Genomic DNA, 144,179 nt, shown 5'->3' with positions numbered 1-144,179 from the left:
TTTGTGACATGGTGTTATTGAAAAATTCTCAACTGAAGGGAGTTATGCAATTTGGAAAGAAGGGGAAGCTCAGTTCGAGGTTTATCGGACCATTCGAAATCCTAGAAAGAATAGGGGAGGTGGCTTACAGGTTAGCTCTTTTGCCTGAATTGTCTTAGGTTCACAATGTGTTTCACATATCTATGTTGAGAAAGTACGTGAATGACCCCACGCACGTGCTCATCTATGAGCAGAAAAATGTTTATCCTGAACTTCACTATGTAGAAAAGTCGGTGGAAATTCAAGATCGAAAAGATAAAGTATTGAGGAATAATTCAATGTCGTTAGTGAAGGTTTGATGGTGTAACCACGACATTGAAGAATCTGCATGGAAGATAGAGTCCAAGTTGAAAGAATTGTATCCCCATTAATTTTAAGTTTCGGGACGAAACTCTTATAAATTGTAGGTATTGTAACGCCCTGCGTTTCGAGTACCTACGAGTAGCTATGAACGGTGTGGTGAGATGTATATGGATATTATCATGAATAATAATATATTTTTGAGAATAAAATTCCATCTTGCAAATGTTAGCCAAAATGTGAATTGTACGGTTTGGTGACAAACTAAGCATTTCGGTCCTAGACCGAAATGAAAACCTTATCTGGGTAAATTCTTTAATAATCGTTATTTGAGAAGTATAATTATGGAAAACTAATATTAGGCTTTAAATTAATTTATATTAATGTCAAAAAAAATATTTTTGTGAGAAAAATATCTCTAAATTCATTTTTGTGAAAAATGCACATTTTAGTCAACAACGGGATTTTGGCTAATTAAATAATTTTGGGCTACAAATATTGGAGTGTGACCACTTAAATTAAATAGAAATGTCTATTTAATTTTATTACTCTAGGCTAAAATCTCAATTAAGGAAACTAAGATAATTTTTTCCAAAAAATTACCATTAGACTAAGATTAATTAGCTTAAGTTAGATTACTTTGGAAACTGATTATAAATAGTAAAAAGTCTACAAAGTCTTCATTTTTCACGTAGTTTTCTCTCTCAAGAAATTCATTTTTTTCTCAAATCCTCTCCCTTCTCTCTAGTTGGGCGAGTATCCCATATCACTTCTCTTTGAATTTTTTTGACCAATCCACAACTAAACACTTAATTTCTCATCTTATTTCTTCTACAAACCTAGTTTTAGGTCACTTGAGTTTGGTTTGGAGTTAAGGAAAAGGCTAGACTATCAAAGTTAAAAAGCCAAACTTTGTCTTGTCAAAGTTTCAGCTTTGGTTAGTTTTATGCTCTTAGTTGAGTTTGCATGTTTGTGTAAACTGACTTGTGGTTTTGTGGGTAGTGCATAAATGTAGAATAAAATCTAAGCATCGATTTTGAAGAGCTAGAGGTCACCAAAGGCCCAACCAACGTCATTAAGAGTTTTATGGTCACATCCTATGTGTTTTGTTTAAAATTCATGTTAAATTTTCCTTGTTTAAATTGTTTGGTGTATTCAAATTAATTTTTAAGACTGTAATAATGTATATTTATTGACTAATCATGCATACATGGGTATTTGGATATTTTTTAGGGATGGAATCAAACATTCCATAAGCAAAACCATGATTTTTGTACGAAAATTTTTAAGACTTGACTTCCAAAGGGTCAAGTGAAATGTCTATGAATTTGATTCTGGATTTTCTAATTTTAATATTGAATTTAAACATGTTTATATGTTCATAGTGTTTAGAAACGTGTAGAAAGGAATTGAAATGACCAAGATATGAATGTGTGCAATCTGGAAAATGGATTTTCAAAAATTGGGTAAACAACCGACTTTGGAGTACGTTTTCTATAGGCAAAATATTGAATTTTCGGCTGCTTTTTGAAATAAACATTTTTTTGATATTGGTAAATAAATTGGTAAAATTTCAAAGAAAAAAATAATAAAAGGCTGAGAGTTATGGATTTCAAAGTTAGACAAAAATTTATGGAAGCTCAAAATAGCTTATGGACAGGCAAGTTTGGGAACCCGTTTTCCTAAGTATAAATGGTCAAATGATATAATGTTTGGTATGGATAATGTTTACATAATAAACCAAAAGGATTTTATGATTGGTCTTTTTCTAGACAGTTTTGAAATAAGGTTTTCATAAATAGTTTTCACCAAGTAACAAGGATTAGTGTTGAATGAAATTTTGCAAGGAACTTCTTAGAATAGATACAAAGTTTGGAATTTTTTGGAGCTATAGTTATTAAAATATAAATTTCTAAACTTAAATGTACAAGTTTTCACTTGAGAAAAGAATGTACAAATTCATTGGGAACTTAAGTATTTGACTAAGGAATGTGTTTTAATCATAGTATTTATTAAAGTAATTTTAACCCACTAAATAAATTAAGATTAGTCTAAATATTATAAATTTAATATTTTATTAATTTGGTTTAAAAAAAATGAAAAGGATAAAAAATCCAACAAATTTTCCAAGGAATGAACTAAAATAATCTTTTAAATAAAATCAACTTTTAGCTTAAATTCTCTTAACTAATCTAACCCTAATAAAAATTTATTGTAGTTTTTTCTTAACCAATTAATTCAATTTAAATTATCAAACAAAGTAATTTTACTAGGAAATATGTGATTTTTTGTAAAAGTCAAAGAAAGGGTAAAATTGGTTAAACTTGAAAGCACCTGAAACTAAGTTTTCCTGGCTAGGCTCGATACTAAGAACGAAGCGGGAAATGTTGTAAAAAGCCAATTTTCAAATAACTAGACTTGTTAAGAGAAGTTTTCCTAAAACTTTTAAATGCTATTATGGCTTAAAATGTGTTAGGATGAAAATACCCTTGGTAGGTATTTTGTTATTACCTTAATGCCTAAAGTAGAGTGCTAATCTTCCATAAATTCCATAATTAATCCAAGTACATGATATGTTAGCTACAGTGTGAGCTAAAAAAGCAAAATTCTCCAAGGAAAGATTTGTCGCACGCAGCTAAGGAAATTTTGTAAGTCAGTTTATGATTTATATGTCTGCAATATGAGTTAACTGGTGTAGTGATTGATAGAAGAAAGGGTTATACGTTAGTCAGAGAGAGTGAGCTCATTTAGAGGCAATGGTTAGGCGACGCTTACTATAACGTCCTGGATAGCCAAGACGGTTACATTGTGTGTTTACAAATGTGCGAAACTTGCTAATCAAGTCATTTAGTTAAAAACGTGTTACTGAAACTATAACCGAGCTAGGGTTAAAAGAGTTTGGCCACAAAAGTTTCTTTTCATATTTTTGAACATTTTAGTACATGGGATCCCAAAAGTAATAACATTTGAAAGACGACTTACAAAAAGATTGAAGACATAAGTACAACTACTAGCCACTCTAAGGGCAAAATAGACATTTAGGCTCTTCCCGTCCTGTCTCACCCCTCGGCTGTGGCGGCCGATCGGTTGACTATGTACATTGAGCCCCAAAGCTCTCCAACCTAGGACTGATCCACTTTGCTCTCGCCTTTACCTGTACCATGTAGCACCTGTGACCCAAGGCCTAGCAAGAAAACACAATCATAGAGCAAAATCATCAAACAAACAACCAGATAACCCATACAGTATACTCATATACTCAAAATTCCAGATACTCATATTAATCAATTATTCAACATACTAAGCACATCATCTCATATCAATAATCAAATTACATATGATAACAGGGTTAACGCCCTTAGGCCGCACCCTCTGTTTATCCCACTGACTCCGGCCCGCTTAAACCGAGCTTAGTGAATGTTGAGCTGTCCTCAGCTACCAATGGCCAAGCCGCGCCCTGCACGCAAATATTGATTATGGCACCCTTAGGTAGTTTATCACATGTCCCATGGAATAATACCATCTTTGACATTATAAAGATATAGGGAGCACTTAGTCCCATCACAATCACATAACTGGGTGTAGTTTTCTTACCTTTAGATTTCGCTAGCTTTGTTCAATTTGATCCTCAAGCATGATCCCGTCTGAACCCTCGCGCGCACCTAGTTACAGCCATAGATCAAAATCATCACCAAACCTTAAATCCAAAACCTAGCTTCGGGACCAATCCCGAGCCCTCGGGAAGCCCTAATTCCACCAAACGGGGTAGTGGAATCAAACCCCGAGCCCCCGGGAAAAACCCTAAGAAATAACCCAAAAACCCCTTTCTGGGAACAGGGTAGCGCTACAACGCTTCAGAGAGGGCGCTATAGCACTACAAGAAGAACCAAAACCGCCAGGAAACCCAAGCGTAGCACTGTAGCGCCCAAAGGCTAGCGCTACTGCACTAGTCACAGACCAGCAACACTTTGATTTTTCGTTCTTCGATTTTCCTCGAACCAAAACCCCTTAGAACCCTTCCAAACCTCAACTACACACAAAATTGAGTCTACCATCACCTATATCTCACCCCACACAGCCCAATAACACAAGACTTAACTACATGCATCATCAAACTAAGAAAACAAACATTGAACTCAAGAACTCAAAGATTCAACCAGAAACCAGAACAGCCCAAAAATTAAGTGCTCAAGCTCAGAATTTCTTACTTCAAATTGGGAATTCAACCTTGGGTTACCCTTAGCATCCCTCCAGCCTTTAGCTCCTCAATTCTTCAAGCTTAACTCCCGAGGATTCCCATTCAAAACTTAATTCAAACACAACTCATCAAAACCAGCAAAAACTCAGACTAAACTCTTTAACCCTTACCTTAATTTGATGGTTAATCCCAGCTAACCCTCTACGACTTCTTCAAGGACCGAGGTTCCAACGCTTAGTTGTGACTCCCTCAGAATTTACAGCTTCAAATTCCTCTAAAAATTGTTAAGAGATGACCCAACCGAGAGAGAGAAAGTGATAGCTCCAAGTGTTCTATTTTTCTTTCCTTCCTTTCTTCTTCTTTTCTTTTCCTTTAGCTTCTGAGTCTATCTACAACTTCCACTAAAGCCATAAAGCAGAATACAACCTATCCTTTGTTAAGCCAAATGACCACCTTGCCCTCCCAATAATAACTAAACCTTTAAATCACTCTAGGGGCATTTTGGTCATTACTCCCAATTCCTGCTAATTCCTCGAATGTCTTTAATATTTACCGCTTACTTCCCGATACCTAACTAATCACCAATTATATTTCTCAATATCAAAATTCTCCAATACATTCTCCAAATTCTCAGATATATCCCCAGGCTCACCCCGAGCCGGGTATAAATCCCCGCTGTGACTTTCCCACTAAACGGCTTGCTAGGATCGCCTCGAGTCACAAGCTACAAATATATCCACATAACAATGTGGTCTCAACATTTTATCACAGATATTTACATTTATGCCCTCAACGGGCCAAAATTACGAATATGCCCTTATAACCTAATCATGGCCTACATGCATACTAATACACATAGGCATGCATCTCATTAATCCAAGTAATCATATGAGCATGCATTTGCACCATAGATTCACATAACCTCCAAGTGTGCCCTCCCGGCACACTAATCAAGGCCCTTAAGCCTTATTAGTAATTTTTGGGTCATTACAACTATCCCCCCCTTATAATAATTTCGTCCTCGAAATTTATTCAAACACATCAGATAGTAGACCTCGTACCTCTAACCATAATTTCCAAGGTTCAACGCCTTTACTTTACTCCTCAATAACACGCTTACGAGAGTAACAATCTTGTTTTACAAAATCTTGTCTGATAGCCATACCTTCGTTAATCCCCCGCTTGCATCACAATCCTGTTGACACTTCAGGGTCTGCTTAGTTCACAATGATCACTTCATTGTCTTATTCTTGATACCAGAAATACCTATAAGTCAACACCCCTACCAGGGTGGAGCCAGTTTATAGGCCCCTCCGGCGTAACCCTTGGTATAACTTCAAAATTTCTGCCGAGTCGGGAGTCAAAACTTCCCCCTTTCTTTCTCTGAATATCATACTTTTCTTTTTTCTTACACTTACATGGAGATGTACAAATCTCTCATCCCGAGTCTTTGTATTCTAAAATTGACAATTTACAAGTTTTTATATCACTCTTGGATAGGCAGACACTTATGCCTTAAGTATTCCCACAACCTCTTTGGTTTTTCCATTTGAATCAACACTAAACCATAGTATCCACTGTCTTTCATTTCTTTACTTCGCATAGTACCTCTTACTTCCCATCTTACCATGTCCTATATTATGTCACCGTAATTGTAATCCAGTTTTCATCTTCGTGACTAACTCATCAAGGACTACATTTTCCTAAATATCTCAAGCATTCGCATATTCAACGCCTAATTTCTTAAAATAACTGTTAAGCTTTCAGATTTCCATTCCATCAGCAATCAACCAATAATTCTAGGTTCCCATCTTGTTCTCTTCGTTCTCCAATTCCTTTCCAAGACTTGAAAAACTATAGGGTCTCATTCCAGTATCATCAATGTTCTATCCCATTACCAGTTCACCTGAACTAATTACATTAACTCATTCAACTGAATTAAAACTTTTCTCTGTCCAAACACCTTACTTATAGTCTAATGTGGTTCATTCCTATGATACACCACCATATCACTTTACCTTCCAATAGCCAAGTGTACTAGATTCTATTACCCACTCAATCCCCCCGGTACAACACACCCTTGGAGGAGGAGTGATATCCATTCAGAACTCTCATCTCTATGTCAAACTCCCATCGGATCATCCATCTGATCCTGATATCTCAACTTGTAATACCTTATCAGGGTTCTTCTCTGTTTCCACCAAAGCCAGCACTTTGGATTCTATAGTCCAAAGAATACACACCCATTCATCACCACATACTAACGCTATACCAATTTCAGTTGTTACCTTCTCCAATCCATTACAATTTGTGGCGTTCTCTTTTTGACTAGCACACACCTCCCGATTAAGAGATCCACCACCAAAAAAATTTCCCCTCGTACATCCAAGGGTTTCTAGCACCTACCACCCATTCATTACATTTCACGAAATCTGGGTCTCCACGTTATCTTTCTTACGAATGACCAAACACTCATTACCTTTCGCTATGCATACACTGTCCACCTATTACACCAAGTAAATTGACCATGTTCCCGCTTTATCTTTCGCGGAACTCGATTCATCCTCTCATCGGTCTGAGCCTGGGCGTGCCCCCAACCTCTGATGCACCCCTCATAGTTTCATATCTTCTTTAAGAGTTAGGTCCTTTATACTGTAATTATATATCCCACTATAACACGCATATTCCTGCATCACCAAGCGCTAATCAATTCCTACTCTATCTTCTGAACTTCGAATCTAACACTATCCATTCAGTGTAACTTCAAGTTTTGTTGTTCCTCTAATTTCTGGTGTAGCTGTCTGCGAAGGCACTTAGGTAGTAGATGATGCGTTTATCGGTCTTGTTGTGCTCCCTATCCTTCTAACGTTCTTAAGTAGCTTCTCTGTGGCTTCAGGTCAAATCTCTTCATACATGTTCCCTCTTCTTCTTGTAGCATTATTCTGAATACCCCTGGCGAGACCAAACTGACACTTCATGGAGCTTCACCTATGACCCTGCTTCCTTAATACTAACATCTTCAGCGTAGTAGTCGTTCGCTTTCTACTTCTGACTGAGAGTAGTCTATCATACCATCCATAAACCTTGAAGGAGACTTGTCCATACTGTTCCTATATCTCCCACTTGTAGAGCTTACCTAAGTCGCTAACGCTGAATCAATTAAGAACCTTTTTTACCAATTCATCACACCCTACCCGGTATAAGTTGTGATTCCTAAAATGTCTCTTTCCTTCATCCTCAGCTAGTAATAATCAGATCGTATATCAATTCCTGAAGACATTGTCCTGTCTTATAAGTTAGCATTTAAACTCTTTATCTTGAACAGTGGATGCTAACAATTCCCGCAATACGATGCTCTATCTGATCCACCCTGAAGTAATTCCTAAAGTAATTCTTCCTGTCAAACAATTATCATCTTCCATAATGTCCCTGATGCCAAACCTATCTGTAGCCGAGTTCTGAAACGTACCTGTTGATGCGGTTCTTCGCCAACAGGTAATTAAGAGAAAGAGAGGAAGGGATTAGTGCCGAATGTAGAACCATAACAGATATAAGATCTTAGTGAATGAAATAGGTGACTCAAGACACGTTTTTGAGTGGTTCAAAGGTTAAAATCCTTCTACTCCACTAGTCAATATTATTGATATATTCTGGGTATTTGGTTACAAAGTATATCTCTCTAGAGACTATTTTTTCCAACCCTTATCAACTCCCAGGGTCTACATATTTATAGGAGAAGGCACCTGGAAGTTGGTAAGGAGGTCATCTCGTGACCTTCTTATTTGTCATATCAACTCTGTGACATTCATGATTAATTCCTAAACCTGACACATAAGTATGGTCAAATCGATAGATAAGGAGATAATGGGCCGCACGGCCCAACCCAGCCGTGGGTGTCTAAACACGCACGTTCCTGCAGCGTGTCCGAGAAGTCAGGGAGATATCGGACATGTGATGTCAGATATATGCACGTTTATCTTGCATGTGTTGACTTTACAAGGGGTCATGGCCTCCATATCTAGCTCGTACCACAATCTGTGCATCTGACCCGACCTTCGGCCTTCCGATTCCTTGCTCCAGTCTTGGGAGTCTTGGCGAGTCCTTGGGGATTCCTCGAGCTAAGGGGGGTACGACCTCAAGATAGGAGCTCCGACCTGGGGGATGTTTATGGACTAACCATGATTAGCCCGAAGCTCGGCTTGCTAATCAGCCCGTGGGAAAATCAGGGCGTACATCTGCCCCCCAAGCTCCTGCTCGTGGTATATGACGTCATATATAAGACCATAGTAGGGGCTTTTAGACTTCCCCACAACTCTTCGCATTCCACTCTTTATGCAGGCGCTTGATACGTGGCACATCGTGGGTGGTGACAGTACGTCTTACGAGAACCGCATTTAATGGCCTAGCCTATGCCCAGCCATCGTTTCATATTTCGAGTGGAAGGCCTCGGATCCCTCATCAGGGCCATCCAAGAGCCTTCTACACGTGATCCTTCACGCATATAAAAAGGGGGTGGCCACCCTACGCACGGGCCACCCTTTCATTCGAGATTTTTCAAACCTCTTTTCCTCTTTCCTCTCCATATTCCAGATGAACGAAACCCTTGACTCTGTTGCTGACATTTTCATCGTTCAAGAAGCTTAGGCGCACGGATTTCACCGAAGCTTTGGAAGGTACTACACCGACGAAGCTCCTATCGACGCAACACTCTCGTCTACCTCCCAGTCATACACAATAAGTTTCCTGACCCTGCGTACTTTGAAAACATGCTACTGTAGCTTAGGTAAAAAATTTCACTGTAGCCGCATGCAAGGGTTTTCTAGGTTTTGTGGATATGGAGGGTGACAGCCCTTTTTAGGTTAGGGTATATTTGTTGTAGGAAATCGCTTTGGAGTATGGGTTTCAGGATACTTTTTCTGGGGAAAATTTCTAGGTAGGAGTTTTGGGAATTTTGGGTGCAAAATCGGGTAGCTTAGGGAACACGCCTCATAAGCGGTTTTGTAATTTTCTGCCTATTGAAACTTTCCCCCCAAGGAAAATTCTATTATGAACCCCCTGACACACGAATTCTGAGCTGGGCTTACCTCAGCTTGTGCAAATAATAATTGCTTCTTCCTCCTGCTTGGGTCGCCTTTTCTAAAGTGTTTTCTTTTGTTCGCTAGGCGACCAGATGGCTCCAAAAAAGAATCTCCCCCAGAAGAACGTTGGAAGCTCGGCCTCCCAGCAGGAAAAAGGAAAGGCGGTGATGCCTAGCTCCCCGATCCCCCGTTTCGGGTCGGCAGTGGAGAAGGAGGTCGAGGTGGCCCCTGACGCATTCTTTGAGGCGGAGAGAATCGTCTCAAAGATAACCGATCAGACAAAGATTAACAAACTCTTCCTCACTCACAACATCCGTCATTGCCCAACCTGCTGCGGAGGGAGAGCAGAGCTGCTCGCCGCTCGATGAGTCGTTCACGGCCTGGAGCGGTGAACACTTTAAGGCAGGGGCCTTCCTTCCCCTGGATCAGTACTTTGCTGATTTCTTGAACTTCGTGGGGTTGGCCCCATTTCAGCTCCCCCCCCAACTCCTACCATCTGCTGGCAAGGTTGAGGTACTTTCCAGAAGCATGAGTGGGAGGTCCCCACTCCTGCGGATATTTTATATTTCTTTTGCCTCAAAGCCAGCCCGGACCAGCGGGGGTGAGGCGACGGGTTTTACTATTTAATCTGTTTTCCCAACATGGCGGCGGTCATCGAGCTGCCTAGCCACCCTAATGATTTCAAGGACCAGTTCTTCATGTCGACTGGTTTCCGGAACTGCGAGCACCACTATTTCAATCATCCTCGTAAGTTGCACCCGTCCTTAGCTCGCCTTTTAAGCGTTATTTTAGCTCCTCCCATACTCCATTCTGACTCAAATTAATCTTGCAGCCATCTTCGCGAGGACCAAAAAGTCTGTGACCCTCGGGGGCCAATATGAAACGCTGGCGGGCTTGCCCGCCAGCGAGAAGGATTATCGCGCGCTCGTGAGGGACGAGACGATGGTGTTCTGCAAGCTGATTTTTCCAAATCAGACCTTGAACCTAAAGAGGCCCCGGGGGCCACCCCCAGCTCGGGACACCAGACCTGTCATCGTGGAGGAGGTCGCGGATGAGGAAGACAAGGAGGACGAGGTGGCCGAAGTTCCACTCGTGAGGAGCAGGAAGAGGACCTTGGACGTCGCCCAGAGCATGGGCGAGGAGAGGATCCAATCCGGAGCAGCCGCGGGTCCTTCTGGCCAAGGTAACTCTTGCTTGTCTAGGAGTCTAGATAGGGCCGCTGCAGACCCCCGGCTGGCTAGGTTCAATCCTAGGCAGCTCGTCCATCGTCACAGGAGCGATCCGGACTTGAACACACTTCTGCTCCATTGTGTCGACCGGCTCGTGCTGGATCACCAAGAGAGCCGGCCTAGGGGTACCGTAGTAGTAGATAATACCCTATCCTTTAGGTCGATCCTATTCGAGGAGTATGGGACCAACCTACGCACATGGCCATCACTCCAGAGGGGTATTTATGCTCCGGGGTTTAGGCAGTATGTAGAAGAATCTAGCCCCGAGTCAGAACCGGACCCAGAACTTGCGCCAGTTCGGGAAATAATCGTCTTAGGCTCTTCCAGCTCGGGGGGTAGGGCTCCCTTAGTATTCGTATACTTTTTAGCGTTAACCCTTTGTCTTTATCTCTGTATGATTGCTAACTTGTAATAACCATGTTTTTTGTTTGACAGAAGAGATGTCTCAGCCCGAGGATAGCTTGCGGGGCGTGGTCTTCGGGGGGAACCCCTCAGCCGGGCCAAGACAGAAAAGGCTCCGGGGTTCCAAGAGCACGGCTGGGGTCTCCACCAAATCTCCGGCAAAGGAGAAGGAGAAAACCCCGTCAGCCCAGGTCGTGGGGGCGATCCTTCCTGCTGCTGGAGCAGGACAAATGTCTCCACCGCCTCAGCGAGTTCCGCCTACCACCCAGGACGTAGGAATGGAGATCGGGACTCCATCTGTGGTGGCCTCCGATGTACGCATCCCGGTCAATCCCCAGGACCTGGAGAAGATCCCAGAGGCCTTCCGGGGAACGGTATACGAATCGGCGAACTACGCCGTTAGCCATATCTATAAGTTCACCGAGAAGGAACTCCGGACTATTGAGACAATGAGCCCGGTTGACGTTATGGACTCTTCAATGAGCATGACCCTAACGGTAAATTGCCCTATTCTTTTAAAGCTTTTACCATTACACTCTGCCTTATTTTTCCTCTGAGCCAATTTATCTTTCATTCCTCTCAGGGTGTCGTCGCCCTTCACCGGAGCATCATCAGGGCCAGAACTCAGCTCGATGACATGAGGACCAAGCACCAGGCCACCCTTCAGGAGGTTAAGGCGACTAAGGATGCCTTGGCGACCTCGAAGGTCGAGTTGGAGAAGACCCATGTCGACTTGGAGAAGATCCGCTTGAAGGTCCAGAAGCTCGAGACCTCCCTTGGCACCTCGCAGGCAGACCTCCAGGCAGCGAAGACTGAGATCCAGGCCGCCCAGGAGGCTGAACGGACCATCTCGAAGCAGTCCATGCAGGATCTGTTCTATCACTGTTGGGTCTAAAATCCGGAGGCTAACTTCTCTTTCATGCCACCGGGTCTCTGGGCGCGCTTGCTGGTGAAGTTCCAAGCTCGCCTCGACAAAGAGGCGCCGCCTTCGGAGACTGGGGAAGCCTCTGGTGCAGCAGAGCAGGGTGAAACGGCGACCTCCAAAGGGCCGACTGACGGAGCTTAGGGCGCTTTTTCTCTTCTTTTTTTTTTTCTTGCCTTTGAATATTTTAAAGTATTTTATGTAACCTTTGCATGAGGTGTTTCACCTCGAGACAATTTTCCTTACACCTTTAACTTATATTTTTTCATGCTTTTGGCTACAATATGTATATCTTTTTGATAAACTTAGTTCGTGTTAACCGCTATTTATATCTCGAGCTCTTTGAAAAGAACAGCGAGCGATAAATAGATTTACATCAACGTCTAAGTTTTATGACCCAGTTAAAACCAGGAACTTATTTAGAAAACTTAGTTCGTGTTAACTTTTATCCATATCTCAAGTTCTTTAAGAAGAACAACGAAAAATGGATTTATATTAACTTCTAAGTTTTGTGACCCGGTTAAGACCAGGAGCTTATTTAGAAAACTTAGTTCGTGTTAACTTTTATCCATATCTCAAGCTCTTTAAGAAGAACAAGGAGAAATAGATTTAAATCAACTTCTAAGTTTTATGACCCGGTTAAAACCAGGAGCTTATTTAGAAAACTTATTTCGTGTTAACTTTTATCCATATCTCAAGCTCTTTAAGAAGAACAAGGAGAAATAGATTTAAATCAACTTCTAAGTTTTATGACCCGGTTAAAACCAGGAGCTTATTTAGAAAACTTAGTTAGTGTTAACTTTTATCCGTATCTCGAGCTCTTTAAGAAGAACAACGAAACATGGATTTACATTAACTTCCAAGTTTTGTGACCCGGTTAAAACCAGGAACTTATTTAGAAAACTTAGTTCGTGTTAACTTTTATCCATATCTCAAGCTCTTTAAGAAGAACAAGAAGAAATAGATTTAAATCAACTTCTAAGTTTTATGACCCGGTTAAAACCAGGATAGGACTTAGTTAGCGTTAACCCTTATCCATATCTCGAGCTCTTTAAGAGGAGCAACGATCCATAGATAAGGATCAACATCTAAGTCGTTAAGGAGACCTGGTTATATCCAGGTACCATATGCCCCCCAAGTAACTGGGAAAGGGTCTTTCGTGGTTACTTTAAGATTACAATTGCAAATATGCGTAAAAAGCTGATTTTTATTAATACATAGAAAGTGGCTTTCCAGGCCTTACAAGTGGATCATTGATAATATTTCTTTAAGTGGATGGCGTTCCAAGTCCGTGGGACGGTCCCTCCATCAAGTCGAGATAACTTATAAGTTCCCTCCTTGATGACTTCGATGACCTGGTAGGGTCCTTCCCAGTTCGGTCCCAAGACTCCATCTTTGGGATCTTTTCCAGCCAGGAAAACTCTCCTTAGGACCAAGTCGCCAACGCTAAAGGCGCGTTTTCTGACCTTGGTGTTAAAGTAGCGAGTGATCTTCTGCTGATAATGGGCGAGCTGGAGTTGCGAATCCTCTCACCTTTCATCAACTAGGTCTAGGGAATGGCATAGGAGCTCATGGTTCCGACCTTGGTCGTAGGACTGGACTCTATGCGACAGAACCTTAACTTCCACGGGGAGGATTGCTTCACTCCCGAAGGTTAGGGAGAAAGGAGTATGACCCGTAGGAGTCCGATGCGAGGTCCGGTATGCCCATAGGACCTGAGGGAGCTGTTCCGGCCAGAATCCCTTTGCTTCATCTAATCTTTTCTTAAGGCTTGCCTTTAGAGTCTTGTTGACAGCCTCGACCTGGCCGTTCGCCTGAGGATAGGCCACGGAAGAGAAGCTTTTCACAATTCCATGCCTGTCACAGAACTCGGTGAACAGGTCGCTGTCGAACTGAGTGCCGTTATCGGAGACGATCTTCTTGGGCAGGCCGAAGCGACAGATGATGCTTTTAATCATGAAGTCAAGCACCTTTTTAGACGTGATTGTTGCCAACGGCTCTGCCTCGGCCCACTTAGTGAAGTAGTCGATGGCGACCACGGCGTAACGGACCCCGCCCTTTCCAGTGGGCAGGGCGCCCACTAAGTCTATTCCCCAAACGACAAACGGCCAAGGGGCTGAGATCATTTTTAGCTCGACTGAAGGAGCTCGGGTAACCGCAGTGAATCGCTGGCATTTGTCGCACTTTTTCACATATGAGATCGAGTCTTTGGACAGAGTCGGCCAGTAATAACCTCGCCTGAGAACCTTTAAGGCCAAGCTTTTCCCCCCAGTGTGGTCTCCACAGAATCCTTCATGAATTTCCTGCAAGATGGCCTTCGCTTCACTTGGAAGAATGCACCGGAGGAGAGGTAAGGAGTGCCCACGTCGGTACAACACTCCATCGACTATCGTATATCTCGGAGCTTGATACAGGACTCGCCGCGCGTCGTTACATCCCTCAGGCAGCTTGCCCTCGACGAGATATTCAAGAATGGGGGTCATCCAGGTTGGCCTGGTGTCGATCATCTCGACCTCTGCCCGATCTCCTTTTATACTTGGTTTTTCCATGAATTCTATTGGCACCAACCCCAGGGTCTCTGTCTCTCCCGAGGTGGCGAGCTTGGCAAGAGCATCTGCATTGGTGTTTTGTTCTCGAGGTATCTGTTCGATCGATCCTCGCCCAAACGCGGACAGCTCGGCTTTTACCTTCGCCAGATAGGCGGCCATCTTGGGTCCTCGTGCCTAATATTCGCCCAAGACCTGGTTAACCACGAGCTGGGAGTCACTGAAGCACTGGACGGAGCTCGCTTTTAACTCCCTGGCTATCCTTAGGCCGGCCAGAAAAGCTTTGTATTCCGCCTCGTTGTTGGAGGCCTTGAACCCGAACCTTAGCGCCGAGTGGAACCTATGTCCCTCGCGGGATATCAGAATGATTCCGGCCCCGGAGCCGTTTTCGTTGGATGAACCATCTACAAAGATCTTCCACAACGATTGGGGCGAGGTGACCTGAGATGAGTCCTCCGCTGGATTCTCCCGGAATCCCGTGCATTCTGCCACAAAGTCGGCCAAGGCCTGACTTTTTATGGCAGTTCGTGGAGTATAGAAAATCTCAAACTGACTGAGTTCGACCGCCCACTTTAACAAATGTCCCGATGCTTCAGGCTTTTCCAAAACCTGCCTTAGAGGTTGATCGGTCATGACGTGTACTGAGTGAGATTGGAAGTACGGTATGAGCTTTCGCGAGGCCGTGATTAGGCAGAACGCCAATTTTTCCATCAGCGGGTATCGTGATTCTACCCCGAGGAGTCTCTTGCTGATGTAGTAGACTGGCTTCTGAGCTTGGTCCTCTTCTCGTACCAGTACGGCGCTAGCTGCATCCTGAGTGACAGCTAGGTAGAGAAAAAGAGGCTCGCCTGCCTTGGGCTTGGATAGCACAGGCAGTTCAGCCAGATGCACCTTCAGGTCGAGGAATGCGCTTTCGCACTCTACTGTCCAGTCAAACTTCTTGTTTCCCCGAAGCAGGTTGTAGAAGGGCAAACACTTATCGGTTGACTTGGAAAAAAACCGGTGCAGTGCGGCCACTCTCCCTGTCAAGCCCTGGACATCTTTCCGCGACCTAGGCGAAGGAAGCTCGAGCAGTGACCTGATCTTGTCGGGGTTTGCTTCGATTCCTCGGGTATTAACTATGAACCCCAGGAATTTCCCGGATGCGACACCAAAAGTGCATTTCTGGGGATTGAGCCTCATGCCATATTCTCGTAGTATTTTAAAACATTCTTCCAGGTCGGAAACATGGTTGTCGGCAGTCTTTGACTTGACGAGCATGTCATCAACATACACTTGCATGTTTTTTCTGATCTGGTCCGCGAACATTTTGTTTACTAGCCTTTGGTAGGTAGCTCCGGCGTTCTTCAGACTGAACGACATGACCTTGTAGCAATAGACATTAGTCGGGATCATGAAGCTAGTGTGTTCCTGGTCCGCCGGATTCATCGCGATCTGATTGTAGCCTGAGTACGCGTCCATAAAGGACATGAGCTCGTGCCCCGCCGTGGCATCCACCAGCTGATCGATCCTTGGCAATGGAAAACAATCCTTGGGGCAGGCCTTATTCAGGTCGGAGAAGTCAATGCAGGTCCGCCATTTCCCGTTGGGCTTTGGAACTAGCACGGGATTGGCGACCCAAATTGGAAATTTGGCTTCACGGATAAAGCCACATTTTTTTAGCCGGGCCACTTCTTCTTCAAGGGCTTCAGCTCGGGTTGTTCCTAAACGTCTTTGCTTCTGAGACTTGGCAGGAACGCTTTTATCCAGGTGGAGCGTGTGCATGATGACACTCGGGCTAATCCCTACCATTTCCTCGTGCGACCATGCGAATACATCTAAATTAGCCCGGAGAAACGTAATCAGCTCCGTCTTCCTCTTGCTACAGAGGTTTTTCCCGAGCTTGACCATCCGTGATGGATTTTGTGGATCAAGGTTCACCTCCTCGAGCTCCTCAATAGCCTGGAGCTCGGACCTGTCTTTGCCTATTCGGGTGTCAATGTCCTCACTAAGGGCGACACTTTCCTCTTTGGCGTCTTGAGGTTTTTCAATCTCAGGAGCTGCCAAGGGTTCCTGGGATTCCTCTTCACTCAGAATGGCCATAGCCAGCTGCCCGGGTTTAGATTTTCCCTTCATGGAAATGATGTAGCATTCCCTGGCAACGAGTTGATTGCCCTAGATGGTGCAGATTTCTGTTGAAGTAGGGAATTTCATGGCGAGGTGTCGAATGGAAGTGATAGCCTCGAAAGCTATGAGCGTAGGTCGGCCCAAAATGGCGTTGTAGGCCGCGGAGCAGTCAATGACCATGAACTCGAGTAGTTTAGAGACTGTCCGAGACTCTTATCCTAGGGTGATCACCAGCTCGATCGTCCCTATCGCTGCTGATCCTTCTCCTGAAAAACCATACAGCATCATGGAGGTTGCCTTTAGATCGGCGACAGTCAGACCCATCTTCTCTAAGGTGGATCGGAAAAAAAAGGTTCACCGAACTCCCGTTGTCTATCAGCACCCTTCTTACTTTTCGGTTGGCGAGCTGGACTGCTACAACCAAGGGATCATTGTGAGGGAACTGGACATGGCCTGCATCTTCCTCCGTAAAAGTGATCGGTTGCTTCTCTAATCGTTGTTGTTTTGACTGACGCTGCTCCGGGACGAACTCCACTCCGTTCTGAGCTTTTAGTTCATTCACGTTTCTCTTCTGGGCGCCTCTGCTCGTGCCAGCCATGTGCGGGCCTCCAGAGATGGTGGATATCTCTCCTCCGACCACGGGAGGAGGGACGTCCTGATTTATCCGAGTCCCAGGCTGACTGGCTGGGGCGTCTGGAGCAGGTCGACTCGCCGGGACCCTGTTCCGTGAGTATTGAGCCAAGGGGCCTGCTCGGATGAGAGTCTCTATCTCATCTTTGAGATGCCTGCAATCGTTGGTATTGTGTCCGACGTTGTTATGAAAACAGCAGAATTTGGAAGTGTCTCTCTTTCCCTTGTGGTGTTTCAATGGTTCCGGCCTCTTCCAGGGGACCCGAGTAGAGTTGGCCAGGAAGATACTTTCCCTGGACTGGGTGAGTTCAGTATATGTCATGAACACAGGCTTGAACTTGTCTACAGAATTATTCTTCTTTTGGCCGTGTTGATTGTTTTCACCATTCCCCTTTCTTTTGCTTCCGCCGGGCTGGTTATTCTGTGTGACGTCTGGGGTCGCTACCACGACCTCCGTCCCCACTCCAGCGGGCTGCTTGGGAACCTGGCTGGTTCCCGCAGCTGAGGCTTCGACTTCTTCCAAATTTATCCATTCTTGGGCTCTATTAAGGAATTCGTTGACCGAACTGACTCCCTTCTTTTGTATATCCTTCCAGAGATCTCCTCCAACAAGGATTCCGGTTCTCATGGCCATGAGCTTGGAGCTTTCATCCGCGTCCCTAGCTCGGGCAGCAAAGTTCGCGAATCTGCTCAGGTAGGCCTTCAGCGTCTCGCCGGGCTGCTGTCTCACATTGGCCAGGGAATCGGCCTGAACGCGGGCGGCCTGGGAGGCGCGGAATGCCCTTTTGAAGTCAGCTGAGAAGGTCTTCCAGGAGCTGATTAACTGTCTGGCAGGTCCGGCCAGTGTGGAGGGGAAGATCAAGCATCTCAGCTCTGGGCCAATATTATGGGCCATCATTAGGGTGTTGAACATCCCTAAATGGTCCGACGGATCTCTGTCCCCGTTGAACTTCGACAAGTGAGGCATACGGAAGCCAGATGGGTATGCCGTCGCTGCTATGTTGGGGGCGAAGAGTTCCATCTCGTCTCCCGAATCATATTCGTCTTTTTCTTTTTCTGATAGGAGCTTCCTCATCACTTCCTCCATCTGATTTAGGCGCTCGAGGGTTTGGTCCTGAGATCCTTGGTTATTTTGGGGCTGCTCAACAGCTCCGGATCCATTGTACATATTAGGTGGGTTATTGCCCCTCCTATCTTGAGATAGGTTGTTTGGGACATTCCCTCCGTTACGTACTTCGGATCGGGGCCCCCCCGAGCGAGCCCGACTACCATCTCTAGCCCGATCCTCTCTGTGAGACTTGAGGCGATCTCGAAGGTCGCTTCCCTGGGTGGTCTGGTGACGTTGTGCTGAACTTAATCATTGACGTAGGTCTCCTCCAGAGAGATCACTCCAGTGACTTCCGGTCCAATGACTCCTGCTGGATAGGCTTGGAGTCCGTCTTTGGTGGCGAGGACCTGAGCTTTCTTCTGGCGCCCTGCTACGCCGGGAAGGTCCCGCTGATGGTGGGTTTCTCCTACTACTCCCGTAAGCTGGGATGTCTCGGACGGGCCGAGGAGGAGACGGATATCTGATCGGAGATGGAGGATGCCTGACTGGAGAAGCGATCCTGGTTCCGTCTGGATGGATCAAATTTGGTGGGGGCCTTTTGTCCCTGCCAACTTGCTGGTCCCGCGCCAGGCGATCTGGACGAGGCACAGGACGGTCTTCGGGGATGGGCTGACGTCGTGGGCCCTCCCCGGATCTCCTCCGGGAATTTCCTCGAGCTCTCCTGGGCGTCCTCGAGGATGGTTGAGAGCTAGGAGTTGACGTCCTAACCGAACGGCTGTACTGTCGTTGTCCTGTCCCAGGCATTTCCCCGAAGTTTGCGTCTCGATGGTGCGATGAAGGGGTGGAGTTGGCTGCTGGAAGTCTATCCGAACGGCGATGCCTGGACCGATTACCCCGGTGAGACTTAGGAGCCTCACCTTGCCTCTCTCCAACGTTAACGTTGGTTGTGAGAGGGGGTAGTCGGGCCAGGATATCCTGGATTTGCTGACTTGCAGTTGCTAACTAGCTCCTCAGCTGAGCGTTCTCCGTCTCCACCGCAGTATAATAACACGGGTTCGGATTAGGTGGCCGGGGTGCCGAACTACCAGTATCGTCTTGGCCCGCCGGATGCTTTCCTGACCGCTGCTGGACTTCAGGAATTTGATCATCAGGGATGGCGGTATGATGAGCCTCCTATCCATAATGTTGTTCTGTCTCGTTGCCATGCCTGGATCGAGTAGTCACCATAGTTGGATGTTTGTAGCAGCACTAATCGAACTTGCTCTCAATGAAAGCACCAAACTGTTGACGCGATTCTTCGCTAACAGGTAATTAAGAGAAAGAGAGGAAGGGATTAGTGCCGAATGTAGAACCGTAACAGATATAAGATCTTAGTGAATGAAATAGGTGACTCAAGACACGTTTTTGAGTGGTTCAAAGGTTAAAATCCTTCTACTCCACTAGTCAATATTATTGATATATTCTGGGTATTTGGTTACGAAGTATATCTCTCTAGAGACTATTTTTTCCAACCCTTATCAACTCCCAGGGTCTACATATTTATAGGAGAAGGCACCTGGAAGTTGGTAAGGAGGTCATCTCGTGACCTTCTTATTTGTCATATCAACTCTGTGACATTCATGATTAATTCCTAAACCTGACACATAAGTATGGTCAAATCGATAGATAAGGAGATAATGGGCCGCACGGCCCAACCCAGCCGTGGGTGTCTAAACACGCACGTTCCTGCAGCGTGTCCGAGAAGTCAGGGAGATATCGGACACGTGATGTCAGATATATGCACGTTTATCTTGCGTGTGTTGACTTTACAAGGGGTCATGGCCTCCATATCTAGCTCGTACCACGATCTGTGCATCTGACCCGACCTTCGGCCTTCCGATTCCTTGCTCCAGTCTTGGGAGTCTTGGCGAGTCCTTGGGGATTCCTCGAGCTAAGGGGGGTACGACCTCAAGACAGGAGCTCCGACCTGGGGGATGTTTATGGACTAACCATGATTAGCCCGAAGCTCGGCCTGCTAATCAGCCCGTGGGAAAATCAGGGCGTAAAGTACCCAATCCTTCCTTGCATTTCCTTCTGGATTCTTACTGATCAACTTAGTTTCCATTCAGTCCAACTAAAGTACTCCAAATGATATCCCCTACAATCCATGGTTGTCTCTTAACAAATTATCTCTCACTCTGACTCATGCCAAGGCTTTCATATGACGAGCACTATTACTCTCACCATGAGCCTCTCTATTACTTGTGTCCCAATTCCTCTTCCAAAAGTTCCCAATTCCTCTTTAGTTTTTTTCCAACCCCTTCCAAAGTACCTTGAGGAAAATTCTTTATCTCCAACTCTTTCTTGACACCCTCTCCACATTGAACCCTTCCAGCTCGTTATAAAACCAGAAACGTGAACTTTCCAATTAACCGATCAACTCTGAGGAACTAGCCTCGGCTTCAAATGTAACATGACATTCCAGTCTTCCATCCCCTAACCATGGGAAATCCATCCTAACATATCGAATCATTCCATGTAGAAATCGTGCCCTCACCTGACATCCTCCCAGGTGGCATCTCCTGCCTTTGGTGCATAATAAATAACCTCACTGGTCCCCATTACTATCCTGACAGCTATCTTGTCAATCAGATTCCCCCTTCCTGACAAAACCAGGAGCCATAGAACTGTCTGGGGTTCTTCTACTTGATTACCGGGAATCTGTCCTAACTAAACTCCACCAATGGAAGCACTGCCATCTGCAACTCTGGCACTCATGCTTTATACCTCATTTCACAGATCTTCAATAACATGACCCCCTCTGCTACCCAAATACAGATGATGAGTTCTTACATCGGAGTGGCCCACACGCTCTGGACTATTCCAGAGTTTAATCATTAAATGGGTCATCATCATTTCCAACTACATCCGCCTGTATCAGTTTCCCAAAACGAATTACCCAACTCATAGAACTCATTGACATCTACTGTTGTCTCCTTATCATTCCAAATCAGGTAAGCCTACTAGTCTCCGCAACTCAAACCTTATCTTTATAACCTCTTTTATCAATTCACCACCTGAGTCCTTTCCAACCCACCATGCTAATGTCTCGATCCGAGTACCATTTCCAGGCATTCTTCTGCCACGAATACTTAACATAACCCCTTAGTCATGACCTCTCATCTCCATATAACCAAGGATGGAATTAACTTCGCCCATCCACTGACCAATTCTTAGGAAATCCAAACTTCCCTCAAAATCAAGGGATAACACCTTTTAGGCCTTCCATAAAATACCCTTATCTGTCTATAATCTCACAACAAACAAGCACTGATAGCCTTACTATCAAAGCATACAAAACAACTCTTTTCCCAGAGAAGTTCGTTTTTCTTCTACCTAGTCCTAACTATTAAACCCCACAGCTTACTCACATACCAACGATCATTTGCTGCGGCTTCCAGAGGTAGATGGAGGTCTCCAACTCCCACTATTATCTGCAATCCCCCCCCCCCCCCGCCCCACATAAAACAATGCCAAGTCCACTTAACCATTCTAGGCCCAAACCACTTGAGTTCATCCGCCATTATTGACTAAACTTCTCAGCCCTAAGATTCACACTCTGAGCCGTTCCACAACCAGGTCCAAATAACCACAGTTATCATGCACACATAAAGCATATTAAACACAAATCCACAATACTATACATTTACCTACCAAATTTTATCACAACCAAGTATATTCACGTTTCATCTTGCTTCCTACAAGCCAATAAACAAATATTACATATGAATTCAATTTGGACAGTTACCCACATACACTCGGTATGCAAACCATTATCTAGATAATCATTCACAGGCAAAAGCAATGATAATCGGTATGCTTCAATCTCATCATGCAATAGTCAAGGGCCAGGCCCTATCAGTGTCTCATGCTCCCTATTAATCAGGCAGATATCAACAGTCATATTCCATTCTATTCATCTAAGCATAGAATGTACACAATTACGAAACCCTGAGTCGAGCTTGTTTTTCGTGGCGAATGTACATGTCCAACCAGTCTTTAGGAACCCTTAAACCTAGGACGCTCTGATACGAAGTTATAACGTCCAGGATAGCCAAGACCGTTACACTGTGTTTACAAATGTGCGAGACTTAATAATCAAGTCCTTTAGTTATAAACGTGTTACTGAAACTATAACTAAGATAGGATTAAAAGAGTTTGACCACAAAAGTTTCTTTTCATATATTTGAACATTTTAGTACATGGGATCCCAAAAGTAATAACATTTGAAAGACAGTTTACAAAAATATTGAAGACATAAGTACAATTACTAGCCACTCTAAGGGAAAAATAGACATTTAGGTTCTCCCCGTCCTGTCTCACCCCTCGGTCGTGGCGACCGATCGGCTGACTATGTACATTCAGCCCCAAAGTTCTCCAACCCAGGATTAGTCCACTTTTCTCTCGCCTTTACCTGCACCACGTAGCACCCGAGAGCCAAGGCCCAGCAAGAAAACACTATCATAGAGCTTAATCATCAAACAAACAACCAAATAACCCATACAATATACTCATATACTCAACATTCCAGATACTCATATTAATCAAGTATTCAACATACTAAGCACATAATCTCATATCAATAATCAAATCACATATGATAACTAGGGTTAACGCCCTTAGGCCGCACCCTCTATTAATCCCACTGAATTCGGCCCGCTTTAACCGAGCTCAGTGAATGTTAAGCTGTCCTCAGCTACCAGTGGCCGAGCCGCGCCCTATGCTCAAATATTGATTACGACACCCTTAGGCCGTTTATCACATGGCCCATGGCATAATACCATCTATGACATTATACAGATATAGGGAGCACTTAGTCCCATCACAATCACATAACCGGGTGCAGTTTTCTTACCTTTAGACTTTGCTAGCTTTGTTCAATTTGATCCTCAAGCACGATCCCGTCTGAACCCTAGCGCGCACCTAGTCACTGCCATAGATCAGAATCGTTACCAAATCTCAAATCCAAAACCTAGCCTCGGGACCAATCTCGAGCCCTCAGGAAGCCCTTATTCCACCAAACAGGGTGGTGGAATCAAACCCTGAGCCCCAGGGCAAAAACCCTAAGAAATAACCCAAAAACCCCTTTTTCGGAACAGGGTAGCGCTACAGCGCTTCAAAGAGGGCGCTATAGCACTACAAGCAGAACCAAAAGTTCCAGGAAACTCAAGCCTAGCGCTGTAGCACCCAAAGGCTAGCTCTACAGTGCTAATTACAGACCAGCAACACTCTGTTTTTTCCTTCTTCGATTTTCCTCGAACCAAAACCCCTTGGAACCCTTCCAAACCTCAACTACACACCAAATTGAGTCTACCATCACCTATATCGCACCCTACATAGCCCAATAACACAAGACTTAACCACATGCATCATCAAACTAAGAAAATAAACATTGAACCCAAGAACTCAAAGATTCAACCAGAAACCAGAACAGCCCAAAAATTCAAGTGCTCAAGCTCAGAATTTCTTACCTCAAATTGGGAATTCGACCTTGGGTTAGCCTTAGCATCCCTCCAGCCTTTAGCTTCTCAATTCTTCAAGCTTAACTCCCGAGAATTCCCATTCAAAACTCAATTCAAACACAACTCATCAAAACCAGCAAAAACTCAGACTAAACTCTTTAAACCTTACCTTAATTTGATGGTTAATCCCAGCTAACCCTCTACAACTTCTTCAAGTACCAAGGTTCCAAAGCTTAGCTGTGACTCCCTCAAACTTTACAGCTTTAAATTCCTCTAAAAATGGTGAATAGAAGACCCAACTGAGAGAGAGAAAGGGATAGCTCCAAGTGTTCTGTTTTTCTTTCCTTCCTTTCTTCTTCTTTTCTTGTCCTTTAGCTTCTTAGTCTATCTACAACTTCCACTAAAGCCATAAAGCAGAATATAACCTATCCTTTAGTTAGCCAAATGACCACCTTGCCCTCCCAATAATAACTAAACCTTTAAATCACTCTAGGGGCATTTTGGTCATTACTCCCAATTCCTGTTAATTCCTCGAGTGTCTTTAATATTTACCGCTTACTTCCCGATACCTAACTAATCACCAATTTAATTTCTCAATATCAAATAGTCTCCAATACATTCTCCAAATTCTCAGATATATCCCTAGGCTCACTCCGAGCTGGGTATAAATACTCGCTCTGACTTTCCCACTAAATCGCTTGCTAGGATCGCGTCGAGTCACAAGCTACAAATATATCCACATAATAATGTGGTCTCAACATTTTATCACAGATTCTTACATTTATGCCCTCAACAAGCCAAAATTACGAATATGCCCTTATAACCTAATCAGGGCCTACATGCATACTAATACACATAGGCATGCATCACATTAATCCAAGTAATCATATAAGCATGCATTTGCACCATAGATTCACATAACCTCCAATTGTGCCCTCCCAGCACACTAATCAAGGCCCTTAAGCCTTATTAGTAATTTTTGGGTCGTTACACTTACGCTCCATTTATAATTCATAAACGTGGATGGTTTCCTTGTTGTCATGTACTGTGGACGTTTCCAGGCTACTTAATGACTGTGCATACGATTTCTACCTATGGCCTACCTCATGAATCCTTGGACGATTTCCATTAGTTATATATTAATGGGCAGAAATTTTATTATTGGTTCATGAGTTGTGGAAGGTCTTTGGTCTAGTTAGCACCCGTGACAATAGGCCAAGAGGTAAGTGAGCCATAACCCTAGGAGTTTCGATGATCCGTTGTGGATCCACCAAACCTCGTTCTTTGTTTGGAATTAGTATAAATGCCCTTGTTAACTGATGGTTACCCTCGAGATGAATTTATTAATTAGGTGTCAATGTAGTGACTTGACTCTCCACTGCAATTGAGTTGGGATACCAGGGAATATTAAGGAAACTCTCGAATTGACTTCTAAGGTCAATTTTCTTATTGAACATTATTACTTTTCTTCTTTTGCCCTGGTTTGGATATTTTCTGCAAGATTCTTATGCTTTGCTATTTATGCTTAAGTTATCTTATACTACTAGGCTATTTAGATGTTCTTGAAATTGCTTGGTTAGGGCCCGGAGCTCTAAGTGTGGTAAGTTGTGTATTGAGAGGATAATGACAGGGTCATTGATTCCTAGTATTTTTATTTTACTATATATTGTTAAATTGACTTACTAAGAATTTTCTCTTACCTAGTTGCTCATGTTATAGGTAAGGAAAGGAAAAGCTAAACCAGTGAGATGTCCGAGTTTACTTACGAAAGTGTACATGTGGCCTGACCTTCGGGGTGTTTACACTTTCAAATGAATCTCTTTATTTTGTTCAAACTATATTGGGTTTATCACCACACTTTTCAATACATTTTGAAGTTCAATGTAAATATTTTTAGTGTGTGCACACATTACGTTAAGAGTTTTTTTTATCCGGATTTTGAGACCCTTTTAAATGTTATAAATGAATTTTTTCTACAAATTTAGTGTTAGTATTTTTGGGTTAATACATGTACAGGATCCACTGTGATATTTATACTGATCACAAGAGCATTAAATATTTCTTTACTGAGAAGGAATTAAATATAAGGCAGTGCTGATGGATGTAATTATTTAATGATTATGAGTGTGACTTCCTGTACCACCTAGGAAAAGCAAACAAGGTGGCGTGAGCTTTGAGTCAACAGCCAATGCTTAATTTGTTGTCAGTACGAGAAGTACCATGGGAGCTAAAGTGTGACATCTCTTCTTTAGATTTAGAGATAGTGATTGGTCAGTTAGCAACTCTCTCAGTACACCCAACCATTATGGAGGTTATTCAGGGAGGACAACTCATTACCCATTTCTAGAAGGACCGATTCATGAGGTGAAGAATGATATGAGGTCGGAATTCCATGTCTCTGATGATGGGGTGCTGAGATTTAAGGGTAGAGTCTGCTTTCCTGATGATGAAGAAATCAAGAAGCAGTTTTTCTACAAGTCTCATAATGCCCCTTATGATATGCACTAAGGTTCTACCAAAATGTACCAAGATTTGAAGAAATAATTCTGGAGCCCGAGAATAAAAAGGGAAGTGGTGGAGTATGTGGCATGCTACTTAACTTGCCATCAAACGATGGCAGAACATCAACGACCGACTAGGTTATTGTAACCTTTGGAGATCCCATAATGGAGGTGGGAAATGATTACTATCGACTTTCTGTCAAGTCTACCAACTACTCCTAAGCCCGACCACCCTAAGTGCTTCTCTGTGAAATTTTTTCATGAATCCTTACTCAAATACTCAATATCTCATCTCCTTCAATCCATACTCATAACCCTAAGCTACTTGATCTTTGTTTGGAGCTAAGGAAATACTATACAAGCTAGAACAACTAAAGGTAAAAAGCTAGACTTTTCTTTGACTAAGTTTTGAGTTTTATTGATTTCTTTCCTTAGATGAACTTATTAGCTTGTGTAATCTGAATGTTGGGCTGGTGGGGAGTGTAAATATGTAGATTAAAGGTTAATCTAAAGAGTAAAAGTGCTAAAGGTCACCCAAGTTCAATCAAAAGATCTATAAGAGGTATATGGTCACCTCCATCATATTTATGTTTGGATTTTAAATAATCTTCCATGTTTGAGTAGTTTGATGTGTCTAAATCCATTATTGATGAAATTTCATTTTTAGAAATTACCAAATTAATTAAACCATGTGAATTAATTAAAGTGCAGAATGGTAATTAACTGTTTACACAGATTACAGTTCTGTCGGGACAGATTCCAAACTTGTCACGACAAAAACTGAACACGATAAGAAGACAGTGCAAAACAATAAAGAACACAACGAATTTTTACAAGGTTCAGAAACCCCTTCGGATAACCTACTCCTTGAGGCCATGCCCAGAGAATAAAACTAATTAATAAAGAATCACAAGTACAAAAATATTGACTTAAACAAAACAAGACTCCCTCTTGAGATTTGCCGCAACTTGTTGTACTTCTCTTCACTAATCTGATCTTGATTGAAATGCTCAACCACTTGAACTCCCTTCAATGGCCAGCGAGTGCTTGCATCCTCCCTTCAATACTTATGATCTTGAATACAATGAGGAACTCTCATAAATATTACAATAAAGCTCACAAATAATGCACCAAAGAGTTCACTTTTCTCATTGCCTTTAGAGCCCTATTTATAGAGTCCTTTTTTGTGCTCACAAAGGCTGAGAAAGAATTCTTCTAATAAAGGCAAGAATCATAGAAGTTATTCTTGATTGTCGAAGAGTTGCCTTATTTAGAAGATGCTGATCCGACAGATGCGATATCGGTGGGCACAGCTCAGACCTGTGTCAGATCAAAAAGGAAACAACAATTAATGACATTAAGAACCAGTTTCCTGATTGCAATCCTTGAACTGCACGAAAATATATAAGCAAATAATCCAAAAACAACTTTGGGTAAGTACCGAATATTTGCAATATACTTTTTCCCTTTATAAACAAAATGAGACAATATAGGCTAAATAAGGAAGCATATTATTGTCAGAAATTCACAAAAAGGGAAAGTGGATTTCCGAAAATTGTAATAAGGGAAACCAAACAATTCCGAAAATTATAATAAAGGGAAACAAACATTTCCGAAAATTATAATAAAGGGAAACAACTACATCAACCAATTTATCTTTTAAGAAAAAGATATTTCTATAAAAATGCCAATTATAGGATTTACAATCTCCCCCTTTGGCAATTTTATAGACAAGGAATATATATTTTTAAAAGATCCCTGCAAATCCCAAGTAAGTGCTAAAAAACATAAGAGTCACAAAATGATCAAAAAATGACACCCCCTGCGATAGATAACCAAAGCACAGAAATAGAGCTTTCTCCCCCTCATTGTCTGAAAAAATGCCAAAGAAAGACAAAAGTACACGTAAATGAAAGAACAAGGAAATGAAACCAAAAGACAGACACAATAAGTGTTCTGTTACAACTAACAAAAGAAAAATAGAGCAACGATACTGGGATCATCATGGGGCAGGAGAGTTTGATGAATTGAGAATGGCCAATGAAGTGAGAATGTTGCACTGAGTGTCCTCCATTTGTGAGAACCTGTCAGAGAGACTTTGAATCCCTGTCTGGACAGCAGCAAGATCTGTTGGAATAGCAGGTGAGTCGGTCACAACATTGCCAGAAGCAGGACCAGCAAGAATAATTCCTTTGACTTTCCGAGCAGTGGATGAAGGATGATCATCTTTGACTGTATAGGTGGGACCAACCAAGGGAGAAGTCAAGGTCTCATGAGACTTCTTCAGAGGATGTTGAGAGTCCAAAAGTTTGTAAATGACCTGTGGAAAGATCAAGTGTTGCCCCTTATGTTTGGCACCACTTAGAGACATGATTTGGTAAAAAATAACAGCTCCAAGATCTATGGTGACTCCAGTACCAATTTTGAACAACAGGAAGGCCATATCTTGAGTGATGGTGGAGAAATGTGTGGTAGGCAACCAATTAAACATAGCAAATTTGAAAAGAGCACCATATTTATGAGTGAGATCCGTGACTCGAAGAGAGGTGCTCGGTGCCCACACCATAGCCTGACCAACCAATTCAGACAAAACTTGGTCCTTTGCAAATTCAATAGAATCATCAATCTCCATAGGGACGAGATTGAGAGCCTTAGCAATTTCAGACGGGCTAAAATTATACCAATGACCCCTAACATAAACTTTATGGAACATAAAAGAAGATTGGTCTAATAACTCATCATTCAAATTTGCATAAAATTCTTTAACAACCTGAGGCACAAACCCAGACAAGGATCGCAACCAACCTCTTTCCTCTAAAGTAAACAATACCCCAAGAACACGATGAGGAGCAAAAAGAAAATTGCGCTCACTAATAAAATGACAATGGTCATAAAATTGCATGTTCTTCTCATTATCATTAAAACAGAATGTAAGATAATGGGCTTTGAAAGAACCTGAGGTACGAACAGGAGCACCTTTTTTCTTAGCAAGTTTGGAAGACAATTCAGGAAATGCCAATGGAGTGGTGCCTTTTGGGTCAGATGCAACAGGAGAGGCTTCAAATGGGTCTTCTTCAAATTCATTCTCCTTAGCCAAATCATCAAGAGGAACTTTAGGATTTGGTTCGCTCAAAGAAGGGTCTAACTCAGGCTGAGATTCTTCCGTCTCAGGAGAGACATCCTCCAATGAGGTGCATGGAGGAGGGTTGATTTTGGCCTTTAATTTAAAACGAGATAAAGGAGATGAATCAGAGATGGAGCTGGTACCTTTAGATTGAGCCACTTATGCCTTCTTCCCTTTCTTCGTTCCAACAGCTTTGGTCTTACGTTTGCCCTTTGCCTTGGGTGTCAACACATCAGGAGATAGCGAGGATTCCGAATCATGATCAGATGGATCATACATAGATGTAGTGGAAATAGATTTGGACTGACTAGTTTCCAAGGTCGGTTTGGCTTTTATTTGACCTTCGGGAGAGGCGAGTGAAACCGCCGAGGCTGGGATAGGCTCAGCATCTAAATTCGAGAACGTAACTCCTTTGCTAGAAGCACCAAGAACAGATGAACTTATGGGACCCGAAAGAGCAAGAACCTTCTTTCTTGCTGTGGTTTTAGAACAACGGCCTGGAGTAGGAGAGACAGCAGGGATTGATGCTGGGACCAAAGGAGTGACAGAGGGAACTGATTCAGGAATTGTCTCCTGCTGAGACTTCACGGATTTGGTGGAAGAACCACGACCTCGAGTCTTCATGGCTGCTAAGAGAGAAACAAGTGAAACACACAAAGAAAGAAACCTTAAACACTTCGGTTATATGTGAGAGATTTAACAAGAAAACACTTATTAGAAAAACAACCAAAAGGACTTCGAATATATAAAGTATTCGGTACACAAATGAGGCAAGTTCAAAAATGGGTAACCAAAAATGGGTAACCGGATTTTGAGTGATAAATGCCAAAATATCTCCTTTTAAAAAAAAAAACTCTTTCACACCTCATAATTGGAAACTTTTTGAAATTTTTTATAATATATTGAGATAAAACAAATAAATTGCATCAATTAATTTTTCAAACCCTTTTTTTTTTAAGTACACAGTAGATAACATATTTTATTTTTCAATTTTTTTATTATTTTTTTTATTACAAAATTGCCGAAAATAGAGTGTAGATTTCCATACCATATGTGTTCATGTAAATTCCAAGTCCTGTTCAAAAGAAACAAGATAACCATATTTTTCACAAATTAGAGAAATGAGTTATAAATCAAATACTAAGAGACCATAATTCGAAAAATATACCAATCACAAAACATATTTGAATTAATTCATTATATGTATGAGTCTTACAGCCAACTTACACAGTCTAGTCAATAGGCATGTGTGTGTGCATGTGTAATCAATTTGGCGTTTCTTTTTGGCCTTTTAAAGCTAGGGTCATTGCCCATATTTGGTGATTTTAGCCTTTTTTCATATTGTAACCATAATGGAGGCTATAACTCTTATACTGATGGTAGCCCTTTACACTGGTAGAGTATCCTCCAATATAATTGCTAATTACGTGGTACCAACTTACTTAGTGTCGGCTTTCACACATCAGTATAGGTAGCTCTTTTCCAAAATGGAGCCTGAAAAAGAAACTGGATTAGGAATGCTCATACAATGATAATGATTTGATAAAATATGAATTGGATGGTTTATAATTTTTCAAATATGGCTTTTTATTCCAACAAAGTATAGGACTTATAACGATCATTTTCTAAAATACAAAAAATATGCTCACCAAATTTCTTCCAATCAGGACAAGAGATTTACAAAAACACATATGCAAGGCAAGATAATCAATTTATTGGCAATTTCAAATAAAACATACCCCCAAGGATTTCCTGAGGGAATCAAATCTGGCCGTGTCTAAGGCTTTAGTAAAGATATCTGCAATTTGTTTGTTAGCCTTAACATATTCTAAAATCAATGTTTTGTTTTCAACAAGTTCCCTAATAAAATGATGACGAATGTCAATATGTTTGGTGCGAGAGTACTAAACAGGATTTTTGGAGATATTAATAGCACTTGTATTATCACAAAAAATGGTTAAAGTTTTAACATCAAACCCATAGTCTGCTAACATTTGTTTCATCCACAAAAGTTGAGTACAACAGCTTCCAGCAGCAATGTACTCAACTTCGGTTCTTGACAAGGAGATGGAGTTTTATTTTTTACTATGCCAGGAGACCAAATTGTTTCCTAAGTAAAAACAACCACCACTTGTGCTTTTTCGATCATCAGTGTTTCCTGCCCAATCTGCATCACTATAACACACAAGGTTAGAATTTATTTCTATGGAGTACCAAATACCTAATTCAAGAGTATTATTTATGTAACAAATAATTCTTTTTATAGCATTCACATGAGACTCCATGGGGCTCCCTTGGAAACGAGCACATACTCCAACACTGTAACTTATGTCAGGGCAACTTGCAGTTAAGTAAAGGAGACTCCTAATCATACTCCTGTAAAGAGTTGGATCAACTTTCTTCCCATTTTCATCTTTAGACAATTTGACCGTAGTACCCATGGGAGTTTTAACAGGTTTAGATGCATCGAGTCCAAATCTTTTCACTAGACTTCTTGCATACTTGCTTTGTGAAATGAAAATTCCTTCATCAGACTGCTTCACTTGAAGTCCTAGGAAGAAATTGAGTTCTCCTACCATGCTCATCTCAAACTCTTCCTGCATTTGTTTCACAAATTCCTGCACTAAAGAATCATTAGTATAACCGAACACTATATCATCAACATAGATTTGTGCTATCATAGTATTTTCATCAACATTTTTTATAAACAGTGTTTTGTCTACTCCCCCTCTCTTGTACCCCTTTGAGACCAAAAAATGAGTTAGTCTCTCATACCAAGCCCGTGGGGCTTGTTTCAACCCATACAAAGCTTTTTGCAATTTAAAAACATGATTAGGATTGTAAGGATCCTCAAACCCTTTGGGCTGTTCCACATAAGCTTCTTCATTCAAAAATCCATTTAGAAAGGCGGATTTTACATCCATTTGGAACAATTTAAAACCAAGAACACATGAAATAGCTAGTAATAATCTTATGGATTCAAGTCTTGCAACAGGGGCAAATGTCTCATCAAAATCAATTCCTTCAACTTGAGTGTACCCCTGTGCAACTAGTCTAGCTTTATTTCTTATTATGGTCCCAAATTCATTAGTTTTATTTTTAAATATCCACTTTGTACCTATAACATTGGTATGACTCGGTCTAGGGACAAGAATCCATACCTCATTCCTTGTGAATTGATCTAACTCTTCTTGCATAGCATTGATCCATGATTCATCATTTAAGGCCTCCTTCACATTTTTTGGTTCCAAAGTAGAAGTAAAACAAACAAATTGAACCAAATTTACATACCTCTTTCGAGTGACCATACTCTCTTTAAGATTTCCCAAAATAAGGTCAGAAGGGTGATTCTTTTTTACTCTGGTTGATGGTTCTTTTTGAACGGAGTCAGAGAAAGTAACTGGATTTTCCTTCTCTGTTTGCCCAGTTGTTGTTTCAACAGAATTGGCATTTGATACGTCGGTAGTGGCTGTTGTCCCCTCTGAAGGCTGTGCTGTCGGATCCGCCATTTCTTTATGATGTTGAACATCAATGACCCTGTCAATTTCCTCCTCATGGGAGTACTCAGAAAAATATTTTAAATCATCTACAACCACATTAGCTGATTCCATAATAGTTTGGGTTCTCATATTATAGACACGATAAGCCCTACTATTAGTGGAATAACAAAGAAAAACTCCCATATCACTCTTGGCATCAAATTTGCCCAGATTCTCACGATCTATAAGAATATAGCATAGACACCCAAAAACATGAAAGTAGCTAACATTGGGTTTTCTACCTTTCCAGATTTCATAAGGACTTTTGTTTGTACCTGGACGCAAAAATACACGATTAATTGTGTAACAAGCTATATTAATAGCTTCTGCCCACAATTTCTTTGTGAGTTTTTTGCTGTTAAGCATAACTCTGGACATTTCCTGCAAGGTACGATTTTTTCGTTCCACTACCCCATTTTGTTCAGATATTTTGGGAGCAGAAAATTCATGCAAAATTCCAAACGATTTACAATATTCATCATAAACAGAATTTTCAAAATCCTTACCATGATCACTCCTTATTCATACAATCTTTCCAATGTTACAATTTTTTTCAACTCTCAATCTTGTACATAGAGTTTGAAAAGCTTCAAACGTATCTGATTTTTCTCTTAAGAAATCTACCCAAGTAAATCTAGAAAAATCATCCACACATACAAAAATGTATCTCTTACCATTAATACTTTCAACTTGTATAGGTACCATGAGATCCATATGCAATAATTCTACACATTTGAAGTATTAATATCAGATAATGCTTTATGGGAAATTTTCAACTATTTTCCCAATTGGCATGATTCACACTTACCAAGCGATTCTTTACCCAACTTGGGTATACCACGGATGAGACCTGCATTAGCAATCTTTTTCAATTTTTTGAAATTTATATGACCAAGTTTTTCATGCCACAAGTCAGTAATATTGAAACTTGATGAAGATGCATGACATGTGAATTTTTTTGTGAGAGTGTAACAATTATCCAAAGAGCAAGAACCTTTGAGAACAATATCACCATTTTGATTTAAAACATTACACTCATCATGTGAAAAATTAACATAAAAACCTTGGTCACAAATTTGACTTATGCTAATTAAGTTGGCTTTCAGCCCATCAACAAGAAGCACATTTTTCAGTTTCGGTAACCCTTCAATGTTTAGAGTACCTTTACCTAAAATATTTCCTGTCATTCCATCCCCAAAAGTTACTACTCCACACTTCAAGGATTTGAAGTTGGTAAGTATGTTGGCATTACCTGTCATATGTCTTGAACAACCGCTATCAAAGTACCATGAACTAGATGCATGCATTTTGTGACAGGTAAAAGTAGCCAAGCAAACAGAGTTAACTTTCTTAACCCATATTGTATTTTATTTTGAATTTCTTTTGGTCAAGAATTGATTCATACTACCAAAGTTTTTATCATAATTCTTTTTGAAGAAGTTTAACAGAGAAAAACACTTAGGTCTTATGTGTCCTTTCATCCCACAAAAATGACAAACTGGTACAAAATGTTCAATGTTTCTTTTTGGAGAAATTTTCTTTAGTTGTAGATCTGTTGCAACAAATGACAACTTTGTGCTCTCAACAGAGTGACTTGTTCCTGCAACACGGTTAGTTGGCACAACAGACGGATAATTCATAGATTTTACAAAAACCGTTTTTCTTGAGGACTCAGATCCATTAGATCCTAATCCACTGTAGTCACCAACCTTTTTTCCTACAGAAAGAATATCATCCAAAATTCCAGATCTAGGATTAAGCATTTTGACACCTTTTTGCAAAAACTCAATTTCTTTATTCGAAGAAATAATTTCATCATTTTTGGAAGCAATAATCATCTCCAGTTTTTCAATTTTTTCAACAAAATTTTTATTATTGCTAGCCATTAGACGATTCTCAGAACACACTTTCAACCATTGATCATACATTATTTTATAAGACTATTTTAATGACTCCTCATCTAGGTCAGAATCATCAGAATCACTGTCAGAATTCTCATTATTCTGAACAGAGACAACAATACCTTTGTGAACAGAGGTTAAGGCAACACTATTTTCCTCCTCGTCACTCTATTCAGAGTCTTGATCACTCTATGTGGCTGTCATGACTTTCTTTTTCTTTAAGTTATTTGCACACTCAGATTAAATGTGTCCAAATCCTTCACATTCCCTACACTGAATACCCTTTTTATTAGTCTCAAAGGGTTTAGAAAAATTACCTTTTGGGTTTTTGGATATGGCCTTTTTGTTTCCCAATTTCTTTATGTATTTTTGGAAATTTTTTGTCAACAGAGCCATCTCATCATCTTCATCATCCGAACTTTCCTTCTTTTCTTTAGAAGATTTCAAGGCAATAGATTTTTCCTTGATTTCCTCTATCTTACCTTTTTGTCTAATTTGTTGGTTTAGTTCAAAAGTTCGAAGTGAACCCATCAGTTTCTCTACCTTTATTTTGTCCAGATCTTTTGCTTCTTTAATTGCAGTTAGCTTTGTCTGAAACCTGTTAGGGAGAACTCTAACAATTTTTCGAACTAAAACATTCTCTTCAAGTTTTTCACCAAGAGCAAAATATTCGTTAGCAATATCTGAAAATTTCTCATAAAATTCATTTTCAAATTTTCAAATTTTGTTGTGAGCATAACAAGCCTAGAACGCTTGACATCAGCAATTCCTTCAAATTGAGTTTGAAGAATTTGCCAAGTATTTTTGGCCGAAACACATGAAGAAATCAATTTAATGTAACCTTCACCAAAACCATTAAAAATAGCATGTAATGCTTTGTTGTTGTAACTGGACAGTTTATCTTCAGCATCAATCCATTTAAGTTCAGATTTTACCTTAGTTATATCATCGCTTTCTGCTGGAGGAATCCAACCACTTAAAACAGCTCTCCAAGCCTTTCCATCTTGAGATTTGATAAAGGCTCTCATTCTAACTTTCCACTATGGATAGTTTGAATCGTTGAGTAAAGGGGGGTGAGTTATGGAACCTCCTTCTGTGAAAAAAGACATTGCAAGAACAAGAACAACAAACGGAATAAACCAAGATCACACTCAAAAATGAGTGACCCGCTCTGATATGAATTGAAATTCTGTTTTTAGTAATTACCAAATTAATTAAACCATGTGAATTAATTAAAGTGCAGAATGGTAATTAATTGTTTACATAGATTACAGTTCTGTCGGGACAGAATCCAAACTTGTCACGACAGAAAATGAACACGATAAGAAGACAGTGCAAAACAATAAAGAACACAACGAATTTTTACAAGGTTCAGAAACCCTTTCGGATAATCTACTCCTTAGGGCCACGCCCAAAGAATAAAACCAATTAATAAAGAATCACAAGTACAAAAACATTGAATTAAACAAAACAAGACTCCCTCTTGAGATTTGCCGCAACTTTTTGTACTTCTCTTCACTAATCTGATCTTGATTGAAACGCTCAACCACTTGAACTCCCTTCAAAGGCCAGCAAGTGCTTGCATCCTCCCGATGCAAGGCTTGTAAAAAATCTTCTCCCGAAGTCTACAAACGTTGTGTTCAAATTACATTGTGTATTCACTCATGAACATGATATAGACTCACCACTAAAAACTAAACACACATATTTCTACAAGATCACGAGAATACTTATGATCTTGAATACAAAGAGGAACTCTCATAAATATTACAATAAAGCTCCCGAATAATGCACCAAAGAGTTCACTTTTCTCACTGCCTTTAGAGCCCTACATATAGAGTCCTTTTTTGTGCTCACAAAGGCTGAGAAAGAATTCTTCTAATAAAGGCAAGAATCATAGAAGTTATTCTTGATTGTCGAAGAGTTTCCTTATTTAGAAGATGCTGATCCGACAGATGCGATATCGGTGGGGACAACTCAGACCTGTGTTGGATCAAAAACAAGCTCAAAAAGGAAACAACAATTAATGACATTAAGAACCAGTTTCCTGATTGTAATCCTTGAGCTGCACGAAAATATATAAGCAAATAATCCCAAAACAACTTTGGGTAAGTACCGAATATTTGCAATATACATTTTCCCTTTATAAACAAAATGAGACAATATAGGCTAAATAAGGAAGCATATTATTTTCCAAAATTCACAAAAAAGGAAAGTGGATTTCCGAAAATTGTAATAAGGGAAACCAAAAAATTCCGAAAATTATAATAAAGGGAAACAAGCATTTCCGAAAATTATAATAAAGGGAAACAACTACATCAACCAATTTATCTTTTAAGAAAAAGATATTTCTATAAAAATGCCAATTATAGGATTTACAATTGGAACTTTAATAATTCTCGTTGTTGGCTGATCATACATGCATGGATAATTATTTAGTGATGGAATCCAACATTCCATAGGAAAACTATGATTTTATGTGAATATTTAAGACTTGATTTCCAATGGGTCAAGAAATTTTTTATGAATTTGTTTCAAGATTTTCTTGGTTCCATGAGGTATTTTAGGAAGATTAGATATTCATGTTGTGTAGAAACGTTCAAAAAGGTTTTGAAATGACCAAGTTATGATTTTTGCAAAATTGCTGTGCAATCTGGAAAATGGCTTTCAAAAACTATACAAAACAACCGATTTTGGACAATGATTTCCATAAGGAAATTATTTTATTTTTGCTATAATTTTGTAATTAATATTATTTTGATATTTGTAAAGCAATCGGTACAGTTTCAAAGAAAAATATTTAAAAGGATAAGATATATGATTTTTCAAAGTTAGGCAAAAAATTATGGAAGCTCAAAATAGCAATTGGACAGCCATGTTTGGGAACCCATTTCACAAAGTAAAAATTATTCAAATCACCTAATTTGTTGTATGGATAATTTTTACATTTCTATAATGGTCCTAAGAAATTTAATACCTAAATAACAAACGTAATGGATTTTATAAATTTCCAATGTTCTCTAAAAGGATTAGTTTTTCCTTGGGCAGTTTTGAAGAGGTACATTTGAAAATAGTTTTCACCAAGTAAAAATGGTTATTTTTGTATAAAATTTGGCAAGGAACTTCTTGGAATAGCCATAATTGGTTCTACAAAGTTTGAGAATTTTTGAATATATATTTTTCAAAATATATTCTTCTAAAAACTAGGCAATCTATAACTAAAATTAAGAAAGTTTTGCACTTAGAAAAAAATGGGAAATCTTCTAAAGGGTTTGGCTAAGAAAATGTAATTTAATCTTGGTAATTATAAATTTGAGTTTAGCACACTAAATATTATTAATGAGCATTTGGATATTAGTAAAATAATATTTAATAATTAATAGATTCGGTTTCAAAAAATTAGAAAGGGTCCAAAACCCTAATTTTTCAAAGAAATGAATTAAATTTTCTTTTCAAAATTAAATCAATGCTTCTCTTAATTTCTCTTAAATAAGCTAAACCTATTCAATATTTTTTTATAATTGTTTCTTAATCAATGCAATTTATCAAAGTTATGATTTAATTTATTTTACCAATACATGTGAGATTTTTGGTAACTTATCAAAGAAACGATAAAATTTGTATAGCTTGAAACCTTCTAAAACTATATTTTCCCCAACTAGGTTCGATAGTGAAAATGGAGGGAGAAATTTCGTAAAAATTCGACTTTCAAATAAATAGATCTGTTGAGGGAAGTTTTCTGAAAAACTTTAAACGTCGTTATGGCTTAAACTTGTGAGGACGAAAAATACCCTAGATGGGCATTTGATTGTGACCTTAATGACCAAAGTAGAATAATAATCTACAATAATTACATAGATAATCAAAGTATATTGTATGTTAGTTATAGTGTTGGCTAACAAACTCGGATCTTCATGGGAAGATTGTCTGTGTTCAGCAAATGACAGCTTGTAAGTCAATCTATGATTTATGTGTCTACAACAAAAATTAACTATTGTATTGCTTGCTAGAAATAGGGCTTACACGTTAGTTAGAGAGAAAACTCCTACTTTCTTAAGAGGTGGCACCACATCTAGGTTCACGTAGGTGAAATTCTTAAAGCATCTTTGCTACCTTTAGAGATGCATGTTGCTCTTCAACTGAATTTCATTAAAAGTCTATAGCTTAACCCTCGTATCTCGTAGCAACCAACATTAACTATCCTAGATGGGACTTTAAGTCGTTAATGTTTTCAACTATTACCTTGTCAAGAACTTGTTCTTACCCATTGAACTCTACACTCGATGTAAACAAGCTTTGAGATGGGTTGCCATCATTGGGGAATCTATTTGTCAAGGAGTTTTACTCTCATCCCTCTATTTGTAGAACTAACCAAATCTCTCCCCTAGAGGTTTGGTAAGCAGATCTGCCAAGTCCTCACACAATTTGATATACGTATCCCTTATCAATCAATTCTCTCACATATACATTTCTTAGACTTATATGTCTAGACTTCGCATTGTATATATTTTTGTAAGCTCCAATCAATGTGGTTTGATTATCACAATGTATTGAGATCGTCAATACATCCACTGCAGTTTTTGGTATCTTCATAATTAGATCTCTTAGGCACTCAACCTCTTTTTCAGTTGCCGCTGTAGCTACAAACTCGGACTCCATGGTTGTTTCTTATATCCCCAAGAAATTGTACCCCCACCCAGGATGAACACCCTATCGATTGTGGAGAGATTATTTCCTACATCGAATATCAAACATGCATCAGAATATCCCTCAAGTATCCTACAAAAATTTGAATATTAGATATACATCTCTTTTGTCCTTTTGTGGTGCACAAAGACTCTTTCTATGGCCTTCCAATATTTGATACTTGGATTGGTAGTAAACCTACTTAGTTTAGTAATTGCAAATGTAATATCTACTCTTGTACAATGAGTGGCATACATCAAACTCCCTATTGCACTTGCATACTCTAATTGAGCTATCGCCCCCTTCATTATTTTCAAGCTTTTGGCATGTATAAAAGGGTGTGTTTCCTCATTGGTACAAAGATGACCAAACTTGTCAAGCATCTTCTCAATATAATGACCTTGACCCAAGGCATAACCATCCACATTTCTTCTAACATTGATACCTAGTATGGTATTGACCTCTCCAAGGTCTTTCATTTTGAAGGTAGAAGATAGAAACATCATCGTTTCTAATATGCCTTTCATGTCATTACTTAATATCAACATATCATCAACATATAGACACACTAAAAATGAAATTGTCATCACAAGTCTTAGAGTATAAGCATTTTTTTGAACTATTGTGTCTAAACCCATTTGAAATAATGACTTCATCAAATTTCTCATGCTGTAATTTTGGTCCTTGTTTTAAACCATATAATGATTTAACAAGCTTACACAACTCATGTTCACTTTCTCTTAGAACAAACCCTTCCGGTTGTTCCATATAAATCTCTTCATCGAGGTTACCATTTATGAATGTCGTTTTGATAACCATTTATGTTGTCCTTGCTACCGACACATAGGTATCAAAATAATATATGACTTCCTTTTTTCTAAAACCTTTGGCAACCAACCTTGTCTTGAAGGCCTGAGTGGTCCCATTAGTGTTATATTTTCTTCTAAATACCCACTTACAACCTATTAGATTTGATCCTTGGGGTAGATCGACAATCTACCATATGTGGTTAGACATAATTGACTCCATCGCATCATTAATTGCCTTCCTCCAAAAGGTGGAGTCCCTTGAGGACATAGCATCTTGGAAGGTTTTAGGATCATCTTCTACTTTAGGTAGCATTGGATACTTCCAAGTGTCTCCCTTGTGATTTCCCTCTACTAAGTAAAGGGTTTCCACTTGTGAGGTTTTATCTTGTGATCCAATCTCTTTAAGCCGTTGGCTTTGATACAAATTTTATTACCGCAAGCGTACAACATTATTATAGTATAGTTTTTATTTGAAAATGATGTCGAACCCACATGGATTAATTTATTAATTCGGCTAATTACTAAACATTTAATCCTTTAATTTAATTAGAGAAATAAAAAATTATAATGTTTAACAAAATAATAAAATAAGAACGTTGAACGAATTGAAAATCAAAGAATGTAAACATAGAATATTGATTTTCCTATTTTAGATTACAAATCTTAGTTTATCAATCATCGCAATCTATTCCCCTAATTTGTAATTTAAAGAACACGAATTTAAATCATCTACCTTTCTCAAGGGTAAGTGAAATTTTTCTTCATTAATAAACAAGATATCTCTATTTAATATTTATGAAACAAGAATTCATTAAGCAATATGGTTCTTTTAACGAAACTCACAGAAATCATGGACTCTCTCAATCTCACACAATTCTATGTCCAATTTAAGTTTACATATATCAAGTGTAAAATCCTAAATCTCAATTCAATTCATTGGTGATCAAGTAGTAAAATGATAACACTAAACAAAAGAATGCGTGAACAATTTAGAAAAAATTCATGGGAATAATATCAAAACATTAATTCAATAACCTAAAACAGTTCCATAAATACTCTAGGAAATATCAATGCAACAATATAATGGTTGTATGACTTTATTTGGGAGACATTAAAAGTCTACAATTTCTCTCGTAGGGGGAGACATCGTAGGTTGAGTCATTGTAGGTCCACATCTCACGTCTCCCATTAGGAGAGGTGAGAGACACCCCACGTCTCCCAGTGGGAAATGTTGGAAGGTGTCCAAAAACGTGGACTTTCAATGTCTCCCACTTGGAGACCTGGGATGTCTCTCACCTCTCCCAATGGGAGACATTGAAAGTCTTCAGCTTTTTTTTAATTTATAAATCATAGATATTTGTATTATTAATATATTTGAAATATATATTTATATTTGTATTACTAATTAAATTAAAATTTAATATATATTAATACATTTGAAATAGAATTTGATAAACAATAAAAGTAATACTGAAATTATTCTGATTTTCAATAAAACAAAATAAATAGAGATTAATACAAAAAAAACTCCACAAATTAATCCAACAACAAATAATATAAGATTAACACAAAATACAAAACTATTTTTTCAAATTCCAGACTCATATCATCCCTAATCTAGATCAAAATCCAAAATATAATTACAAATCACTCATCAGTCATCCTTAACCAACAACAAAGAACAAAGAAATTTGTTGAACACTGGAATGGAACCTTGCATCAAGACCTTGAGAGACGGATTGTTATGTTGAAGTCTTTGAAAACTGTAATGACCCACTAATCTAGACTTTTGGACCATTAACGAAACTATACATAAAATCCTAAATAGAACTTACATTTGCGAAAATACCATAATTTTATTAAGTAACTTGTAAAAATAAAAGTTACTTACAAAATAAAATACTAAGAAGGATATGGGATCCCATTATCTTTAAAAACAAAACATGATTTAATAAATAGACATTACATAAAAAATGCGGAAAATACATGTAAAACCATAAAAAGACATAAAACAGTAACTACATCCTCGAATCGAATAACGCTCGGCTCCTTGACTCCATTCACCATCGATACACATCCTCTAAGCGTCCACGAATCTTACCGCCTCTTAAAGCTATTTTCCTGCACATAAAACAAAAAGGAATGAGCCTAATGCCCAGCAAGGAAAATCTAACACATAGTCATAAACATAATTTCATAAGAAACATAAAGACTTAACATAATACATATAACATACACTTATTATAATGGCCATTATTACTTGGGGTCCCATAGACTAAACAAGCATATGCCCATGGGATTAGTGGGGTCCTACTAGCTAAGTAGGTCATATCCCCATAACCCATTTGGGGTCTTGTTAGTCATATGGGTCATACGCCCAAGCCTACAAACATACATGCATACATATCATAACACATTTAATAACATAAGACATAAGATAACATAAGCATATAACATATTGATTCTAGCCTATTTTCCTTACCAAAGTTATCGGGATATGTGGACTGAGTTGGGACTTTTTGGAACACTCCTAATAATCATTAGAAAGAGTGAGTCTAAAGAAGAAAATAGATGAAATGAAAGGGATGGAAAGACTAAACCATTTGAAAAACATGCTTACCGAAACTTATGTGCTCAAGAACTTAGTTTTCCTAACCAAAATAAGAATGAGGTTAGGGAACTGAATAGAAGGCTATGAGAAAAATAACATAAAACAATGAGCTAGAGTTTTGGTTTACCTCAAAGACTTGAAAGACCAATCTACACCACAACCGAAATACTATAGAACCTCACTTCCCAAAGTGTTTGATAAGCTTATGATGTTTAAGCTTATGATTTTCCCAAACCAGGTGTTTACACTCTCACACTCACTTAACACTAGCAGCTTCTGAACTTAGAGCAAAAGGTGAATAATGGCTGGGTACCAGGTCCTATTTATAGAGTTTGGGAATGAAAGTATCTTGATTTTACTTTAATAAAAATAATGGCTTTTTAGGTGAAAATAATTTGAATAATCGTTCAGCAGAGGCTGAAGACTCGTTCAACAGATGCTGGACTTATGAAGGAGTTTGAATGGCTGAAAGGAAAAGAATTCAAAAATGTTTGAAAACATGCTGGAGGAGGCGATATATCGCCTGGGCCAGTATGCCCGAGGCGACCGTGCATCGTCTCGTGTTTTCCGTATCTACGTGCTGCGATATATCGCCCCCTATAGCTACGATATATCGGCATACGCTGAATATTTAAACATGAAATTACACATTTTTAGCTAAGTTTGAATGGGGTAAACAGCCTTGACTAAGCCCTCAACATATTCAAAGCTGCTGACTGACCTTAAAGCATTCAAATTTTACCCTTATTTAATTCAATCCTCAAAAATACTTAATCCTTAATTACCCATTCATAACATGTGCTTAAAATCCTATTGGTTGATATCTAAACCTTATAATATAACAAATATTATCCTTAATATCAGTCATATAATCAAACCTTAGGTTATACTTAATATTCTTAAACTATAGGTTAAACTTAGAAAATCTATAAGTACTACTATGAGTGTCCAAATAATTCCCGGTCTGAACCAAAATTCCACAGTTACAAAGATAATACTATACACACTATAATACTACTAAATAATTAGCTAAGTAAAGTTCTTGGACTCTACATTAACAAAGAGAACAAAGAAATCCCATTGTTGCCTCAACCATTGTGAGCCCATCGCTGCTTCCACCATCACGAGCCCATCGTTGCCTCCACCGCTGCATCCCCATCAGTGTCGACCTACAAGAACACCACTACTCGCCCCTTTGTCAACATCCCAGCCCGCCTCCTATAGAGATGAAAAGAAATATATGAGTGAGCTAGAGAGGAGGGATGAGTGAAGAGAGAAGAGAAAGAGAAGTTATGAGAGAAAAAGAAAGAAAGAAAAATTGAGAGAGAAGAGAGAAGGAGTGGTTAAAGTTTAGGGTTTGCTTTTTTTTTAAGATAAAAAGTGGAAGAAAACATGTATGACAGGAGAGAGAGGGAGATAACTTAACAACTGGTGCATTAATTATAATATGACATTTATTATTTTTCTTTTTCCTACTACATTTAATGTCTCCCAATGGGAGACATGGGAAGCCTCTCACATCTTCCCATGGTAGACATGAATTCCAAGTCTGAATTTTCCATTTTCAACGTCTCCCTTTCTCTTTTATGTCTTACCAATGTAGATATAATAAAAAACTTTCTATGTCTTACAAAATTAGACATAAAATATTCCTCAAAACTTTTATTGTCTTACACATGTGGTGTAAGGCATTAAGGTGAGTCATTAAAAGTCATTTTTGTTGTAGTGTATGTTTCATGATCACAAACATTAAACAAATAACACTCATGTTCATAACTAATTAAACTAAAAAGAAATGAAAGAGAACAAAAACTAGATTAGATGTTCAATTTGGCATGAATTCTTCTTTTCCTTGTTCTCCAATGTATTATCTACCTCCAAGACGTTCCAAAAGTCCTTTTAATAAAACCCTAAGCTTATATTTATAGCCAACAAGAAATTACCATAAATATTCCATGTAAATTGATTAAAAATTAAAATCAACGCGCATGGCGCAATGGCGCTTGAAACTCTGACTCGAGGCTTGCCAAATTTGCTTGGTAGCAATGTAGGCGCAATGGCATCTGTCAAGTAAGTTTGTAGTGTACTCAATTTTTCCAGCTCGTTTCACTTCTCAGTTTTAACACTGCTCAGTAAAATATGCATAGCTTTTTCTATCGAACTCCAAATGCAACGATTTAAAAATCTGTGCAAAGTGAAGTACTATATCTACAACTTCTGTTTCTAAGTGTTTTTCCAAAATATAAAGGAATAATTATCTAAATTCATCTTGAAGTTCCAAGTTGCCCACAAAATCATCAATAAAACTTATTCATTCACACTAAATAGAATACTTCAAAACTAAACAAAAACTTAAGGAAAATGAAATAATTCATAATTGAAAAGATATGAATGAGTGTACAAATATGCACTCATCACACCGCCCAAACTTGAACGATTGCGTGTCCTCAATCAATAAAATGCAATACTAAAGAAAACTAAAAGAAAATTATCAAATGACCATAACCAAGAAAATAACTTAGACCAATGATGTATTAACTCATTATGCTCAAACTTCTTCAACTACTCAACATGTGCAACAAACATGATGCCATATTTTCAATCCATCATTAAACTTAAACATTGCCAACTCAATTAAGTGCAAACATGTCAATTTTACAAATTCTATACATCATATGATTCATGTACATTAAGACTTCATCAAACCACAAAATAATGAAAACAACCATAAGCTTACTCAATCAATGCATCTCCATTAATGTAAATCAAAAACCATGTAGATCGTAAGGACTTTATTAGGCCTATAACTTTAGGCTTAGGTAAATGATGGATAAGAATGACATTTAAGATAAATTTCACACCATAAACTTACAAATCAACTAACTCAAATAACACACTAATCCCCTTTACAATCATCTCTTTTAACATTTTTCATTCCATGCTTCAATTATTTTTAGCAATGAGATATAATCCCTCTAGCATTTGTCTCTTGGTAATAATTTTTTTCTTTTGTTTTTTTTTCTTTTTTACAAGAAAACCCAAATGGATCAAAACTCAAAAAAAAAATTTCACAAACACTCAAACTTTTCCAAAAGGGTTTTTTCAGCTGCAGTCTTTATTCTTTACACTTTGTAACACTTAGGTCCCAAAAGTTGATTTCGTATCAGTTAGGTCCCCAAATTTTTCAATTTGTATCATTTAGGTCCCTAAATGTTATTTTTCTTTCTCTTTTATTTTAAAATAAAAAAAATAGTTAATCAATTTATAAAAAATTGGACCTCTTAATTTATGAAAATATCAAGAAAAAAACATATTTTCATTGCATTTTAAAAAATACATAATAGTTTTATAAATTAAATTAATTTTTCATTAAAAAAAAATAGCTACATTTTTGTAATGTTAATAAATGAACTGTCCCAAGAATATCGATATTTATCATATACAAATTTATTTTTATTTTGTAATTTTTGTTATAATGCAACTTGTAACTAAGCATATTTATGCACATAAATATCTTTATATACACTATTCACTTATAAGTTGCATTATTTTTACAAAAATGTATAAAATAACCAAGCATATACATAATAAAAATTAATATTATCGAGATAATATAGTAATTAGTATTAATTAAAAACAAAAACGTAGGTAAGAATATTTTTTAATGAAACATTAATTTAATTTTAAAAAAATATTAAATATTTTTTTAAATGCCATGAAAATAATATTTTTTCAATGTCATATTTGTTATTGTAATAAATTAAGTGTCAAAATTTATTAAGAATGATTCACAATTTATTTTATAATTTTTTATGTATTTTAAAAGAAAAAAATAAATAAAAATAACATTTAAGGACCTAAATGATACGATTTGAAAAGGATAGGAACCTAACTGATACAAAATCAACTTTTGCGACCTAAGTATTACAAAGTATAAAGAACCGGATTGCAGCTGAAAAAAACCCTTTCCAAAATAACATTTCCATTATATGGCCAAAATTCTCACTTTACATAATATATCTAATCTATTCAACTCAACCTATGTTTATGGTGCAAAATAGGATGAAGGTAAAATTTTCAAGTTCATGACTCAAAGTCAAAAGCTTAAGAAATTTTCAAATAGCAAAGAATAAAATAGGCAAAATTAGACAAGAAAGGATAATGCATATAAAATGTTAGCTTTTTGGCTCACACATTCCAAAGAAATGCCTTAATCCTATTTACACAACAAAGATTTAGAATTTCGCATCAACACATAAATCAAGCAAGTTCTAGTTATCCCAATATCAACCAAACAATCCAAGCTTCTTCACACCCACAGAACGACATTATGCATAGAACAAGTAAATCGACGTGGAACCAAAACATGTAAGATTACAATATCAAACTAAACATGATAACTCAAGAACACAATCCAAACATTTTCTACACATATCGAGTTCCATCAAAGTATGAGCTTCATCATCATAATCGATGCCCATAGGTCTGAAAGAATGTCTTGGTCAATACAGTCATCCAATAATCCAAAATTAACCTAACTACCAACAAAAACAAATAAAAAAACGAAAAAAAAAATCATAAAAATATGCTCTCCCCCAAACTTAAACTAAACATTGTCCCCACTGTAACGCAAATGAAAAATAAATAAAGTATAGAGTACTTCCCTGATAGGATGTGGCATAAGAAACGTTGACAAGTATTGTGATAATTTGGCTTTATGTCCATGCACTTCAACCTTTAAACAAATGAAACTAATAATATATAAAAAATAAAAATAAAAAAAAAACTAAGTAAAAACTAGAAAAGAAACATGGGTTGCCTCCTAATAAGGGCTTATTTTATCGTCTTTATCTAGACGTTGCGTTTCTAATTTAACTTGGTTTTCCAAGAAAAATTGCTTTCACATGGTGTTATTATAGTATAATTTTAATTGAAAATGATGTACATGGATTGATTTATTAATTTCACTAATTAATAATATTTTCAGCCTGTAATTTTAATTAGAGAAATTGAAAATAAGTTTAACAAAATAAATAAAATAATAAAATAAACAAATTGAGAATTAGAGAATGTAAACCTAAGACATTGATTTCCCTATTTCAAATTACAAATCACAGTTTATCAATTATCCCATTCTATTCCCCTAATTTAAATCATCTACCTTTCTCAAGTGTAAGTGAAATTATTATTAATTAATCGACTAGATATTTCTATTCAATATTAATTAAACAAGAATTCAATAACCAATATGATTCTTTTAATAAAACTCATAGAAATCATACAGTCTCTCAATCTCACACTTTTCCTATATCACACAATTCTAGGTCCAAATTAACATTACCTCCTTCAAGTGTATAATCCTAAATCTCAATTCAATTCAATGTTGATCAAGCATTAAAAAGATAACATTAAAAAAAAAGAATGCATGAACAAATTATAAAAAATTCATGGGAATAATATCAAAATTTTAATTAAATAACCTAAAATAGCTCCCTCAATACTCTAGAAAATATGTTTAGTTCATGATCACAAACATTAAATCAATAACAATGATGGTCATAACTAATTAAACTAAAAAAGAAAAGTAAAAAAATAAAAACTAGATTAGATGTTCAATTTTGCTTGAATTCTTCTTCTCCTTGTTGTCCAATGTATTATCTGCCTCCAAGACATTCCAAAAGTTCCATTAACGAAACCCTAAGCTTATATTTATAGCCCACTAGAAATTACCCTCAAAATTCATTTAAAATTGATTAAAATTTGAAATTTACGCGCAAGGTGAAATTATCGTCTGAAGCTCTGATTTGAGGCTCACAAAATGTGCTTGGCAGTAGTTTAGGCGAAATAGCCCCTCCTTTTAGGCGCAATTGTGCCTGTCAGCTCAGGTTCAAGTAAACTTGATTTTTTCAGCTCGCTTCACTTCTTGGTTTCGACACTACATCAACTCAAAAGCTATGGAAAATCTGAGAAAAAAATATCTACAACTTCTATTTCTTAGAGCTTATCCATATTATAAAGGAATCATGGTCAAAATTTGGCTTGAAATTTCAAGTTTTCCACAAAATCATCAATTAAGCATATTCTTGCACACTTAAGAGAATAAATCAAAACTAAACCAAAATTTAAGAAAAATACAATAATTCATAGTTTAAAAGATAAGAATGAGTGTATAAATATACACTCATTAGGCTTCTTCTAGGAAATATCGATTGCTCTAAAACCTTTTAAGGTAACTCATCCTGAGTTCCTTCATATACAATTGATTCTTGAGGCTTGTTGTTAGTACTATACGAAAAATTCTCAAAGAACTCAACTTGTCTTGATTCAATAATAACATTAGACTCTATGTATAATAGCCTATAGGCCTTGCTATTTGAGGCATAGCCTGCAAATACACATTTAATGGCCATTGACTCCAACTTGGTCCTTTTAGGCTCCGTGCTCTTGCAATAGGGAAGGCACCCCCACACTTTGAGATACCCTAGGTTAGGTCTCTTTATTTTCCATATCTCATATGGTGAAATTTAATTCTTCTTTAGAAGAATCTTGTTTAGAATATTACAAGCGCATAGCAAGGCTTCTCCCCATAGCGAAAAACTCAAATTTGCATGTAATAGCATAACATTTATTATTTCAACATATGTTCTATTCTTTCTTTCCCCTATACCACTTTATTGGGGTGTATAAGGGGTTGTAGATTCATGTATTATAACATGCATTTCACAAAATAAATTGAATTGATTTTAAAAGTATTCACCACCCCTATCACTTCTTATTACTTTGATTTTTTTTTCCAATTGATTTTCTACTTTGACTTTGTAGATTATAAACATGCTAAAGGCGTCATCCTTGTTCTTTAGCAAGTACACATATGTAAATCTAGAACAATCAACAATGAAGGTAATAAAATACCTATGTCCACACCTAGTAATTATTCAATTCAATTCACATAAGCCAGTATGTATAAAATCTAACAAGTTAGTTTCTCTTTCAACACTTGGATAAGGTTACTTTATCATCTTAGATTTAACACATAATTCACATTTATCATTCTCAACACTGTTTCCTACAATTAAACCACATTTGATAACTCTTTTAATTGTATTATAACCTATATGAGCTAGTCTATTGTGTAACAAAGTATTAGAATCAAGGCCATGCATATAAGAGTAAGATGTGCATGCATTATTGTCAAAATTTGAGTCTTCGTACACAATTTGATCACTCCAACACAAACATACCATTTCCCCACAAAGTAATTCCCCTTTAAAAAGATTTGCTTGCCAAACTGAAACACTGCTATGATGCCCGATTTGCTCAACAAGTTCTCATTTACAAGATTTCTGCTCATGTCTGGAAATTACGAAACATTTGTTAGAAAAAATTTCTTTTCAGATGTGATGTAGAGATCAACATTTTTGTTGTACCCTAAAAATTATCACGAGTTTAGTCACTCAACTAGGGCTACAGTGGGTAGATGAACAAATGGAGAAGCAGACAAGTAGAACATCTAGCTAATGATGATGTAAGCAGCTCAAGTTGGGACTTGGCGATACAACATTCAAGTGATTATCATGCCACCTCTTAGGATAACGGTCCAGTTCGAGACATATTGTGGCTAGATCCCACTTTGGGCACTCTGAAGATAATCCTAACTAAGGTTCGGATAATCTTTGATCACCAGCTCAATGAAGATATCTAGCTCATGGATTCATGGTCAAAACACGTACTGAAGGATCCCGAGAGACTTGGAGGCTCTTTATATGCTCATTAATGTCCAAACTGTATTGCATATTTATCATTTATTATCTGAGATAGCAAGAGTATATTTTGTTATGCAATCATATCCCAATGTAAATGAGAATTATCTATATTAAATGTATACCATATTTATGCACACGGTTACCCAAACCTGTCTAGGAAATTCCACTATAAATATCAGGAATAATGGATAGGGAAGGGGAGGACCTTTTTGTATTACTAAAACTCTGCAGAAATTGTGAGAGAAGAGCAATAATATTGTCTCGTGGACTAGGTGTATTTTAACCACTGAACAACGTAAAATTTTGTGTGTACGAAAGGGTTCTTATAAGTTCATTATGGTTTGCAAATAAGCACTAATACTCTTATTATATTTCTAAATGTATTGTTGGCAAAAAACCGCGTCAACAATTTCTCTTGCGCAACACTTTGGATCTATGCTCATTCCCCATTTGGCTCATGGCCATCCTTTGATTCTTCAAAAGTCTTGAAGACCTATCTATGATAAGTTACATGAATGGTGGTAGAAGTGTCATACCACCATCCTTGCACTTTGCCTTGGATATAATTCACCTTACTCAAGATTGCAACCAACTCCTCTTTGATTATGTTGACCTTGGATCCAAAGTTGGTAGGTTTTTGGAACTTGCTTCCCTAGCCATGTGACCACTCTTGCCACAAACAAAATATGTCCTCTCTTGAGGACATAGCTTATTTCAAAGCTTTGGTATCATTTTCTATTTGAAGTACTATTTGAAATTTCCATGTAACTTCTTCATTATTTCCATCTACTAGATATAGAGTCTCCACTTGAGAGGACTTTACACTTGATCCTATCTCTTTAAGCATTTATCTTCTTCTAGGCAATAAATGTTTCTCATCAACCATTTTAGGAGTCTCCTGTTGAGGCTTTCAAATTTGAATAGGTTCTTTTGATTTATTGTCATCACATAACATGTTCTCAAAGAACGCAACCTCTCTTAATTCAATTATAAAATTAGACTCCAAGTCAAACAATTTATAAGCTTTTCTATTTGAGGCATAGTCTACAAATGCACATCTTATAGCCCTTGGACCTAATTTTTTCCTTTTAGGATCCATGCTATTGCAATAAGTAAGACACACCCTCACACATTAAGATAACCAATATTTGGATTCTTTCATTTCCATAACTCATATGGAGATATATTGTTTTTCTTCATAGGAATACGATACAAGATATGACATGCGAATAACAAGGCTCCACCCCACAAATGAAAACTTAATTTTGAATTTAATAGCATAGCATTGATAATATCAAGAAATGTTCTATTTTTTCTTTCCACTATACCATTTTGTTGTGGAGTATATGGGGCGGTACATTCATGTATTATTTCATGCTCTTCACAAAAGAAGTTGAAATCATTTGAAAACATTCACCACCCTTATCACTTATAAGTACTTTTATTTTAATTTCCAATTGATTTTCAACTTCCTCTTTATTTGTTTTAAATACATTTGTCGTAGCTAAAAAACACGATCTGACATGTCATGTTTGCGGTACAGCTGAATAGCATTTAATGAAGTTCTCTCTAGTTCCAAGGTCATGGCATAAGTTCTGTGATGCTTTGTTCGAGCTAAACATTGGTCGACAAGAGATCGAGGAGATCATCTAGCTAGGCCTCTAGGTTGCCTAGACAAAGCTCGAGTAACTTGGTATTCAGATCGACTTATCTTGGAACCCTCTAGCTCGTATAGTATGTCTTCAACTCATGGCCGACACACAGATGGCACAAATTCGAATCCCTAAAGAATCGAAATTTAATATACATATTTAGAATATTGTAATCTTGTCTGATAAATATATAATATCAAGAAATCAACGTATTAAATATGATTGATTATAGATTTGGGATGTTATCCACTCTTGTAAGTTACTCAAACATGTACATTAATCCACTATAAATAGATAGGGAATGGACAGGAAAATGTATCGAATGCTTGTATACCAAAACTCTAGAGAAATTGTCATAAACAATTATTGAGAAAAAAACAGTAATAATACAGACTCGTGGACTAGGTGGATTTTAACCACTAAACCACGTAAAAATGCTTGTGTTCTTTGTTTGTGGTTTTATTCAAGCCTAATTATCTCTCAAATTTCCTAATTCTAAGTTGACAAAAAACTGCATCAACAACATTAAATTCTTCATCTTTATTTTTAAGCAAAAAAATGTATGTGAACCTAAAGCAATCATATCTGAAAGTAATAAAATATATACTTCCTCCTCTAGTCAGTATACCATTCAGTTCACATAAATTACTATGTATCAAATCTAACAAGTTAGAATTTTTATCAACACTGGGAAAAGTTTTCTTAACCATTTTAGATTTTACTCATACCTCACTGTTGTACGCTAAAAATACCAGCTCGATTATCTTGCTTGAGGTACAGCTGGCAAGCAATAAATGAAGAAAATTGGACTCCAGAGACATTTCATTAACTCCAGATCAAATAGCTCAAGGTTGTGCCACCAAGTTTGCGACAGCTTGAGATCCTCCAGATCGCCTCAAATGTGAGTGACACAGATAGAGATATATGGTGTCCAGATCGCCCTCATCAAGCTTCGAGCATGATCCAAGTCAGATTGTCATGCTCCCATAACATCCAGTTCGAGTAGCGCATTCAAGTTACGAAAGTCCAATAACGCGCATATGGAAGAATCCCAAGACTCAGAGATTCTTCATGAATAATAAATGTTTATAAATGTTTTGTATCCAAGGCCCCATATAAAAATTGTTGATAAGGTCGGAAAACACAAAGATATATCTATGAAAATGATGAACTTAGAAGGAACTTGGAGAAAACTTGAAGAAGAAAAGCTATGAACAACAATGGAGAAGAGATGCTTTTATATTACTCAATAGCCTTAGTACACAGAGAATTTTCCAACCCCTTAGTCTGAAGGGTGGAAGCCTATTTATAGCTGGGCTCTAATGGCCCCTGATACAGGGTGGTCTCAGGGAACAAGAATGTACATAGGTACATTTTTAGGGTAGTGGTGAGGGACGTAGTGGCGCAGAGGGTCGTGGTGTCGGCTTTGGTACATGGTCAGGGGTATGCAGGTCATGCCACCACTTATAGTACTCATTCATACCACCATTACTTGTTGGATATGGATGTCAGAATCACGCATTTGTTATCTTCCTGGTCATACATCCTGTACTCTTACGTGTGCTTGTACCTGATGGTCCTTCTTACACGTCTAAGATACTTCTTTTCTCCAAGCTTCCTCCTATTTTGCTAAGAGTGGGAATGCTTTCAAGTTGACAGAACTAACATGCTTGATCACCTTCTCCAATCCTTGCTGGATACTCAATGATGAAGGGGTCTTCACTAGTGTGCCTAGTGCGTATACATGAGATATTTCACACGTACATGCCGCGAGGAACCAAGGTGGGAATGTGCCTCGCTGGTGACACTTACTTTAGGAGAAAATTAGGGCCTCTTCAATAAGGCACGAGTCAAGGGATTCTATCTGAAGTCCTTGTCATTTAGTATCTTCTGGGTGCTGGTAACGAGAAGGGTTCTCGAGCGAGGCTTCGAGTCTAACACGCACGGTGCCTCACATAGAGAGGCGTGTGACACCTCGACATGGTTTGGATGTGGCAAGGCTTATGCGAGTGACGAGTTGCCAAGGCCCTTGCATATCGAGGCCCTTGATGAGGTGTATGTGGGTGAAGGGTCGCCACGACCTCATATAGGGAGGTCCTTCGTGCAGCGTATGTAGGTGACCAGGGCCATTGCATAGCGAAGCCCTCCATGTGGCATACATGGGTGACCAGGGCCCTCGTATAGTGAGGCCCTCCATGTGGGTTGCATCATTCCTTACCTCGCAGACTTTGCACGCACAAATGGCCTCGCATAGCAAGGCCTTTCGTGAAGGTTGCCTTATGCATTTAGCGATTTTCCTATATTCACACTTGCCCCTGAGTGTATAAGCACACTTTCAAGTGTGTTTGTGGACTCTTTCATATGTTCTTCATGTGATATGTAAGACGCTCATGCTTTGTCTTCCTTTAAGTGACATGGAGGGCTCACCTTTTAAGTGATATCTTGCGGTGAATGAAGAGACACAAAATGCACCTTGGTGGTGTGTTTCTTTGTAGTCTATAAAGAAACACAAAAACAAAATAGTTAGGGTGGTGATCCAAGTGCATCCTTATAATTGAGTGAGGGCCAATAATTTTTAGGTGCGGATCCCAAAGTTTCCAAGGCTCTTGATCTCCACCATTCTCCCTAAACTTGATCCAAAGGCTTGGAAATCTTGACTCTCCTTGTAAATACCTCAAGGCTTGGATTCTTTTTTTCACACCAAAACTTACTTAGCCTAGTGGTATCTCATTGAAGCTATTTCCAAAGGCTCCAAGGTTCTATTCTCCATAGAAGCACTCTTGAGGTAATTTTCACCCCTTTTAATTAAATTCACCTCCTCTTTTTTTTTTTAACTTATTCTTCCTTGTCCCATGTTTGCATTACAAGGAGCATAAATTGTTTTCACTTAGGAGGTCGTCTTCGCACCCTCCAAGGTCCACCCCTCACATACTCGAGGATTCATTTTTGCACATCCAAAGATTCTTCCTCTCACATCCAAGGACCCGCATACGCACATTCTGGTATGCCTTCCTTCAAGTGATATATGTATGTCCCTTTTATTTTTTTTATAATCTAGTTCGGGGCATAGGTTAGTATATACCTTTGCCTCAAGAGTTCCTAGTTTCCTTAGTATGATAGGTGCCTACATAAGGGTCCTTGTCTTACTCCAATTACACTCCTATTTTATCGAACATATAGGGTTGTCTCCAAGCACACACGTCATCCAGTCTTAATTTTTCTATGGCATATGGACGGTCCTTCAAAATTCCTATTGATGTCGAACCTATCGAGTTTTCATCTTCTAACTCTAAAGTTGAAACACATAAACTGTAACGCCCTGGATAGCCAAGACCATTACACAGTGTGTTTATAAAAGTGCTAGACTTGCTAAACAAGTCATTTAATTAAAAACGTGTTACTGAAACTATAATGGAACTAGATAAAAAGATTTTGTCTTAAAAGTCGCATTTCTTATCAATAACATTTTCTGTTTACACGGGATCCCAAAAACAATAGAATAAAAACCATTTACAAAAGATTCGAGAATCAAATACAGTATTAGCCATACTGAGGCAAAATAAACAGTTCAACGATCCCTGTTCTGATCCACTTCTCATCCAAGGAGAATGAACAGCTGGCTATGTACATTCAGCCCCGCAACTCTCCATCTCAGGACTAGTCTAACTTGCCTTTGCCTTTGCCTTTACCTGCACCACACAGCACCCATGATCCAAGGCCCAGCAAGAAAACACAATAACATAGCATAAGCAATCAACAAACGATTCAAAATCACATATTCCATAAACATGTTCTCAACCATTTTAATATTCAAGATCCAAGTATTCAACATACCAAACATATTAACTCATATCATACATAAATTACAATGATAACTAGGGTTAGCACCCTCAGGCCGCACCCTCCGTTATCCCACTGACTCAGGCCCGCTTAAACCGAGCTCAGTGAATATTAAGCTGTCCTCGACTACCAATGGCCAAGTCACGTCCTGTGCGTAAATATTGTGTACGGCACCCTTAGGCTGCTATCACATGACCCATGGCATAATACCATCATTGACATTATGCAGATATGAGGAGCTCTTAGTCCCATCACAAACATATAACCGGGTGCAGTTTTCTTACCTTTAAATTCTCTAGCTTTGTTCACTTGATTCCTTGAGCACGATCCCTCTCGAGCTCTAGCGCTCTCCTAATCACAACCATAGATCAAAGTCATCACCAAAGCTCAAGTCCAAAACCTAGCCTCGGGACCAATCCCGTGCCCTCAAGAAGCTCCAATTCCACCAAACGAGGTGGTGGAATCGAACCCCGAACCCCCGGGCAAAAACCCTTAAAAATAACTCAAAAACCCCGATCTGGAAACAGGGTAGCGCTACAGCACTCTAAGGAGGGCGCTACAGCGCTACAAGCAGAACCAAAATACCATCAGCATGCTTGGCCTAGCGCTGTAGCGCTAGTAACAGACAGGCAACACTGCATTTTCCCTTCCTGCGATTTCCCCGAGCCAACCCTTACCAAAACTCTTCCAATCCTCAACCAAACTTAAAAACAAGCTTATTAACATACTCCACTCATCCCAAGCATCCCAAATACTCAAAAGCCAAGCACATGCATCTCTAATCTCAAAATTCACCATAGCTGATCCTAAACTCAGAAACTCAGCAGAAACCATAGAAATCTCAGAGTTGAAACCAAAGTTCCTTACCTTTAACTGGAGAGTTGATGCTAGGATACCCTCTACTCTTCCTTGGCTTCCTCCTCCTCAAATATTTGGCTCCAATTCCCTAGAATTCCCCATCAATTCAGCTTAGATACCTTAGTTCAAACAATCCAAACCAGAAACTGAAAACTCTAGTCTTACCTTAAGTGATGGTGTGTTCTTGCTAAGCCTTTGCCAATCTTTCAAGCCTAGCTCAGAATTTTTGTTGCTCAGCATAACCTAACACCCCTCTGAAATTTTCTCCAAGAAAACTCAAGAAAATGAGGAAGGAAAGCATAAACCGCCCCTTGGAAAAATGCCCTGCTTTCTTCCCTTTCTTTTTCTTTCTTTTCTCTTCTTTTCTCAGACTTCTACCTTATTCTACAACTTCCACTAAACATAAAGCCTTAGCAATACCTATCTCTTAAAAGCCAAATGATCACAATGCCCTCCCCTTTAATCCTAAGTCTTTTAATCCACTTAGGGGCATTTTGGTCATTTTACCCAATTCCCGCTAATTCCTCATTTTACTCAAATATTTTCTGGTTACTTCCCGATACCTAATTAATCACCAATTATACTCCTAGATGTCAGAATATACCCCAATATATTCTCTAAATTCCCATTTATACCCCCAGGCTCACCCCGAGCCGGGTATAAATCCCTGCCGTGACTTTTTCGCTAATCTGCTCACTAGGATCGTCTCGAATCACAGATCACAGATATATCCACATAATAATTTGGTCTCAACAATTATCGCATATATATACAGTTATGCCCTCAACTGGCCAAAATTACAATTATGCCCTTTCTAAACTAATCAGGGCCTACATGCATACTAATACACATAGCCATGCATCTCAAATATCCAAATAGCCATACAACATGCTTTTAATCATTAAATCACATATATTATGATTATGCCCTCCTGGCACACTAATCAAGGCCCTTAAGACCTATTATTAAATTTGGGCCGTTACAACTATCCCCTCCTAATGGGAATTTTGTCCTCAAAATTTACCTGAATAACCCAGAATACTGATCCCGCATCGCTGTCTCAAGCTCCCAGGTCGCCTCCTCGACCTTACTATTCCTCCACAACACTTTAACAAGAGGTATCGTCTTATTCTGCAATACTTTATCTTTTCGATCCAAGATCTGAACTGGTTGCTCTTCATAAGCCAAATCCGTCTGTAACTCTTAATCTTCATATCTCAACTCATGAGTTATATCTGAGACGTACTTCCAGAGCATAGAGACATGGAATACGTCATGAACTCCAGACAACGATGGTGGCAAAGCTAATCTGTAAGCCACCTGACCAATCCTTTCCAGGATCTCAAATGGCCCAATGAATCTAGGGCTTAGCTTGCCCTTCTTTCCAAACCTCCTCACCCCTCGCAGAGGTGAAACTCGAAGGAACACGTGGTCCCTAACCTGAAACTCCACGTTCCAACGCTTAGGATCAGCGTAGCTTTTCTGTCTGCTCTGAGAGGTGAGCATTCTAGCCCGGATATTCTCTATAGCTTCATTTTTCCTCTGAACCATGTTTGGCCCCAAATATCTCCTCTCACCCATCTTGTCCCAATGAATGGGTGATCTACACCTCCTTCCGTACAACATCTCATAGGGAGCCACTCCAATCGTTGACTAATAACTATTGTTATATGAAAATTCAATCAACGGAAGATACTTACTCCATGAACCTTCAAAATCAATCACACACGCTCTGAGCATATCTTCCAATACCTGAATCGTCCTCTCAGACTGTCCGTCAGTCTGAGGATGAAAGGCTATACTAAACTTCAACTGAGTCCCCAAAGCCTTCTGCAGACTACCCCAAAACTTGGAAGTGAAGATAGGATCCCGATCTCACACTATAGACTTAGGGACCCCATGGAGACGTACAATCTCCCTCACATACAACTCAGCATACTGATCAATAGTATATGTTGATCTTACTGGAAGAAAGTGGGCTGACTTGGTGTACCTATATTCTATCACCCACACCGAGTCATGAAGCCCCACTGTCCTAGGTAAACCTCCCAAAAAATCCATAGTAATGTCCTCCCATTTCCATTCAGGAATAACCAAAGGCTGAAGCAACCCTGCTGGTCGCTGATGCTCAGCTTTCACCTGCTGACACTTTAAGCATCTAGCAACGTACTCCACAACATCCTTCTTCATTCCGGGCCACCAATACAACGTCCGTAAATCTTGGTACATCTTCGTGGTACCCGTATGGAGCGAGTACGGCGTCATATGAGACTCATCTAGTATCTCTCGTCTGATCCCCTCATCAGCTGGAACACATATCTGTCCCTGATACCGAAGTAACCCAACCTCAAAAACAGAATAGCCCTTAGCTACTCCCACTAAGACATCCTCCCTAATCCTCTGTGACTGAGCATCTGCCAACTATCCTTCTCTTATCCGCTCTAGCAGAATCGACTGCAGAGTAATATTGGCAAACCGGCCTACCACCAACTCTATCCCTGCTCTGACCATCTCATCAACCAACTCTCTTGAGATCTGAATGGAACTATATAACTGACCTGGGCCTCTCCGGCTCAATGCATCCGCCACCACATTGGCTTTCCCCGGATGGTAAAGAATGTCACAATCATAGTCCCTTACCAACTCAAGCCAACGTCTCTACCTCATGTTCAGGTCCTTTTGTGTAAAGAAATACTTCAAACTCTTATGGTCAGTGTATACCTCGCACTTCTCCCCATACAAATAATGTCGCCAAATCTTCAGTGCGAATACAACCGCTGCTAGCTCTAAATCATGGGTAGGATACCGCTGCTCATACTCCTTCAGCTGTCGTGATACATAAGCTATAACCTTCTCATTCTGCATCAACACACAGCCTAAACCCAACCTCGATGCATCGCAGTAAACAACAAACTTCCCTTCCCCTGAAGGAAGACTCAACACTGGCGCTGTAATAAGTCGTCGCTTCAAATCTTGAAAACTATCTTTGCACTTGTCTGACCAGATAAACTTCAGATTCTTCCGTGTCAATTCTGTCATTGGTGCTGCTATCTTTGAAAAGCCTTTTACAAACCGTCTGTAGTAACCTCCCAACCCAAGAAAACTCCGCACCTCCGAGGCGTTCCTTGGCCTCGGCCAATCCCTAACTGCCTCTACCTTAGATGGATCCACCTTAATCCCATCTGCACCCACGATATGTCCATGGAATGTCACTTCTGGTAACCAAAATTCACATTTCTTAAACTTGGCATACAACTGATGCTCCCTCAACCTCTGAAGAACCTGTTGAAGATGTAGCTCGTGCTCTGTCTCTGAACTGGAATACACCAAGATGTCGTCGATGAAGACAATAACAAACTGATCCAAAAAATCCTTGAACACCCTATTCATTAGATCCATAAAGGCTGCTGGGGCATTGGTCAAACCAAACGACATGACCAAAAACTCATAGTGCCCATACCGCGTCCGAAAGGTCGTCTTAGGTATATCCTCATCCTTGTTCCTCAGCTAGTGATAACCAGATCGAAGATAAATCTTTGAGAACACCGTCTTACCCTGTAGCTGGTCGAACAAGTCATCAATCCTTGGTAGGGGATACTTATTCTTGATAGTCAACTTATTCAATTCCCGGTAGTCTATGCACATTCTCAAAGTCCCGTCCTTCTTCTCACAAATAAGAATGGAGCACCCCACGACGAGTAACTAGGCTTGATAAACCCCAAATCCAGAAGCTCCTGCAACTGTATCTTTAATTCTTTCAGTTCCGCTGGTGCCATCCTATATGGTACCCTCGACACTGGCTCTGTTCCCGGTGCCAGCTCAAAAACAAACTGAATCTCTCTACGCCACGGCAACCCAGGCAAATCCTCAGGAAGCACATCCAGGAACTCGCAAACAAATCTGGTCTCCTCCAGTCCTACTGGTGAAACTCTGGTGGTATCCACCACACTAGCCAGGAAACCTATACATCCACCCTGTAACAAGTCTCTGGCTCTCAATGCCGATATCCTGGGTAGGCGGGGTCCATGCACCGCTCCCACAAAAACAAAGGGATCCTCGCCCTCTGGCTCAAAAGTCACCATATTCTTTCTGCAGTCAATGGTAGCTCCATATCTAACCAACCAATCCATGCCTAGAATCATATCAAAGTCCTCCATACTCAACTCAATCAAGTCTACTGATAACTCCCTACCATCAACTATCACTGGCAGTGCTCTAATCCACCTCCTAGATACTACCAGTTCCCTTGTAGGCAAAATAGTCCCAAACCTTGAAACACAATACTCACTAGGTCTACACAGTCTATCAATCACCTTACTAGAAACAAATGAGTGTGTAGCACCAGAGTCAATCAATACAGTAAAAGGAGTGCCAGCACTAGAAAGCTAACCTGTCACTACCGAGGGACTAGCCTCGGCCTCTGCCGCGTCAGGGTGAACACTCGAGCTGGAGTCAAGCTGTCCACCTTCCCTGTGTCTCCCTTCTTCGCTGTCGGGCAATCTTTCCTGAGGTGTCCCACCACCCCACACACATAACAGGCCTTAGCCCAACACTTGCCCAGATGGCGTCTTCTGCACCTTGTGCTCTCAGGATAAGTCCTCCATGTATCACTACCTCCCTGACGGCCACCCTGAGTACCCCGACCTCTCCTATCAGGACCAGGAGCGATCGAAGTCTCAGGGGTCTTCCTCTTCAAATCACTGGGGCCTCCGCCCCTACCAGAACCAGAATATGGAGGCACCGCCCTATGGCCCTCCCTCCTCACTGCACTCTCTCTCCATATCTTATTCTCTGCTTCCTCAGCGGTAAGAGCCTTCTCTACCGCCTGGGCATAAGTTGTCCCTCCAGAAACTGTTGTATTTCTCACATCACGGGCAATCATAGCATTAAGCCCTCTAATGAATCTGTTCTGCCTAGCTGCATCAGTAGGCACAAGATCTGGTGCAAATTTCGCAAGTCTGTCAAAACTTTAGGGCATACTCTGTAACTGTCATGTTGCCCTGAACTAACCCCACAAACTCATTTATCTTCGCTGCCCTAATGGAAACATTATAATACTTCTGACTGAATAGATCCTTAAATCCTTCCCAAGTTAAAGCAGTAACATCCCTGGTCTGTGATGCCACCTCCCACCAGATTCGGCTATCCTCTCTTAGCATATATGTGGCACAGGCCACTCTGTCATGCCCCTCTTCCCTCATAAAATCAAGAATGGTAGTAAACATGGTCATCCACTGCACAACCATCAATCGATTTGGTCCTCCCTCAAAGATCGGGGGCTGCTGCTTCCTGAACTGCTCATACAACGGGTCCCACTTATTACCAACCTCAGCTGACTACACAACAGGTACCACTGCAGGGGGCACAATAGGGGCAACACTCCCAGACGGAGCCTGCTACCGCAGAATTCGAATCTGTTCATCTTGGCTCTGAAGCTGAGTCTGCATAACTGCCATCAGTTATTGCCAGTTCTCAGGTACTGACAGAGGGGTCTGGCCCTGATCATCATCTCTAGCCCCAGACCTGCCAGCTAGACGCGTGGATTTTCTTGGGCGCATAATTATCCAAGTCAATCTGCAGTCAACGACTCGACAATCAGACTATGATGACAGGGTAATAATCCTTTCATGATCCATCACTGGAACTCCAATCATTCACATGCAATCAATTAACGAGAATTTATCCAGATATTCATCCACATGAATAGAAGTGCTGATAAGCACGCCTTAATAACATCATGCAATAGTCAAGGGCCAGGCCCTATCAGTATCTCATGCTTCCTATTAATCAAACAGATATTAACAATCATATCTCATTAAGATCATTTATGCACATAATCATGTATACACAATTACCAAACCCTGAGTCGAGTTTGTCTTTCGCGGCGAATGTACATGTCCAGCCATTCTTCAGGAACCCATAAACCTAGGACACTCTGATACCAAGTTGTAGCGCCATGGATAGCCAAGACCGTTACACTGTGTGTTTATAAAAGTGCTAGACTTGCTAAACAAGTCATTTAATTAAAAACATTTTACTGAAACTATAATGGAACTAGGGTTAAAAGATGTTGGTCTTAAAAGTCGCATTTCATATAAATAACATTTTCTGCTTACACGGGATCCCAACAACAATACAATTAAAACCATTTACAAAAGATTCAAGAATTAAATACAGTATTAGCCATACTGAGGCAAAATAGACAGTTCAGCGATCCCTGTTCTGATCCACTCCTCGGCCAAGGCGACCGAACAGCTGACTATGTACATTCAGCCCCGCAGCTCTCCATCTCAGGACTAGACTAACTTGCATTTGCCTTTACCTGCACCACACAGCACACGTGAGCCAAGGCCCAGCAAGAAAACACAATAACATAGCATAAGCAATCAACAGACGATTCAATATCACATATTCCATAAACATGTTCTAAACCATTTAAACATTCAGGATAACCAAGTATTCAGCATACCAAACATATTAAATCATATCATACATCAATTACAATGATAACTAGGGTTAGCGCCCTCAGGCCGCACCCTCCGTTATCCCACTGACTCCGGCCCGCTTAAACCGAGCTTAGTGAATATTAAGTTGTCCTCGGCTACCAGTGGCCAAGTCGCGCCCTGTGCGCAAATATTGTGTACGGCACCCTTAGGCCGCTATCACATGACCCATTGCATAATACCATCATTGACATTATACAGATATCGGGAGCTCTTAGTCCCATCACAAACATATAATCGGGTGTAGTTTTCTTACCTTTAAATTCGCTAGCTTTGTTCACTTGATTCCTTGAGCAAGATCCCTCTCGAGCCCTAGCGCTCACCTAATCACAACCATAGATCAAAGTCATCACCAAACCTCAAGTCCAAAACCTAGCCTCGGGACCAATCCCGAGCCCTCGGGAATCTCCAATTCCACCAAACGGGGTTGTGGAATCGAACCCCGAACCGCCGGGCAAAAACCCTTGAAAATAACTCAAAAACCCCTTTCTAGAAATAGGGTAGCGCTACAACGCTCTAAGGAGGGCGCTACAAGAAAAACCAAAATACCCTCAGCATGCTTGGCCTAGCGCTGTAGCGCTAGTCACAGACAGGAAACACTGCATTTTCCCTTCCTGCGATTTCCCCGAGCCAACCCTTACCAAAACTCTTCCAATCCTCAACCAAACTTAAAAACAAGCTTATTAACATACTCCACTCATCCCAAGCATCCCAAATACTCAAAAGCCTAGCACATGCATCTATAATCTCAAAATTCACCATAGCTGATCCTAAACTCAGAAACTCAGCAGAAACCATAGAAATCTCAGACTTGAAACCAAAGTTCCTTTCCTTTAACTGGAGAGTTGATGCTAGGATACCCTATACTCTTCCTTGACTTCCTCCTCCTCAAATATTTGGCTCCAATTCCCTAGAATTCCCCATCAATTCAAACAATCCAAACCAGAAACTGAAAACTCCAAAGTCTTACCTTAAGTGATGGTGTGTTCTTGCTAAGCCTTTGCCAATCCTTCAAGCCTAGCTCAGAATTCTTGTTGCTCAGCCTAACCTAACACCCCTCTGAGCTTTGCTCCAAGAAAACTCAAGAAAATGATGAAGGAAAGCATAAACCGCCACTTGGAAAAATGCCCTGCTTTCTTCCCTTTCTTTTTCTTTCTTTTCTCTTCTTTTCTCAGACTTCTACCTTATTCTACAACTTCCACTAAACATAAAGCCTCAGAAATACCTTTCTCTTAAAAGCCAAATGACCATAATTCCCTCCTCTTTAATCCTAAGTCTTTTAATCCACTTAGGGGCATTTTGGTCATTTTACCCAATTCCCGCTAATTCCTCAAGTGTCTCAAATATTTTCCGCTTACTTCTCGATTCCTAATTAATCACCAATTATACTCCTAGATGTCAGAATATACCCCAATATATTCTCTAAATTCCCATTTATACCCCCAGACTCACCTCGAGCCGGGTATAAATCCCCGCCATGACTTTTTCGCTAATCTGCTCACTAGGATCGTCTCGAATCACAGATCACAGATATATCCACATAATAATTTGGTCTCAACAATTATCGCATATATATACAGTTATGCCCTCAACGGGCCAAAATTACAATTATGCCCTTTCTAAACTAATCAGGGCCTACATGCATACTAATACACATAGCCATGCATCTCAAATATCCAAATAGCCATACAACATGCTTTTAATCATTAAATCACATATATTCTGATTATGCCCTCCCGGCACACTAATCAAGGCTCTTAAGCCCTATTAGTAAATTTGGGTCGTTACACAAACCTTTCACAAATGTGGGTGTGCAAATACTCTACCTGCACCAGTTATCCTACCTTAGGCAAAAGGCAGGGGGCCTTGAGAGCGAACTCGACATCTTCGCCAGCAGTGGGGGTTCGGGTTCCTCTCTACAGCATGAGACATACGTTGACCAGCCAACATCAACCCTTCAAGATTGCATAGCCAAAATTGCTTGTCTAGAGGAAAATCTGCCTCCTGAACCTCCATCTCCATGTGATACTGGAGCTCCAGTCACTGGGGTCCTAAAAAATGGGGTGTTGATAGTGATCCCCCTGAACTTGAGTTTCTTTCCATGGTCTTTCCCTTGTTTCTTCTTCCATCAATGGTCAAACGTCATAGGGTCGAGTGGTATACGGGTAGACATAGGACATGTAGAGGGCCTTTTAAGGGGTTGATTATGTCAATTTCTTACAAACCATCTATTGTTTCTATGCATGTATCAGACATGTCAAGGGAGATCCCTGACGATTCTGAGAATGCGGGCATTGAGTCAACTCTGACCCAGAACAAACTCGCTAACATGCTAAAGGCCCATCAACGGTCACCAAACGTCGGATTCATCATTCTTTCCCATAACGACCGTACATCTAAGCCGCTAGAGGGGCTTGTAGATTTCAGCTACTCGGTGATCAAGTATGGATGGGCTTTGCCACTCCACCCCTTCTTTGTTAGGGTACTTAAATATTTTGAGCTAGCACTTCTTCAGCTGTCACCCAACTCTTAGGTTGTGTTGAGTTGTCTGTATGTTTTTTATAAGAAAGTGCACCTCTATGGGCCCTCCATGAATGAAGTCCATCATCTATTCACTCTGAGGGCGAACCCAACAACCCTTAGCTTCTATCAGCTCCAAAAGGTTGTGGCTTTCACAGGGCATCCCCTCATAGAGGGCTCTATTTCCAACAGGGGTACATAGAAGAGCAATTTTTTCTTCACCAATAGCATATCTACCCAGCATTGCATGTTTCAATACATCAAGTGAGCCTTTTTCTATCTGCATATAAATATGTATGTTTATTTTTACTTGTCTTTATCCCTCTTCTCAGGTTTTCCTTACTACACCTATTTCTTTTTCCTTGGCTTTAGGTCTCGAAGGGGTTGTCGGCCCCACTTTGAGAACTGCAGCCCGTGACCGTGTGGCGAAGGTCCTAGGTATGCCGACTACATGCAAACAGGCCTACTACCTTTTTACTAAGGGTAAACTTTATTCGTCCAAGCCGTTATCTCTCGATCAAGATATTTCCTTATGTTCAGTCTCATCCAAGTCTACCAACTCGAATAATATAGATGATGGTGGTGGTGGTGGTGATGATGATGATGATGAAGAAGACTATCACTACTCTGACGATGACATGATTAACATCGAAGATGAGGTTGAGATGGAGTCTGATCACGAAAATATGATGTGCAAGTATACACAATCGCTTCAAGAAATATAGATAGTAAATAAGAATCGTTCCCATAGAGACTATAACCCAATTGCCAATAATTTCATTTCACTTTCTATTTGGTAATTAAAATTAAAATGAATACTTCTAACTACGAACACAATTTAACTAACTATAAACAAAACAATGAATCAATGGATTAAAAATCAATAATAAAAAGCCTAGGGAATTAATTTCACTTTTCATTCTATTAATTTTACTAATTAGTTCTAAATCTCTTCTTCCTATCCTAATAGCAGGTTAACAAAAATTGATTCCTATTCTTTTTCAAGATATAAGATCTCTACCTATATGCAGGTTTTCTACATCTCTCTGATAAACTTAAACACATACTAGACATTAAGAATGGTAAGCTAATTGCTACACAAGTCATACAGGTACTTTCATCCAATATGTTGCCTATGTCTATATAATGATAGCATATTCAATTTGCATCATTCGAATTTTGAATCAAAATTATAAATCAAGCAAATATTAATCAAGTATTTACTAGCATTAGACAAACATTATATAGATTAGAATAAAGAAGAAATATCAATAGAACATCATAATAAAATTAAATAGAAATTCAAGTGACTACATTAAACCCTAGATAGAGAATTCAGTTCATATTAGACATGACTAAAACAATCAAACCATTATCCATAAAAATATGAAATTGCAGAAAATAATATCTCAGAATCATAATTGCTCTCAAAATTCATAAAAAATCTAACCTAATACTAATTAAAACCTAAAGTCTGAATTTATTAAAAAAAAATGAATTCCTCTTTTTTTTTTCAAAAGGCGGGCCGCGACTTGGCCTTTCTTAGGTTGCGTCCCGTGTCTTACCATCCGTTAGGATTTGCAGGCATCGCGGCCCTCTTCACCTAAGTCGCAGCTCGCGTCTCCATGCGCCTCCTGGATTTTCCTCTGTGTCTTCTAGGGTCGTGACTCTCTTGACCAAGTCACGGCCCTAATTCCTCTCAGCAGGTTATGCAGCCTCTGACTTTGCTAGAGTCATGGCCCTTTAGCCCATGCCGTGACTCTAATTCTATTTTTTTTTTCAAAATTTGACCATTTGATATCCTTCCTTCATCAACTCCATCAAAAACTTCTTGTAACTCCTCCTTAACGCAAATTTCACTCGAACAACCACCAAAAGCTCCATTTTTCCACCATTTTTTCTTCTTTCCGCATTTAGCTCATGTTTCAAAGCACCGACCTACAACAAAGACAAATACAAGTATAATCTTGCACAAAAAAAACATAAAGACTCAAGAATACCACAAAAACACATCCTAAAACGGCACTAAAATGGAGTTATCAAAGTTCAAGAACTACTTTTGCTTAAGATCCCTTGCTAACGAGATCGAGGAGGTTACAGATGATGGATGCACCAATGACATCACTTCCTGAATCCCATCACCGATAGTAGGTGGTGAGTTTACCTTCACTGCCCCTCCCCTTGCTTCCTCTATTCCGAAGAGGAATTTCGTCCTGCCCTCCTTTGATGATGCTCTTCTGCCTTTGGCGGCGCATTTATGATAGGTATCCTCGGGTGCCTCACTTCCTAAAGAGGTGACTCCATGCCTCTATGCTCCTCGTGCCTCTGCTAATTGATTAGGACATTCGTAATCCCCTTCCTTATCTAGGCATGCATCAACAGGTATATGTGCTTCCCTCTATCGAGCTCAAACCTCCACTTCCTGAGGGCATCCCTTGGCGATCCAGTACTGAGAGGCCATGAGCCATTACATGGGGAGTATTTCTGAAGGTGAGTGGGGGTCTATGTATGACATTCTAGATACATAATTGGGTGAGGCTTGTATGCGGGCCTCAATGCAGGTGCGTGTCAAAACACTTAGTGTATGTTTTTCATTTTTGCCATCGCCCGATGATTGACGTTTCATTTTATTTCTTTGTTTTTACGTAGACGTCCATCTTGGGTCACCATTTTTTCACCTTGAGTTCTTCATCCTCACAGTTGTGATAGTTTGAGCTTAAGGGGGTGATGAAGGACCTCTCCTTGGAAAAGCTAAAGAAAGATGAGTTGATTGCACGGGTCAGTGACTTGGAGGGCTAGCTTGCTGAGGTGGTCCCCCAGACAAATGTTGCACTAGGTAAGGTTTTGTCGACCTCTTGGTCTAACACCAGGCTCAAAGCCAATATTCATACTCTAAATGAGAAGATTATCGCTCTTGAGGTTGAGCTGGTGAGCACTGAGAATGGCATAGTTGAGTGCACATTAAATGTCGTGTGGAGGACTAATCCTTATATCAACATGTCTCCCTTTGGAGAGTATACGACCAAGAAGATTGCTGAGTGGAATGGTCGGGGTGGGAACCCATAGGCCCCTCTCTGAGGCTTATTATTATTATTATTATTATTATTATTATTATTATTATTATTATTATTAATTATTATTATTATTAATAATTATTATTATTGTTGTTGTTGTTGTGTAACCCTCTATGTTTTTTTCTTTTGCATGGAGCTTCTTTACGTCCTTGGTTAAATGTGGAAATTTTTACGTCTCAGGTCCTTTTAAGTTCACCTTTGTGTATAGAACTTTTATGTATGGGAACTTTGCTTATCTCTGTATTGACTGTGAGGAAGTATTGGCCTTCTGAGCCTTTATCATCCTCTTTTGGTTATCATGCTTAAGGGAGTTTGAGATAATTCTCTCTTCTTTAATGAATTCTTTATGTCTTCCTTGGATTGATGATGATAGTCTATTTGGTACACCTTGACTATACTTGTAAGGGCATGTCAACCCTTTGGGATTTTGACATTCTTTTATATTCTTTGCGGGAACTTGTTATTTTGTGCGAGAAGCGTCCTTCTCGTCATTATGCATAGTACTATTTTTACAAGGGTCTCTTTTAGGACCCTTTTTTACTAGACGGCTTGGTGGCCGCTCTAGGATTATTGGTGGACGTCCTCCTTGAGGTCTTACCCCTTCAAGAGGTATTAGCTTATCACAAGGTTGTCCTTGTAGGACCTTTTGGCTCCCTTCACATCCATAAGGGTAGTTAATCTTTATGAATTCAAGAATTTCCCTAGGCTTATTAGAGGATGTCCTCATCGAGACCTTACCCCTCGTAGAGGTATTTAGACTTTGTCGCGAGGATTCCTTGCAAGGTTTTTTTTTTTTTTTTTTCAATACATATGCCTCCTATCATGCCCCCCAAGTGCTTGGTGGGATTCCTTCCATCAAGCACTTCAATCATTTCGCTCCCAACAAACACTTTTTCAATGTGTGTATATTTATTATATAAGAGCTTATATGTAGAAGGAATGTAATATGCAAGATAGGAAACACTTTCATTGATAGCAAGCAGATTACAAAGGCACGTATGGCAACATTGCATCTACTATGATGTTATCTGAGCAACCTCTTTGATTTTTAACTACTGAAATTAACGTAAGGCAAACAAACAAGGTACGTATATTCCTCCATTAGATGTGGAAGTCTTACTGGTAATATTTATTTAGATGTTATGCATTCCATGCTCGGGGTTCGACAATGTCATCCACCCACAAGTGTGAATGTGGGTTTGTGCCTCCATGTATCACCATCGCCATGGGCTCTCGTGGCTTGGCAGTTGTGCGGAGAGAGATATTATAACACTCTCTTACTTTATTTTGTTCTCCTTTTATGCTTGATATCCCCCAGGAGTTGGGAATTTAACAGACAGGTGATACACCAATGTCATCGCTTTCAATTCTCTTAGGGAGGGTCTCCCTAATACTGGTTTTCCATGATAGTGGTTTTCCTGGGTTGCTCTCCCATGGTGAGGGGTAGCACGATGGTTCCTAAGGGTTGTATTGAGTCCCAATATAAGGAGGCATGATAGGGTTTCAAGTTCTTAACTTCAAGCCCATCTTCTCCAATGCAGGGCGATATAAGATATCTACATACCTACCATTGTCTAGGAGCACTCGATGAACTCTCATATTGGCTAGTTGAATGGTCAACACCAGGGGGTCGCTGTGGGGGAAATGAACCCTCGCGCATCTTCCATTGTGAAGGTTATAGAATCATTTTCCCCATTAAAGTTCTTTGGGGGCCGCAACTCTAGGCTCATGGTCCACGAGGGTGTACTTCATCTTGCTTCCCTGACATATCTTTCTTGTCCTATCTTCGACTCTCCTCCTAATCATGAACCTTCAAACACCGTTCTTAGTTCTCCCTACACCTCCAAGCTCGCTCTCAAGCTTGCAGAGAGGATGGTCAATCCTCTGGTCTTGGGTTTTCCTTTCTGACATACCTGCCTAGGTGCCCCCTGCGTAAGAGTTCCTCAATTTCTACTTTCAAATGGTTACACTCTGCCATGGTGTGGCCAATCTCCATGTGAAACTGACAATAGTTAGTGGGGTCCCTTTTGGATCAATCTTTCTTCATCTGTGGGGATCTCTTGATGGGGTCCTGATTTCATTTGTGAGGAAGATATGTTCCTTGGTATTTGTCAGGCATGTATAGAAGGTGTATGGCGTTTTCCTGGGTTCACCTCTACATACGTGTTTTTTCTGTTGGTTGTCCCTTGGCTCTTCATATGCTCTCTTCTTCTTTGCACCACTTGAGCCCTCATGGGTCGAGGGCTTGGATAGGAGTTCACTTACTCCTGCCTTAAGGTTCTCATGACCATCTTCAATACGAATGTAATCTTGTGCTCTTTCATAGAAGTCGTCTACGCTGGTAACCTCTCTTTTGAGCATGTTATCCCATAGCATACTGCTTGGGTGCACTCCGGTCGTGATTGCCATCTTGAGTTCTCCTTAAGGCAGGCTCCCTACCTTAGTCGATTCCATGTTGAACTTGTTGATATATCTCTTTAGGCTTTCACCTTCACCTTGCTTTATGTTAGCGAGGCTGGTACCCAGCATGATGTAATCGAGCACTACATGGTGCTGCTAGGGAAATTCAGTAGAGAATTGTGGCCACGACCTGATGGTTCCCAGCCTTAGCGTCTTTAACCACTTGTACGCAGCTTCCTTCAGCGTGATAGAAAAATAGTGACTCCTTGCTCTACTATTGACCCTACTCAATTTCATTAAATCATTGAAGGCATCAAGATGGTACTTAGGGTTCATAGTGCCCTCATAAGGGGTCACATGATGCTTTTTGAAATTGGCTGGGAGTCGTTCAACTTGAATCTCTCTTGTGAAAGATGACTCGTACTTGAACTCATCTTCGATAATATGCCCCCCAGACGCGGTGACTATTTTGCTTCGAAGGCTCCTCATCTCGATGTCTAGCTCTTGCCTCCTTTTATTCAAGGAGTCCCTCAAATCCGAAGGGTTGGCCTTTTCTTTCTCCTTGCCACCAGGAGGGACCATATGAAGAGTTGTCCATACATTTGACCTTCTATTGAGCTTTTCTCTTAGGACAAGGGTTGTCTCCTTCGTGGTGACCTCAGCTTTGTTTCTTTGACCAGCGTCGCTCTTCCACCTTTGCTCTCGAGGGTACTTCATTGGCCTAGGGCCTTCATGGTGCTTTGTCTGGGGAGTGTTTCTAGTGGAATGTCGGATCCTCCCATCGTCCACGGGGATGATGATTTCTCCTATCCCTATGCTTAGGAAGGGGCATGCTCGACTTCCCTTACAGCAGGTTGTTTAGTACCTCGTCCATGTTCTCTAGTGTGGTTTCCAACATTTGGTTATTTTTTGGAAACTCTCGTATCTGATTCTCATAATAGCGAGTTCTAGAGCTAGAGCTCACGGAGTGTACCCGAGGAATATTTTCAGGCCTCTGCATAGAGGGACCGGGATCCTAGTGGTCGGAGCCCGGCACAGTCGGAGATCAAGGAGGAGGGTGCGTTCTCAAACCACCTATGGGGGTAGCTGGTGGTTTTGGATGACCTCCATTAGGTTGGCAACCAGGGATGATGCCTCATTCTCCTTTCTAGGGAATGGAAGTTCCTCCCGCATACCTCAATTTTTAAGCGGTGGAGGGTCTCTCCTGGAGGCTCTCAGTTGGTCTTTGTCCAGGTGGATCTCAATATCTTGTGATTCACGTGGGTGTCTTGAACGTCTTGGCATTTTTCCTTGTTGGAATTGATGGAAGCACAATGACTTCATACTTGTTCTTCCCATAGATGGCGCCAAACTGTTGATGATGAGAACTCATCGACGATATAAGGTCAGAAAACTCAAAGATATATCTAAGAAAATGATCAAATTAGAAGGAACTTAGTGAAAACTTGAAGAATAAAATCTTTGAACAACAATGGAGAATAGATGCTCGTATTTTACTTAATAGCCTTAGTACACAGTGAATTTTCCAACCCCTTAGTCTGAAGGGTGGAGGCTTATTTATTGTTGGGCTCTAATGGCCCCTAATACAGGGTGGTCCCAAGGGACAAGAATGTATGTAGGTACATTGTCAGGGTAGTGGTTCAAGACGTAGTGGTGCAGAGGGTCATGGTGTCGGCTCTGGTACATGGTCAGGGGTATGGAGGTCATGCCACTTGTAACATCCCGAATTTATAATTAAGGTTGAGTGCCTTGATTACTCTGCCTAGGGGGCATAATCAGATTTATATATTTGGAATTAATCGAATAAATGTGTGACTACGTATCATACATGATTTATTTGGTAATATGAATATACGTGCATGTTTATGTGTACTAAATATGCATGTGTGCCCGTTCTTGTTAATAAGGGCATATCTGTAATTTCGACCAGTTGAGGGTATAAATGTGATTATATGTGTTAAATGATTGAGACCACATTATTATGTGGATATATTTGAGATGCATGGTCCAATGCGATCCTAGTGAGCGGATTGGCAGAATAGTCACAACGGGGTTAAATACCAGGCTCAGGGTGAGACTAGGGGTATTTTGGGAAAACATAGTGAGTACACGGGATCTATAGGGTAGCAGGTAGTTATTTGGTGATTAATTGGGTATGTTGGGGTTGATTGGGAATTTATAAGACAATTTGAGGATTAGCGTGAAATGTGGCTAATGACTGTTTTTCCCTTGGGGCCATTAAAGATTAAGCTAAGCATAAGGAGCATTTTGGTCTTGTGTCAAAAGAATGGACTTGATCTTAGGCACTAGTAGTCTCTAGAAGCTTAAGAAGAAAAGGTCAGAACAAATACAATCAACTTCCCTTTTTCTCTCTCACAATTCTCTCCATCTCTTGAGACTTAATAGGGATTTATGGCTTTTTGATGAGTTTGGCTTAGGAAATTGAAGGCTGGAGCTGGGATTGCTTGAGGTTTAGTTCAAGGGTCATGATTCTCAAGGAGGTAAGCTTCAATTCTGCTGTAAATTTTATTGTTGATGTTCTTGAGCTTCAAAGCTCAAGGTAGGATTTCAGGGTTTTGATGGAATTTCTAGATATGTTTGTGGTGTTAAATGATTGTTCTGAATGTATTGCCTGGGGTTTGTAGCTCAATTTTAGATTTAGCCATTGTTTAGGGTGGATTTGAATGGGTTTAGCTCAGAAAAACGCTAGGGATTCTAGGTTTTGGAGCTCGAGCCGCTGCCCGTGTGCGTAGAAAGGCTTGGCGGTTCTCTGAAACTGCCCAGGCATCGCGATGCAGCTTAGGGCGCACCGCAGCCCGTGTCCCCCAGGAGATAGATCCTTAGTCTCTCTGACTTATAGCGCGTCGTGGCCCTAGGGGGCTGGGATGTAGCTCTAATTGAATAAAATAGCCAAAACAAGTTTTCAGGTTCAAGAAGTCAAACCTAAGTGCTCAGGAAGGATTCTACTACCTGATTTAGTAGAATTTGAGGTCGCGGAGGCTAGAGTGCTATATTGAAGCTTGTAATTGGTTTAGGTTAAACGGTTATTTATTATTACATTGTGACTAGGTTATATCGCTAGGGCTCAGGGATAAGGATCGTGCTCGGGACTACCATACGCTAGCTGCTCGGGACTTGAGGTAAGAAAATTGCACCCGGGTTGTAATACAAGCTTGGACCCCTATTAATAAACATGAGTATGACTATGACTATGTGTGAGAATATGGCTATAACTGTATTTGAGAATGTCTGGTAGTGCATGCTTGATAACGCTACATCTGATTGTGTGTTGTGCAATGTATATGTCATCATATCTATTCTGAAGGTCGGCCTTATGGCGCCGAGGGTCGATAGCAAGCGTGCAGAACATAACCCGACCTAAGTGTGTCGGGGTTGGCTATAAGATCAGAGGACTCGGCCTATGGGCACCAGGATTGAACATTATACAAATAAACAGAAGTGTTGTTAGCACATAACTGACAATATTGGTCGATGAGATTGGATTGTGTGTTTAATTTAGCAGAATATCACTGCTAAGTTCATTGCTCATATCCTATTGTTGATTGAATTTACTGATTTATGTTTGTTGTTTATATATTGCTGATCAATTGTGCATGTTGATTTAAGTTTTCTTGTTGAGCCATGGCTCACGGGTGCTATGTGGTGCAGGTGAGGAAAAGGGAAAGTCGAACCAACCATGAGTTGGAGAGCTTCGGGGGCGATGTGTGCATATGCAACCTACTCGAGTGCGACGGCTGGGGTAGCTTGGGAGGAACTAGGGTTGAACCTTGTTTTGTCGCTTAGGATGGCTAATTTGTATTCCATTTGTCTTTTATCAGTCTGTAACAAATTTTTGGGATCCCATGTATAAACTCAATATTTTAATGAAAAATAATTACTTCGTTGACCAAAATTTTTAATACCTAACCCTAATCTAGTCTTTAATCACACGTTTAAGTCCAAATGACTCTCTTAGTGAGTTAAGCACTATTTTAAACACACGGTATAACGGTCTTGCCTAACCAGGGCGTTACACCACAACTTCTCATACTCATTTGTACCACCACTACTTGTCAGATACGAATGTCAGAATCACGCATTTTCCATCTTCATGGTCGTACATCACGTACTCGTACGCGTGTCTTGTACTTGATGGTCCTTCTACATGTCTAAGATACCTCTTTCTCCAAGCTTCGTCCTATTTTTCTAAGTGTGGGAAAGCTTGCAAGTTGCTAGAAGTAACATGCTTGATCACCTTCTCCAATCCTTTCTTGATACTCAATAATGTGGGGGCCTTCACTAGTTACCTCGTGCATATACATGAGGGATTTCATACGTACATGACACGACAAACCATGGTGGGAATGTGCCTCGCTGGTAACACCTACTTCAGAAGACAAGTAGAGCCTCTTCAATGAGGCACGAGCTAAGGGATTCCACCTGAAGTCTTTGTCATTTAGTACCTTCTGTGTGTAGGTAACATGAAGGGTTCTCACGCGAGACTTCAACTTTAGCATGCGCGGTGCCTCGCATAGAGAGGCAGGCGACAACTCGACATGGTCCGGATGTGGTGAGGCTTACGCATGTGAGCGCAGTGACAACGCCTTCCTGCGTTGGTCCTCCGGTAATCAAGCAAGAACAAACAATCATTCATCGAAGGGATCTTGGATTTCCAGTCAGGAAGATAGGTGCTCCATTAAGACCATTGATTGTCGCTCTTTGAGTGTCTCATTCAAGATTTAGGCTTGTTCGGAAAGTCCTATCTTTCCCGCCTCTAGCCCTATCTTTCGCCTAGGTGGAGAGGAGATTCTCTTCATTCGTCTTTACTAGGATGTTTCTATCTTTATTCGTGCACTTGCACTTTTGAGCATAGCTTTATTCTATTATACTTGAGATTTTCTGGCAGATTAAGATTCACCAAGCCAAGAGTGACTGAGTAGCTAAACAAACTTAAAGATACGAGAAAAAAGGCGGGTAAAACGATGATAAAGAAAGCATGGATGTACAGAAAGAGTCTGAACCCAATGAGGAGCAAGAAACCTTCCAGTCGAATAAGTTATGAGGTATGAATTCACATCCTTTTCCCTCTTTCTTATTCACTGCGCCTCTATATCCATCAATCTTTTATCTTTGTGGTTTAAAGTAGCACTTCTAAAAAATAGAAGCTATATATCTCATTGGCTTCAAAATGCTAAACATGCCCACGTACGACGAAACTAATGACCCGTCAAACCACATCGGGACCTTCAACACTTTGATGAGAGCCCACAACATCGATTGAGATGCGATGTGTCCTCTTCCCAACTACAATGGCACAAGCGGCCAAGTTGTGGTTCAATAAATTCTAAAAATAATAGATCACCTCCTGGAAACAGTTGTCAATCGAATACAAGAGGCAGTTCTGAGCTGGAAAGGAGGTTCGAGTGGGGGTCAGTTATTTGCCTAATGTCAAACAGCAGCTAGGAGAATCCTTTAAAGCATACCTTAACCCATTCACCAATGCAGCATCCCATGTTAGAGATGCTGATGATAGCGCCAAACTCATGGCCACAAGGATGGGGATCACTCTAGATGGTGAATTGTGGAAGGAACTCCAAAGGAAAGGAGGCAAGAGTACAAATAAGTTCTTGGCCCAAGCTCAGGGATGGATTAACTTGGAGGAAGCAGAGTCTACAGTAGATAGAACTAGCCAAAATCCCATTCAGCCTACTGGAGTGGCGATGGATATTGTACCCACCTTCAGCCCGTTTCCCATAATAGCAGGAAGGGGCAACAAAAGAAAGGCCAATGGTAATGGTGATCAGACCTGGTCCAAAAAGAATAAGCCTGGAGATAAAAAAAATTATCTATTGACCGCGTATATTGACCTCACAAATACCCAAGACCATATCTATCTGGTTAATTTTTTATGTCTTCCATGGAAGAAGCCATAGCCCTTGAAACATCAGCGGGCAAAGAGAGATCCAGCCAAATTTTGTCATTTTCATAACAACATTGGCCATAACACTAATGATTTCTGTCAATTGAAGGATGAGATTGACACACTCATCCTGGCTGGGTCTTTAGCACAGTATGCTTGGAACAGGGTAGCTCCTAATCCATTAGCTATGCAAAACCCTCAACCAGCTCAAGAACACCAAGGAAATCCATCTCCAGCTCTCCCAGCTCCAGGCAACCAGATTATCCCTCCTCTTGTTGAAGGAAGAGATATAACCACCATTGTAGTCATGCCTCATCTGGTGAGCACAAGCAATGGGGCTTAGAAGAGATATATTCAGAAGCTGAAGATTCGTGAGGGTTCAACATTCACCCCGGAGCAGAGGTTATCTAAACAACAGCGATTAGATAAACAACCAATCATTTTCATAGAAGAGGAAACTAGCCACGTCCAATTCACACATAATGATTTGCTGGTGATAACCATTCAGCTCATGAATCGGAGGGTGAGAAGAATTATGATTGATAATTGAAGCTCGGTGAGCATGCTATTCAGGTCCACGCTAGAAAAGATGGGGCTATCAGTAGTCTTTCTTAAAGCGGCCTCCATGAATCTCTACGAATTTTTGGAAGAAGGAATGGTATCCATCAGGGCAATCGAGCTCGTGGTGACTCTGAGAGAAGTAGCATGAGCTGTTGCTAAAATGCTTGAGTTCGTAGTGATCGATTGTCCAACTACCTATAACGCAATCATAGGAAGCCAAGAATTAATGATATTTGAATCTGTAACTTTTGTTCGTCATCTGGCTATGATGTTCCCCTCGTCCTCAGGGATATGTACTGTAAAAGGGGACCAGCTCGCTTCCATGGAATGCTATAGCATTTCAATGAAGAGAAAATCACAACAACGACAACAAGCCATGGTGGTAATCAAAGAAAATGAGGAGCCTCAGGCAATGGTAGTTGTTAAAGAGGTGGAAAAACTTTAGATAGCAGAAAATGAGGTCTCCCAACCAAAGGAAATAGATCCAAGGATAGGTGTAACACCCTACTACCCTAAAGTCATTACCATGTGATTTTAAAATATGTCATTAGCTCGCTAATCAAGGTTTTAGATTGAAAAGTGTGATTAAATTGGATAAAGACTCATTTAATGAAAATTAAGTATAAAAGATTTGGACATCCATTAAAGTTATAAAAGTGATACATTGGCATCGCAAAATATTGTTTCAAAATATATTTACAACTTAACTATTAGAGTACAGTCGACCTAAGCGAAAAAACCAAATGTTTATAACATGTCCTTCAAACAATCCCCAGCTGTGGTGACCAGGTAAGCCAAACATGTACGTGCCGCTCCATGCCCTCCAAATCATGCTTAATCGACCTTTTCTTTGCCCTTACCTGCACCATAGAGCACCCGTGAGCCAAGGCCCAACAAGAAAACTCCACACATAGCATATGACAATTCAATCAAATAAATACACAACCTTAAACAGCTAACAGACTATTAACATAACGACCTATGCTGACCCAAGTACTTTACCTAACACTGGATTCACGGTCTTCACCAAATGGGTGAGCACAACACCCAAGATGGCCATGACATGGCGGCCTAGATTCAACATGCTTGTTGTTGTTTGGCCTTCATTCAGTATGCTTATCGTCGTTCCTGGCCTTCGCCGATCCCAGCCTCCACCAATCTTGACCTTCGTCGATCGGTCATAATCATGCAAACAAAACATAACAACTTAAAATATTCACACACAACATTAAACACAAATAATCGGGCCATGCCCTGCTCTACAGGCACAAACAGTTTTCTTACCTATGTTCCGAGCTGATTGACTTACTTGATCCCAAGTACGATCCCCTAAACCCGAGCCTTGGTGGTAAAACCTAGTAACAACACAATAATAATAATCCATCAAGCCTAAACCAAATAAGATTTTCATAATAATATTCTAGCCTCCAAGACCTCAAATTCTGCTAAATCGGATAGTAAAACCCTTCCCGAACCCTTAAATTTGGGTTCCCGAGCTTAAAACCCTGAATTGGCTATTTCCCTTAATTTAAGTTGCGGCCCGCCCCCTAGGGCCACGACGCGCTACAAGTCATAGAGCCTTGGGGTTCTCTTCTAGCCGCCTAGGTAAAATATCAGAGGCTCCCAGCCTCCTCACAGACATGGGCTGCAGCTCGATCCCAAAACCCAGAAATCTTGATGCATTTTTACGAGCCAAACTCACTGGTGTAACTGGTATAAGCACCCCAAAAACTAACCATTAGCCTTACCAAAATCCAAAATCAAACATAAGGTTTGAACCTAGAAAAAGTCCTTTAAATCACAGCCGAAAAAATTAACAATTCAGCACAAAAATCCTTACCTCAATTGGGGAATTCGACCCTGAGCTAAACCCAATCACTCCAAGCTTCAAGCTTCCTCAATTATGAGCCAATTTCTCCAAGGATTTCACCAAAGTTCTGAGCCTAGTGAGAGAGAGTGAGCATCGAGAGAGAGAGAGAGAGAGAGAAATGCTGAAAAGGGTTGTGTTTTCTGATTAGCTATAGAATCCTAACCCAAGTCTAAGTCTATCCTCAGCTTCAAAATATCCAAAATGCCCCCTAGGTTAACCCTTAATCCCGGTAATCTCGAACACCTACTAAATTCCCAAAATACCCCTAGGCTCACCCCGAGCTGGGTATTCGACCCAGTTGTGACTATTCTGCTATTCCGCTCCCTAGAACCATCTCAGACCACACATCTCAAATAAATCTTTACAATACTATGGTCTCAGTAATAACACACACATAACTTACATTTATGCCCTCAACGGGCCAAAATTACAAATATTCCCTTATTAACAAGAACGGGTCCACATGCATATTTAATTCACCTAAACATGCATTTCTAGTCATATAATCATTTAATCCAAGTAATAACATACTGATACACATATATCACAATTAACAACATAATAACATAATTAATTCAATTATTGTCTTCCCGACAAGCTAATCAAGGCACTAAGCCTTATTAGCGAATTTGGGATGTTACAACAGGCGAAGACCGATTTGTGCTCCAGACATAGAGGAGCTAAAAAAGGTGATCCTCGATCCAGAAACACCTTCGAGAGTTGTAAAGATCAGAAAAAATCTAAATACTGAAGGAAAAAGGGATATGGTCGAGTTTTAGAGGAAAAACCTCGACGTCTTGGCCTGGTCGCACGCAGACATGGTAGGAATCAATCCAAATTTGAATGTGGACAGAAATTTGCTTGCAAAGCAACAGACACAGAGACTTTTGGGAAAAGTGCGAGGAAAAACTCTAGAAGAAGAAATTACTTTCCTACTAAATTGTGGATTCATTAAGGAGGAAAAATATCTGACTTGGATAACCAACACTGTTCTGGTTCCAAAACCCAACGAAAAATGGAGAACCTTCATTGACTTCTCCGAGCTCAATAAAGCATTTCTGAAAGATTGTTTTCCTCTACCAAGAGTACATCAGACTGGACCGATATTGACTTTAGATAGATAATTAAATGTACCGTTATTATCTAATATAGTCATATCATAAAGTTGACCATAGGTCAATTCAATCTCAATGCTGAGTGGTTAGTACTCTAACTGATTGTATTATTCAAGTCATTCGATTTGTTCGTTACCAGCTTACCTAAGAACTAGCCCATACTTACATCTTGGGAACTTGGTAGTATTATTGAGTGGGAGTGTTAATAATACATATGAACATCTATATCTTCTATCAATAAGTGAAATGATGATCACCTTATACCTTGGTTCAATAAGTTAAATGATTGAGTACTCATTTCTATGATTAAATTTCACAGAAATATCATTTACAACGAACTTAGTGGTACTCAAGGATAAAATATAATGAGGGTTAAAACAGTAATTTGTACCCGACTCATTTGTAGATCATCTATGGAGGATTGAATGACAAATTATGGTAGTAACAATGGATAATGTATTTACTTTAAGTGTAAAGTGTTCTATGAGTTCAAGAGTGCAATTCCGAGTTTTTTGTAGAGTCACGAGGAATTAATAAGGTAGTAAAATTATTCGATAATAATTTTACGGTAACTTATTGGAGCTTGAATTTATGGAGTCATGGTCCCCACAATGCCTTTGATTAAATCATCTAGATAGTCCAGATTAATTGATTTAATTATCAATTAGGATTATCAAAGTTATTTTGCGTCAATTTTGGACAATTTTACTAAGATGTGGAATTTAAAGAAGAAAAGAGAAATTTGAACAAATTTATTAATTATGACAAATTTGAGTCAAATTGATAAATAGTACTAAATCAAGGTTAAAATTATAATTAGTTCATTTGAATAAATGATTTAATTAATTAATTATTTTTTAAATATAATTGTAATTATATATATATATGTATATAAAGTTGTAATAAAAACTTTATAAGATTTCGTTAAACAATATCAGTTGATATATACATATATTATATTCTATTTATTTAATTAATTAATAATTATTTTGTTTTATGATATAATTATAGAAAATCATAGTATTTTAATTTAAAGATTTTTATGCTTTGAATTTAAAAATGAAAAAATCCAAAGGCTTGGCAAAATATTTAATATTTAGTCATATAGGGATTTTAAGCTATTATTTTAGTTATTTATTAAACTAACTTAACCCTAAAGTGTTGCTATAAATAGGTACATAAGTGTAGGGCTTTTAAAAGCTGAAAGTATTGTTTTGAAAAAGTAAAAACGTAGACTCAACAGACTTATTGTAGTTGCTCATATTCTCTCTTCTTCTCTAAAATTTTCTTATCCCATGTATTGAGAATTTCCCACTCTAGTTTAGGTGATCAAAGGAAATTGTTGAAGACTGTGTAGTTAGAAGATCCAATTCACTCTCTTGTCATTACTCTACGACAGAAAGGAACAAGGGTTGGAGAGAGTGAAGGGAGGAGTCTCAATATCCGCTGCTTAAAAGTAAGATTCTTAAACTTTATTATTTGATTTACTTAACGAAATTCATTAGAAACATGATTCTAGGTTGTTTTATACGTTAATTTGTTTAATATATGAAAAATACATGAAAATATTTATCATCATGTAAAATGTATTCCCAATAACTATCCTCAGAGCTTTGGAAACCAATATTTTCATGCAAGAATATGTTTAATGAATTTTGAGATATGTTGAGCATAATTGATTAGATTTTGTTTTAGTATTTAGCATATTGTGTTTATGTGTATTTGTTGCAATTTTTGTTTATTTTAAGATTGAAAAATTACACATAATGTTTAAAAGAAAAGTTGGGACTGATTGGGCAGTTTGTAAGCCGGGCACACAATAAAAAGTCATTGAGGTCGTACGGATCCGTACGACATTCGTACGTCAACCTCGTGTGGGCCCACGGCGGGCTTTTTTCACAAAAAAAAATTCCAAAAATATCTTCATTTTAAATTATTATCTTTTAATCAATTTATTTTATTTAATTAATTCAAATTATCAAAATATCTTCTTTTGTAACCATGTTGGTAAAATTGATTATTTTTATTCAAAAATTAGATATTGATTTTTAAAGTTATGGTAAATATCTAAGATATTTTGGTTGATTTTTAAAATATATATTTTTTAAAATGGAATAAGATATTTTGGTTGAGTTTGAAAATATATATATTTTAAGATATTTTGGTTATCATAATAATAAAATTAATTATTTTTGTATAAAAATAGAACTTAGTTTTATTAATATCTTAATATCTATTTGATTTTTGTGCAGTTATTCTATAAAATCAAATATCCCATAGATATTAAATTTAATTTTATTAATTTAATATATTTTTTAAAATAACATAATTGAGTTCATTGTTGATAAATAAAATCCAAATTAACCTAGTCAATTCTTGATTGATTTCATTTAAATTGACTTAATTATTTTTGCAAATTTGTAATTAATTATGAATTTTGTGTAGATAAATTATAAATTAATTAATTATGTTATTTTTTTATATGTGATAAATTGTGATAATTTTGCATAAACACATAGATATTGCTCGATCAATAACATGATTAGGATATTCAATTATGTGACATATCTTTTAACTATATGTGATTTTTGCAATTGGGCTTAGATGCATATAGTGGCACATATGTTTGGATATATATGTGGTTTTGGTTGCCAAATAAAATATTTCTAATGTGATAGGTTTTATTTGGGCCTATTAGAAAATGTAAAGTTTAAATTCCTCTCTTGATGATGATTCCACTTGTGAATGTCCATTTGCTTTGCATGATTATAGTGGGCCTAATCAATTGATAACAATTAATAAAACGAATGTTTAAAGTCTTGTCTTTTGGGCTTTGTGTACGAATGTTTAAGTTAGGGGGCATTAGTAAAGGGTACAACATACTGAACCCAGCCCTCCTCCATGCAAAACTCAACTGTTAAGGCCCATTTACAAATTAATTTTTTGAAGAACCTTAGTCATTAATTTTGGAAAAATTGATAATAAAAATACTTAACTTAATTATATAATGAGCTTGTTCTAAGAATTGTATTCAATCCCCATTGTTAGTTTAACAAGGTCAATAGCTTAATGGGGTCTCGAGACGCTTTGATTCGTCCCCCTACGGAAAATGTTCATTAGTTATTTTGACAATGTTAGAATTCGAAAGATAGATATTTATAAGTCAAATTATAATAGACTCACCCCAACGGTGACTGCTAGGAATAAATCTATTATTATCGAAAGTGTGGGTCTAGCTCATAAAATAAGAAATTTTGTTTTCTTATTTTGATCGAAAAGTAGGTTGTTAAAAATGGTGTCAATTATTAATTGAGTTTACAACTCTGTTTCACTAATGGTATTTTTTTTACTCTCGCCAACCAGAACAAGGATATAATAGATTAGTGAAAAACCTAAAGAAATAGAAATATGAATGTTTTTGGTATTTTTCCTCATATTTTGCATATATTTGGTATATGTTGTGTTATTTCTTAAAATTTGTGCGAATGGAAGTTTTATTGAGAAAAAGTGATTGATTTCTCTTTTATTGACAATTATTAGTTTTAATTATGGTTGTGTCTACTCCCATCCTTTCTCAACTTTTGATGGAGAAACTCACTAGAGAAAACTTCCTTAAGTGGAAGAATAACATCAACATTGTGTTGATTGGTGACAACTCCAAGTTCGTAATTACTGAGGAATCCCTGCAAGTTCCAGCTGAAGGAGCTACCAAGTCTATAAGAGAAAAATACGAGCATTGACAGGTGACTAATATCAAGGCACATTACTACATGTTGACTAGTATGGTCGATACTCTTAAGACAAAGATGGAGAATGTCGAGACAGCCTACGAAATCATGGATCAGCTCCAAGAAATGTTCGGGGCAAAGTCTGTGCAAACTCGTTTTGAGGCCACCAAGAATTATGCCAATGCTCGGATGGCACCATCTCAACACATTCGCGATCACCTGATCCAGATGACGAAATACTTTCAGGAAGTTGAACTGTTAGGAACGAGTTTCCTAATACGCATCAGAATGGTGGTGGGGTTGGCCCAATGTACAACAAAAATTTTGTAACATATTTAAACTACCTTTAAATATGCGGATCCATTAATATACATACATTAATCATAAGCAAGTTAAGAATAGAATTCATACCTCTTGAAGCCTATCAAGTGTCCTTGCTATCTTTTCGTAATAAGATCGATCTTCCTATCCAAGCTGCTCCCAGGTACTCACACCAAGATCTTCCAAAGCGTTCTCTACACCTCAAGAAGTGTGTGGGCACTTAGAGAATGGAGGATAGTTTATTTGTGATTCTACTTGATGTACTCAACACATTAGCTCAAGAGAATAGACCTGAGAATTGGTTCTTTATTTTTCAGGGAGAGAAAATTATCGTTCTATTTTTCACAGAGCGAATCTTCTTAGTTTACTGAGATTGGTTGGTTATTGAATTATCTTCTGATAAGTCATATTTAAAAGAAAATATTCAAATTTAAAAAATAAATCTGTAACCAACTTACAATTTACTTTTTTAATTAATTAATTATTTTATTAATGAAAATATCCAAAAACTAATTTTTAAATTATCCATTAATTAATTAATTAATTAAAATTGAAAATCCTATCCCTGAAAAGAGCAGTACACGCCACACACAGTCCATGGACTATGTGTGCACGTGTAGCATCCCTATTTTTAGGGATGTTGGTTTTTTAAATTTTTATTTAATTATTGATTCAAACTACTTTGTCAGATAAGATCTAACAACCTGATAACTAATTCAAATTTAAATTAAATATATTTTATGAAATGAGCAGATTTGGTCAAACGATCGACAATCAACCGGACAGTGTCATGCTATAATGGTGCTAATGGTAATTCCATCACAAAGTCCATCATGATCTCGTCCCACTTCCATTCTGGTATAGGTAAAGGTTGAAGCAACCCTGAAGGTCTCTGGTGCTCAGCTTTAACCTGTTGGCAAACCATACACTTAGCTACAAATTTAGTCACGTCTCTCTTCATACCTTCCCACCAATATTGTCTTTTCAAATCTTGGTACATCTTTGTGCTTCCAGGATGTACAACAAACTTAGACCTATGGGCCTCAATCATAACAGACTCTCTAAGATCAGGGATATTTGCAACGACTAATCTTCCCTTACGGTATAAGAATCCTTCAGCATTTATTGTACATCCATCTAACTGCTCACCATTTTGGATTCGATTCTAGATAAGTCTCAATTTCTCATCTTGCCACTGACATTGCTTAACTTGTTGAAGTAGCACTGTGTAGCAACCACATTTGTTTTTCCATGAGGATATTTTAAAGTGAAATCATAATTTTCCCTGTACTCGACCCTTCTTCTTTGCCTCAAATTCAAGTCTCTTTGAGTAAAGAGATATTTTAAACTCTTATGATTAGAATATAATTCAAACTTTTCCCCATATAAGTAACATCTCCAAATTTTCAAGGAAAAAATCATTGCTACAAGTTCCAAGTCTTGTGTGGGATAGTCCTTCTCATGTGGCTTCAATTGGCGTGAAGCATAGGCAACAACCTTGCCATTTGGCATGAGAACTCCACCTAAACCAGTACCAGAGGCATCAGTGAATACCACAAACGGTTCATCGCTATTAGGCACAACAAGAATAGGCACCGTAGTCAATTTTGGCTTAAGTTCTCTGAAAGTTTCTTCACAACTGTCATCCCACACGAACTTTAAATCCTTTCTTGTTAGCTTTTTCAAAAGCATAGCAATTCGAGAAAAATTCTGCACAAAGCGACGATAGTAACCTACTAACCCAAGAAACTTCGAACCCCCGTAACGCTCTTTAGTCTTTCCCACTGCAAGCTAGAATATATCGTTGTAGGATCCATAGTAATGCCTTCTTGAGATATTACATTCCCTAAAAATTTGACCTCGGTCATCCAGAAGTCACATTTCTCTTTCAGCATATAACTGACGATCTCTCAAAGTTTACAACACAATTGTTAAGTGTTCTGCATTGCCCTCAGGTGCTTGGAATACAACAAAATTTCATCAATAAAAACAACTACAAACTTATCCAAATATGGTCTAAAGATTCTATTCATAAGTTCCATAAATATTGCAGGTGCATTCATCAATCCAAATGGCATCACCAAAAACTCAAAGTGTCCATAACGCGTTCTGAAATTAGTTTTAGGAATATCCTTTTCCTAAATCCTCAATTGATGATAGCCTGACCTTAAGTCAATCTTGGAAAAACACTTTGAACATATGAGTTGATCAAATAACTCATATATCCTTGGCAATGGATACCTGTTTTTAATTGTCATCTGAATTAATTTCTTATAATCGACACACAATCGCAAGGATCCATCAAATTCCTTGGCAAACAAAACTAGAGCTCCCCGTGGGGAAGTACTGTTCCTGATGTACCTTATCCATTAGCTCACCCAATTGCTTTTTCAATTCATCCAACTCTATAGGTGCCATGCAATAAGGGGTAGTAGAAACTGGTTGAGTCTCGGGAATCAAATCAATGCAAAATTTGATCTCTCTATCAGGTGGTATTCCTGGCAAATCCCCAGGAAACATATCTGGAAAGCCACTAACCACTGATATCCAAGGAAACTTGTCTAGAGGCCTAGACTTATCCTCAATTGCAAACAGACTCCCATAACACTCTAAGTTTCTTTTCCCACCTAAACATGCCTTGAGGATAGGATCCTGCCTTACTGCATTCATGTTGGCTCGATATACAATGAAATCTCCACTTGGAGTTAAAAGAGTCACCCTTTTGCGTGAGCAATCAACAATGGCTTGGTACTTAGACAACCAATCCATGCCAAGAATCACATCAAATTGTCCTATAGGTAACACCATCAAGTTTCCTAATAAATTATGCCATTCAAACATAATACAATCGATTTGCAGATGGTTGATACTTCACCATACCCTCCCATGGGTATACTCAACTGCAATGTAGGACTAAAAGTTTCCCAACTCAAACCCAACATGCTAGCAAACATTAATGATATACAAGAATGAGATGCACCAGTATCAAATAATACATGAGCCCAAGAGTGTGAGATAAGAACCACACCATCCACAACTCCCTGGCATGCTCCTCCTTGTACATCATCACCACCAAGAGCATAGGCTTGACCAGAGGCTTTTTCCTTTGCTTTCCCTTTTCCTTGACTAGGATGGTTTGTGCTTGCACTAGAGTCTCCTCTGGGATTGAACCCTCTCTAACTTCCAGCAGAAATAGGAGTTTGAAAACTCTGCGAGTACCCTTGGTTGAATCCTGAACCTTGGGGCTAGAACTGATGTTGATAATGGGATTGTTGCCCTGGTGTGGGTGTGAAACCATATGATGAAGTCTGAGACTGGTTACTCTTAGTTTGTCCTGTGAAAGGAGTAGACCTTGCATAACTCCCTATGGGTCCTCCATGTGATGGTTGGAACCTCTGTTGTCATGTGGGCAATCTTTCTTTCGATTCCTTCTTGATGAGCCTCAGTCTGTAAGGCTGCTGTCACACACTCATTCAAATTTCCAAAGGTCATAGGGCAAGTGGACCCAACATTGAAGGTAGTATGCGACGGAGGAACTGCTCAATTAAAGGAGGTTGATCGACCGTACCGACATAAGCATAGGAAGATAACTCTACAAACTTCATGTAGAATTCACTCACTCACATTCATCATTATCTAGTCATTCTGTGATCTCATCAACCTATCATTGATCTTAAGCAATCAAATGATCCAATCAAGTCCTCCTATGAGATGGGTTAAAATGTTGTTCTTCGAAAACCAATCTCAAAATTTCCTCAAGTCATCCCATCAATTCCACTCATCCTACTTAAGGCTTCCTACCAGTCAGGTGCGCTCATTTCCAACTTGGGCACATTAATATTAACATGATACTCCTTAGGTGTTCCCATAATTTTTAAACTCTTCTTTATATGCCTCGGCCATCTTTCAGCAACCATGGAATCCTTTCCACTTTTAGACTTAGGCATTTGAATCTGATGGAAGATCTGGAAGTGATTGCTCTGTCGGGCAGCTGGATCCATTTGTTTGGCAGGAATGCCTCTTAAAGCCTCAAGAATGGCGTTCACAGGGAATGCAACTAGCGGAGAAGAAACCTCAGCCTCAAGGACATCATCTGCAGGCCTTCTCCTTGTTGTCCTTCCTTTCGGAGGCATTTTCTTAGGTTAGTAAATCAAAAGCTAACTAGTTAGTGAGGAATGGATGATATCTATATACAAACGCCTTTTATAGATCAAAATACTTTATTTTAAAATAAGTTTAATCTATTTGGTGACACACTCCGAGGTATTTGAACCCGGTGCTCTGATACCATTTTTCTGTCATGACCCGAGCCCTAGGCCGTGGCAGATTTGTAATATCCATAACTTGGGTGGTCAAAGGTCAAACTTTGACCCTCGTTGAAAAATAGTCTTTATAAATGATCATTTAATTTATATTAAATCGTACTATAATTCTAGGTTAAAATAATGAAATAACTCCTATAATTAGATATAAAAATATTAGTAATAAAAGTATGATCATTTATCATTATACATAAAACAATAATATTCCCACAGTTATGTAATCACCAAATAGTTAAATTTAATAAGTCATACACACCCAAAATAATACTTAGCATCCACCATTCCTCATCCCTAACTATTTCATAGCTCATTCAAATATACCGATCATTAGATTCCAAGTCGAATACATATATAAAATGCTCAACAGATAAGACAATGACACGAAATAGAAATAGGCTAAACACATTGGCTCCATCGATAATTTATCTTTTCCACGTTCGCGTCACTAGGCTCCTAGAATGGGAGAGATAGGGGTGAGCTTATAAAGCCCAGTAGGAAAACAACTAATAACATAGGACCCAAAAGTTTAATACAACCCCTGCATGGTTATCTTTGAAAACAAAACATACATCATCATGTATAAACCAAAATAGAGAAACCACAAATAATCATAAGAGCATAGCTACAACTACACATCATACCGTCCACTAGATCCCTAGTTCCCGTTACCCACCATAGAAAAACCGACACCCTAAACCGGGCAGTCGGGCCTGATAACCACCACAAGGGGAGGCTCAGAACACTTCCTGTATACAGATGCTAGGTCTTTACACCTACAGGTGAGTGGACACCTGATCCACCTATGATGACACAGATACTAGGTCGTGAAACAACAACGTTCACCAATCATGATCACTATGGCTCTCATCGGTATAACCAAATGCAGGTAAACATGAAAAGAAATAAACATATTCCCTTTATATTTTAGAAAAATTGGGCAACATAACAGCTACATTTGAATAAACCCAAAAATCATAACCTGCATAAATAAGTGAACAAAAATATATATTTGGCACTCAGTGCCCTCAGAACAGATTAGAAAACATGCAGGTTAAGTTTTCAATTTTTCAATCATCTTATAAAAATCAAAATTGGAATATGTTGAATGCAATTTAATACGAATAAAATAATTCCAATAGTCTAGTTGAGTCCCTACCTCTTTAGAATTTAATCCAAGCCCAAAGCGACGCTCCTAAGCTTATCGATGATCTTAGAATGATCTAGTCTGATTTTTATATCACGTTTTTCCTACGTGCACCAAATGAGCAAACGATTATCATCATAGCATTCCTTATTCAAAATCGTGTCCAATGACATATAATATGACCATATTTAAAATTTCAAGTTCCGAAACCTCACCCAAGCAGTGCACAATAGCGGTTGGCGGCAGTACCAGAAACGTCGACGAATATATGCATGGCATATATCAAAACGATCCTCTCGATGAGTACATCACGAAAGTACAGCTCCTTTTCTCAAATGACCTCCGGTGTTGCCGAAAAATGCTTCCAAAGGGTCGAAGATACCCAAAATCTCGCTGGAGAAAAATGGCGAGTTGACCAGAATGACTTAGTGGGCGATGATCCTCTCACGGCGCTGATTCCAACGGTACCACCCACTCGCCGAACGGTGGTCGGAGTTCACCGGAAAGTCACCTCAAAGTTTCGACGGCAAAACTTTGGAGTGGTCGTACAGACGCGTCCTTGCTCCGATGGTCACCAAACTTTGGGGTTTCCGTCATCGCCGGTCAGGGAAGCTGCAGCTCTAGCGCGTTTCGGAAATGGCGCTCCGGCGGTGGTCCGACTGGTTGTGGCCATGACTGGTTTGGAGAGAAAATAAAGGATAGGAAAGAAAAAGAAAAATAGAGAAGAAGAAGAAGAAGAGGTTTCGGGGAGAGAGAACGGAAAAGAAGAAGAAAAAGAAAGAAAAAAAAAGGAGTACTGACTCCTTTACTCAGGTGGGTCCCACCCACAAACTTTTTTTTTAAATATTACTTTTTTTTTTCAGAGTCTCCACAAATCCTGTTTGATTCCTTAGTTTCTTTAGTTTTCATTCAGGTTCTAACTTTTGTTATGGTTTTGTAGTTATATTTTTAAGTTCTTTGAACTTAAGGTGTCTTTTTGGTAAGTTTTCTCTCGGTGGTTTTGTTCTAGTCTTTTCATCTCTTTCTTTTAAGAAGTACTCACTATTCTTATTATTGGTTTAGGAGTGTTCCAAGTCCCGCATTTGTTCTCATATCCCGGTTTTTGTAAGGAAAATAGGCTAGATCTTGTATGTTTGAATGATATGTTATGCTTTTATGTTATGTTATGTATAATATGTTATGGTAAGTTTATGTTTTAATATGTTATGTTATGATTTACCCTACCTCAAATATTAGACAGGGGACGTAGATGGGTTATCATACACTACATGTGATCTAACCTACCTCAAATATTAGACAGGGGACGTAGATTGTTTATCACATGTCATAATGGCTATTATTAGTATAGTCTTATATGGAATATGTTATAATATGTTTATAGTATATGTTATAATATGTTTTTAGTATATGTTATGATATGTTTATAACATATGTTTTGATATGATTTTATGTGTATGTTTATGGTGTTAGTAGTTTTTCCTGGTTGAGCATTAGCTCATTCCTTTATATTTTTTTAGTGTGATGCAGGAAACTAGATACGGAGGCGAAAAGATTCTTGGTAGCTTGGCTTGTGTGTTGAGGATGGATGGAATGTGTGGACTGCATGTCGATCGAGGATGAAGTTATTTATTTTTAGTCTTTTAAATCATGTTTTTCCGCATTTAGTTTTGAAAACAATTTTCTTTAGTTTAAAATTATGTTTTATGTTTTGAACAATGGGTACCCATGCCATATATTTTATTATTATGTATTTGATACAATATTTCGAGATTTAATAAAGTTATATTATGTCTTATGTATCTTTCCCAAAATAGTAGCTATGTATAGTAGATCTAATGGTCCAAGGCCTAAGAAATAGTTGGGTCATTACAACCTTCTATCTGAGTGTAACCTTTGGCTACAAGTCTTGCTTTGAAAGTCTCTACTATCCCATTTACACCACTTTTCTTCTTGTATATCCACTTACACCCTATGGGCCTAACTGTTGGGGTTTTATGCCTTAATTAAAACACAATTTTTTTGTAATCTCATTTATTATCAATAAAAGAATAAAAATAATATTTTGACTGAGTCAATCACTTTGCTCACATATTTTATTTTTCGTGATTCTTTGTTTAATATAAACTTCTATTAAATCCCGAACATATAGCTAATCGTATTTATAGTGACACAATCACAGTGGAATATAAATATGATTATATATTCAAAATAAGTTAGTCCTAAGATTAGTCAGTGCACAAGATTTACACTGACTTGTCAATCTACAAAATGATCTACTTACACATTGTAGTAATTTGCTCTTTTCCAGAATATTAGCAAAGTAGATAAGATCAGATGTATTTATTACATTGAACTGGACCGATATTGACAGTTGATAGGATAAGTAAACATATCGTTATTATCTATTCTAGTCATATCATATAGTTGACCATAGGTCAATTCAATCTCAATTCTGAGTGGTTAGTATTCTAACTGATTGTATTATTTGTGTTCTTTGACTTGTTCGTTACCAGCTTACCCTACGGACTAGCCCATACTTACATCTTGGGAACTCGATAGTATAATTAAGTGGGAGTGTTAATAATAGATATGAACATCTATAACTTCTAATGAAGAAGTTAAATGATGGTTTCCTTTTAGTTTGGTTCAAGGTGTTAAATTATAGAGATTTCATTTCAGTAATTAATATTAGTTTACTGAAATATCATTTACAAGGATTTAAGTGTTTTAAGGAACGGTATTTTAGTCATATCTCATTGTAGACTGTCTATAGAGGATTGAGTGAAAATTATGGTTGTAACAATGGATAATTAATAGTGTATCTATATTTGTTATAGAGCGTTCTATGAATTCAAGAGTGCAATTCCGAGTCTTTAGTGGAGCCACGAGGAATTAATAAGTTAGTAAATTTATTTATTAGATTTATGATAACTTATTGGAGCTTGATTTCATAGGCCCATGGTCCTCATTGTACCTTGGATAAAATCATCTAGATAGTCGCAATTAATTGATTGAATTATCAATTAGAATTATCAAAGTTGACCAAGTCAATTTTGGATAGCTTCACAGAGTTGTGTAATTTTGAGATGAAAAAAGAAATTTACGCAGATTTATTAATTAAGATATATTGGTATCTAAATTAATAAATAAGTTTAAATCAAGGTTAAAATTATAAATAATTAATTTGATAAAGGATTTAAATAATTATTTAATTAATTAAATCAATAGAAAATAATACAGGCCTTGATTTTAAGTCCAATGGTCTTATAATCAAATGGGAAATTTCACAGGCCTAAAGCCCATGATAATTTCGACCTAGGGCTGTTAATTGGCTATTATTTTATTCATTTTTTAATTAAATAAATGACATGATTGAGTCTATAAAAGAAATGTTAAGAGATATGTCAAAACATAAGTTCATAAGTTCAGAAGACAAAAACACAAGTTTCTGATAGTTTTTAGATTCTCTCTAAACACAAGTCCTTTTTTAAGCCTCTTTGTTCTTTTCTCTTCTTTTCTCTTCTTCTCTCTATATCTATCTCATGTGTTGAGAATTTTTCGCTCTAGTCTAGGTGATTCCAATGATACTTTGGAAGGCTGTGAAGAAAATTGAAGATCGGTTCAGTTTCTTGGTAATACTCTATGACAAAAAGGATACAAGGGTTAGAGAAACTGAAGGAATGACTCATTCATTCCGCTACGTATAATGTAAGTATTCTTATCATTATTTCTCTTTGTATTCAATTTTAGAAACATGTTCAAGGTTGTCTCATATTAAATTGTTTAATATCATATCTACATGGAAATAAATAAAGATCATGTATAAGTTTCCCAACAACTAGCTTCAGAGCCTTTGGTAATCTTTATTTTCATGCATGAACATGTTAAAACTTGAATTATTTGATCCGTTTGAATAATTGGATGGATTTTTATATTTTTATGAAACATATTGATTTTATGTAATTATTAGCAATTTTTTTGTTATTTTGTTGTGTTTTCTATGCCATTAATTTTTATATATGCTTTATTTTGTGTAAAACATGTTAAAAATTTAATAGAAAATGTTTTTGGTTTGAAAAATTGCACAAAAAAAATTTCGGAAAATTTTTGGTCTAGCTGCCATGTGTGCGCGCACCCGCGTGCGCACCACCCTCCTTCACGTGCGCTTGCGCGCGTCCCCCCAGCCAACAAGTACTGTTCATCCAAAAAAAAATCTTTAAATTAAAGAAAATAAAATTGTGGAAATTAATTATTTATAATCATAGCCAAAAATATCAGATTTGTTTTTTCATTTAAAAATATTTTTTAAAATAAGATATTTTTGTTGGTAGAGATTTAAATAATTAGATGTTTTTGCAAAGATTCAAATTCAAATTTAAAAATAGACTAACAACTTAATTTTAAATATTTTAATATATTAAAATATTATAATTAACATATCAGATATTTAAGATATTTTCTTTTAAATACTTGTTATTTTTATTTTATCTTTATTTGAAAATATAAATATATGTTTATTTTATAGTTTTTAATATTTAAATTATTTTAAATTTGAAATTTGTTAGTTAAATATTTTCATGGATATTTGAATTTTTTTAACTGTTTTAAGATATTTTAGGGTTGTTATAACTATTAATATTTTTTAATGGTTAAAATATTAGCTTATTGTTGTAACAACACAAGATATTTTTGAAAAACAGTTATGATATTGATTTTAAAATTTCAAATTGGTTAAATTTTGAAAAATGTCATTTTTTTCAACCAATCGATAAAATATTTTTTTAAAATGGGATTTAAATTAACTTTGGTTAATTGTTGATAAATCATATTTAAATTAAATTAATCTAAACCTAATTGATTGTTGATAAATGAAATTTAAATTAACTATTGTTAATTGTTGATAAATTTATTGTTAATTGTTGATAAATTTCATTTAAATTGACTTATTTTTGTAAAAATTTAATTAATTCGAATTTTTTAATAAATTATAGATAATTAATTGTGGTATTTTTGCATAATTCCATAAACTTGCTCATATAGTAACATGATTAGGCTCATCCAATTATAACATGTATGTTTGCACTATATGTGGTATTTTTGCAATTGGGCTTTGATGCATATAGTGGCCCATATGTTTGTTAGATATATGGATTTGTCAAATAAAATATTCATAAAATGATAGGTTTTATTTGGGCCCATTAGAAAATGTAAAGTTTAAATTCCTCTTTTGTGGGTGGTTCCATTTGTGAAGGCCCATTTGATTTCCATGACTACAGTGGGCCTAATCAATTAATAACAATTCATAAAACGAATGTTTAAATTCCTGTCTTTTGGACCTTGTATGGAAGTTTGGGGGCCTTTGTAGTGGGAACGACATACTGGACCCAACCCTCCTCCATACAAGTCCAATTGTTAAGGCCCATTTGCCTGAGTTGGATTTAATTGTATAGGTTAATTATATTAGTTAAACCTAAATATTGATTAGCAACAAATTAATTCTAAATTAATTGAATTTGTTTCAATATGATACTTTAGAATTAATAGGAAATTATAGGACTTTGGTTTTAAAAATTCTAATCTTATAATTTTGGAGAACCATAGTCATTAATTTTCGAAAATTAATAATAAAAATACTATTCAATCTCCACCGTTGGTTTAACATAGTTAATAGCTTAATGGGGCCTCGAGACGCTTTGATTCGTCCCCCTACAGAAGGTGTTCATTAGTTATTTTGACAAGGTTAGATTTTGAAAGATAGATAATTATAGGTCAAAATTCTACTAGACTCACCCCAACAATGACTACTAGGACTAAATCTATGATTATCGAAACTGTGGGTCTAGCTCATAAAATAAGAGATTTTGTTTTCTTATTTTGATCGAATAGTAGGTTGTTAACAATGGTGTCCATTATTAAATAAGTTTAAAACTTTATTTAACTACTGGTATTTTTTTTACTCTTGTCAACCGGGACAAGGATATCATAGATTAATTAAAAACCTAAAGAAATGGAGATATGATTATTTTGCTATTTTTTTTCTCATATCTTACATATGTTTGCTATTTCTTGAAATTTGTGTGAATAGGAGTTTTATTGAGCAAATGTGATTGATCTCTTTTTTATTGATAATTTATAATTTTAAGTTAAGTAGTGTCTGTGTCTACTCCCATCCTTTCTCAACTTTCGATGGAGAAACTAATTGGAGAAAACTTCCTTAATTGGAAGCAGAATATCAACATAGAGTTGATTGGTGACAACTCTGAGTTCGTCATGATTGAGGAATCCCTAGAACGAGCATTGTGTCTACACGTTCATGATGGCATTGTCAATGGTCTTGATGGCACCGTAAATGCTTGGATAGCATCATCTCTGCACATACGTGATGACACCGTGAATGCTCGAATGGCACCGTGTCTACACATTCGTGATCAACTCAACTATGGTGTGATGCAGCTCATGTACGAGATTCATATTTTTGAGCCTATCATGGGTGGACCTAGTAAAGGAGGAGAAAACAAGATTATTGTTGTTGCTGTTGATCCAGCTAAGGCTGAAGCCAACCAAGCTTCATCTTCGAAAGCTAGAAACAAGAGGAAAGGTGGACAAAACAACAACCCCAAGCTTGCACAGGCTGCAAAGACAAGTGCACAGATGCCTAAGGGGATAAACATGAAAAACAAAGGTCATGATTATAGTTCATTTATCTTAGAAACATGTGTTTTAGAGAATGATATATCCGTTTGGATTATTGATTCTGGATCTACCAACCATGTTTGGAACTCTTTACAACTTCTTGAATCGTGGGAGGAAGTGGGCGAAGGCGGCTTAAAGCTTAGAGTTGGGAACGGAGCGTTCGTTGCAGTCCAAGCTAGAGGAATAGCTCGTCTGAAGTTCGGAAATAAATACTTAATTTTAAATGATGTATTATTTATTCCGGATTTTAGTAGAAATTTAATTTCAGTTTCCATGTTGCAATTAGAACAATTTGTTATGACTTTCATAAGTTCTAATATATCTATTTCCTTCAATGGATCACAATTGTGTATTGCATGTTTGGAAAACGGGCTTTATATTCTGCGACCTAACGATCCCCTCGCTCTTAACAATGATTTATTCAAAGTAGTTAAACCTAGGACAAATAAAAGTCAAAAGACCGATAACGATAATATGAAGTATTTATGGCACTTGAGACTAGGTCACATTGGCTATGATAGGATTCAAAGACTTACAAAGGATGGGCCTTTGAGGGAACTCACCTTAGGTGAATTACCTGTCTGTGAATCTTGTCTAGAAGGCAAACTGACCAAGCATCCATTCTCTGCAAAGGGTGATAGGGCCAAAGAACCTATTGGACATGTGCATTGAGATGCTTGTGGACCTTTGAATGTACAAGACAGGGGTGGTTTTGAGTATTTCGTCACTTCCAGTGACAATTACTCTAGATACCCATGTCTTTACCTAATGGATAGGAAATCAAAAACATTTTCAAAGTTTCAGGAATTCTTAGCTATGGCTCAGAACTAATTAGGTAAAATGTTAAAGATCTTGCGATCTGATAGGAGTGGAGAAGATTTGGATATGCAGTTCCAAGACTATTTAGCTGAACATGAGATTTTATCACAACTTACTGCCCCAGGTACTCCACAACAAAATGGTGTAGCAGAACGCCAAAACAAAACTTTATTGGAAATTATTAGATGCATGCTTAGTTACTCAACTCTACCAACTTCATTCTGGGGACATGCAATTGAAACTGGGAATGACATTCTCAATGTCATGCTGTCTAAATCAATCCCCAAAACACCTTTAGAATGCCAGAATGGTCGTGAACCTAGTTTACGCCATTATAGAATCTGGGGGTGTCCCGCCCGCGTCCTGAGGAGAAAGGAGGGAAAGGTAGAACCGTGAACTAAAGTTTGCATGTTTGTTGGCTATCCTAAAGGTACTCGGGATGGATTTTTCTATAGTCATTCAGAAAAGAAAGTGTTTACTTCTACGAATGCAACTTTTCTGGAAAATAATTATGTCCAAAACATCAAACCATGTAGCAAAGTAGTTTTAGAGGAGATGGTTAAAGAATTGACTCCAACAAATGTTCCATCTTCATCAATGAAAGTTGATGATTAAATTCCCACTCTTCATGTCCAACCGACGCAAGTCGATTTAAATGAAGAAAGTAGCATTGTTCCTGAGCAAACAGTCACTGAACCTCGTCGTAGTGGGAAGGTTTCTAGGAACCCAGTTCGCTATGGTTTGTATGGTGAAAACAATATAGTTGATGGTGACACTGGCGGTGATGATCCGTTGTCTTTCAAACAGACAATGGCTAGACCTGAAAAGGAACTATGGCTCGAAGCCATGAAACAGGAAATGGAGTCCATGTACTCAAATTCTGTCTGGGATCTCTTGTGGAAGCACCTAGTGACTTTAAGTCCATTGGGTGCAAGTGGATCTACAAGAAGAAATGAGGTGTTGATGGAAATATCGAGACTTATAATGCTCAATTAGTGGCAAAGGGTTATACCCAAAGAGAAGGCGTGGACTATGAGGAAACTTTTAGTCTGGTAGCCATGCTCAAGTCAATACGCATCCTCTTATCCATAGCAGCCGCTCTCGACTATGAGATCTGGCAAATGGACTTCAAGACAGCTTTTCTTAATGGGAAGATTGACGAAGTCATTTATATGGATCAACCAGAAGGATTTAAAGTAGCTAGACAATAAGGAAAAGTTTGCAAGTTGAATAGGTCCATCTATGGACTTAAGCAAGCTTCTCGTTCCTGGAACCTTAGGTTTGATGAAATAATCAAAACCTATGGCTTTGAACAGTATATTGATGAGCCTTGTGTTAACCAACTGAAGGCAAATCAAATAGTGGTACTCCTGGTTCTTTATGTAGATGATATATTACTCATTGGAAACAATGTTAAGAAATATTCAAATGTGAAGAATTGGCTGAGCACTCAATTCCAGATGAAGGATTTGGGTGAAGCAAGTTATGTTCTAGGTATCCAGATCATCAAGGATAGAAAGAACAGACTCTTAGCTCTATCTCAAGCAGCTTACATAGATAAAGTGCTTAAACGTTTCTCAATGACAAATTCCAAGAGAGGACGTTCACCGTCCCGCCATGGAATTCATCTTTCAAAGAAGCAGTCTCCCCAGACTCCTAAAGAGGAAGATGTAATGAGAAAAGTTCCTTACGCATCCGTAGTTGGAAGTCTTCTGAATGTCATGTTGTGTGCTAGACCAGATATCTGATATGCAGTGGGAGTAGTGAGCAGGTATCAGTCAAACCCAGGACCAGAACATTGGATACCAGTTAAGCATATCCTTAAGTATTTAAGGCAGACTAGGGATTATATGTTAGTCTACAAGGGTGGTATTCTGAACCTTGTAGGCTACACCGATTTAGATTTTCAGACTGATGTCGATGACAAGAAGTCTACTTCTAGAATGGTGTTTACTCTTGGGGGTGGTGCTGTGATATGGAGAAGCATAAAGCATTCTGCAATCTCAAATTCCACCATGGAGGCTAAGTACATAGCCATGACAGAAGCAGCTAAGGAAATAGTATGGCTAAAGAAGTTCTATTCGAATCTTGGTGTTATTCCAGAAATGGATAAACCGCTTGTGTTGTTTTGTGACAATACAGGAGCGATAGCCAACTCGAAGGAACCTTGTATTCACAAGAGAAGTAAGCATATACAAAGGAATTATCACATTATTCGAGAATATGTGGGCAGGGGAGATGTGAAGGTTATGAAGATTGCATATGAAGACAATCTTGCAGATCCGTTTACAAAGACACTACCAGAAGCTACATTTGATAAGCATATCAAGGAAATGGGATTAGTAGAATTAAGACATTAGTTTCAATTAGTGCAAGTGGGCGTTTGTTGGGGTTTTATGCCCTAATTAAATCCCAATTTCTTTATAATCTCGTTTATTATTAATAAAAGAACATAAATTATTTTTTGACTTGGTCAATCACTTTGCTCACATGTTTTATTTTCATGATTATTTGTTTAATATCAACCACTATTAAATCCCAAGAATATAGCTAATCGTATTTATAATGACGTAATCACAGTGGAATATAAATATGATTATATGTTCAAAATAAGTTAGTCCTAAGATTAGTCAGTGCACAGGATTTACACTGACTTGTCAATCTACGATATGATCTACTTACACATTGTAGTAACTTGTTCTTTCCAGAACATTAGCAAAGTAGATAAGATCGGATGTATTTGTTACAGCGGACTGGACCGATATTGACAGTTGATAGGATAAGTAAACATACCGTTATTATCTATTCTAGTCATATCATATAGTTGACCATAGGTCAATTCAATCTCAATTCTGAATGGTTAGTATTCTAACTGATTGTATTATTTGAGTTCTTTGACTTGTTCGTTACCAGCTTACCCTACGGAGTAGCCCATACTTACATCTTGGGAACTCAATAGTATAATTGAGTGGGAGTGTTAATCATAAATATGAACATCTATAGCTTCTGATGAAGAAGTGAAACGATGGTTTCCTCTTAGATTGGTTCAAGGTGTTAAATGGTAGAGATCTCAATTCAGTAATTAATATTAGTTTACTGAAATATCATTTACATGGAACTATGTGTTTTAAGGATAAAATACAATGAGGGGTAAAATGGTATTTTAGTCCCATCTCATTGTAGATTGTCTATAGATGATTGAGTGAGAATTATGGTTGTAACAATAGATAATTAATTGCGTATCTATATTTGTTATAAAGCATTCTATGAATTCAAGAGTGCAATTCTAAGTCTTTAGTGGAGTCACGAGGAATTAATAAGTTATTAAATTTATTTGTTAGATTTATGATAACTTATTGGAGCTTGATTTCATAGGCCCATGGTCCCCATTGTACCTTGGATAAAATCATCTAGATAGTCTCAATTAATTGATTTAATTATCAATTAGAATTATCAAAGTTGACCAGGTCAATTTTGGATAGTTTCACCAAATTATGTAATTTTGAGAAGAAAAGATAAATTAGGGCAGATTTATTAATTAAGATATATTGGTGTCTAAATTAATAAATATCTTTAAATCAAGGTTCAAATTATAAATAATTAATTTGATAAAGGATTTAAATAATTATTTAATTAATTAAATCAATAGAAAATAGTACAGCCTTAGATTTTAAGTCCAATGGGCTTATAATCAAATGGGAAATTTCACGGGCCTAAAGCCCATGATAATTTTGACCTAGGGTTGTTAATTGGCTATTATTTTATTCATTTTTTAAATAAATAAATGACCTAATTGAGTCTATAAAAGGAATATTAAGAGAGATGTCAAAACATAAGTTCATAAGTTCAGAAGACAAAAATACAAGTTTCTGATAGTTTTTAGATTCTCTCTAAACACATGTCCTATTCTAAGCCTCTTTGTTATTTTCTCTTTGTATCTATCTCATGTGTTGAGAATTGCACACTCTAGTCTAGGTGATTCCAAGGATACTTTGGAAGGCTGTGAAGAAAATTGAAGATCTGTTTAGTTTCTTGGTAATACTCTGCGACAGAAAGGATACAAGGGTTAGAAACTGAAGGAATAACTCATTCATTCCACTGCGTATAATGTAAGTATTCTTATCATTATTTCTCTTTGAATTCAATTTTAGAAACATGTTCTAGGTTATCTCATATTAATTTGTTTAATATTAGATCTACATAAAAATAAATAAAGATCCTATATAGGTTTCAAAATATTTATTATTTTCTCTATTTATATTAATCCAAACAAGATTAATATTAATTTTAACATATAGTTTTTCAAAATAAAATACTATATAGTTAAATAATTAATTAATTAATTCACAATTAATCAATTACCCATAATTATCACATAATTATTTCCTTGCCCTGGAAAAATAATTCATTTGCAATTTAGTCCTTTCTCTTTACAAATCGTTCTTTTGACATCCTTATCCTTGACAGTGTATGACAGAGGTGGTCTGGAGACCATGGACCTATAATACAAATCTCCAATACACCATATTATTAATTAAACTCTTTAATCTAATAATCTTATTTGTAAATTCCATGATTACTCCGCTAGAAATATGGAATTGCACTCTATGTATTTATAGAATTATATTTACAGAGTTTTCTCTAGTAATCCATTGATATAACCAATAAATGTAGTTTTGTCCTCCATTTTTCGTTCGTTAATTAGAGCTGGTCAAAATTTCCATTTTACCCTTCTAATTACCTCTTGATCCTTAAGTACCATTAATTCACTAGTGAATAATTAATCTATAATCTAATTATAGATTTGAGCTCAATAACTATTCAGTTCCACAGTCAACCCTTAAGGGAACTAATATTCGATCTGTTAGGAAAGCATGGATTCTAATATTGTAATTCATGTTCCCAGCCATCCAGGATATTGAATCTCCAAAACAAAAGTCATTAGCCTCATTATTCTAAGATACCTTAACGAGTGAATCAAAAGATCCAATAAACATAAACAGGAGTTCATGCATACTTGGGATTTAGACTGATCTACAAAAGATCGTCTATTATGATAAGAATTAAATCTTCATGTCAAATGACAAGTTTATAAAGATAATTAATTCTCATCGGTCTTGTCATATATATGTCAGGAAAACATATACATGATGTTTATTTATTTTCATGTAGATCTAATATCAAACAAATTAATATGAGATAACCTAGAACATATTTCTAAAATTGAATTCAAAGAGAAATAATGATAAGAACACTTACATTATACGCAGCGGAATAATAGAGGCCTTCCTTCAGTTTCTCTCACTCTCGTATCCTTCCTGTCACAGAGTACTACCAAGAAACTGAACCGATCTTCAATTTTCTTCACAGTCTTCCAAAGTATCCTTAGATTTACTTAGACTAGAGTGGGAAATTCTCAACACATGAGATAGATACAAAGAGAATAAGAGAAAAGAACAATAAGGCTTAGAAAAGGACTTATGTTTAGAGAGAATCTAAAACCTATCAGAAAACCAGTGTCTGTCATCTGATTTCAACTCTCACTTAACATTCCTTTTATAGACTCATTTAGGTCATTTATTTAATTAAAAAAATCAATAAAATAATAGCCAATTAACAGCCCTAGGTCGAAATTATCATGGGCTTTAGGCCCGTGAAATTTCCCATTTGATTATATGTCCATTGGACTTAAAATCAAGGCATGTATTATTTTCTATTGATTTAATTAATTAAATAATTATTTAAATCCTGTATCAAAATAATTATTTATAATGTGAACCTTGATTTAAACATATTTATTAATTTAGACACCAATATCTCTTAATTAATAAATCTGCCCTAATTTCTCTTTTCTTCTCAAAATTACATAACTATGTGAAACTATCCAAAATTGACCTGGTCAACTTTGATAATTCTAATTAATAATTAAATCAATTAATTGAGACTATCTAGATGATTTTATCCAAGGTACAGTGGGGACCATGGGCCTATGAAATTAAGCTCCGATAAGTTATCATAAATCTAACAAATAAATTTACTAACTTATTAATTCTTTGTGACTCCACTATAGACTCGCAATTGCACTCTTGAATTCATAGAATGCTCTATAACAAATATAGATATGTTATTAATTATCCATTGTTACAACCATAATTGTCACTCGATCCTCTATAGACGGTCTACAGTGAGATGGGAATAAAGTACAATTTTACCCCTCATTGTGTTTTATCCTTAAAACACTTAGTTCCTTGTAAATGATATTTCAGTAAACTAATATTAATTACTGAAATGAGATCTCTATAATTTAACACCTTGAACCAAACTAAAAGGAAACCATCGTTGAACTTCTTCATCAGAAGCTATAGATGTTCATATCTATTATTAACACTCCCACTTAATTATACTATCGAGTTCCCAAGATGTAAGTATGGGCTAGTCTGTAGGGTAAGCTGGTAACGAACAAGTCAAAGAACTCAAATAATACAATATGTTAGAATACTAACCACTCAGAATTGAGATTGAATTGACCTATGGTCAACTATATGATATGACTAGAATAGATAATAACGATATGTTTACTTATCCTATCAACTTTCAATATCGATCTAGTCCGATGTAACAAATACATCTGATCTTATCTACTTTGCTAATGTTCTGGAAAGAACAAATTACTACAATGTGTAAGTAGATCATTTTGTAGATTGGCAAGTCAGTGTAAATCTTGTGCACTGACTAATCTTAGGACTAACTTATTTTGAACATATAATCATATTTATATTCCACTGTGATTGCGTCACTATAAATACGATTAGCTATATGCTCGGGATTTAATAGAAGTTTATATTAAACAAATAATCATGAAAATAATACATGTGAGCAAAGTGATTGACCAAGTCAAAAAATGATTTCTATTCTTTTATTGATAATAAATGAGATTACAAAGAAATTGGGTTTTAATTAGGGCATTAAACCCTAATAATATAATCTCTATTATATACAGCACTTTTACTAAGATGTCTATCCACATGAGTAATCTGAATCTAGATTACTTGCATGTTGTATGCTTAGCAAACCGTACTAGTAACCATTCATTAAGATTCTTTACTTTAATATGTTACTCAATATTTTATTCATTATATATGATCTTATTTCTCTCGTACTAATACAAAATCATATTCTCTTGAATGAATAGGGAATTTTCTTTATAATATTATATAATTAATTCAAACAATAATCGTAACATTCAAATATAATAAAATTGTACTTTTATTTAAAACCAATAAAATGTTTTTACATGCTTTTAGGGCTTTAATCCTAACACTATTGTCATATCAACTGTTGATATGAAAAACCTTATAGAGTTATAATCATATCACTTGATGATCATATACAAATCGATCTAAATACTTCTATTTATGTTATTTGGGTCCTTTCATTCACTTTTTAGGGTCTATCACAATGATCAGGCTAAAATCTTTTGTTTTGGGGGCTCATTGATGTAGATGTTTGGAGACATGATTTACGAATATGGAATCAAGCCTTCTTCATAAAGAAGATTAAATAATGGCTCCATTAAGTTTTAATTCTGAAACTGAACAATTTGAGGCTTCTAATTTATAATATGTTTATAAATTAATTGTTCGCTAGTGAATTAGTGGTTTTTAAGGATAAAAATGTAATTAGAGGGGTAAAACGGTAATTTAACCTAGCTATAATTATGAACTGATTATTGGAGGATTGAATTGCATGAAGTGATTATATAAATGGACACTTAATAAAGTAATCAATAAATATAGGTCTATAATTACAATAGTGCAATCTCATTTTTTAGTAGTATAATATTGGGATTAATAAATAAGATTATTATATTAGAATGTTTAATTAATAACCTAAATTTATTGGAGCTTGGAATTATAGGTCCATAGGTCCCTGGATCAGTTTTATATACAATGTACAGGGTAAGAGTAGCAATAGAACAAGTATGGGTATATTTGTCAAGAAAATTAGTTTCCGAGCAAATACATAATTATGATAATTTTGGAAAACATACTTATTATTTAATTCATTGTAATTTTCATAATTATTAATTAAATAAAATAATTAATTTTAAATTATTTATGTCATCTAATTTTAAATTAGTTTGATAAATTAATTTAATATCTTAATTTAAATAACTGATTTAGAATCCATCAGATATCCTATTTGGATTGTAAGAATGATTTCGAATCAATTTAAATTCAATTAAATATATTTTGAATATAGTAATAGATAAGATATATTTTAATTGAATTGAATTAAATAAAATAAATTGGAAAAATATGTCTTGTAACTATACAAGAATTACACGCCAGTCACTGTCCCTGAAATATGACTAGCGCAAACCAAGTGCCAGGGGCAATGTTGTATTTTTTCTGTCTTATTTTATTATTATTAATTAAAAAAACTTAATTAATGAAACCCTAAATGACTAATATAAATATATATTATTACATTTCTCTCAACAACACACAGAACGTGATATTCCGTTTTTTACTAAAAGATAGTTCTAAGAGAGAAAAGAAATTATTTAAACCTTTCTCTTTACCCAAACTCCATTGATTTCATGTGTTGAATCATAGATTTTCCTATTGAATCTCTACGTGCCCACACATGTCCTGTTGTACTGAGATTACGTTCTGGAAGACTTTGGTGTGAGTCTTGCATGCTTGGATAGGATGATCATTTATAAGTCAGAAGAAGATCTTTTTGTATCGATATTCCATTACTGCTTGAATGAATTATACAAAAAGATAGCAAAGACATTTGATAGGATTCAAGAGGTAAATCTTCTTTTGTTAGATTAATATATATAAATCGTAGTATTGTATATATAAAATAGTTTTATATATTAAAAAAATTGTTATTAACTAGGCCATATATCACATTCTGTTGCACACTCATGAGAAATATTTTACAACAAAAGGTTGTTGTGGAGCATTATGTTAGTTTTTTTGTAGAGTAGCGAGTTGTTGATTCTGTATAGCTTGATTCCTCATAAAATTTTCCAAATTACCTATTTTGATCAAGGTTTCGATTTTGTCTTTTTGTTGCCTACAATTGTTGGTCGTGTGACCAATGGTATTGTGGAAACGAAAAAATTTGTTAGAATCTCTCTTTGATTGTTGATTCCTCATGTGATTTGGCTTCTTAAACGAGACACGATTTCCATTGGCCACATAAATGCTTTCCTAAGAATTAACTAGCTCGGTATAAACTGTGTAGATCAGAACATACTTTTCATCGGGTTTATTTTTCTCCAGGTTATCATTTGCCTACTTGCCTTTGGTATTTCCTTTCCTCTTGTTGTTCCTGTTACTCTGTGCTAGGGCTGAAGCCATTGCAAGGCTAGTCACCAGTATGAGCTTAATGGTCAAATTTACAGGCCTAATCATACTCAACTTGGCTTCTTCCAAGTTTATCCACTATTGAGCTCGAGATAGTAACTCATCAGCATCCTTCACTCCTTTCTTCTAGAGGTCTTCCCAATATAGTCCCCCTGGAGTGATTCCTGCTTGCATCACCATTAACTTGGCATTATTGTCTACATCGCGAGCTCAAGCGACCGTGTTTGTGAATCTGTTCACAAAGGCCTTCAGGGATTCCCCAGGTTATTGCTTTATATTAGCTAGGATATCCGCTTCAATTTTTCTTTCTTTGACCGCTCAAAACTATTTTTTGAACTTGGATGATAGTTGGTCCTATGACACTATGACATGCCTTTTAAACTTATCAAACTACTTCTTGGTCGCACCAGTTAATGTAGTAGAGAACATAATGTATCTTAGGTTGAACCCTACATTATGGGCTTGCATCAGAGTATTAAACATGTCTACGTGGCTGCTCTGGTCTGTAGTTCCATCATATGGGGCATGTTGAACCCATGTGGATATGGGGCTAAAACAATGTGGTGAGCAAAGGTCCTTATCACAATCGTAGGTCGTATCCATATTTTTTTTTAGCCAATAGAAGACACATTTATTCTTCAACAAATGAAAATCTCTCCTGGGTTGGATCTTGTGGTGCCACGAAAACTTGTGTGACCTAGTTAATTACTCTAGCTCATGCAGATGCATTATTTAGGTTATGATCCCCCGAGCAGGGTCCCGATTATTGGGAATGTCCTTATTTTTCAATGGAACCACTTGATCATGATTTTTCTCGTAGTGATGTTGATCGCGACCATAATCATGGGGTCCCCATTACGCATTCAAGTGTTCACCCAGGTATGAGGTTGTCTAACTATGATAACCCCATTCTTTGGATCTCGATGATTTGGGGCATTATAATTATTCTTTTGTATTGTATCAGTGTTGCAAACACTTACCGACTTGCTCATCCCCTTGCTCTCGGTCCAGTAGCTTTCTTCTATAAAGCTAACAACTCATTGGTGTGGCTGTCGAGGTGGAGAGTTATTTACATGAACCCTATTCCCAGTATTTTGAGATCGTGAGATATGACTTGTCTCCTGGCAAGGTTCATTCTTAACCCCTGGTCATCCCTTGGTATGAGGTTGCGGGAAAGGCTCCCATATTATTTCCCCTTGCCTTATGAGCCTAGCTGCTCCTCCTTTCTTTGCAAAAAGGATTATCACGTCTATGAGAAGGAGTTTCTGCTTGCAGAAGTGATGGGTGGGGAATATGTGATGGTGGGTAGTGAATGGGAGATTGAGCTCCCTTATCTTCTCGTTCTACCCCTTGTGCATTTCATAGTTGTTCATTGTCAACTGGGTTCTCTCTAGCATCAACAAAAGGTACATTGTTATGATCTTCTCGAGCTAGTATGTTTTGGCTGCCTAATCCCGAAGTTGATTGTTCCCACATGGATGCCTACTCATATCTCCATCTTCTTGAGTATTGGGCATCGCATTCTTGACTAAAAAAATTTTTCTCCCACAGGGCCTTCCCTGAGATTGCGTTTGTTGGGAAAAAGTTGGCTCTCGTCGAGTATTTTTCCCAGCCACTGGTGGCAACCTAGACATTATCTCATCAATTCGCCTATTTGTGTCAGCAAGTGGATTCTTGAGTTATGCATTTTCTTGTTCAAGAAGGCTTACATAATAGGAGGAAGCACGACCTTATACATTAAGTCTGGTAAGGGAAGACAAACTCCTTGTGTCCTCTTACTGGTTATTTCAAGTGTTGGTTTGAGGACGTTTTCCAGTGTATCAAGAAGTTCCTTCTCAAGTAAGCACCGTAGGCACATATTCTTCCTGAATGGCTGGAAGAGTTTGTTCCTAAATCAACAAAATATGTACGATTTACAATTACAGGGTATCAAATGATCATTATTGAAAACATAGGATACTAAGTTTGGATTTCGATTAAATACAATGTACCGAATAAATATTTACCCGATATATTTTATTGAAAATAGTTATATTTGTTGTACCTTAAATTCAGCACGAGTTCGTTTACTCAACTCGGGTACAGCTGGGGGGTAAATACGTGGAAAAATAACTAAGTAGAATATTTGGTTATTAACCATGTGATCAGCTTGAGGCTCATAATGGGCAGACCAACTTTATCCGTTCAGGACTTACTATGAGCTCTGAGTCAGATAGCTGTCAAGCACGAGCTCAGGTGAGATATTCAGCTCATGAGGACCTGGATATAACACATACTGAAGGATCCCAGGAGACTCGGGAGTTATTTATATGCTCATTAATTACCAGGTTGTATCATTTATTATCCGAGATAGCAGGAGCGTATTTATTCTGTTATCAAATCATATCTCCCTATGTAAATGGGAATAATTTGTATTAATTATATGCCATATATAATTACGCAATTTATTTACACAGTTACCCAAACCTGCCCATGGAATTCCCCTATAAATACTAGGAATGTTGGACAGGGAGGGGGGACCATTTTTTGTATTACCGAAACTCTGCCGAAATAGAGAGAGAAATAGTAATAATATTGACTCGTGGACTAGGTGGATTTTAACCACTGAACCACGTAAAATTTCTATGCTTTTGAGTGAATGCTTGCTATTTTATTACGGTTTATTATTTAGCACGAATCTACCCTTTTATTTCTTAATATACTATTGGCGAAAAACTGCGTCAACAGTTTGTTGCTTTCATTGAGCGTAAATTAGTGCTTCACAAGTTCTAGTAAATTTTCATCATGGTTCTCACTCGCTCAATGCATGATAATGAGACAGAACAGCCTGGTGGGCAGGAGGCCCGTCATACCGCTGTTCCCAATGAAAGGGGCTGGAATGTTCAGGAACGTCCAAGAAAACAACCAGCAGGTTAGGGAGATACTGGGAGTTTGGCGTCGCCACCGCCAAATCCTAATCCAAGGTACCTGACTGCCTTCGAGATGGAAAACATCCAGTTGAGGAGCCATATCGTTAGGGCCAATAGATAGATTGAGGAGGTCTTGGCTCAGTTACCCACTCTTGCAACCGATGTTAATGTCGGAAAGTGGCAAAGTGGGTCTCATAAGTCCCACAGGAATAACCAGGCTAAATCGAGTCGATCTGTTAGAATTGCCACTCTGAGTTCTGTGCCTTCAGGGCGAAATCATCAAAATGTTTGGCCCACTGATCACCACAGGGGCCATTAGCATGTCAGTCAATCAGTTAGGACTACGACCCCAAGCTATGTGCCTTCTTCAAAGATTCCCATAAATTCCCACAACAATCTGCGAGGAGGGGCTGGGATAAGATCACGAAGACACAACGCTCTGGCAAACCCCTCTGTGCCACGATCAGAGCACCAGGCATAGAGAACTAGGGACGTTGGAGTAGAACCAAGGTGGGCTAATTTAGTCCATCTTGATGGAACGAGGATAGCCTCCACAATATGGCATCCTCCATCATCTGTAAGACATCCAACACCACCTCATCTTCAACGAGATATTCTAGCTTATGGGGACAGTAGGAGAAATCCTCCCCCATCCGCAAATACTTCTATCCCACAAACGTGTTTTGAGAATCTAGGTCCTCGATCGCAACCGCGAGCTGTAAGTTTCGCAAAGAAAAGTTATTAGACTAAGAGCCATCGTGGAGGAAGGTCCGAGAGCGACCCAAGAAATCATTTGAGTTTAGCGCAAAGTCCTCGATATGATCCATAGCCCAACTTGCGTGATCATCTGAACTCGCAGAGAAGGTATCCAAGTCAAGATAAGGATATTAGCTATACTCGACACGAGGGAGATCCGTCCATAGTACGCGACAACAGGAATGTCCCACATAACCAAGCTCGAGCTTGAAGGGACAATAACTCATCCAACGCATATAATAGGATGGGAGCTGTTGAACAACCCTCAACTAACCTAGGGACCAGGGACCAAACCCTTGAGAGACTGGCTTTAATGGAAGAGCAAATGCGAAGACTCTTGTTCGAGAAAGAAAAGGATGATTGCGACTCAGACGAGGATCTCGAACATTTTTCTCCAAACATTGCAGCGGCAACATATCCTGTAGGTTTTAGGATGTCGCACATGTCGAAGTTTGATGGATATGGAGATTCGTCTGATCACCTCGGAATGATTAACACCATGATGATGGCCCACAATGTCAGGCTCGATCTAACGTGTATCTTGTTCCCTGCAACTTTGGTCAGACCTGCCAGGCAATGGTTTAAAAAATACTAAAGGCATTCCATAAGCTCGTGGAAGAAATGTTCCTCTGATTTCAAAAAAAAAAAGCATTCCAAGCTTCACAGACAGCTCGGGTTGAGGCTGATTCATTTGCCAATGTAAAGCACCAACCTGGTGAGTCACTGAAGGCATATCTGAGCAGATTTGATAATGTTGCTACACGAGCTAGGGATGCTGATGACAACTCCAAGCTCATGGCAATGAGGACGGGAATCCTCGTCGGGGGAGACCTGTGGCAGGAACTCCAAAGAAAAGGAGTTAAAAGCGTAGATGAATTCTTCGCCCAAGCTCAAGAATGGATAAACTTAGAATAGGCACGAGCTTCTGTCGTAGGAACCAACCAGACCCCTATCCAGCCCGTTGGAGCAGTAACGGATGTTACAGTTGCGGCTCAAATCGTTACCTAGAATAACCAAGGGGGGAATAACAAAAGGAAGAGGAATGGTGAGGACGACCAGAGCGGGACGAAGAAAAACAAGCTTGTGGAGAAGTTCAAGCCTATGCTACATATACCGACCTAACGAACACCCGAGAGCATATCTTTTTGGCTTATTCTAATCTCCTCCCATGGAAGAAGCCAGAACCTTTGAGAAACCAAAGGGCGAAGAGAGATCCTTTAAAGTTCTGCCGATTCCATAATGACATCGATCATAACACTGATGATTGTTGGCAGCTAAAGGATGAAATTGAGACTCTCATTTGAGCTGGATTATTGGCCCAGTACGCCTGAAATCGGGTAGTTCCCAATCAGCCTGCCAAACAGAACTCTCAATCAGTCCCAGAAGCTCCAATAGGCCAACCTGGAGCTCAAGAAAATCATGTTGAACCTCCTCCAAAATTAGGGGGATATATAATCACTATTGTAGGAGGACCTCATTTGGGGGGCACGAGCAGCAAGGCCCAAAAGAGGTACATTAATGAGTTGAAGGCTCATAACGGGGTGGATTTTGTCTCGGAGCAACGGTTATCGAAACAGCAGTGATTGGAAAAACAACCAATCATTTTCATAGAAGAGGATGCTAGCCATGTCTGATTCCTGCATAGTGATCCGCTGGTGGTAACCGTGCAGCTCTCCAACCGAAGGGTCCGAAGAATACTGGTGGATAACAGAAGCTTCGTAAATTTTCTTTTCAGGTCCACCCTGGAAAAAATTGGACTGTCTGTATCCGATTTGAAGGCGACCTCAATGACTCTGTACGGGTTTTCGAGTGAAGGCACGGTGGCCATAGGAACAATTGGACTAGTGGTGACATTGGGAGAAGAGTCACAATCTGTCTCCAAAGTACTCGAGTTCGTGGTAATCGATTGTTCGGCAGCATACAATGCGATTTTGGGCCGACCCGTGTTGATGGCATTTGAAGCCATAACATCGGTCTAACACCTGGCAATGAAATTCCCTTCAGCTTTGGGATATGAATAGTCAAAGGTGATCAGCTCTCTGCCAGAGAATGCTACATTATTTCTATGAAGGGAAAGTCACAACCCGAGCAGCAAGCAATGGTCATAAATGACGGAGGTGAGGAGTCCCAGGAAGTATAAGTCACTCGTGGGATGGAAGAACCTCAACAAGAAGAGGATAGCGAGGTCGCCCAACGTGAAGACATTGATCCATGGATAGGCAAAGATAGGTTAGAGCTCAAAGCCATAGAAGAGCTCAAGGAAGTGAACATCGACCCCAAAGAAGCTTCAAGAGTTGTAAAGATTGGAAAGAATCTCGAGGACAAAATAAAAAAGGAGTTGGTCAATTTTTTACGGAAGAACCTGAATGTTTTCACCTGGTTCCATGAGGATATGGTGGGAATCGGTCCGAGTATAATAATGCACACATTAAATTTGGACAAGAACGTTCCCGCAAAATCCCAAAAACGAAGGCTTTTAAGAATAGTCCGAGCTGAAGCACTAGAGGAAGAAGTAGCTCGGTTACTAAAATGCGAGTTTATCCGGGAGGCAAAATACCCGATCTGGGTTGCCAATCTCGTGCTGGTCCCAAAGCCAAATGGGAAGTGGATAACTTGAATCCACTTCTCTGACCTAAACAAGGCTTGTCCTAAGGACTGTTTCCCACTGCCAAGGATTGACCAATTGGTAGACACCACTGCAAGTCACGAGCTCAAGTCTTTCATGGATGTGTATTCTTGATATAACCAGATCGCGATGAACCATGTGGACTAAGAGCATACTAGTTTCATAATCGAGTATAACGTATATTGTTACAAAGTTATGCCATTCGGGTTGAAAAATGTCAAGGCTACATACCAACGCTTGGTCAACAAAATGTTCACTAACTTGATCGGGAGAAACATGGAGGTGTATGTCGATGACATGCTTGTCAAGTCAAAGACTTCCAATAACCATGTATCCGACTTGAAAGAATGTTTTGGAATATTATGGAGATATGACATGAAGCTGAATCCCCAGAAATGCACTTTCGGGGTGGCATCTAGAAAATTTGTGGGGTTCATAGTCAACACAAGGGAATAGAGGCAAATCCTGAAAAATTCAGATCGTTGTTAGACATGCCTTCACCCAGGTCGCGTAAGGAAGTTCAAAGCCTTACTGGAAGGGTGGCGGCTTTAAATCGCTTCATTTCGAAATCCACTGACAAGTATCTGTCGTTCTAAAACTTGCTCAGAGGAAACAAAAAAACTGAGTGGACCGAAGAATGCAAACAGGCATTCCACAATCTGAAAATGCATCTGGCAGAGCCCTCGGCATTATCCAAACTGACATCTGGAGAGCCTCTATTTTTTTATTTGGCTGTGACAGAAAATGTAGTCAATGACATGTTAGTTAGAGAAGAAAACCGTGTTCAGAAACTAGTGTATTATGTAAGCAATAGGCTTCTCAGAGCCGAATCACGGTACCCACTAATAGAGAATCTGTTATTCTGTCTAATTTTGGCTTCCAGAAAGCTCCGGCCATATTTCCAGTCCCATTCTATCAACGTCTTAACCGACCAACCTTTAAGGCGGGTATTGCAAAAACCTGAAATGTCAGGACGTCTTTTAAAATGGGCCATATTGAGATATTATACATGCCACGAAATTCAATCAAGAGTCAAGCCCTTGCTAATTTTATGGCTGAATGCATTGGTTTTCAGGACAAGCTCATGAGGGAACGGTGCACGAATTATGGAAAATCTTCATTGCTGGATCGTCAAACGAGAACGGATTAGGATCTGGGATAATCTTAATCTCGCCTGAAGGACATCGATTCCATACAACTCTTAGATTCAGATTTGAAGCATCTAACAACAAAGCAGAATATGAGGCCTTACTGGCTGAATATGAGGGCTAAGGGTGGCAAGAGAACTGAAGGCGAAAGCCATCTAGTGCTATAGTGATTCCCAACTCGTGGTAAACCAAATATTGGGAGAGTACCAAGCTCGAGGCATCAAGATGGTGGCCTACCTAGCTAAGGTAAAGGGGGAACTATCTGAATTTGAGTCTAGCTCTGTTGAACAGATACCCCGCGAGCAGAACTCTAACGATGATGCTTTGGCACCACTTGCTACTACTAAAGAGGTTAAAACATTAAATGTAGTACCAGTGGAATTCTTGGAAAGCCCAAGTGTAACAGGAGAAACAATGGACGTCAGAATGATTGACATAAGACCGATCTGGATGACTCCAATAATGGAATATATCGCGACTGGAAAGTTACCTGATGACAGAAAAGATGCGAGAAAACTTCTTTATAAAGCTCCACGGTAGGTAATAGTCGATGGAATCCTCTATCGGTGGGGTCATTCGTTGCCCCTCCTACGATGTGTTCTTCCTGAGGAAGCCTGAACCATTTTGCAAGAAATACACGAAGGTTTTTGTGGAGAACACGCTGGGGGCAAAACTTAGCACTGAAGGTACTGAGACAAGGCTATTTCTGGCCCACTTCAACAAAAGATTCAATCTCGTATGTTCATAAATGCGACAAATGCCAGCGTTTCGCCATAGTTTCTTGAGCTGCTCCAGTCGAGCTAATAATGATTTCATCCTCGTGGCCATTTGCATCATGAGGAATTGACCTAATAGGTTCCCTGCCTATGGGAAAAGGAGGAGTTCAATATGCGGTGGTGGCAATCGATTACTTCACGAAGTGGGTAGAATTCGAACCTCTGGCAACCATCACCTCAAAGAGAGTCCTGGATTTGGTGGTAAAGAATATCATCTTTCGATTTGGACTTCCTGAAAAGATTGTGTCAGACAACAGGACGCAGTTCGATAGTTATCTCTTCACAAACTTTTATGAAAGATACGGAATAAAGAAGAGTTTCTCATCAATAGCATACCCACAAGCTAATGGGCAGGTCGAGGTTGTAAATAAGACCCTCAAGGTGAGCCTAAAGAAAAGGTTGGACGAAGGCAAAGGATTATGGCCCGAGCAGCTCCCGCAAGTACTTTGGGCCCACCGAACTTCTTATAGAACCTCCAGGGGCATACTCTTTTTTCTCTGACCTTCGGAAGCGAGGTCATGCTTCCAATTGAAGCAATGGTGGCTACTCATAGGCAGAGGACATTTGATCAAGAAAAAATAATGAGCTACTTAGCGCATCTCTCGATCTAATCGAAGAAAAATAAGAGGAATCACAATTACAGCTTGCCCATTATCATCAAAAGATCACTTTCTATTTCAATTCAAAAGTCAAGAGATGTAGACTCAGATTAGGCAATCTGGTTCTCCAAAGGCTCTTTTTGGTGAATAAAGACCTCAAGGATGGTGTGTTGAGCCCGAACTGGGAAGGACCATACCAGATCGTAGAAGTCTTGCGTGAAGGAACTTTTAAGCTAGCCCGACTAAATGGGGAAGTAGTCCCACAGGCATGGAATGCTCTTCACTTAAAAAAGCATTATTAATAATATTACCATCAATGTAAGGCTTATTTATAAAAGCCATTTCAAATAAATAATAGATGGATTATTGAATAACCATTTCTTATTTTTACTATTGCAAGCTCTTGTTCTCACATTATAAAAGCAACTAGGAAAGTTTATACATTTGGTTACTTGGGGGGCACATAACCGAGAGTTTTCAAGAAGTATTCTCGGATAAGATTAAAAACTTAGAAGCTTGGAAAAGTTTATTATTTGACGGTTTTTTAAAAGCTCAAAATTTTCAATAGACCTAGCGCGAAATAAGTTTAAATGATCTAAAACCCTGGATATAACCAGGTCTGAATCTTACAAGCTTGGAAAATTGATTATTTGACGGCTTTTTAAAAGCTCGAAGTTTTCAATAAACCTAGTGCGAACTAAGCTTAAAACATCATTTAAAACCCTGGATATAACCAGGTCCGAGGCCTGATTTCTAACAGGTATAATGCTATTTAAGTTTATTAAAAACCCTGGATATAACCAGGTCCGAGGCCTGATTATTAATAGGTATGACGCAAATAAGTGAGCAAAATCTTGGATACAACCAAGGTTGATAAAATATATCTCAATCTAAAAGTCAATCACTAAGATTTCAAATGTACAAGAGTCTAAAGATTCATAAACATGAGAAAATAATAAAGGAAAGACAAATATGTCAAAAGCTAGATGTATATTCAAATAAGAAAAAAATATTGTCGCATCGAGGAGAAAAAACCTCGAGCTAAACCCGAAAGCAATCATTTTAATCCCAAGGGATTATTACAGAAACTTAAAAAAAATAGTTATAACAAAAATCTTGAATAAGTCATTGGGCTCCGTCAGTACGCTCCACCGAAGTCACTTCCTCACCATCTCCCTCTACAGCTCCAGAAGCCTCACCAGTCTCTGAGGGTTCCTGCGAAAACCGTATCTTGAATTTAGCAAGATACGGATCCAACAGATCGGGCTGCATGAAGGAGAAGTTACCATCCTGGTTAAAATCCCAACAACGGTAAAGCATCTCCTCCATTTTCAACGAGGACATTGCAGCTTCCTCCTTGGCCTTAGCTTCGGCCTCGATCAACTTTTATTTGAGTTCATTGCTCTTGGCTTGAAGCTAATCAATGTGGCGATTCTCCTCCATGACCTGAGCCTGAGAAGTGGACAATGGGGCCTTCGCAGACTGCTCACCCTCTTGAGAAGAAATGAGAGCAGCTTTGGCAGCATGCTCACTCTCTTGAGCAACACTCAGGGCGGCTTTGACGACCTGCTCATTCTCTTGGGCAGCAGTTAAGGCAACTCATAGTTCATCGTTCCTAGCTTTAGCACGAGCTATGCTTTGGTATTGAGCTAAGACTACTGTAGAATAACGAAGTAAGTACAAAAACACATAATAAAGAAAAAGAAGGTTAGAAATGGGAAAAGGACTCACAGTGACGTTCATCCCCATAGCAGATTCGAGGACATCTGTCAGGCTGTACTCTACTATGGCCTTCAAATCCCTAGCACTAGCTTTGTACACATGGCCCACCATGTGACTCGCTGTCTCGTACACGATACCCCAAAAAGCCTCAGGGATCTTGTCCAGATCGTGTGGCTCAACGTGTATCCAGACGAGAGGAATCTTAAGAGCACTTAAAAATAAAATGTTAGATGAACTGCCATTATCAATAAGTATACGTTTAGTAAGACAATTATCAATGTAAAGTGCAATAACAAGAGCATCGTGATGCAGGTTGAGGAGTCTGGTTGACTCTGTTGTTGAGAAATTGATGGTTTGAGCAGGTAGGTTGATGGTATTTTTCTCTGTCTCGCTGGACTCTCCTTTGATCTAGTTGGTCTACCTGGCATGTCTTTAGGCTGCTGAATGGGTGACTTCGCTTATCTCAGAGCCACCAGTTATTACGTTCACTATCCGTTCATGAGTAGGTGGCTTAGGCGGGGTTACTTCTCTTCGAACGACTGACATGTCTGCCTCCTGCTGGAATGTTCTTTTGCCTTTGTCTATGAGCAAGTCAGTCAGGTGCCCACATCTTAATAGGTTGGATACTTTGAGTCTTAAGGCAATGCCCTCATCCGTTTGGTGACCGTGGTCATTGTGGAACTCACACCATTTTGTTTTGTCTCACTGGTCAGATGGAGTCCTCATCCTTTCCGACCATTTCACTTTGTCTCCAAGTCCTTTCAGTATGCCAACGACTTTCAATGGTGATATTGAAAGATTGTATTCTTGTATCTTTGGTCCATCTTGGAGACGTGTCTCAGACGACAAGTTGTACTCCCTCCTTCTGTTCTCTGATCTACTAGGATACGGGTATGGCTCGGATCGTCTGTCACTCTGCCGTCTGTCTACCCTTGAGTCTCTTCGAGTTTCTTTCCTTAGAGAAGAGTGATAATAGTTAGCTTCATCCTCCTCCCATTTGATTTGTGCCCAGGCCTTGGTGAGAACGTCTTCCATCGTCTAGCAAGGATACTTGGTAAGTTCTTTGTATAAGTCTGAGTCGTAGCAAAGTCCTTTGCGGAAGGTTGAGATGGTTGTTTCCTGATTACAATGGGTTATAGACACCTTCTCTTTGTTGAAGTGGCATATGTACTATCGTAAGGGCTCATGCCATCGTTGAACTATGATGTAGAGGTCTTCTGCAAACTTTTCAAGTTTCCTGCTACTAGCAAACTGCTCAACAAAAGTGTCAGTCAATTGTGCAAAAGTACAAATAGAATTATTAGGTAAATTAGCATACCACTGGAGGGCCGGTCGAATTAGACTAGAACCAAACCCCTTACACATGCATGCTTCCCTCATGTCGCGTGGGATGGCAATGGTGAACATTCTCTGCCTGTATTGTGCGATGTGATCATCCAGGTCAGACGTCCCGTCAAACATCTTCATATTTGGGAAGTTGAACTTCTTTGGCATTTCCACTAGTGCAATGTCGTCTACGAATGGAGAGTATGCATAACAACTTGCTGCACTCTTCTTAATTGGAGTCGACATCCCAGGAATCTGTTGGATGAGCACCTCCATCTCAGCCAACTCGAGTTCTTGGATTGGAAAGGAGCTTATGGTTGCTTGGCGGACTAGCTCACTCATGACTAGATGATTCAATCCGATTGTTTGTTGCTCTGGTATATTCTTACCAGGTCCAATGATGGTTTGGCTGGCTCCAACGATACGCTGACTAACACTTGGAACCTACTGATATCCGGGTCTAGTAGCTGGCTAACTAGCTCCTGGAATCTATTGCTGTCCGGCTGCACCGTCTGGTTGGATGACTCTTGGAATCTGTTGTGATCTGGTCGCAGATGAATGTCCATGTTCAGTCATGGTTACCTGTTCACCTATATTGACAACAGAAATTTGAATGTTAGACATGGTGGGTGGAGTTTGATAATTCCTTACCGAGGGTGGTGGAACTGTCTGACTTAGTCCATCACTGTTAGAGATAGGGGTGAGGTCACCCAAAGGTTGCATAGGGCTAACTGGGCCTCGGAAGCGGGATGGTTGAACCTCGGTGGCTTGAGAGGACATGGCCTCCATTCGTACGAGCAGGTCAACATTCTCAGCTTCGAGCCTCCTCATTTTCTCGCATTCTTCATTCATTTGGGCAGTAAGAGTAGCAAATTGAGCAGACAGATCGGGTGTCTCAGTCACATCTGACATGGCTCTTAAGTGAACTCCTTGATCTCTTTATTGATCGTCTGATTGCTAGGGCCCCACGGTGGGCGCCAAATTGTAGATGTGATTTCCTACAATTGATTAGATGGGCACCAAATTGTAGATGTGATTTCCTACAATTGATTAGACGGGCACCAGCAACCTGTCAAGAACAAAGAAAGAAAGACGAGAGTTCAATTGGGAGCATCGGTGGGGTTTGATCCAAAGGGACTCCGACGCTCAAGTTAGTCAGGTTGTAACGAAAGCTTAATTGAAAGTAAAAAACTATAATGAAAATAACGATATAATGATGGATGGATGAGTAGTAGGATGGTCAGAGTGACGACAAAGATGATGGCGACATTCAACGATCGGGTCAAGTCCAGTTGGGTCAGACCAGGTTGACTGATTCAACTTGCCTGACTGGATCGCTTGGAGAGAATAGTACTTCGTTTCAGTAAGAGAGTAGAGTAGAGTAAAATGGTTATCCGATGTCCCGTTCTCAACCCATGAGGGTCTTATTTATTGTCCTTCTGTTCGTTCCGCTCTCCTCCTTCCTATCTGCTCGTCTGACCCGTTCTTAGTGGTTCTTCTCTGATCTTTATGGGGAAAAGAATGTATACTTTGACTGCTTCAATGTCCCTGGCTGACTGAATGCATCCAGACTCGGGTCTGGGTACCAGCTGGCTCGTTGGATGGTTTATCCAATATGTGTGAGCCCATTTTCATTTGTTTGGGCCTTGTGAATTAGTCTGGCTGACTGGGCTTTAATTTGTAGACAAATTTTGTCCACTACAGTGGGTTTGACTCAACACAAAACCCTCCTTATTCCTTCTAACTTTGATACGTAGAATGGTATCCACCTCTCCAAGGTCTTTCATTTTAAAGTTAGAAGATAGAAACCTCTTCGTTTCCATTAATCTTTTCATGTCATTACTCAAAATCAACATATCATCTACATATAGACACCCAAGTATGACAAAGTCACCACAATCTTAGAGTACAAGCACTTGTCTGCATTGTTGTGTCTAAATCCATTAGAAACAATGACCTTATCAAACTTCTCATGCCATTTTTTTGGAGCTTGTTTCAAACCATATAATTATTTGACAAGTTTACACGCTTTATGTTTATTTCCTTGAAGAATAAAACCTTCTGGTTGTTCCATATAGACATCCTCCTCGAGATCCCCATTTAGGAATGTCATTTTGACATCCATTTGGTGAACATAAAGGTTGTATATAGATGATAAGGCAAACAACAACCTTATAGAAGTATTTCTTGCTACCGGTGCATATGTGTCAAAGTAATCTATTCCCTCTCTTTGTTTGAATCTTTTGGCTACTAGCCTAGCCTTGAAGATTTGTATGGTGCCATCTGTATGGTATTTCTTTCTAAATACCCATTTGCACCCAATTGGTTTGGACCCCTTTGGAAGGTCAACCAATTTCCAAGTGTGGTTTTACATAATTGAATCCATTTCATCATTAATTACCTCCTTCCAAAAAGTGGAGTCCCTTGAGGACATTGTTTCCGTGAAGGTTTTGGGATCATCTTCTATTTGAAATACTAATGGATGTTTCCAAGTAACTTCCTCATTATCACATTCAACAAGGTATAGTGTCTTTATTGGAGAACACTTCTCACTTGATCCCAAATCTTTGAGCCTTTGGCTCCTTCTAGGCAATTGAGGCTGCTCACCAACTATTATAGGAGTCTCCTCTTGAGGCTCTCTAGTTTGAGTTGGTTCTAACTTGTTGTCATCACATGAAATGTTCTCAAAGAACTCAACCTCTCTAGATTCAATTGTTACACTAGACTCCAAGTCTAATAATCTATCAGCTTTTCTATTTTGGTCATAACCCACAAATGCACATCTTATAGCTCTTGGACCCAACTTGGTCCTTTTTGGATCGATGCTCTTGCAATAAGCAAGACACCCTCACCCTTTAAGAAAACCAATGTTTGGTTTCTTTCCTTTCCATAACTCATATGGAGATATATTATTTTTCTTCATGGGAATACGATTCAAAATATGACAAGCGGATAGCAAGGCTTCACCCCCCACAAACTAAAATTCAATTTAGAGTGTAATAGCATAGCATTAATCATCTCAATAAATGTTCTATTTTTTCTTTCAGCTATGTCATTTTGTTGTGGAGTATAGGGGGATATACATTCATGAATTATTTCATGTTCTTCACAAAATAAGTTAAATTCATTTGAGAAATATTCACCGCCCCTATCACTTCTAAGTATTTTAATTTTCCTTTCAAGTTGATTTTCAACTTCCGCTTTATACACTTTAAACACATCAAATGCTTCATCTTTATTTTTAAGAAAATATACATATGTGAACCTAGAGCAATCATCAATCAAAGTAATAAAACATCTACTTCCTCCTCTAGTCAACATTCCATTAAGTTCACATAAATCACTATGTATCAAATATAACAACTTAGAGTTTCTTTCAACACTAGGAAAATGTTTCTTTACCATTTTAGATTTAACACATAATTCACATTTTTCATGCTCAACATTATCACAATCAATTAATCCACATTTGACAGCCCTTTTAATTGTGCTAAATCCTATATGTACAAGTCTAACATGCCACAAAGTAATAGAATTTGAGTTAAGCAAATAAAAAGAAGAAGAGATTTTATTGTTCACATTGTCAATAGAAGTAAAAAGTTTGAACATGCCATCATAAGCATATCTCTTTCCCACAAACAAATTGTCTTTAGATAAAATAAGCTTACTAGAATCTATCACAACCTTGATTCCCAGTTTTCCAAGTAAATTGCCACTCACAAGGTTTCTACTCATTTCTGGTACATACAAAACATTAGTGAGCATAACCTTCTTGCAGGATGTGAAGAACATGTCAATGGTTCCCTTTCCCTCAACCTTGGACCTTTTCTCATTGCCCATTTGGATTCCATGCCCTTCCTTTGAAGATTCAAAGGTCTTGAATAGAGTTCTATCACAGGTAACATGAATGGTGGCACAAGTATCATACCACAACCCACTCACCTTTCCATGAATGGCATTAACATCACTTAGTGTTGCCACTAGCTCCTCTTGGCCTAAGTTGACTCTTGCCTAATTGTTATGGCTCCTCTTGAACCTAAATTCTCTAGCAAAATGGTCATTCTTGCCACACACAAAAGCAAGGTCCCTTGGAACTTTTGAATTATCCCTCATTCTTCTTAGGCCCCATGGGTTTTTTACCCTTGCCCTTGTTCTTTCTATTTCCTTTGCCCTTATTAGGAGGATTTTCCACAATATTGGCCTTAGAAGTCTCTCCATTAGACTTCTCTCCATTCATATCTCTAAAGCGAGATTCCTTCTCAATTCTTAAGTGTTTGAGAATTTCCTCCAAAGAAATCTCTTCACTTCTATGGACAATATTTTTACTATAGCCTCTCCATGAAGGAGGTAACTTGGCTATAATGGCACCCACAAGAAATTGTTCCAACAATAAAATTTTAATAGTATAAATTTTATTCACAATAATTTGCAGCTCGTGAATTTGAGGGAGAAAGGATTTATCATCATAAAATTTAAATTCCATATATTGAGTAATAAGGAAACTCTTAGTACCTTCCTCTTCCACTTTGTACTTCTTTTCCAAGGCCTCCCAAATTTCCTTGGTGGTCTTGGTGTTGGTGTAGAGATTGTTTAGCGAGGGCATTGAGGATGTGACCCCTACAAATCAACTCATCTTCTTTGCGCTTCATCCTTTATTTGACAACTTCTTGTGTATCATCTTCCTTGGGCTCTTCCAAGGCCTTTAGGTCTTTATCCAAGACATAGAAAACTTTCAAAGTAGTGACCAAGAATCTAATCTTGTCTTGCCAGCAAACAAAGTTAGTCTCATCAAATCTATCTAATCTAACAATGTCTTGAGTTATGAATTTCAATGCCGAAAGAGAGTTAGATTACCTATCTCTATCCAATAGAATACTAAAATGTTGGGGGAGAGTGTGATAACACCGCCACAAGAAATAGAATCTACACAAAATTTGGATTGACAGAGACTTAAAAAAAGATTGAGAAAGAACATGAAAACCCAAGTAGAACAATGGTGTTCTTCAACTTTGATGAAGCTTCAATACCCTAGGCAAGATCACCACTTTGAGCAAACCAAACATAAACCAAGGCTTATACACGTCGCAAAACGATGTCCTAATACTCTATGTCTCATCCACCATTGATGCTTGTGGCCTTCTCTTTATGAAATGAGGATTGAGATTGAACAAGCCTTCAACTCGTAAAGTCAAGCACTTTCTTGGAGAGTTCTTGGAGAAAACTTAGAGATTCTTGGAGTTATATAGAGATTGGAGAGAGCAATCAAGTCCCCCAAAACACTATTTTTGACCCTTATATAGAGTAGGCACCGTCATTATGTCTAACCAATGAAATTAGACTTGAAAAACACGTCATTTAGAGCATTTACGATATTTCACGTGATACAGCAAGTGACGCATTGTCTGCATGCAGGCGATGCATCGCCTGTTAGGGTTTCTGAAAACCCTAGCTTTTAGGCGATGTCTCGCCTCCTGAGTGGCGACGTATTGCCACCCTCTCTGACTTTGGACACTTCCAAAGGTCCCAAAATTTCTCTAAATGCCACAAAACTTTTTGGGAACCCTTAGATACTCTCATGTATCACTTTGGACTCAAATTTGCATTTTATAAGTGCCTACAATTGAAGCTCAAATTCATATCTTCATTATGTGAATTCTACTAAGTGTTTATACCTTGCTTGTATTTTAACACTTATCATTTATATTTAACCAATCATAACACCCTGGCACCATTTTCATTTGACGATCTATCCATATACAACTTCCATGTGGGCCCATCCATCGTGGTGCTCCCAAGTGCCTCGCGTGCACTCGAGATGAAATCTGCCAGTGCCTGTCCCTTTATGGCAGTCCTTGGGAGACAAGTGATATCAAACTGACTAAGTTCGATTGCCCACTTCAGATGTCTCCCAGACGACTCTAGCTTTTAGAGGACTTTCCGTAAGGGATGGTTTGTGAGGAGCTTGATGGGATGCGCCCGGAAGTATGGCCTTAGCTTTTGAGAAGCTACCATCAGGAAAAAGGTCAGTTTTTCCATGAGCGGGTATCTGGACTCTGCTCCGAGGAGCCTTTTTCTCACATAGTATACGAGGTGCTGGACATGGCCTTCCTCGTGAATGAAGGCGACACTGATGGCATTCTCAGAGACAGCCATGTTGAGTAAGAAGGGTTCCTTGTCCACGGGCTTGGATAGGACATGAGAGTTTTCCATATGAGCCTTCAACTGGTGGAACGCTTGCTCACATTCCTCCGTCCATTCAAACCTGTGCCTTCCTCAGAGACTGTTGAAGAATGGGATGCACTTATCAAGCACCTTCAAAACAAAGTGACTCTAGGCTGTGATCCTCCCAGTGAGGCTCTGGACATCCTTATGCCTTCGGGGAGATGTCATGTCGATCAGGGCTCTAATCTTCTTGGGATTGGCCTCTATTCCCCGAGCACTGAAGATGAAGCCCAGGAATTTTCTGAAGGCAAAGCCAAAAGTGAATTTTTGAGGATTCATCTTCACTCCAAACCTACGAAGCACCGAGAATACCTCCGCAAGATCCTTCACGTGGTCAGGGGCCATTCAGGACTTTACCAGCATGTCGTATACATATACCTCTATATTTTGTTCCCAACTGCTCTTTGAACATTCGGTTCACAAGCCTTTGGTAGGTGGCCCCAGCATTCTTCAGTCTGAAGGGCATCACCTTATAGCAGTAAACTCCTTTATCTGTTCGGAATCTGGTGTGCTCTCGGTCAGCGACATGCATGGAAATCTGGTTATTCTTCGAGTACACGTCCATAAAGGATAAGAGCTCGTACCCGAAGGTGGCATTGACCATCTGATCGATCTTCGGGAGAAGGAAACAATCCTTAGGGCAGGCCTTATTAAGGCTGGAAAAGCCTATGCAGGTCCTCTAGGTGTCGTTGAGTTTGGGCACAAGGACCAGATTGGATACCCACTTGGGATACTGGGCATTCCGGATGAATCCGTTCGCAACCAGCTTGTCGACCCCTGCCTTTAGAGCCTCTGCTCTAGTCTGGTCAAACCCCCTTCACTTCTTCTGAACTGGAGCGACGTTGGGATCGACATTCAAGGCATGGGAGATGATATTTGGGTCAATGCTGGTCATGTTAGAGTGAGACCAAGCAAAGACATCCTGATTCTTTCGAAGAAAAGATAGGAGCGAGTCTTGGACCTTTGCCTCTAGATTTTCCAATCTTAGTCTTTCTATTGAGGATGGCAGCATCGAGGGCTACCCACTCGACTTCCTCTATGGGCTCGACTGCCCTCTCTTCTTGAACTCGCAGGTCTAACTCATTGGCATCCTAGACCAGCCCAGCCTGCACTTCCAAGTTTTTGGGAAGAGATTGCCCACGGACCATCGCCTCAACTACCATTACTGGTTGCCTGAGGGACACGTTGTAGCACTGTCTCGCCTCCTTTTGGTATCCTCATACTGCACTAATTCCCCACTCCGTGGGAAACTTCATGCACATATGTTGAATGGAGGTGACGGTGCCGAACTCTAACAAGGTCGGACGCCCCAAAATGGCGTTATACGCAGAGGCGCAATCAACCACCACGAAAGTGTAATACTTGAAGGCTTGGTGAGGCACCTCCTCCAATGTTATGGGCAGCTTGATTTGGCCCATTGGTATGAGACCTTCCCCCGAGAACCCATATAAAGTTGAGGTGCATAGGGATAGGTCACTCGTGGTCAGCCTGATATTCTCAAATGCTGACTTGAACAAGAGGTTCACTAAACTCCTGCTGTCTACCAATATCTGAGCCACCATCTTATTGGATACCTAGCTCTCGATCACAAAAGGATCGTGGTGCAAAAAGTGAACTCTCCGAGCATCATCCTCGGAGAATGTGATGACTTGGTCTGTCATCCGAGGCATCTAGGCTGGCAATTGATCCAATGCCAACACCTCGTCATCGTGGTTTAAGGCCCGCACATACCTATTCTGCGAGTTTCTAGAGGTGCCCCATAAGTAAGGTCCTCGCTAGAAAGTCCCTACTCATCCGTTTATCAGAGGAGGCCAATTTGCCATCGTCTGTGGCGGAGTTATGGGTGTCAGGCTCGAAGATTGGGGAACAGGGGGTTGTGCTGCCATTCCCACTACTGGGGTCAAAACTTGGCGCACTCCATTTCGAGCATATTGAGGGAAGTGTCCCAACTTGATGAGGTTTTCAATCTCATATTTGATCTGGCGGAATTCATTGGTGTAATGCCCCACATCGTTATGAAAACGAAAAAACTTGTTGGGATCTCGCCTCTCTCTGTCCCTCTGGATAGGTTGCGGCTTCCGATGATGGACATGTTTCTCTATGGCCACAAAGATATTCTCCTGAGAGTTAACTAAGTCGGTGTACTCGGTGTACTGGGAGACATACTTCTCACCAAGGGCAGTTCCCTGTTCAGCTTGCGTTGTCCCATTTCCTCTGGGATTCTTGCCCTTACCATTACCCTTGCGTCTACTGCTGGTGGAGTTCCAACTGGGTGCGGCAGACTGGGATGGAGCAGCAATTCCAGCATTGTATGCAGGCTGATAAGCACTGAATCCAGTGGGTGCTGCTCCATATCCCATCAGGGGAGCACCAAAACCAGTAGTCGGTAGGGCGCTCGGACTGGACTGGGTTCCCGCTATAATTGGTTGGACAGGAGCATAGGGTGGATACTGTGTACCCAAGGTCACCGGGCCAGGCACTGTCGGAGAGGGAAAGGCGACGAGCCCCCGAAAAGCCCCAATCTGGGCCTCGTCCTAGCTGATATATTCTTTGGCTCGGCAAATGAAGTCATCGAGACATCGATATCCTCGCCACTAGAGGTCATCCCACAGTGGGGACCCTGCATGAATGTCAGCCTGTAAGGCCATCAACTACATGCCATCGTCAACCCTCTTCATCCTTGCGGCTTCCTCTTTGAAGTGTTTTATGTACGCTTTGAGAGTCTCGATGGGTCCCTACTTTATGTTGGCCAGAGGATTGACCTTAGAGTTCACCTTCCGAACTGCTATGAACTGTATTCGGAATGAAGACGGCAATTGGTGCCACAAGTGAATGGATCCCAGCTTGTGTTTCTTGAACCATTCATCTGTTGGCCCAGTCAGAGTTATCGGGAACACATGAAACTTGGCATCTTCGGAGACGCGATGCACCGACATCAACCTATTGAACTTTGAGAGGCTGTCTGTGGGATCCGTGCTGCCATCATAAGACATGATGGTAGTCATCTTGAAGCCCTGTGGTAGAGCTTCCACTATGTGAGGAGTGCATGGCTCCTCATCTTCATCATCTGAGTCGGAGTCATGGCCCTATCGTTGGGCCATTCTGAGCATGATCCTCTTCAAGCTCTCTAACTCCACGCAGAGCGGGTCGCGGTCTTGGTTGGTACTTTGTGCCGGGTTATCTCTCCTCCGAGCATTGAGATTATCCCTGAGGTCTGATGGACCTTTCTTTGTGGGTTCACACCCATGGGTCTTATTACACCGAAAAGCATTAAGGTCGTCCTGTAGGTCAGTCTGACCTTGGAACGTACCACTGTCCTCAGGATAGGCCACCTTCGTTTCCCCATCAGACTCAACATTCTCCTTGTTAACCAAGATGTTGATGCCACGCTCTCAGCCAACAGAGAAGTTTCTCTTGCTGGACCCTTGGCCACTGTTCCTGTGGTGATGGAGAGGTGTCGGGGGACACCACCTTTTGGCCTCACGTGATTTGTATTGGCGCACCTGGACGGAACACCCCGTGCTCCATGGGCGCTGACAGCCTGGCGGTGTTCTCGGGCTCCCGAACCTTCATCCACTCTAGCTGTCCACGGGACCTGGTTGTCTTTGGGGTTCCGACGAGCCTTCTTTGGCTTGCGATCAGGGTTATCGTCAACCTTACCTTTTCCACAATCCTGTGGCAAAGCAGGGGTTCCATCTCCAGCTGACGGATCTCGTACCAACCCAGCCCGGTGCATGGGAGGCACAATGGCTGGATCGACAGGTGACATTCCAACTGGGTGCCCAGGTGGCACACCAGCAGGCTTCCTAGATAGTATCTCGCCATGGGGGTCCACTCGCAGCCCTTGGGCCATCAGAGTAGCACTCAAGGCGTTAACCATCTCATGCAGGGCAACGATGTTACCCTCTTTGGTGTCGATCTTCTGCTGCTGACTGGCTATGTAACGCCCTGGGTAGCCAAGACCGTTGCACTGTGTGTTTAAAAAAGTATAAGACTTGTTAATCAAGTCAGTTAGTTGAAAACATGTCGCTATGACCATTAGTGAACTAAGGGTAAAAGGTTTTGGTCATAAAAGATACATTTCATGTAAATAAACGTTTTATACATGGGATCCTAAAAGAAATAACGTTTGAAGGATAATTTACAAAATTTTCCAGAGTATATACATCAATTGGCCACTCTAAGGGCAAAATAGACTTTTAAGGTCCTCCTATTCCTGTCCCTCCCTCAACCGTGGTGGCTGAACAGCTAATCATGTACATTCCACCTCTAAAGCTCTCCAAATCAGTGTTGATCAAGCTTACCCTTGCCTTTACCTACACCATGTAGCACCCGTGAGCTAAGGCCCAGCAAGAAAACCATAATATCATAGCATAAACAATGACAATAACCAAATAATTCTTTATGCATGATCATATATCCAGCAGACCATGACATTCACAAGATCAGTAAACATAACCAGCAAATTCACAAACTAATACTCAGATATTCAGCATATCATATTTGTCAATTAACAATAGCAACCAAATCATACAATAACCAAGGTCGACGCCTTAGGTCGCACCCTCTGTTTACACCACTGACTCTAGTCCGCTTAAACCGAGCTCAGTGAATATTAAGTTGTCCTCAGCTACCAGTGGCTGAGCCGCGCCCTGTGCGCCATTATAAACTCCGGCACTCTTAGGCCGTTTGTTTTACATTTCCATGGAATAATACCACCTTACATAATGCATACAAGAATAGGAGCCCTTAGTCCCGTCATAAACTCACAACCGGGTGCGATTTTCTTACCTTTAATTCCAAGAGTTCTAATTACGAGAGATGACCCTTGAGCACGATCCGTTACCCGAGCCCTAGCTTACACCTAGTCACAACCAAGATAAGGGATTCCATTAATAATAATTGTATAAAGGTTTTCGGACCAAGTTCTAGCCTCCGAAACATCGAATTCCACCAAACACGGTAGTGTAATCGATCCTGAGCACCCTAGGTTAGGTTCCCACGCCTAAAACCTCCTTAAGGCCAAAAATTCCCTTAAGATCCGTGGCCCTAAGCTCTCTATGTCGCGACCCGCCCCTATCCAGAGGCCCAGCCTCACCAAATAACAGACACAGGTCGCGGCCCAACACTCCCTATGTCGCGACCCGCCCTTCATCCTTAGCTCCCATCTGCTCCAGAGGGCCGCGGCACACCAAGAACTGAGCTGCAGCCCAACCCCTTCGAACCCAGAAAACTCACCATTTTTAACAATCAAACCTCACTCAATTCAACCCAAATTCATCCCAATGATACGAATTAACTTCCACAAACAATCTAAACATATTCCCAGTAGTAAAACCCAACAAAAACCTAACTTAGAAACTCATCAAAACTACACTCCAATCTTTGAAACCCAAAAGCTTATAAACCTCTTAGAACAGACAGAAATTCCCAGAATTCAAATGCTTAACTATAATTAAAAGCTTACCTTCACTGAAGAACAAGTCCACCAAGTAGCTGATGAGCTAATTCCCAAATCCTTAGCCTCAAACCAATCTTCAATATCAAGAACCCAAAAACACTTAGAACCCAGCCAAAACTACAGAATTTAGTCAGCTAAACCACAATTAAATGCTTGCCTAAATTCCTTTCTGAACCTCCAAATTGCTACTGAGATGTCCCCCAAGATTCCAACTCAAATCCCTGAGTTTCTAGCCAAATCTCCCGTGGTTTCAATGATTTCCTTGAGAGAGAGAGAGTTGAGTGAGCTGAGAGGAGAGAAAAGGGTCGGTTTAGATGTTTCTAGCTATTTCCTTGTTTGCTTTTGTCGTACTTAAGTTACTTAAGTTAATCCCAAAGCTTGGGGTACCAAAAACGTCCCCGAGGGCAAAATGGTAAATTTCCCCAGTATTCCCTCCTTAGCTTCCTAACCTCAAATATATCTCCAATTATTTACTTCCATAACCCGATAACCCAAATAACTGTCTAATACCAAAAATACCCCTTGACTAGCCCCGAGTCAAGTATTGGGTCCCGTTGTGACTTTCCCGCTAACTAGCTCCCTAGGATCGCCTCAAGTCGCATGCTGCAAATATATCCACATAATAATGTGGTCTTCACAATTATAACATATAATCATATAAGCATGCTTATCACGAAATCATGCATTAAATCATTTAATTCACACATAAACCACTTATGCCCTCCCGACATACTAATTAAGGCCCTTAAGCCTTATTAGTGATTTTTGGGTCGTTATAACTATCCCCTCCTACTAAGAATTGCATCCTCGAAATTTACCTGAATAACTCGGGATATTGATCCTACATCGCTAACTCAAGCTCCCAGGTCGCCTCCTCGACCCTACTATTCCTCCACAACACTGTAACTAGCGGAATTGTCTTATTCCATAGAACCTTATCCTTCTAATCTAAAATCTAAACCGATCGTTCCTCATAGGATAAATCTGTCTGCAATTCCAAGCCCTCATACTTCAACACATGTGTCGTATTTGAGACATACTTTCACAGCATAGAAACATGAAAAACGTCATGAACTCCCGACAACGACGGTGGCAAAGACAACCTGTAAGCCACCTGTCCAATCATTTCTAGAATCTCGAAAGGTCCAACGAATCGAGGGCTCAGCTTGCCCTTCATCCCGAATCTCCTTACCCCATGCAGTGGTGAAACTCGCAGAAACACGTGGTCCCTAACCTGGAACTCCACGTCTCTACACTTAGGGTCAGCGTAGCTTTTCTATCTGCTTTGTGAGGCGAGCATCCTAGCTCGGATCTTCTCAATAGCTTCATTTGTCTTCTGGACCATGTCCGGCCCCAAATACTTCCTCTCACCCATCTCATCCCAGTGAATGGGTGATCTATATCTTCTCCCATATAAAAAATCATAGGGAGCCACTCCAATCGTTGATTAGTAATTGTTGTTATATGAAAATTCAATCAACGGGAGATACTTACTCCAAGATCCCTCAAAGTCAATCACACATGCCCTAAGCATATCCTCCAGCACCTGAATCGTCCTCTCAGGCTGTCCATCAGTCTGAGGATGAAAGGTTGTGCTAAACTTCAACTAAGTCCCCATGGCTTTCTGCAGAGCACCCCAGAACCTGGAGGTAAAGATAGGATCCCGATTAGACACAATAGACTTAGGAACCCCATGGAGACGAACAATCTCCCTCACATACAATTCTGCATACTATTCCACTGTATAAGTCGACTTCACTGGTAGAAAATGAGCTGACTTGGTGTATTTGTCCACTATCACCCACACCGAGTCATAAAGTCCCACTGTCCTGGGTAGACCTCCCACAAAGTCCATTGTAACCTCCTCCCATTTCCACTCAGGAATACCCAAAGGCTGAAGCAACCCTACTAGCCGTTGATGCTCAGCTTTCACCTACTAACAAGTCAAACACCTGGCCACGTACTCCACTATATCCTTTTTCATCCCGGGCCACCAATATAATGTCCATAGATCCTGATACATCTTCGTGGTACCCGGATGAAGCGAGTATGGCGCAGTATGGGACTCATCTAGTATCTCTCGTCTGATCCCTACATTAGCAGGAATACAAATCCGCCCCCGATACCGTAGCATACCAACCTCAGAAATATAATAGTCCTTAGCTACTCCCGCTAAGACATTCTCTCTAATCTCTTGTAACTGTGCATCCACCAATTGACCCTCCTTGATCCGCTCTAGTAGGGTCAACTGCAGAGTAACATTGACCAATCAGCCCACCATCAGTTATATCCTTGCCCTGGTCATCTCATCAGCCAACTCCCTGGAAATCTGAACAGAACTAAATAACTGCCCCGAGCCTCTCTGGCTCAATGCATCTGCCACTACATTGGCCTTCCCTAGGTGATAAATAATGTCACATTCATAATCCTTTACCAACTCCAACCAATGCCTCTGTCTCATGTTCAGATCCTTTTGGGTGAAGAAATACTTCAAACTCTTGTGATCACTGTATATTTCGCACTTCTCCCCATACAGATAATGTCGCCACACCTTCAGTGCGAATACCACTGCCGCCAGTTCCAGATCATGGGTAGGATACCGCTGCTCATACTCCTTCAGCTGTCGTGACGCATAAGCTATAACTTTCTCATTCTGCATCAACACATAGCCCAAACCTAACCTTGATGCATCACAATATACCACAAACTTTCCTTCCTCGGAAGGAAGACTCAACACAGGTGCAGTAATAAGTCGTCGCTTCAATTCTTGGAAACTATTCTCACACTTCTCTGACCAGACGAACTTCTGATTCTTCTGTGTCAACTCTGTCGTTGGTGTAGCAATCTTCGAGAATCCTTCTACAAACCACCTGTAATAACCTGCTAACATGAGGAAACTCTGAACCTCCGAGGCGTTCCTTGGACTCGGCTAATCTCTCACTGCCTCCACCTAGGATGGATCCACCTTAATCCCCTATGTGCCAACTATATGTCCAAGAAAGGTCACTTCTGGCAACCAAACTCACACTTCTTAAACGTGGCATATAACCAATATTCCCTTAACCTCTGCAAAACTTGCGAAGATGTTGCACGTGCTCTGCCTCTGAAATGGAGTACACTAAGATGTCATCGATGAAGACAATGACGAACTGATCCAAGAAATCTTTGAACACTCTGTTCATTAAGTCCATAAAGGTTGTCGGGGCATTGGTCAAACCAAATGACATGACCAAGAACTCATAGTGCCCATACCTTGTTCGGAAGGTCGTCTTCAGTATGTCCTCATCCTTGATCCTCAGCTGGTGATAACCAGATCGAAGATCAATCTTTGAGAACACCGTCTTTCCCTGCAACTGATCAAACAAGTCATCGATCCTTGGTAGAGGGTACTTATTCTTGATGGTCAACTTGTTCAATTCTTTGTAGTCTATACACATCCTCAAAGTCCCATCCTTCTTCTTTATAAACAAAACCGGAGCGCCCCATGGAAAGTAGCTAGGCCTGATGAATCCCGAATCCAGAAGTTCCTGTAGTTGTATCTTCAATTCTTTCTACTCTGCCGATGCCATCCTCTATGGTGCTCTTGATACTGGTTCTGTCCCCGGTGCTAACTCAATAACAAATTGAATCTCCCTACACAGCGATAGTCCTGGTAGATCCTCAAGAAATACATCCAAGAACTCACAAACCAATCTGGTCTCTCCCGGCCCCGCCGGCAAAACCCTAGTAGTATCCACCGCACTATCCAGAAAACCTATACATCCTCCCTGTAACAAGTCTCTGGCTCTTAATGCTGATATCATGGGTATGCGGGGTCCACATACTGCATCCATGAAAATGAAGCCCTCCAGCTCAAAAGTCACCATCTTCTTCCTGCAATCAATAGTAGCCCCATATCTAATCAGCCAATCCATCCCTAGAATCATGTCAAAGTCCTCCATGTCTAGCTCAATCAAATCTACTGAAAGCTCCCTACTATCAACCATTACTGGCAGTGCTCTAATCCACCTCCTAGAGATTACCAGTTCCCCAGTAGGCAATATGGTCCCAAACCCCGCAGTACGGTACTCACTAGGTCTACACAATCTATCAATCACCTTACTAGAAACAAACGAATGTGTAGCACCAGAGTCAATCAATGCAGTAAAAGGAGAGCCAGTACTAGAAAGTTGACATGTCACCACCGAGGGACTAGCCTCGACCTCTACCTGTGTCAAAGTGAACACTCGAGCTGGAGTCAAGTTGTCCACCTTCCCTGCTTCCCTTTTCTTCACTGTTGGGCAATCGTTCTTGAGGTGCCCCACTATCCTGCACAAAAAGCAAGCCTTGGCCCGACACTCACCCTGATGGCGTCTTCTGCACCTCGTGCACTCCGGGTAACTCCTCCATGCCTCACCACCTCCCTGACGGCTTCCCTAAGCACCCCGACCCCTCCTATCAAGACCACCAGCGGTCGAAGTGTCAGGGGCCTTCCTCTTTGAATCACTGGGGCCTCTACCCCTACCAGACCCCGAGTATGGAGGCACTGCTCTATGGCCCTCTCGCCTCACTACACCCTTCCTCCAGATCTTGTTCTCCACTTCTTCAACGGTAAGAGCCTTCTCAACAGCCTAGGCATAAGTCGTCCCCCCAGGTACTATTGTAATTCTCATATCCCGTGATATCATAGCATTAAGCCCTCTAATAAATCTGTCTTGCCTAGCTGTATCTATAGGCACAAGATCTGGTGCAAATTTTGCAAGTCTAGCAAATTTCAGGGCATACTCAGTAACTGTCATGTTGCCCTGCACCAATCCCACAAACTCATTAACCTTCGCTACCCTGATGGCAACATTATAGTACTTCTGGCTAACAAATCCTTGAATCCATCCCAACTCAAAGTAGTAACGTCTCTGGTCTGTGATGCCACTTCCCACCAAATGCGGGCATCCTCTCTTAGCATATATGAGGCACAAGCTACTCTGTCATAACCTTCTACCCTCATGAAATCCAGGATAGCAGTAATCATAGTCATCCACTACTTGGCCTTCAGTGGATCAGGTCCTCCCTCAAAAGTTGGGGGATACTACTTCCGGAACCGCTCATACAACGGCTCCCACTTGTTTCCAACTTCCACTGGCTGAATAACTAGTGCCACTACAGGTGGCATGATGGGTACAGCACTCCCTGATGGAGCCTGCTGCCTCAAAAGATGGATCTGTTCATCTTGGCTCTGAAGTCGTGCTTGCATCTCTGCCATAATATGCTACTAGTTCTCAGGGACTGACGGAGGGTTCTGGCCCTGGTCATCATCTCTAGTCTATATCTAGTGTCGGCTAGTCATGTATATTTTCTTGGACGCATAGCTATCCAAGTTAATCTGCAATCAACGACTTGGCAATCAGACTATGATGAAAGGGTAATAGCTTTTCCAAAATTCACCAATGGAACATAATCAATCACAAACAATCAAGATATAGACATCTTTCCATATATTCATTCATATATACGCAATATGCAGATAATTATTCAGATATTCATTTACATGCATTGCAATGCTAATAAGCACGCCTCAATATTATCACACAGCAGTCAACAGCCAGGCTCTCTCAGTATCTCATGCTTCCTATTAATCCAACAGATAACAACAATCATAATTCTTTCCAATCACTTAAACATATAGACACATATACACATTTACTAAACCCTGAACCGAGCTTGTCTTTAGCGGCGAATCTACATGTCCAGCTGGTCTTCAGGAACCCTTAAACCTAGGACGCTCTAATACCAAGTTGTAATGCCCTGGGTAGCCAAGACTGTTACACTGTGTGTTTATAAAAGTATAAGACTTGCTAATCAAGTCAATTAGTTGAAAACTTGTCGCTAAGACCATTAGTGAACTAGGGGTAAAAGGCTTTGGTCATAAAAGATACATTTCATATAATTAAACACTTTATACATGGGATCCCAAAAGAAATAACGTTTGAAGGACAGTTTACAAAATTTTCCAAAGTATATACATCAATTGGCCACTCTAAGGGAAAAATGGACATTTAAGGTCCTCCTGCTCCTGTCCCTCCCTCAACCGTGGCGGCCGAGCAACTAATCACGTACATTCCACCTCTAAAGCTCTCCAAATCAGGGCTGATCAAGCTTACCCTTGCATTTACCTGCACCACGTAGCACCCGTGAGCTAAGGCCCATCAAGAAAACCATAATATCATAGCATAAACAATGACAATAACCAAATAATTCTTTAAGCATGATCATATATTCAGCAGACCATGACATTCACAAGATCAGTAAACATAACCAGCAAATTCACAAACTAATACTCAGATATGCAGCATATCATATTTGTCAATTAACAATAGCAACCAAATCATGAAATAACCAAGGTCGAAGCCTTAGGTCGCACCCTCTATTTACACCACTGACTCCGGTCCGCTTAAACCGAGCTCAGTGAATATTAAGCTGTCCTCAGCTACCAATGGCTGAGCCGCGCCCTATGCGCCATTATAAACTCCAGCACTCTTAGGTCATTTGTTTTACATTTCCATGGCATAATACCACCTTACATAATGCATACAAGAATAGGGAGCCCTTAGTCCCGTCATAAACTCACAACCGGGTGCGGTTTTCTTACCTTTAATTCCAAGTGTTCTGATTACGAGAGATGACCCTTGAGCACGATCCGTTTCCTGAGCCCTAGCTTACACCTAGTCACAACCAAGATAAGGGATTCCATTAATAATAATTGTATAAATGTTTTTGGACCAAGTTCTAGCCTCCGGAACATCGAATTCCACCGAACACGGTAGTGGAATCGATCCCGAGCACCCTAGGTTAGGTTCCTGCGCCTAAAACCTCCTTAAGGCCATAAATTCCATTAAGAGCCACGGCCCTAAGCTCTCTATGTCACGGCCCGCCCCTATCCAGAGGCCCAGCCTCACCAAATAACAGACACGGGCCGCGGCCCATCCTTCATCCTCAGCTCCCATCTGCTCTAGAGGGCCGCGGCACACCAAGAACTGAGCCGCGGCCCGACCCCTTTGAACCCAGAAAAGTCACCATTTTTAACAATCAAACCTCACTCAATTCAACCCAAATTCATCCCAATGATACGAATTAACTTCCACAAACACTCTAACATATTCCCAGCAGTAAAACCCAACAAAAACCTAACTTAGAAACTCATCAAAACTACACTTCAATCTTTGAAACCCAAAAGCTTATAAACCTCTTAAAACAGACAGAAATTCCCAGAATTCAAATGCTTAACTATAATTAAAAGTTTACCTTCACTGAAGAACAAGTCCACCAAGTAGCTGCTGAGCTAATTCCCAAATCCTTAGCCTCAAACCAATCTTCAATATCAAGAACCCGAAAACACTTAGAACCCAGCCAAAACTACAAAATTTAGTCAGCTAAACCACAATTAAATGCTTACCTAAATTCCTTTCTAAACCTCCAAATTGCTATTGAGATATCCCCCAAGATTCCAGCTCAAATCCCTAAGTTTCTAGCCAAATCTCCCTTGGTTTCAATGATTTCCTTGAGAGAGAGAAAGTTGAGTGAGCTGAGAGGAGAGAAAAGGGTCAGTTTAGATGTTTCTAGCTATTTCCTTGTTTGCTTTTGTCTTACTTAAGTTAATCCTAAAGCTCGAGGTACCGAAAACGTCCCCGAGGGAAAAATGGTAAATTTCCCCAATATTCCCTCCTAAGCTTCATAACCTCAAATATATCTCCAATTATTTACTTCCATAACCCAATAACTGTCTAATACCCAAAATACCCCTTGACTCGCCCCGAGTCAAGTATTGGGTCCCGTTGTGACTTTCCCGCTAACTGGCTCCCTAGGATTGCCTCAAGCCGCATGCTGCAAATATATCCACATAATAATCTGGTCTTCACAATTATAACGTATAATCATATAAGAATTCTTATCACAGAATCATGCATTAAATCATTTAATTCACACATAAACCAATTATGTCCTCCCGGCATACTAATCAAGGCCCTTAAGCCTTATTAGTGATTTTTGGGTTGTTACAGGCTACGTGGTCGCGAAGCGCCACCACTTCTAGTGTCTCCTCCACAATCATGGGATGAGGATATTCCTCCTTATAGTACTCATCGTCGCCTCCGTCGTATTCGACATTTTCGTCAGTCTTCCACCATGACAAGGTGGTCTTGTGGTGGCACATGACTGGTTTCTGCTCCCTCTGTTGCGACGTGAGGTGTGGTATCGTCTGGTGCATTCCTTTGAGTGGTTACCATGACTGTTCGTCAAACTTCCTTCAAGCTGTCAATGAAAGCACCAAAATGTTGACTGTCTTTTTTGCTATCAACTTAATATGAAAGGTGAAAGGAAATATTAGGGAAAGAACACGAGGATTTTACGTGGTTCAGGATATAAAAGAGCCCTAGTCCACGTGTTTCTATTACTTAGTGGACTTGAAGCTTGTTATAGCATGCTTCAATGGCGGTTCTCAAGCAGCGTGTATATTGCACTGAGTTACAGAGTTTCTCTCTCTAAAAAATCAAACCCTTTACAAGGAGATACCCCAGTCCTATTAATAGAAGCTGGGGTCATTAACGTTAATCATCTTTCATTAATATCATATTCTCCCCTCCTGTGGTATTAATGTTAAGTTAATATAAAAAATAGTTGCACTAAATAAATACTACGACCCAGGCACATTGCACGAGGCACACTGCAGAAAGTTGTTCACCAACTTTATGGGGAACATGCCTCTGACAGTGTCAGGATACGGCTGCACGTTTGCCCATGTTAGGTGACGTTGTGGGAAATGTCGATTGTTGAGTGTACGAACTCGACACCACTAATCGAGGCTTGCCAAAAGTTGTCATACGACCCTCTGGTGGCCCATGCCCGGGGTGACCGACACTTGGCAACCACTCCGAGTCCGACGACCAAAATTCTAAACTTGGGAAATTGGTGAAGGAGGAGAGCCCCTCTGAACGTGGCATCACAAGAAGGCATCCTTGCCTTTAGAATGGACCTCGGGACGTAGCCTAGCCGAGAGACATCCACGACCTGCAGATTGGCTCAGGGCATTCTTGGGACGTGACCTCACTTAGAGACATCCTCGCTTGTAAGACAGACCTCGAGGCATGGCCTCACTCGGAGACACCCACATCTTGGTTGGACTAGGCCGCCCCGAAGAGTTCATACTCTGAAAGCCCCATGACTTGCCTTGTCATCAATCATTCCTAACTGCCACGTCTTTGATGATAGAAACACAGACAACAACAAAAATAAGTACAATTAGTAATAAATGATAATAAATAATAAAATAATTATGTCATATTAATATATAAGAAAAATTATTAAAAATTATTAAAATAACTTTAAAAACAATTACAAAACGTTATATAGTAGCAATTTAATATTAAAAAATTAAAAGATTAAAAATTGATATTAAAAAACAACAAAATTTAACATAGAGATTGAAGAGAAGAATGGACGGGGAACACTTCCATAAAATTGAAGAAGAGGAATGGAGTTGACAAAAAAATTAAAGTGAAAAAATAACTGAAAAGTGATCAATATAAATTAAAAGATATTAAAAAATTGATGATACAATAGAAAAATAATAAAAACAATTCATTTCTAATAAGTATAATTAGTAAAGTGTTATGTAATATCAAGTTTTTTTTTTTAAATGAACTAATAAAAATTTATAGTAAAAAATAATACAGAAAATACAAAAAATATCCTTTCAGTTTTATAAAATGTAATTAATAACAAAATTATGGCTTAAACTAATATTTGTACAAAAATAAAGGAAATTAAATCCACAAATTTGAAAATTCTTTAAAGAAAAGGCCATAAATTAAGTTTTTTTTTAAAAACCATATTTTTGTAAACTTGTAAAAAGAAAAGTCATAAAAATGTAATTTCCTATTTATTTAATGGGCCTGTAATTTGGGAAGATCTTCAATTTTAAGTGCAAAGCCCAAAATTCTTTATATGTAAATTGTACACCGAACAAAGAACAACAAAAATTATAAAAAACAAAACAACTCGAACGTTAAAGAAACATTACAAGAGAGAAACTTTTGCGGTAGATTAGCTTCGTACTGTTACACTCTTGCCATCGACAAGGTCGTATAAGTTGTATTAAGAAAACGTAAAATAGAATATTAATTATAATTGATAAAGGGGTAGGTTAAAGTCAGGGAATTAAACCAAGCAAGTTCCGGGTCAAAAACATAGTAATCAATTGGTCCAAAAGGTACCAAAAAGGAATATTAACATGAGATTTGCCATAATCATAAGTTGCATTGAAAAGAAAAGGAGAATTCAACAAAAACATGGATGATACATCTGAACAAGCTATATTGGACAGAGGCACACCAACCTAATTTGGACCATTTATCATAAGTATTATTAATAATAATGCTTATCAGCTGCGCTGGATAAAGATAAAATAGATAACTATCACGTCAATCGGGTCGGCGCATATGAACTAAAAAGCTAGCTCTCATCTATCAATAATCATCAATACTATTTTCTTTAGCTACCAATTATTTTAACTTTTGAATCAATACCTTTTCTACAGTTTTGTCTCGTTCCTCCTGGACCTTGTTAAAATGCCAATCAATGGGCTGCTTTTTTTATATATTTTAAAGTTTTCCCATTAAATGTTCTGACTTTATAAATTATTAGAGAATATGGTTATCAATAGGTTGCTATTTTCCAACATAAAATAAAAAGGGTTTGGAGTTTGGAACGAAACCTTTCTATGTTGCAAAGATCATCAGATTCTTCATCACAAAAATTTAATTAAGAAATGAGAAAATTAATTTATTGATTATGTTTCTCTCTATTTATTTATGACATTTATATTGTAATAATAATGTACATATATATTATTAAAAACATGAAGCATTTGAAGGGTAAAGAAGAATATAAAGTGTCATTTCAAAACAAACAAACAAAAAGAATATACAGTGCATTGAGACATCCTTTCAAAATTCAACACCAGCTTCTTTAAAATCAATAGAAAAATAGAGGACAGAAGAATTGAGCTGAGACATAGAGATATTGTTGTTGTTGTTGTTCATGATTGATTATAAAATTAACTCTTGTGCTTTGGCTTCGCTTTTCCTCGGAAGCGAGAGCTATAATCATTAGGGAAGAGGCTTAGTTTACAAGAAAAATGAAACTTTGCCAAAATTAAATACTGCTTCGGGAGCCATCCAGACCGACATTTGCTTTTTTCTACATGCATATATGTTTTATGATAACGACAGGATTACGATATACAAGGCTTCTAACTAGTTATCAAAGCTCTTCTTATTAATGAATGACGTATTTTAACCAACAAAAAAAAAAAGGTATCAAAAGCACTTCTGCCATTGACTACTACTACCACTACGACTAGACTAGTTGCATTTTTCACTTTCAAAGTTTACGAGTTATCATTCGAACCTGACCGATTACCAAATCCTAGAAGCATACTTGACCATATTACTTGTTAGTTTTCTAGAACAGATTGCATCTTCTCAAGAAAATCTAACGCCGAAATTATCACCAAACAAATTATATTTACCCCAACATTAATATATTACAAGTCAAACCTCCCCAAGTACTAACCCTCTTTACCTGTTCTACGGTTTTGTTTTTTCATATCTTAGTAAGGTAGTCCATTTCGACATTCTAAAATACACAATTTCATTTGAACAAATATGCGTAAGCTGAAGTCTCAAAAAACGAATCAGAAGAACAAAGGCACAGTTGAAACAAAACTATACATATATAGAGGTTAGGTTAAGCGAATCATCTCTTCCTGATACATAAGTAAACCCAAGTAACTAAATATTGACATAAGATAAGATACCATTAGATTAATCTAATGAGCTACTATAAGGAACCAACATCAGGTGAGCCAAAACTAAATCATTTGAAAGATTGTATGAAAGAAAGAAAAAAATGACATAAAAAGGGAGGAGGCTAAAAAATATAGCCCATCAATTTCATCAATTAATGCAATCAGTACATAAGGCAGCGTCCAAGACAACAACCTTTCACAAACTTATTTCCTCTCTTGAAGACAAAGGCAAGAAAATTAAGAAGAAAAATGAAACCCATATGACTAGTTTCTGTGTTTCTTAAAAATAGCTTTCAGCAACCAGTATTGTGTTTGTTACTCCAAATTATTGAGCCTATTCCTGTGCTAAAATGATGCCAACTTTTGATATTTCTCATGTAACTAAAAATGGGGGTGGGGAGACAAATCCAATGGAACTAAAGATATGAAGAGAAAAAAAGTTAAAAAGAGAAAATAAAAAAGGAAAAAAAAACTCAAATTCTCTCCTTCTAGTAAAAGTAAATATTCAATTGAATCTCGAGTCAAATCTGAAATTCTTCCCCACCTTATCTCCCACCCAAAGAGAAAAATTAACTATAAAAAAAAGAAGAGGAAAATTACCAATTAGCAGGACACTTTTGTGGATGGACAAATCAATCTTATAGATCCTGGTGGGGGAGTGAGACAGAGACACCAATTCTGTAAGTGTAAAGGCAATGCCCGGAATGAAATATCAGCAGCCCATTACAGCACAATTATAGACAAAATTACCGGACTGCTTCCTTCCAAGTAAACGCCATTCTGCTGGACCTTCACCTGGAACCCATGAGTTCACTTCTATAACAGATTCACCTGACCTTGGCCCCCCTATCACAATAAGCCGATCCCCACAAGCTCTAAACGCCACTCCCCAGCCGTGCATTGACACAGCCCGTTCAGGCAAACTCCCCACTGTGAACCAACAGTTCTCCACTTTGTCATATTTTTTAACCACCATATCAGCGTAGTCAGCAGCATACAATTGATTACTTACAACTGCAACAAGAGGTGGTGCCTCTGCTGTTGCAGGCATTTCATTGGCTATGGCAGCATCTCTTCCTGGAGACATGTTGGCGACTTCCCTCCAAGTTCTCGTCCGTAAATCGAACTCCTCGCCGCAT

General features: G+C 39.1%; 1 protein-coding gene across 4 annotated transcripts in view; it reads right to left on the bottom strand.

Moving 5' to 3' along the window:
* Window positions 1-137,095: 137,095 nt before the first annotated feature.
* The window catches only part of LOC133823070 (F-box/kelch-repeat protein SKIP11-like), a 9,192-nt gene continuing 2,108 nt past the window's right edge, over window positions 137,096-144,179 (bottom strand). For 2 of the 4 annotated variants that reach the window (XM_062255653.1, XM_062255652.1), the window contains exon 2: window positions 143,143-144,179. This exon is cut by the window's right edge. In XM_062255653.1, coding sequence (XP_062111637.1) covers window positions 143,753-144,179 — 427 coding nt within the window. In that variant the 3' untranslated portion in view covers window positions 143,143-143,752. Of the gene's footprint in view, window positions 137,351-142,078; window positions 142,331-143,142 lie in introns of those variants that run through there. The other 2 variants (XR_009888130.1, XR_009888129.1) reach the window with 2 other exon arrangements.

The sequence above is a fragment of the Humulus lupulus genome, chromosome 3, assembly GCF_963169125.1.
Source record: "Humulus lupulus chromosome 3, drHumLupu1.1, whole genome shotgun sequence".
Classification (NCBI taxonomy): Eukaryota; Viridiplantae; Streptophyta; class Magnoliopsida; order Rosales; family Cannabaceae; genus Humulus; species Humulus lupulus.
Note: the sequence above shows the minus strand (reverse complement) of the source record. Positions and strands in the feature narration are given on the sequence as shown.